Source organism: Sebastes umbrosus, chromosome 2 (assembly GCF_015220745.1).
Source record: "Sebastes umbrosus isolate fSebUmb1 chromosome 2, fSebUmb1.pri, whole genome shotgun sequence".
NCBI classification, from domain to species: domain Eukaryota; kingdom Metazoa; phylum Chordata; class Actinopteri; order Perciformes; family Sebastidae; genus Sebastes; species Sebastes umbrosus.
Genome location: NC_051270.1, coordinates 31,624,703 through 31,736,153, shown reverse-complemented (window position 1 = coordinate 31,736,153; position 111,451 = coordinate 31,624,703). Strand labels below are relative to the sequence as shown.

General features: G+C 39.4%; 9 protein-coding genes across 15 annotated transcripts; 5 read left to right on the top strand and 4 right to left on the bottom strand.

Annotated features, from left to right (window-relative positions):
- Window positions 1–2,913: 2,913 nt before the first annotated feature.
- Window positions 2,914–15,856, top strand: LOC119474546 (lactadherin-like). 3 transcript variants are annotated; one of them, XM_037746627.1, is made up of 11 exons: window positions 2,914–3,031; window positions 3,124–3,236; window positions 5,627–5,752; window positions 5,839–5,970; window positions 10,024–10,137; window positions 10,683–10,864; window positions 10,942–11,097; window positions 11,421–11,565; window positions 12,305–12,489; window positions 12,580–12,735; window positions 14,342–15,856. In XM_037746627.1, the coding sequence occupies exons 2-11, from the start codon at window positions 3,161–3,163 to the stop codon at window positions 14,483–14,485; spliced, it is 1,416 nt and encodes a 471-aa protein (XP_037602555.1). In that variant the 5' UTR covers window positions 2,914–3,031; window positions 3,124–3,160; the 3' UTR covers window positions 14,486–15,856. The 3 variants fall into 3 exon arrangements, with proteins under 3 accessions (XP_037602555.1, XP_037602538.1, XP_037602547.1); XM_037746610.1 differs by having other exon boundaries at window positions 12,287–12,489; XM_037746619.1 differs by having other exon boundaries at window positions 2,998–3,028; window positions 3,137–3,236; window positions 12,287–12,489.
- A 1,538-nt stretch (window positions 15,857–17,394) lies between these two features.
- LOC119477047 (hyaluronan and proteoglycan link protein 3-like) lies at window positions 17,395–22,679 on the top strand. Its single transcript, XM_037750868.1, has 7 exons — window positions 17,395–17,479; window positions 17,632–17,791; window positions 18,382–18,604; window positions 18,682–18,904; window positions 19,018–19,163; window positions 20,284–20,586; window positions 21,775–22,679. The coding sequence occupies exons 3-7, from the start codon at window positions 18,463–18,465 to the stop codon at window positions 22,062–22,064; spliced, it is 1,104 nt and encodes a 367-aa protein (XP_037606796.1). The 5' UTR covers window positions 17,395–17,479; window positions 17,632–17,791; window positions 18,382–18,462; the 3' UTR covers window positions 22,065–22,679.
- A 382-nt stretch (window positions 22,680–23,061) lies between these two features.
- LOC119500662 lies at window positions 23,062–26,662 on the bottom strand. Its single transcript, XM_037790510.1, has 5 exons — window positions 26,487–26,662; window positions 24,747–24,924; window positions 24,421–24,650; window positions 23,358–23,703; window positions 23,062–23,158 (listed from the first exon to the last, which is right to left on the bottom strand). The coding sequence occupies exons 1-4, from the start codon at window positions 26,511–26,513 to the stop codon at window positions 23,410–23,412; spliced, it is 729 nt and encodes a 242-aa protein (XP_037646438.1). The 5' UTR covers window positions 26,514–26,662; the 3' UTR covers window positions 23,062–23,158; window positions 23,358–23,409.
- A 7,900-nt stretch (window positions 26,663–34,562) lies between these two features.
- Window positions 34,563–37,837, top strand: mibp2 (muscle-specific beta 1 integrin binding protein 2). 2 transcript variants are annotated; one of them, XM_037757303.1, is made up of 8 exons: window positions 34,563–34,821; window positions 36,163–36,253; window positions 36,477–36,525; window positions 36,741–36,930; window positions 37,026–37,097; window positions 37,211–37,317; window positions 37,403–37,498; window positions 37,580–37,837. In XM_037757303.1, exons 1-7 carry the CDS (start codon window positions 34,796–34,798, stop codon window positions 37,486–37,488), a joined length of 621 nt encoding a protein of 206 aa, XP_037613231.1. In that variant the 5' UTR covers window positions 34,563–34,795; the 3' UTR covers window positions 37,489–37,498; window positions 37,580–37,837. The 2 variants fall into 2 exon arrangements, with proteins under 2 accessions (XP_037613231.1, XP_037613238.1); XM_037757310.1 differs by lacking the exons at window positions 34,563–34,821; window positions 36,477–36,525 and having other exon boundaries at window positions 36,157–36,253.
- A 12,856-nt stretch (window positions 37,838–50,693) lies between these two features.
- bloc1s6 (biogenesis of lysosomal organelles complex-1, subunit 6, pallidin) lies at window positions 50,694–55,037 on the bottom strand. Of its 2 annotated transcripts, XM_037748616.1 has the most exons (7): window positions 54,881–55,037; window positions 54,591–54,691; window positions 53,259–53,409; window positions 51,638–51,725; window positions 51,457–51,543; window positions 51,200–51,328; window positions 50,694–51,032 (listed from the first exon to the last, which is right to left on the bottom strand). In XM_037748616.1, exons 2-6 carry the CDS (start codon window positions 54,652–54,654, stop codon window positions 51,209–51,211), a joined length of 510 nt encoding a protein of 169 aa, XP_037604544.1. In that variant the 5' UTR covers window positions 54,655–54,691; window positions 54,881–55,037; the 3' UTR covers window positions 50,694–51,032; window positions 51,200–51,208. The 2 variants fall into 2 exon arrangements, with proteins under 2 accessions (XP_037604544.1, XP_037604535.1); XM_037748607.1 differs by having other exon boundaries at window positions 50,694–51,328.
- slc30a4 (solute carrier family 30 member 4) lies at window positions 54,631–71,736 on the top strand. 2 transcript variants are annotated; one of them, XM_037748593.1, is made up of 8 exons: window positions 54,631–54,755; window positions 56,717–57,218; window positions 60,253–60,399; window positions 65,401–65,554; window positions 65,877–66,099; window positions 67,236–67,341; window positions 67,434–67,568; window positions 70,494–71,736. In XM_037748593.1, the coding sequence occupies exons 2-8, from the start codon at window positions 56,822–56,824 to the stop codon at window positions 70,646–70,648; spliced, it is 1,317 nt and encodes a 438-aa protein (XP_037604521.1). In that variant the 5' UTR covers window positions 54,631–54,755; window positions 56,717–56,821; the 3' UTR covers window positions 70,649–71,736. The 2 variants fall into 2 exon arrangements, with proteins under 2 accessions (XP_037604521.1, XP_037604514.1); XM_037748586.1 differs by lacking the exon at window positions 54,631–54,755 and adding an exon at window positions 55,902–56,087.
- Window positions 71,737–81,689: 9,953 nt separating this feature from the next.
- On the bottom strand, window positions 81,690–83,979 carry c2h15orf48 (chromosome 2 C15orf48 homolog). The gene is made up of 5 exons (XM_037790471.1): window positions 83,861–83,979; window positions 83,697–83,756; window positions 83,471–83,559; window positions 83,227–83,287; window positions 81,690–82,136 (listed from the first exon to the last, which is right to left on the bottom strand). The coding sequence occupies exons 2-5, from the start codon at window positions 83,733–83,735 to the stop codon at window positions 82,068–82,070; spliced, it is 258 nt and encodes an 85-aa protein (XP_037646399.1). The 5' UTR covers window positions 83,736–83,756; window positions 83,861–83,979; the 3' UTR covers window positions 81,690–82,067.
- A 212-nt stretch (window positions 83,980–84,191) lies between these two features.
- Window positions 84,192–90,151, bottom strand: spata5l1 (spermatogenesis associated 5-like 1). Its single transcript, XM_037795847.1, has 11 exons — window positions 89,995–90,151; window positions 89,140–89,751; window positions 88,870–89,055; window positions 87,934–88,218; window positions 87,660–87,845; window positions 86,727–86,885; window positions 86,368–86,577; window positions 86,043–86,270; window positions 85,813–85,947; window positions 84,517–84,642; window positions 84,192–84,410 (listed from the first exon to the last, which is right to left on the bottom strand). The coding sequence occupies exons 2-11, from the start codon at window positions 89,728–89,730 to the stop codon at window positions 84,273–84,275; spliced, it is 2,244 nt and encodes a 747-aa protein (XP_037651775.1). The 5' UTR covers window positions 89,731–89,751; window positions 89,995–90,151; the 3' UTR covers window positions 84,192–84,272.
- A 1,742-nt stretch (window positions 90,152–91,893) lies between these two features.
- Window positions 91,894–110,990, top strand: nnt2 (nicotinamide nucleotide transhydrogenase 2). Of its 2 annotated transcripts, XM_037795825.1 has the most exons (22): window positions 91,894–91,985; window positions 92,612–92,777; window positions 93,582–93,811; window positions 93,919–94,118; window positions 95,398–95,485; window positions 95,632–95,720; window positions 95,814–96,001; window positions 96,986–97,119; window positions 97,214–97,405; window positions 97,932–98,082; window positions 99,633–99,794; window positions 99,876–99,986; window positions 100,090–100,235; window positions 100,915–101,110; window positions 101,879–102,112; window positions 103,945–104,105; window positions 104,535–104,714; window positions 104,801–104,960; window positions 108,481–108,562; window positions 109,935–110,053; window positions 110,387–110,502; window positions 110,613–110,759. In XM_037795825.1, the coding sequence occupies exons 2-22, from the start codon at window positions 92,648–92,650 to the stop codon at window positions 110,757–110,759; spliced, it is 3,216 nt and encodes a 1,071-aa protein (XP_037651753.1). In that variant the 5' UTR covers window positions 91,894–91,985; window positions 92,612–92,647. The 2 variants fall into 2 exon arrangements, with proteins under 2 accessions (XP_037651753.1, XP_037651762.1); XM_037795834.1 differs by lacking the exon at window positions 91,894–91,985 and having other exon boundaries at window positions 92,648–92,777; window positions 110,613–110,990.
- The last annotated feature ends 461 nt before the right edge of the window (window positions 110,991–111,451 follow it).

Sequence of the window (111,451 nt, the reverse complement as noted above, 5' to 3'; positions counted from 1 at the left end):
CTGAAACCTGTTACATAACATGTCAACACACTGATCTCCATATATACTGGCATGTACCAGCAGATGCTTTTATAATGAAATGGCTTGCCAGATGCTTTTTCTTTTTAGACAAAAAAATAAAGTTGAATTATACCTACCAAATGTAAAGTATGCTATTAGCCATAGGTGAAACAACAATGTAAAAATAAAATAACATTTAATTTTACATTTCCTGTTTAATATCAACTTTTATTTATTTATTTCAATATTTATTTCAATATTTATTCATTTATGGTGTATTTAATTGGCGTGTTTAATTTACAGTTTTAGGGCATGCACATCCACTAGAAGGCATGGCAACTTGTACATTTGTAAGAACTTGTTATACTTATTGTTTGCACTGTATTCTGCTTTTAGTTACATGTTTAATTCATCACAGAAGTGACGTTTGGTGAGACGTGTCCAGCTGTAGATCCTACTGGAACAAACTTGAAAAGATGCAGTCACTTTTGTAATAACAGTATAATGTCCACCTGATGGCGACAGAGTCTAACGGGTTATTTAATGACACTCTCAACCCCAGTGATGTACAATTCATATAAGAGTAAAATAAAGTTTAATTATGCCTAGGTTCCCTGTGAAAATGTAAAGTATGCTATTAGCAATAGATGAAACAACAATGTAAAAATAAAGTAACATTTAATTTTATATGTCCTGTTTAATATCAACTTTTATTTATTTATGTCAATATCTATTCATTTATTTCCATATATATTTCAGCATTTATTTATTCTTTTATTAATTTATTTTTCCATGTATTTATTTCTGTATTTATTCATTTATTCTTGTATTTATTTATACATGTATGCAGTTTTCTTCTCTTATTTATTTATTTATTTATATTAATAAATAATATAATATAATATATATACTCTTGTATTTATTTATACATTTATTAATGCAATTTTATTTTCTTATTTATTTATTTATTCATTCCATTATTTATTTATGAATTAATTCATGTATTTTTAAATTATGTACTTATTGACTGTTTTATGGTGTTTTTGTAAATCCTTTTTTAATTTGAACTATTTATTGATGGATTCATAGTTCATTTTTTCATAATTCTTCTTTTTATTGCCCATTAGAATGTCAAATAATGAAATACTTTGTAATTTTGTCAATTTATTCATAGATTAATAAATTAATTTGTAAACCCAATTATTAATGCCTATTTTTATTGTACAATTAATTATTAATCAATTAAATACTCTATTACTAGTTATGTGACTCTTGTAAATAGTAGCCTAATGTGTGGTATCAGTAAGAAGCTCTTAACCAAAGAAAAGAGTGGCTTGAGAAGAACTGGAGTTGGTTGGGCGCTGTGCCTGCTGTGTTCCTAAATAGTTGGCCAGAGTCAAATGCAGAGTTTTCTCACGGGGATTGATTCAAAGTACCAAAGAGTTAAATCATTCCAATTTTCACGCTTCTCTTCCAGATTGGGAGTGGGACCTTAACAATAAAGCCTTTAAGTGAAACATGACAATTATTTAATGAGTTTGTGTTTAAATGCCATTCTGAGGTGCAGATATTTTCATCTTCACCTTGAATGAGTAGTGGTGCATTATAATGCTAATTATAAAACAGGTTATTTAAATACACAATTGTTTATCGTGCATTTAGATCTCAGGAATGACAACTAATTAGACTGTGTGATGGATTGCAATGGCTTTAATTTTAGATCACCAGGTACCAGATTCGATCTATGTTAAAGAGAAAGAATCAACATCTGTAACTGGTGTTTAATTAGGTTTAGGCCTATAACCTATACAAATAATAAACAATCTAATTAAAAGCACAAAAAACACAACATTTTGACTAAATTCAATTTGCAGCTTTTGTTTCAAGTTGCTCTAAATTAATCAAGAGCAAAAATGAATAATTGCACAAAGGTCAGAATCAGTTTTATCAAAATCAGATTTATTTGGCAAGTATGAACATACAATGAATTTGACTCTGGTTTTATGCATCTCTCTCAATGTACTTACACAGAAATAGAAATACAGAAACAAAACAAACAGTTAGGGACAAGGACAACAAAGCTGGACAAATAAAGGTAAAGCATAGACAGGACTGTTATGTATGTAGGTTCTAGGTTCAAGGTTCTTTATTTGTCAGTTGTCAATTCCAGCAAAGCAGCCATTGACAAAGAAAATCTTTGGTCTCAGGTTCCTTCAACAATGCTCATAAAATATAAATATATATAATATACAATCACTCAAGTAAAAGCAAAATGATAATCCAAGGCATAAAATAGTGCAGTTAAAATAAATATAAACATAATTAAATATAAAATATAAATGTAAATTTGTATATTTGTAATTTTGTTGACAACAGTATTCCAGATGGGAAAACTGAATGTAAACATGATATAGTAAGTAATAATGAGAAGTACTAAAATATATATATAGAGATATACATACATACACACACACACACACACACACACACACACATACACACACTTAGTACTTAAAATATATATACAGAGGTGTAGCCAGGTATGTAGTATATATAGAGAAGTAATAAATATGTATATATCACAGTTTGTAAAAAAGTATGTAAAGTATACAAGGTAAATAAAGGTAAAGTGACAATGGTAAAGTAGCAACACATGTTGTGAAAAAATAGGTTAATATATATAATTATTTTTAAAATATATATAAAAAGCACCAATGACAAACAATAAAATAAGAATACAAATAAACACAAGTCTATGTACAAGTCAATGTTGTAAACAATACCAATAGGTTAGGTAACAACAGGAATTAATATGCGCAGAAACGTGTTAAAGTCTCTCTGTGTTTACATGGCTCCGAGCTCTCCGCCCATATCACGTCACAAGTCCTTAACTCGGGTATTATCGAAAAATCCCTCATTCATCACCTGCCTTTAAATCCCAGACGGAGTTACCATATTTCCGACAGCACTTTAACGCAGCATCAGTTAGACGTTAGACGCGTCGCTCCCAACAAACAAACAACCTGAGGAACAAACAACAGAGGAACAAACAACCTGAGGAACAAACAACAGAGGAACAAACAACCTGAGGAACAAACAACAGAGGAACAAACAACAGAGGAGCAAACAACCTGAGGAACAAACAACAGAGGGATCAGATATGAAACGTCCCGGGAATGTAATAACAGCGACTTTAACAACTCTGACTCTTCTCTTCTGCCTGTGTTCAGTCAGAGGTAAGTTAAACCACCGACACATCACATTAATCGTGTCCAGTGCTGTCTGTTGATGTTGTTGACTTCTCACACCAGACTTCATTCACTCTTACACATATTTATTTTACTTTGGCACAGAACTATGCCACCTAGTCTTATTTGCCATGCCATTTTCTTTCTGTTTCCCATTACGATGGCTACTTCACCATTCCGCTCATAGGTCTTTTGCTTTTACTGACTCATGAAGATGCAGTTTTATTTTTCCTACTGTGTGTGTCAAGGTCTCTTAGTGATGGGGAAAGTGGAGGCTTTAATGAATGACAACAGGGGAGATGTGCAATAGGTTGGTCTTTCCTCAGTAATCAACTACTGGAGCTGCTATATGACAACTGTCTTTCATTTTACAGCTATTTTAACACAATAATTACAATATTCTCTTCTTTGTCATTCCCCATCACCTATGAAATGACTGTGCAGTTATATATATATATATATATCCCAACTGTGAGGTTATATATATATATATAACCTCACAGTCATTTCACAAGTGATTATATTATAATATAATATATATAATATATTATATTATATATATTATATTATATTATATATATTAAGTCTACACCAATTAATTAATTAGTATTAATAGATATATTAAAGTGCCAGTAGGCAGAATATTTTTGGCATCATTGGGCAAAAATGCCATAATAACCTTTCAGCATATTGTAATATATATATATATATATTTATATATATATATATATATATATATATGTATATATATATATATATATATAATGTGCAGTTATTCCTGAAAGCAGTCAATATGTAATGTGTAAGTCCTTCATCCCAACATGGTGTCTCAGTATTGCCATGGTAGAATGAGTGATTAAATGTGAGACTACTCTGTTATTACGTGTGAGGCTCTGTTATTACAAAGTTCTATTTTAATACAGTATTTTAAGATAAATGTTACTTGCAGTAGAGAGTTGTAATGATTTGTATCTCCAGGGGTGTTTTCCTGCAAACAATATATTTGCACACATTTTGTTTGTGCTTACATTTTAATGTATTATTGTCCCCTGTGGCCACATTAAGAGGTGGTGCAGATGGAGAGGAAAATAACACCATATGTGCTGTTGTCTGGAGCCAACATGAACCAACTGTCCACTCGCCCAAGTTTAGTCCAACCTGGAAATGTGCCGCCAACCAGGAGACCTTAAAATACTGCCAAATTTGGAGACTTTAACTGTCTTTACTGTGCGTATGTGGCTGCCGTTCTTCTGCTGCCATGATGTTTGTGTACATTCAGGGCCTATTTTGCTGTGCTCATTACTACCCACCTGTCAGTCAGGTGTGTTGGGTGTCCCTGAGCCACTCACAAGCTCCTGCACTGTCATGTTGTGTAACTGCTCATTCCTGAAAGAGCTGCATGCATCTGTGCGACCTGGCTAATCCTGCAAGCTCTTAATCCTGCACATAGACACAGTATGTTGTCAGTGTTGGCTGCATAAAAATGACCAACATGAAAAAGACAAACAGATTACATTCCAACATTTATTCATAGGGCACTTTTTTAAGATTTAGTTTCCACATTAAACTCCATTGTAACCAATTTTATTAAAGCACATAAAAGATTTGTTCTCACGTTGAAACAGGTTTTTACCTCAAAGAAGCCAAAGAAAGTGACAACAAAGTCCAGTAGTTCCACCTTGGTGTTCCTCAGAGCTTGAATAATGACTCTGACGTGGCATCCAGTGACTCAACGGGCCGGTTAGCACAAAGATTATGAGCTCAGGCTTTGCAGTTTTGCCAGCTCCAGTGTGATTCATAAATTGGTGCCCTGCCGCTCCCTCTCGAGGTCTGTACCATCATTTTCCTAATCCAGGCAGGATCTGTGACTCAGCACTTTGGGCCTCACAGCTGAAGCTGCAGCACTACTGCTGTACCAGACACTCAGGTCACCAGACACTCCAGCATCAAAGAGGAAACACAGTAGATCCTACTGTTATTAAAACCCAGTGTATTCTGAGCAGTAAGAGATCAGACAAATGTATCCCAAACTCGGCATGTTATTTAACCACGATCACTTTGATATTAAAGAGGTACTCAACCAATTTTACAAGGGCTGTCAAAGTTATTTATTATTAACACAATTTTTTTGTAACACCATTATTTCTTTAGCGCATCACAAACTTGCGATTTTTAAAGTTGTAGTGGACTCAGATACAAAGCTAGAAACTTACGCTCCAAATTTACACAAAAAAAACAACTGGTATGGTCATTTTCAAAGGGGTCCCATGACCTCTGACCTCAAGATATGTGAATGAAAATGGGTTCCATGGGTACCCACGAGTCTAATATATATGTGATTTTATAACATCCTCTCCCTGTTTTTCTGATTTGCTCAGGTGACTACTGTGAGGTGAACGTTTGCCATAATGGAGGAACATGTGTGACGGTGATAGGAGACGATCCATTCATCTGCATCTGTTCAGATGGCTTCGGTGGAGACACCTGCAACGTGACAGAGACAGGTACGGCAAAGTGGAACCTTTCGGAGGATAAGCACGGTTAATCAGACACTTTAAACTAATCACTAATTCCTTCTTCCTCCTCGCAGGACCCTGCAATCCTAACCCCTGCAAGAACGATGGGTCGTGCGAGATCTTCGCTCCAACCAGACGAGGAGACGTTTTCAACGAGTACATCTGCAAGTGCCAGCCCGGCTTCGAGGGAGCGCACTGCCAGATCAGTGAGTTACTTCTGGATGTGATTCTTATTCAACTCCACATTTACATTCACCATAAATATATTTGAATTGTACTGTCAGTTGTAGGGCCGTGTATTAGCAAGAATCTGGCAATACGATACGTATCATGATACAGGGGTAACGATTTAATATATTGCGATACTGTAAGCAAGGCGATATATCGCGATTTTGACATCTAACTTTAGGAAAACTCACATAGTATAAAGAACACACCAGAAATAAACCATTTTTAGAATAGGCAAAAATAACACATTAATACTGCATGCATAAAACTGCATGTTTTTTGCCCAAAACCGCATGTAATTATCATAAAGTGGGCATGTCTGTTAAGGGGAGACTCGTGGGTACCCATAGAACCTATTCTCATTCACATATCTCTGGAGGTCAGAGGTCAAGGGACCCCTTTGAAAATGGCCATGCCATTTTTTCTTCGCCAGAATTTAGCGCAAGTTTGCGACAAGCTATGGATAGTACCAATGGATGCCCTAGGTTTTCTAGTTTAATATGATGCCAGTATAAAGCTGAGCCCGCTACAACCTCCGAATGATCGAATTTTTAAGAGGTTAATTAAAAATCGATACAGCGTTTTGGAGAATTGATACAGTATCACAACACATAATATTGTGATACTCATGTGTATCAATATTTTCTTACACCCCTAGTCAGTTGTCAGTTTCTCAGGAGTTATTTGGCTATTTATTCAATGAATTTGGAAACCTTTTATTGAACTATTATGTGCTGACATGAAAGTTTTATCATCCAGGGAAGTTTTTATGGCCTAGATTAAATAGAAAAAGCATCTTGAAACAAAAAATAACAATAGTGTTGGATTCTAATACAAGACAAAAGCAAGCAATTGAGAGAAAGTCAAGCCAAATTTTGTCCGACAGGCTCCACTTTCAGCAGATTTCTCCATAAGCGTGAACACATGAGGTTTTTCCACCCTGTCATAGCATCAGCGGAGAGAGAGATGTGTAGTCAGCTCAGCAGCTCCATGAAAGGCCTCATTCAGCGGCTTCTGCTGCGGTCACTCTGTTTGGCTAATTAGTAAAAGGCCACTCCAAGTCTCTTAGCATGCAGACACTGCATCTGTTTGTGCTTAAGCTGGACCAAATCAGATGAAGAATTTGATAACAGTGAATTCCATCATATCCTCTTAATATAATGACTTGGACTTGAAATAACTATAAGCTTTGTGTGAATGACTGCTGAAAGAAAAAACAGCCTGTTCTCTTTCCCAGGGCGTCAAACACCGACACTTTGTCACAGCCGGCGGCTTTCATTACCGCCACACAAGTCACCCTTTAGCGCCGGTATGAGACGCACCGGGTTTTCCATTAACTACAATGTAAACCCATCTAGGACAATATTAAATGCGAAAAGTGCGCCGGGAGATAGTGATGTGTCGGTCGCGAACGATTGGGATGAGAACGTGTTGGAATTATTATCTGAATAAAAGTAACTCTCAGGACTTTAATTCATGCTATTACTGAAGAGGCATTTTTTGTGAATGAGCAGCTCTCCCTCTCAACGCCCACAGCCTGACCACCAAGTATAGTCCTTATGCAGTCTGGTCGTCTACTCCCAAACATTTTCTAATTTTAATTCAGTCAGACGTCACAGGCTGGATTGTGGTGGAATCTGTCCCATATATGATGTAGTACAGACACATTCATAGGTAAAACTAATGATATGATAGTAGTTAATTAGTATTTCAGAGGCAAAGTCACTTTGTAAGATAGCAATTGTTGCATTTCATTTGCAAGAAACACTAGAAAATAGGGCTTTCCTAGTAAAGGTGCTGTAAAACTGAGTTTCTCCACAAAGAATCACACAGAAGCACCACTTTAAATCTTGTGTTTACCATAGATGTGCTCAGAAGTTTCTTGAAAATAAGTCATTCAGCATGAAAAAAGCATAAAAAAATAACTAATCAACCATAGAAGTCTTAGTTGACTAAGACCAAAACAACGACGAGGAGGCAGTTCTACTAGAAACAATGGGTAAATGGCATACTTGTCAACAGTGTTGCCAAAACATGTGAAAAGTAATCCCAGATCAGATCTATTTGGCGGCCCTTCTCTTGGTAGGATCACCTGTTTCTCAGTGTTATTAGTCGTGCTATGCCAGTCTTCTTGTCACAGCCGTACAGGCATTTGTTTCTAAGTTGTGACCAATCCTCTTAGTGTTAACGGGAACAAGAATTACTCTGACCCGTGTGGCATTACGTCAACCTGTCATCTGCTTTAGTTCTGAAGTCTGGTATAGTTAGTAAGAGACGGGACATAAGGCTGGACAAAAGTTACATTTCATTTAGCATTTTTCAGTGGAATCTTATTTTGTAGTTTGTACTGAGTGTTAAACTTAATTTTTGATTCAGACATTTCCTTCGGTATCTAAAGTCATCGCCTGTACAATATGAAAAGGAACTGCTAGTAGCCAAAGCAGCAGGACTTTTCATAATACAGATGCACCACAATGTAAACAAAAAGGCTATAAAAGGCTATAGGTTAAAACATAGAGATGTAGGTTTAAGATACAAACTCAGACATTCAGCGGAGGATACATTTACTGCATTGGTGACATAAAGCTGACTGATGTTCCACATTATCAGATATTGAAGCAGGACGCTGCCTGACTTGATAGAAGACAGGAAATTGAGGAGCTGAAGTTGGGGATTGTCTCAAATTGCGTTCTTATGGGCTCAGGGAGCGTGTCAGAGTTTTGTCAATAGTTTGAAAAAAAATGTAAATAGGCATTTTAAACTAAATGTATTTTAATCTGGATCTCCTCCCATGGCATGCACATACAAAAAGCATAATACAGTAGGGCCCCATGAGCTATTATGTCCCATTTTTTGTCACTAGCGTCATTTTTATTCTAACTTTACATTAATCTGGGCCTCCCCCCTTATATACACAACCTACAGTTTAACAAAAAAAATCATGAACCTGCCAAAATCAAAAAATAATAAATAAAATAAATAAATAAAATAAAATAAATAAATATGCCATTAAATGAACCAAAATATTATTAAAAATAAATGCAGGCAATCATTAATTGATAAAATGTGACATAAATTCAGTTTTAATTTGCTTCTTTATTCATTTATCTTTGGATAACGTCCCCTATCTATCTACTCTTCTATTTCATTTCCCCTTTTATTAATTAATTAATTTATTTATTTTTATTAACATTTAAATGTGTGTATTCATTTTTGCATTTATTTTTTTATTTGTTTTATAAATAACATAATTTTTCTAACCATTTGCTTTAGCATTCTTCTGTGAAAATATTTAGGTCATATTGTTAAGATGAATGAGAAGAGTTAAAATGTGCTACTGTCTGGTGGAAATAATGCATTTTTTCCCACTGAACTAGATCAACCATGTAGACATGCTGTGCAAGCATGCCCCCTTGTGGAGATTGGTCACCATTACATGTGTTCCCATGGTTACAGTGGAACAAGATCTTAAGTAGAAGGAAAACCTCACATATGACATTTATAAACTAATTTCACTATCAGCTGAAATACAACATGTATTCTAACGACACATTTTTCCTTTGTGGACATCAGAGCTCTTATTATTATCCAGTTGCCACTATACACAGTTAGTTTGTGGGCTGACTGATGGTGACACAACATCGATATAACCTCCTAAAGTCTCCCGTGTCTGTTCACATTCAGCGAGTCACGGCATAAAATACAATTATCAACTGCGACCTTTCACCTCTGACCGGCTGTGCCGTTTAAACTGGTTGCCAGGAGTGTCCCGTCTCCTCCGTGTTGCCCTCAGGGGGATTTCTGTCATCGTGTTCGATTTAAGAGAAACTCCTTGTCAACAACTGTATGTTGGAGACACAGTGAGGCTATTGTGGACCCTTCCACCTGCTTCAACCTCCCTCTGTTCTCGCTCTGAGACATTTCGTGGGCAGGTGTGCACCACATCTCTAACAACCATCTTTTTACCCACATTCCTGACTAACGTTAGTTTGAGGAGTTGAAAATAAATACAGGTTGTCGTTTTTTTTCAGATGTGAATGACTGTGCCGACCAGCCCTGTAAGAATGGAGGGAAATGTCGAGACCTCGATGGAGACTACACCTGCCAGTGCCCCTCACCGTATGTTGGAAAGCAGTGCCAGCTACGTACGTCCACCATCTACCCTGTCATTTCACCTCACACTCTTTTCTCAGATATATATATCCTCATGTCACTTGCTTTTCCTCAAAAACCTTTTTCAAAAAGTGTAAATGAAATCAAATATTGTATTTCTGGAATTGGCCAAATGACAAAACAGGGTACTACTGTATGTGTTGTATTAAATGAAATAATTACTATTTTAAAGTGGTATAATATCCTGAACAAGTACTTTATCGGTGGTTTACTCGAGCATAAGTAGAAATATAAAGCATATATCTTTTTGCTCTTTTATGTGGAAAACTTGTAATATACAAAATATAATGCCTAAAGTTTTTTGGTACCACAATAGGCCCTTTTCACAGCAGCTATTCTGACATGTCATAGCAGGGTAAACACAGGTGTAATTGATAAAATAATTTATGGTTTGAGTGGACACTAAACAAACAAAGTTGCACTGTAATTTATTTAGAAATACAAATACATTTAATGACTCAAATAGATAGGAGAAAATGTAATTACTTGCATGATAATACTTGACTGTGTGTCTCAGGTTGCATTTCTCTGTTGGGGATGGAGGGAGGAACAATCGTGGAGTCACAGATTTCATCGTCCTCTGTGCACTTCGGCATTCTGGGTCTTCAGCGCTGGGGTCCGGACTTGGCTCGACTAAACAACCAAGGCATCGTCAACGCCTGGACGTCAGCCGCCCACGACAGAAACCCCTGGATCGAGGTGAAGACTTTAAAATCACGAGGCTGACCAATGAGAGCCGTGAAGCTGACTAACACTTGTTAACTTGTTGACAACAGATTGATATGCAGAAGAAGATGCGTCTGACGGGCATCATTACTCAGGGAGCCAGTCGCATGGGCACGTCGGAGTACATCAAGGCCTTCAAGGTGGCGAGCAGCTTTGATGGACACGCTTACACCACTTACAGAGTGGACGGCCAGCGGAGGGACAAGGTTAGAGGACTCCCCTTGTACAGTTTACTCAGTCGACTAATGGCTTTGTCAACTAATCGATAACAAATCTGTAAAAAGTTTTTCCGCAAAGAATCACACAAAAGCACCACTTTAAATTTTGTGTTTACCAGAGATGTGCTCATAAGTTTATTGGAAATAAGTCATTCAGCATGAAAAAGCATAAAAATGACTAATCGACTAAAGAAATCTTAGTTGACTAAGACCAAAATGACTGGCAGCCCTAGTTACTTACAATGTTTACCAGCGGAAAGCTTCCCTTTCTTCAGCTTATTCACCTCATTTCCTGTGTCCGTGTGCTGCAGGTATTCGTGGGCAACATAGATAACGACAGCACAAAGACCAACCTGTTCGACCCTCCTATCGTGGCCCAGTACATCCGCATCGTTCCCGTGATTTGCCGCAGGGCCTGCACGCTGCGCATGGAGCTGGTGGGCTGTGAACTTAATGGTAAACACACAGAAAAACATCTGGTTAACATGGAGTTTAACATGCACAGAAAGTTTGGCAGATAATGATGGTGAATAAAAAAACAAATTTGGTTAAAAAAGAACAGATGAATTACAGTAAGTTCAACTCAAGGCAAGTTATAGCCTTTGTGAACTTTCCATTTTGAACAAAGGTTAAATGAGAAGTCTCTTTTGTTTTCTTTCCCTCTTGTCTCTTATTTTACTGTGTTGATTTCTTCTTACTGTGGTTACACTGACAAGTCAAAGAGTTTATTTCAACAACATAACATGGCCTCCATCCAGCCGTGGTTACATAGAAATTGTATAGTGTAAATAAACAGTATTCTGTTGGTAAACCTCACTGGGCAACAATAAAAGCAGCAATTCCAGGCAAACACACACACAGACAAAACCACCTCCATTCGTTTGTCCTTCTTTGAACTTAACAACTAAAACCTTTACATGGTGAATGTTTACACACTGTATACAGTGCGTAGCTTTATACACTTTATTGCATGCATTGTTCTACTCTGTACGCCTCTTTCTGTTCCTTCCTCTTGGTCATTCCTGGGTGTAAAACAGGATTTTAATCAGAATATTTCTAATTTTCTTCAAATGGATGAAAGGTGAAGTTAATTTCTTTGGGTCTTTTTCTTTCCTCTCTCTCTTTCTGTGGCTTTGGTTTCCCTCCCTCCGTCTTTCCGTCTGCTTTTGATTCACAGTTTATTCAAACACGGCAGGTTGCTCAGAGCCTCTGGGGATGAAGTCTCGCCTCGTCTCAGACGGGCAGCTTTCAGCCTCCAGCTCTTTCAGTACGTGGGGCATCGATACCTTCACCTGGTACCCTCAGTTTGCCCGGCTGGATAAGCAGGGAAAGACAAACGCCTGGTCTCCTGTACACAACAACCGCTCAGAGTGGATCCAGGTGAGGAGGGAAACCTCAGTGGTGAAATATCATTATTTTAAAGCCAGCAGGTGTTGCAGAGTATAAGTGTTGTCTTTGTTCCTTCACCAGCTGGATCTAGAGAAGACGAAGCGCCTCACAGGCATCATCACTCAGGGGGCCAAAGACTTTGGGGTGGTGCAGTTTGTGTCGCTGTTTAAAGTCGCTTATAGTAACGATGGAGAGTCATGGAGTATGGTGAAGGAGGAGAACACCAGCGATGATAAGGTCAGACATGTGTGAATACCTAAAATATATTTCTCTAACGCAGTATACTGTATGTATGTCTTCGTAAATTAGTCTCATTTCAATGCAGTGCTTTTTAAAGGTGCTCTATACGATATTCAGAGCATTAATACAGCAGCAACTATTTGCCATTTAAAGATACAAAGGAGTGATGTCTACCTGAGCAGAGAATGAAGTCACTCTCCCTTTGTGTGATAATAAGACCTGGATATGGCGCCACCACTCAGACTTGCTTCCAATTTTTTCCAGTGGCCAACAAAAACTCCCTCTGCGGCCCTTAAAGCATTTTCCCCATAGAGCACCACAGTAAAAGAGACTTCTGTAATCTGTTGACACGACACTTCGAACTGCAAACAAGGTCAATTATGACTCTTTCTATTACTCTTTTTTGATTCATGGAGGTTTTATATTTGTAAAACTTTCCTCGAGCCGAGAAAAGTGATTTAAACCAATTTAAATCTGTGACATCATCGCAATGTAAAGTCTGTGGGCCGATTGGCAACTCATGGACGGGGCCAGTGTGAGAAACACTATTCAGTAGGCCTCATACCCAGAAAGTAGACCCAGAAACTAGAAAACCTTTGTCAGCACTGTTGCCGTTATTTGTACTATTGTCACTGTTAACACCATTAGCTGCAAGCCACCGGCTCAGCTGTTGCCATGTTGAGAGCCAAGCGGAGGCAATAGAAATGCTCCCAATCTCGCAATTAGCACCTTTTAAAAAGGCTCTTAGAGTGTTGAGTAATTTAATACCTCTTTTCATGAAGTGTTTTTTGCATAAACCAGAGTCTTTTCAAAGTAATACACAACGCCTAAAGTTTGTAAAAAGAAGTCCAAAATGTCAGCTTCTTCTTTCTGTTCTCTCTTCCCCTTTATGAAGAGATATTTTATATGTCTCTTGCTGGAGGAGTGGACCTGAAGCTTGAGCCATAAAACTGTAAAACAAGCTTTGAGGTTTTTACTGAGCTGTAGTTGGCTCACAACATAATGATGCTGCCCGGGGGCTTCGTCTGAAAGCTCTGAGCGTCTGGGTGGGGCTGTTAGGATCTGCTGGGTCGTAAGGTTGTCAGACGAAGGCACAGATCAGTTTGATGAACAACTTGGTGGATATATTTAGGGCTGGGCAATATATCAATGTTACATCGATGTCGTGATATGAGGCTAGATATCGTCTTAGATTTTGGATATCGTAAGATGGCACAAGTGTTGTCTTTTCCTGGTTTTAAAGACTGCATTACAGTAAAATTGTCATTTTCTGAACTTGCCAGACTGTTCTGTTATTTGCCTTTACCCACTTAGTCATTATATCCACATTACTAATGATTATTTATCAAAAATCTCATTGTGTACATATTTTGTAAATGCACCAATAGTCAGCCCTACAATATCGTAGCAATGTTGATATTGAGGTATTTGGTCCAAAATATCGAGATATTTGATGTTCTCCATATCGCCCAGCCCTATATGTATTCAGTTTGCTCTCCAGACAGAATTGTCAGCAAAATAGAACAAACTTGAACAGAAGATGCTTTATATACAGTTACTTCTGCTCAATAATTCATTATTTCACCTCAACATTTATTTGCAGCTTTTCCCAGGCAACATTGACAACAACACCCACAAGAAGAATCTATTCGAGCCTCCGTTCTACGCCCGGTACGTCCGCGTCGTCCCCTGGGAGTGGCACGAGCGCATCACTCTACGCATGGAGCTGCTGGGCTGCGACGACTAGAAACTTCATCAGTCACTCGTCTGACAGTGCTCCATCCTCATCCAGCCGCTCCATCTCCTCTAACCACAGCAGAGGGACGGATCATCTGGAACAGAACCACCTGTTCTGTTTCTCTGGATAAAGATCCTGTTGGCTGCTGGGACTGTAACACTTGTAGCACTTTCTAACTTTAATGTTTATGTTAATAACATTGTTTGCTCAATTTTAAGAAGTATAAATGATTTGAATTTTAATAGCTTTGGATAAAAACTAAATTTGCTCTTAATCTATATTTGTTGCTCTTTCTAAGAATTCAGATTGGTTTCAGGTTCTCGTAAATGTGCTCTTCACCTATTCCAGTTGTACTTCAAGCTAAATTACCAGTCTAAAACGTTTCCTGTGCAGTCCAACACCAGTTAACAACCTTTTTGTTTTACCAGTTTGCAGAGGACAGATGACAAACATCCTCACCGTATCTCACTACAGCCAACTGCTGTTTAGTTACTGTAGCACAAACTATATTTACGCATGGCCTGTGCAATAATATTCTGGCATTTCCAACTATCCTGAAAGAGATAATATGTCCAAGAGAAGAAATGTATTACAATTTGAACTGCAGCACACTGATCTGTCAATCAAATGATGGACTTACAAACTGTAGGGCTTTTTCACGTGACATCTGTTTTTTACACAATGCTTGAAGTGGAAAAAAAGAAGTGCCGGTACTCCCCTCATTCACATGTTGGCGTGTGTGTCGGCCGGTATCAGCAATCATTATTACATTCTGAATTTCTACAGTGAATAAAAGATAAAAGGCTACAACGAGATGTTGGATTTAGGGGTCTTCCCCCAAGAAAATTTGAAGGTTTTTGACTTAAAAATATGCAATTCTACATAATTCTGGACCATTATTATTGTTATAGGTAACGCCCAAAACGCTTAAAGAGAAAACTTGCTACAGTTCAACAATCATTTTATTATTTACACATATCACAGCCTTCGGCTCAACATTTAATTCTTCTGGAAATGTTTCCCCTGTAAATCATTTTTCTGTAAATCAAAAGAGCAGATTTAGAAAAGTTTTAAATAATATTTCATTAATTATATTTATCCAGAAATAAAAAAGTTATAACAAACAGTTCACTAATTATTGTACAAAAAAAAGGACGTGAACGTACCGGCCCACTTTGATTACTGTTTTCACACATTTTAGCAGCTTCGTTCATACGAATAATTTCATTGAAATTTAATCCTTTTTACAACAAATGTGAAATATGTAGAAAGATGTGTAGAAAATAAACATTGTTTTACATTCTTTTTTATTATTATTATTATTATTATACATTGTTGGTCTTGACCTGAGATCGTTTATTAAATGTTAAAAAAAAAAAAGTCTTTGTTTTTGTTTCTTTCCAATCAAGAGACACACAATATGTCTTTGTCATGCTGTAGTATGAGCTGATATACTGAATGTCACCAGTTACATAACAGTTTACTTCCCACTGCTGGCTATAAGAGTCCCATTTGGTCAGCCAAAGTCCATGTCAGAGTGGGTGATGGTGGCTGATTTCTGCATGAACAGACACAAAGGACACAAAGGGAGCGGCATGAAGGAGAGGAAGCATCTCTGCATTGTTCAGATGTTGCTGTAATCCAAAAAGTACACCTCTTTTTGAAACATATACTGTATACAAAGCCAGCATTAAAAGAAAGGTACAGTACGACTTTTCATTTGACTTGAAGCTCTCAGATAAAACAGAATGAATGTCAAACATTGTCAACATTCAAACATCGAACCTGTGTTCTGCTTTCTTTCACATTCTGTCCCAATCTGCCCTAAGATGTTGTGATCTTCTCCATGCTGGACTGCCGGCCTTTGGCCTGCTGTTTACAAGAGTAATTACAGCCTGTTAGATGCTCATCTCTCTGCTAAGATCTCAGTCCTGGTATGTTTGGCCCCTGGTTTGGCCCCTGGCAACAGCTTTCATCTATGAGATGAATGCAGTGAAGGACGGAGCATCTCGGACACATCTGTCCTCACTGTGCATGTAACTACTCTATGTGGATGTGCATTTCATAATGTATGTTTTCCGCAACATAGCAGGGTTTCCTATAAAAGATCACAGCGCTTCCAGGAAACAAACACAGCTAACAGCTGCTTTCAGAGATTTTAGGAGGGAAGCATAGGAGTTTTCTCCCAAGATATAACTTGTGTTTGTGGAAGCAGGACCAAAACAACTCATCAGTGCTATAAGACAGTAATTAAATGTTATCACCTTTGATAAAATCATATTTATGCTTATACTAATGTATAAAGCACATTTAGCAGTCTAAACTGTCTCACAAGAACTGAATGGTTTGGTAGAAAAAATAACATGGTGTTGAGTTTGAGATTCAAATGGATAAAAGCTTTTCAGTATAAATAGTTAGATTTTTTGGGTAGTTTTGCAGATACTGCTGGGAAACTGCAAAGAAAAATCATTGGAACAAATGTACACTAGACTGTTAAATATAAACAAAAAACAAACATTTGTAGGCCCTTGATACTAACTGGAAACCTTATATTCACTTTATGGAAAGTGAATATATGTCTGAAGCATTACAAGAGCCTGAGGAAAGGGGCAATGTTTGAGTGACGAACAGGAAAGAATGGTCACCTTTCACTAAATTATTATTATTATTATTATTATTATTATTATCGTAGTTCTTTTTTATTTATTTATGTGTTTTGTCTTTTCGTTGCTGTGTTCCCTTCTGTTTTTCCTGTCTTTTTCTTGTTGTTTTGTTTTTGTGTAAATGATATGCATATATGAATGTCATGCAGTATTGTGCCACCTGTTGAAAAAAAATCAACAATAAACACAAAAATAAGTATTCATTTTCATTCTTAATTTGCATATTTGAGCTATAAATGTATAAATAGTGATGAATGAAATTGGGGTCTTCTTCTCCATCTCTGACATCACCATCACCATCCTCCCTTCCTTCACTCTCTGGCTGCAGAAGCACACTCAGGTACTATTCCAGTTCAACAGCCAGACAGCAGCACAGCAGCAGCATCACAGTCCTGCTACAGAATACACTTATCATTACTAACTGACCACAGTTACACCTGTTTTATCATCGGCAACGACTGGAGGACACTAACCTACAATTGATGCTTTTAGTTGACCAGAAAGCCTGTGAACCCTGTGAGCATCAGATACTGTGCGTCCTCTTGGAGACACTAATGTTGCTGCCAGCAGACTTCTTCTGACTTCTTCTGCTCCTCAGCATCAAAGCTTTCCTTTCCACGAGGATTAAAGCAGAATATCAAGGTGTTTTACGGTAAGTGTGAAACATCAGTAGACTATTAACAAAATGACTGTGCGTCAAATATGTTCTGTAATCTTTAAAATAGTTTATTAGTCAAAATGTTTTTTCTTTTTTTTCTTTTTTTCTTTATTAGACCTTTTGCATTTCGAGTTTTTTCGTTTTTTGTCCTCACGTGTGTTAACGTTCCTACATCGACTCAGAAAATGTCACAGGTGTTGCGAATGATGCATTTAGACTAACTGAAATAGACTACCTGCCATGCTGAAAACTAGCAAGCAAATAATCAACATTTCTATCTTTTAAATCAGTCATTTGAAGCAGCAGTTTTGTGGTGCCAAAATGCAGAAACATTATTTTTTACTAACATATAATAATAAAATATAATATTATATAATATTATAATAAAATAAAATAATAAATAATAACATAATAAAGTGACTAAATTGAAATGTTGATAGAGAGCAGACAGAGCTCACTAACACGGTGTCATGCTGCCCTCTACAGGCTCTGTCCTGTCACAACGTCGTCATTTAAAAATACAGAAGGTTGTGCAAATATAATGTAATCATCCAAAAGATGATATTATTCCACTGTGCTTTAAGGGATATTTCTCTCTGCAGGCTTTGGGGATTGCTGCACAGAGAGAGGATTCAGGAACAGGATTTGTCCTCAAAGCCAGGAGGATGAAGATGATGATGATAATGATGTGTGTCCTGTTGTTGGGGGCTCAGCTGCTTCTCTCAGGTTTGGCCCTGGCTTCCCCCACAATCCCAAACAACTTCTTCTTCTACCATGACTACCTCAAAGGAAATGGAAACAAAGAAAGTATGAACATGATCAATAAAATATATATATTTATTGTAATTAGCTGCTCCAGTTCTTAGATGTAATGTTCCCTCCAGTTCATTTCAGAGGTGTGAAGCTCCACGTGGACTCTGCTCAGCCGTCAGTGTTTGCAGTCAGAGGGGGTAACGCCACCATGCCCTGCAGGTTCTGGTATGAGCCTGAGTTGAGCTCGCCAAGGCAGGTCCGGATCAAGTGGTCCTGGCTGCCTGCTGCTGGGGGGCAACAGACAGATGTGCTGGTGACCATCGGCTTACGCTGTCGAAGTTTTGGCCACTTCAGGTTATTGAAAAGACAAATAATTCATTTATGATGGCTGTATGAGCTTATTTGTGTTTTATTAACTCACAGTGTGTGTGTGTGTGTGTGTGTGTGTGTGTGTGTGTGTTGGTCAGGGGCCGTGTGCAGCTCAGACAGGAGTTCCCAGGAGATGCTGCACTTGTGATGACTGACCTCCTGCTGAATGATACAGGCCGCTACCACTGTGAGGTGGTGGACGGACTGGAGGACAGGAGCACTTCAGTTGATCTGGAGTTACAAGGTACAATGTTGTTCATTCCCAAGAGGCAACGAGAGTCCAAACATTGCACACGTACAGTACGCCTACTTTTAATTCTGTTCATAGAAAAAAAAGATGTCCTGCAGTTTTAATCTTAATGAATTGAAGATGAAAAGCTTATTATAAAGCATTGCATCCCAGATCTTCCAACAGAATTCCTCTTTGACTATTTGAGTCTTATTTAAAGCCTTTTACAGTTCAAGTTTCAGTTTTATTTGTCATGTGCATGTTAACACAGGGTCATTACAGGGGTCAGTACAATGAAATGTATAGGGTGAGAGAACGGGTCAGCTCAGTACTAAACGCAATAGATAAGATAAGATAAATTTACAATAATAAGATAAAATAACATTAATAAGAGAGAAAGACAATGATACGATACAATAAGAATGTGATGACATATATCAAATTAAATAATAGTACTATATACTGTACGTATGAAAATGAGGATTGTGTGTGAAAGTAAGTGAAAGTATCTTCAACAGTATTGCACAAATGTAATGAGAAAGAGGGATGAGATATGGGTTATGAGACTGGAATAAGAAAAGTAGATCAATAAAAAAATATAGCACCATATACTTTACATAAAGTGGCTCAGTAACAGCAGTATGATGATGTCATCCATTCATTGATTGATTTGTGTTTGTTTTTGTCTTTTAAACTGCATTTGATTGTGATAGTCTGATTTTTGGTGAACTGGTAGACACTTATATGAATGTGTACTGTATATACAATACCATTAATGGTCATTCCTTTTATTAAATTTATAATGTATATAATTATTAATATATTCCATTCTTCTGTAAATAGAGATGTAATCTGACAATGTTAGAAGTCTCATTGGTATTGCTGGTAGTTGGGTAGTAATAGTAGGAGCAGAAGTACTTGAGTATAAAATCTTAATAACAGAAGTAGATATTTTACTTGTACAAATATTAGTTGTAGTTGAATTGGGTTAATTGTTTTTTTCACAGCAGACATTTTGACATGTCATAGACTCAACCACAGGTGTTACTAATAACATTAATGATGGCTTTGTTCTATCCACCTTTGAAGCCCACACGCTCTGTGTAATAGAGTGTAATGAATCCCTCCCCCCCAGGTGTGGTGTTTCCCTACCAGCACCCTGGTGGTCATTACCACCTGAGCTTCCTGGGAGCCCAGCAGACCTGTGAGCAGCAGGACTCCACCCTGGCCACCTTCACACAGCTCTTCCAGGCTTGGAAGGAAGGCCTGCACTGGTGCAACGCCGGCTGGCTGGCTGACGGGACGGTCCAGTACCCCATCACCCGGCCCAGGGTGCCCTGCGGGGGGCACGGCCTCGCCCCGGGCGTCCGGAGCTACGGCAGACGCCACCAGCACCTTCATCGCTACGATGTCTTCTGCTTCTCCTCTTCACTCCGAGGTGAGGTGGCGTCAGAGCAGCAATGCAACCTGCTCAAAACCTGGTTTCAAAACAGGTTTGAGTTGTCATAGCAGAAAGAGCACAGGTGTTACTAATAACATTAACGATGATCAGTGAGCCAGCATGCACAATACCAGGAGCCTGAAACTGAAGCAGCTGAAAGGAATTCAGTAGCCATTAATGTCAAAATGTCCTCTGCTCAAGTGCCAAACTGCTTTGAAACTATCTTTACCCAGAGGCACTTTTTTTTGCTTCCTGTCTCCTCTCATTAGGAGGCACTGTAACTGTTAATAGTGTGCAGAAGCCAACATCCTTAAGTCTGCATCAGTGGCGATTTTAGACCCTTTTTAGGGGTGCTCAAGCATACCTAAATTTCATCTCTGCACCCCTGAGCTAGAGTGAAGATATTGGTATCTTATGAAACTAGAAAAACCTAAGGAATCCATTTGTATAACCATGTCATGTTATCTTGTCAAGTAGGAGGTTAAATAACACTCCAAAGTTAGACTACATTTTGGTGAGGAAAAACTGGCAAGGCCATTTTGAAAGGGGTCCCTTGACCTCTGACCTCAAGATATGTGAATGAAAATGGGTTCTATGGGTACCCACAAGTCTCCCCTTTACAGACATGCCCACTTTATGATGATCACATGCAGTTTGGGTTAAACTGCAGTTTTTTTTGCATGCAGTATAAATGTGTTATTTTTGCATATTCTTAAAATGGTTATTTGAATATTTCTGCATACTGGGGTACCTAAACAGTCTTAGAGTTACATAAATTGGGTATCACTGTAAAGCTGAGACTCTTGTGGATCCAATTAATTGAATTGTCACCTGGTGCCTGAATTTTGTGTTTTCCTTTACATAAGTAAAGACATTTTCACCAGAACTTGATGCAATTGGTGCATAAAAATTCACCAGATTGCAGGAAATGAAGTGTTTGACACTCAAATGTCACAAGTTTGCCCCAGTTTTCATTCTTATTTATGTTTTCTAGCAAAGGTTTCCCACCTTACAAGCTAAATAAGATAGCATTTCAATAAATATAAAAAAGAAAATGAATAACAGAATAATAAGATAAAGAATGAATACCATTATCCCATATTTCTCACTTGAAAAAATAACTGCATAAAAAATGTTTAAAGAAGTCTCTTGACTGGTGTCACAATAACAATGTTTCCTTCAAAGGTAGTGTCTACTATCTTCAGCCCTCTCACAAGATGAACCTGACCGAGGCTCAGCAGGCGTGTCAGGAGGACGGAGCAGAAGTCGCCAAGGTCGGACAGCTCTACGCCGCCTGGAAACTAACAGGGCTGGACAGCTGTGAGGCTGGCTGGCTGGCTGATGGAAGCGTCCGGTATCCCATCACCAGGCCACGGAGAAACTGTGGTCCCTCTGAGCCCGGGGTGCGCAGCTTTGGCTTCCCACCTCCTCAGCACAAGCATGGAGTCTACTGCTACAAGTCAGGGGATGAATGAATGTAGACTCCCCTCCTCTGTGGGGTCAGAGATGGGAAGTTGGCACAGCTCTCTTGAAAATATGGATCCTTATGAGCGAGCTGCCTGGAAATCCTCAGACATTTTTTCTTGTGATGTGCTGGATAATTTTACATCTTAATGCCTCTAAAACTTATTCAAGTAGAAACAAAACTCTCTCACTCTTTGCCTAAATTGGTTAAAGACCGTGTTGATGGCTCACAAGTAGATACTGCTTACAAGTGAGAAAGGTTGGCAACCACTGGTGTAAACCTCAGTTTTACCATTTTATGTACATCTCACTGTATTTTCTATTAGTTCATTCTCTTTTTGTACATGAGAGCAAAGCCTTTACTTTACTATGATGCTGTCTCACTATTAATGCTATTAAGCATTAATGAAATTAAAGCTATTGATATTCTTCTGTACACTGATGAAGGCTATGACATGATTCGAAGGTCAGTGGACATCAATTATTGTTTCTTCTAGAGCTGCATCGATTAATCGATTCATTGTCAACTATTAATCCGCAACTATTTGGATTATCGATTAATCGGTTTGAGTCATTTTTTTAAAGAAAAAAAGTCAATTCTTTGATTCCAGCTTCTCAAATGTGAATATTTTCTGTTTTGTTTTTTTACTCCTCTATGACAGTAAACTGAATATCTTTGAGTTGTGGACAAAACAAGACATTTGAGGACGTCATCTTGAAACGCTGATCAACATTTTTCACCATTTTCTGACATTTCATAGACCAATTAATCAACTAATCAAGAAAATAATTGACAATGAAAATAAGCGTTATTTGCAGCCCTAGTTTCTTACAGATCTACTGTAGAACCATGTACCTCAGGTGATTTTCACATCACTCAATTTTTACGTTATTGGAAATATAACTTATTTTAGTATAAAAAACGCTTTTCCTAACCATTAAAATCCTTTTACAGAAGATTCCCGTCTCTGTCTCTTCACACAGAAATGTTACGCCCACACACACACACAACTTGCAGGAGTTTTATTTGCATGAAAAAAACATTTCATAATATATGTCAGGCTTTACAAACAGCAGCTTGATTTGTTTTGTACATCTGAGAAAACTGGCCCCAGTATTATTAATGTCCAGCTGTGAGACTCTATGTCACTATGTGTCTGTCTGAGGTAGGCTGAGCAGTCTTTACTGCATACATCTGTGGTTATTCGTTATTAACCCTACTGTACATCTCTCTGTCTTAGTGTCAAAAGAAAAAAATCTTCAAGGGTTTGTCTGCAAACAAGACAAAATACAGAAACTCTGCTTCTTACAACTTTCAATAAAACATGTAACAGGAAACGTGTGCGTAATCCCTTTCTACTCAAACTCAGCTTCGAAGATGAGTCTCTCGATTTTCATCCTGACCTCTGCCTTCTTCCGAGGGGACAACTTTTTAAACATTTTCACCAGGCCCATGAAGTAGTATTCATCGCAGTCTTGTGGTTTTTCAATGTTGGTCTGTACAGTTCGGTCACATTTAGAAGGATCCGTACTCCTCTTCATCCCCACAGTGTCACGTTGGACGAGCTGGCTGCTGCTCGCTCCGGGGCTGTGTTGGTCGTCTGAGTCCACGATGGAGGTAACATCATCATCACTGTCATCGTCGTTCTCCTATAAGGACAACGCAGATTGTTTTTAAACAACAAAATAAAATCTGTGGCGTTCAATGACAGTGATTTAGCTTTAGTGATAGATAAAACAACACCCAAAGCTGGCTAAATCTGAAAACAGATATTTTTCTGAGTATTTTTTGGCTGCCGTTCCACATTAGCATTCAAAGAAAATTTAAAACGTTTGCAATAAAAAAAGTCTCTTATATTTTTGCAAAGCAGTTATGGCAAGTTTATTTAATCATGTATGAAAAATTCTACGATAAGAGGGAGTTTTTCCCCAGATAGAAACAAAAAAAACCTTCTTCTAAACTGTTGCACCTGACTTCACATAGATGCTGATTGTCGATTACATCCCATCACATGCAACTTATGATTTAAAAAAAAGGACCCGAAGAACAATAGAGTTACACACATAATAAATCCCAAGACATCATCACGAGATCACAATCTCAAAATGTGACTCTTTTGCACAAGTGCAAGCTGGTTGTAGAGTCAACAGGCCTAACAGTTAAACTTCTGGCTGCCATGCAGTAATTAAAACACAAAAAAGGTTAAAAATATGTTGTTGATAGTAAAAAATGTACAAAGGAAACGAAGAAAGCGAAGATCACCCACCAGAAGACAAAACTGAAATGTTAAGATACACTGTCAGGAGACAATCGGCAACGACAAATGGATTACTTAAAAGTGCATCATTCATCACACACAGCCTTACTATCTCAAATGTAGCGATGTCACCCTCTCCAGGGATCAGCGATCCTTCGGTTTGGACTCTGTGTGTCGCGGCTGTCTGCAGATCGGATAATATTCTCTGCTGTTGAGCCTGGTGGCAGCACGGTAGATGATTTTTGAAATCTCGCTGCTTTATCAGCGTGTCTGTGCAGAACAAACAGTGGTAATGCGCCTGATTTCTGCAATCCAGTGCACATTTGTGGATTGTGTACTCTGAAATATGAAAAACACATTGAATTATGAATGAATATATGATTCATCTTTTTTGCTGACACTGACAATTAATCACAAAATAGAAAATGTAATTACCTCCAACGTAAATGGCTCTCCTTAGATGAATGTCCAGATGAAGCCTAGCTCTGGAGTATTTTGTAGGTTTGAAAAAAGATGGTAAACAAAATGGACAATGGTATTTGGGAGGATAGCAGCAGTCGATGCATTTTTTCAGTGTCGGAGTGTATAATCCCTTCTGGATGGTTACATGGACCTGGAATAGATAATAAAGTCATTAGTAATAAACAACAACCTCAGATGCCTCAGCTGTCCATTAAAGGGACTGTTTGTAACTTTTTAAGCGTATAAATGTAGCGGGTCGCCACACATTCGCGCTCGCATATGCGCGTTCGCGTGTGGCCACTGCCTCTCCTCCTCTGCCTGCCTGCCTTCACTCAGAGAGCACTCGCGTTCTCAGCTCGCTCCACCTCTAGACGTGAACGCGCGCTCACTCCACACTGCAGAAGAGTTAGTTTAGCTCTGAGAATATTTAGTGAATGTACAGGGTACGTTTGTGCAGAAATAAATGCTGCAGCTCCTCCAGACCAACAGAGGTTTCCCGTGTCTTGTGAAGTGACGGAGCTCCTCAGCTAGTAACGTTACCGTCTCGTTACCTACCGGGTGTCGGTGTCTCCTCTGCTCTCTCTCCGGCTGCGGGCGGAGAGAGCAGGGAGACATGCTGCAGAGCCCCGCTGCATCAGCCTGCACTTAGGCAGGAAAAGCCAACACTAGGATCAGATCTAAATCATGTTCATGGAGAGACCTTCATCTGGTCAGCTAACTTTACTGCCAAGCAGCTGAAATATAGAGTGATATTGTTGTTTTAGCTGACGTGTGTCGCCTCACTGTTTTGAGTGATGCTCGTTCAGGTATATTTAGAGCGAGCAGAAGCGCGAGCCCGACGCTGACTTTCGTTGATTTCACGGCCACAGGTGTCGCTGTTAAGAAGCATTTCTGAAAGTTACAAATAGTCCCTTTAACTACTTCATAATATTAGTAGTAGGGGTGTGACGAAATATTGTGCCACGAAATATCGCGATATAAAAACGTGACGATATGCATCGTCGAGACGAAAACCTGGATCGTGACATCAGGGCATAACAGATACTACGTGCATACGGGGCTCCGGGGCTGCAGCTGCAGCCTCTCGGGTACAACTCATGCGCAGTAACATCTGGCCTGCCCTCAACGACATTACGTTAATAACGTTAGCTACCTGTTAGCCATGCTAACTGTTAGATAGAGGCGAGTTTAGAGACAAAGAGACGAAACTCAGGTGATCTTAGACGATAGCTGCCGCCGCGGCAACACGTGCCATTTGGGATTAGACATTAAACTGGCCAGTATAATATAAATACGTAGAGATAAAGGTCGTGTTAGTGTTGTATGGCTCTGTGTGAAGGAGGACGTGTTAGTGGCTTTAGATCCAACATGGTAGAACCACCAGCTGACTCTCTCCTCTTCCTCTTCTGTTCGCTACCTGAGGGTCTGCTGAGATGTCTCTCACGGGGGACATGCTTTATATTGACATGTCTTAAAGATAAAGATCTGATCTCCCTGATGGTCGTGCTTTGGAGTTAACACATAATGAACATTGTTGTGATTATAGCTGTGAGATAGCTCGACAGGTAGCTTTTAGCTCGGCAGGTGAAGAAGTCCTGTCTGAGGTACTGATCTACTAACTAACGTTATGAGGCTGAAAAGGTCACATGTGAATGACGTGTTGTTATTATAAATGGTCAGCAGTCATTGTGGTTCGTTCGTGTATTTGCTTACATTTGGTCGTCGATCGCTGATGTCCATCTTCTCCAGAGGACAGAGCGGTTCTTCTCTTCTCAGGTTGTTGTTGTGCTGCTTCTCCTGATTGATTGTCGGTAGTGAAGCCAGCGTTCAGCGCATCACCGCCACCCTCTGCTTCTTCTTTGGTGTGTATTGGCGGTTGTCAAACCATCTTAGAGATGCATTACCGCCACCATTCAGTTCAATTTGCTTTATTGATCATGAGTGTCAGGTGAACAATATTGCCAAAGCGTCAATTCAATAATAAATTAAAAAATAAATAAATAAATAAATAAATAAAAAAAACATATATACTTTATATACATATATTCAATTCATTAAGCAAATTACAATATATAGATATTTAAAGACAACATGCATGTAGATGAAAGAAAACAATAAAAAAGTAATTCATGTTTGTTGTGTCAATAAAACAAACAAACAAATAAAAAACAATAACAATATATTGCAATATCAAAGGATAAATGTAAAAAAAAAAACATGAAGTAGAGGAGTAAATAAAGGCAGATTGTGAGTTACATCTATTCTGTGTTGTTGTTGTGGTTGTCTCTTAGGCTGTGACATGCACTGACATATCCTGCAGCTTCTATGGCGATGACACTATCAAAATCTTGGAGTTTACATTTCATTTTTGTAAAGAATTTTTCCTAATTTCTTCATATTTGCTACATTGTAGCAGGAAATGTTGCTCTGTCTCTGTGGACAGAGCTGACAAAGCCTGTCTCTATAGACAGCCTGGAGTGTGAAACTGGATCTGCACCAAAGGAAGCCAAAAAATATTATATATATATATATGTATATATATAATATTTTTTGGCAGGGAAAAGCACAAATGTCATATTAAATCACTCTATTTCCTCATTCACAACATCTCTTACTAAAAGGCAGGAAAAGGGTATCCAATATAGGCTCTATATACCTACACAAATATACTATGAACTGTGCTTATCTTTGACCTGTTAAAATCTATTATTGCTTGGTACTTTTTCCTCATTCGTCCACCACCAAAATATTATATATATATATATATATATATATAATATTTTTTGTCTTCCTTTGGTGCAGATACTAGTTCCCTTCACTTTTCAACATAAAGCAGTAGGCTACATTCCAGTAGTAAAAGTTTTGTTTTTATTTACCTATATCATGAGGTGTTTGATTGAGCTCTGTGTCCTATCCTCAGTTTCCTGTTTCCTCCTCCACCAATATGTGTATATTTCAAACAGGCACCTTTCTGTGTCATTAATGTCCCAGTATTCTTGCCAAACCTTTTGTATATGACATTTTGTAAGAGTTTAATCTGACCTAATGAAACTTGTACTATATGTTGACTGTGATTCAGTTAGGCTACTGGGAAAGAACCCAGAGGAAGCAAATACTGAAAACCTCAGTCTGTACAATAAGTTAAGGATTTCCAACACAATATCTTGTCTCCATGATTATTTCTACTACCGATTGAAAGTGCAGGCAAACTACTAGATGCCAGTAATATTGCCAATACTTCAGCCATATATAGGCCTACTGTTTGTATTTATAATAAAAGATGAAAACTCCAGCCTTCCCAGAATTCTTCCTCTTCCATATGTTGTAAACATGTGCACTTAGACCTGTTTGATGCTTTCCTGCTCTATCAGATGTATTGTGTAAATTAGAATGGCCAAGTCTTATTGTGTTGAAAATGACCCCCTGTTTCGTAGATAATAATGTTTCTAAACGTTGAATTTACTTGGTTTTTAAAACATATTCTATTCATCCTCATTTCCCTTCAGTCCAACAGGGACAAATATATTATTGAAATAGTGGAGGGCACCTGCAAGTCTTTTTAATACAATGTCTTTACTACTGCAGTTAAAGGATCTTTGCCTCTTGAGAACCAAACTGAGGCAGAGCAGAATGAAACATTTCCAGTTTGTTTCCTCTTTCACCCGTTTCAGAGCCAAGAGTACATCCAGTACTTCCACTGAGTGGATCCACAGGAACTGTTAATATACACTCTAACCTCTCAATCTGATTTCACCAGAAACTGAAGAAGCAGACACAGTTTTCAATTGTTTTGGATTTGGCTCTCATTGATATTTTTTAAATCATTGATCATAACTCTTTTTTACAGAAGCTACATTTTTACTTCAGAAAATGGAAAAGCAATTACACTTGCAAATGCATGTTGTGCCTTCAATATTTTTCCTTTGTGTGGATATTATTTGTGTTTTATGCATCTTTGTATGGTGTTTTGTTTTTCTAGAAAAATGACCAATCACTTCCTAGGATGCTTACGTTTCCAAGTATTTTGAGCAGTTTCCAAGTACTTTCTTTACTGTCATTCCACTCACATGCTGTCCTTTGTTATTGCATGTGATAAAAGAAACGGTCTATCTCTACTGGGAGTGTCTCAAAGAGGGAAAAGCTTCATTATTTAATAATTCCTGTACTTTCCCCATCAGTAAACCTACACCACATCTTAAACTCAGCTGTTCTTTACATTTTTGGATCTTAAACCCACTCTCTTTAACGCCTTAAAGACTTTCTCCTTTGTCTTGATGTCTTCCTCTTCTACTTCACTGCTGAAAATGATCTGTATAACAGCACAATAATAGGGAACATGGATGAAGCACAGGGGAATGAAAACAGCACCCACTTTGATGCAAAAAGGAGAAATATAAACCAAAGGAAACTCTGAGATGTACAAATGTGAATGAAAATACTAATTATAAATGCCAAAGAAATATATAAGCAAATGTAACTACAGATGGTGAAAGCAAGGCTGAAATTAAATTAAATGTGAACAGATTTAACACAATATTCTCTTTTTGTATTATTCCTGTTGAGAACTATTACAACTAACACAAGGCTTTCATCCAGGAGATCGCTGTTTGTGTCCCGTGCGTCATGTTACAATCAGCTGTTCGTTCATGTCTCGTGTTCACAACGTTCAGGGGCATTTTTTTAAGCCCAACCATGTTGTTTTTTCTTAAACCTACACAGAGTAAGCATGTGTTTACTCTGACCGAAAAGAGTGCCGCTGAGGGGTCTATACTGAAAGCGTCAGTATATGACGAGTTGGGATGAGAACGCATTGGTCTTTCTGGTGCTGCTACCTGCCTGATTGATCACCTGCAAACAATCACCGGCGCCTTCAAGCCATTTCAGGATTCTCATTTAAGCCCCAGTCTTCCTCAAACCTTTGCCAGATTAGTCTTGTGTTTTTGCCGAACTCTCAAGCCACTTTTTCAAGCCTTGATTTTGTGACCTTGTGACCTTTTGAACTGTTTTCCAGACGGCAAGGATTTTGCCCAGCCCTTGTGTTTGTCTGTTTCTGAGTCCTCTCCCCACTGCTGATAACAATATATAGGAGTTTCCTTAAAGTTTGTTATTATGTTTTGATGAGAATTCAAGCTCAAGACAGAAAGAAACATACAATAAAACAGTGTGAGTGCATATTTGTGTGTGTGAGACCTGACAGAGAGACATACAGGACCAAAACCTCTCACATGCAGCCAGCAGATGGCAGTCACATGATTGGGTGGTTTGAGTCAACAATACCAGCAGAACAAAATGTACAGTAGCTATTCAACTGTATTAACTCTCTCAGTCTTATCCCAAATACACAACCTTTAGAGAAACTCCAGGTTTTACACCCTAATAAGCACTTATGCATGCCTTAATATAACGTGATCCACCAACTGTATCACACGGCCAGATTGGACAATAGATTTCGTAGATTTCCACGAATTCACCGTCAACAAACTGCAGTCATGCAGAAAATCTGGCATTTATGGAAATACAATCAGATTAAATGTGAAGAATGCAGGATGACACAAATGTGACTGCTGACAAATATGTGAGGTGAAATGTGACGGTCATCAGGGAGAGGGGAGGGAGAGGGGAGAGAGGAGAACAAAGTGTACAGTCACAGAAGTATGTTCACAGACCTCGCAGTATCTCGCAGGTTTATGAGACATTCATATGTGGGGCGGTGTAATATTTGCTGTGCAGCTGGTTCAGCATCTCAGGTCTTCTTGTCAGGGTCATAATGGGCTATTTAGATAGAGTAGATTACACAAGATGACCGTATAGACAGACTAAACATCTGCATTACCAGTAAGGAAGTGTGAAAAGTTAACGCAACATTTTCCTGCTCTGACCTCCACACCCATGACTGACAGTGCGTGACACAATATTTGTGTGAGTGGACACACTAATTTATTAAACTCACTGCGAGTTACCGCAGGGAAAATAAGTTCAAATGGAAAAGCAGAATGCGTGCGTCATTTTACAACTACATAGAGATGTGTTTAAATGCCACTAAATCTAACAAAAATGGAACAAAATAAAAGAATGTAATAAAAATTTGATCAAATAACAGACACAAAATAAATGTTGAGGTTTAAGTTTTAGAAGATGTAAAGCATTTTTAGCTCCATCTTTCAGAAAACATTCATTATTCATTGTCTTTTTATTACTACTATAACAATAGCATGGTGTTGATTTTTATATTCTGAGTTTAGGTATTCATCTTGTTCTGGCATGTTAGGGCCAATGGTACCATGTATGTATTTCCATTTCATGCTATTTTATAGTTATACTTGCTATTTTATGTCATTTTATACTTCTATACTCCACTATATTTCAGGGAGAATTAATGTACTGTATTTATCTGATAGCTATAGTTGCTAGTTACTTTTCAGATGGACATTTTACATACAAAACACTTGAACAGGTTATAAAATATCATAAATTGTTGCAGATCAAAATACCCAGCAGTCTATAAAGTAATTAAAATGAACTCCATCACTGAAATACAGCATCCACGGGGATCAATCAGTAATAATAATAATACAATAATACAGTATATGACTTGGAATTGTGTATTTTTACATTGTAGTATTGCTATAGGGGAGAGCGGGGTCGGTTGGTACAGGAGGACAGTAGGGATGGAGCCTTTTTAGCAAGTTAGAAAGCAACTATGCCGCTCAACGTGCTCATACTCAGCCACACCCTCCTCACGTTCAACCTCAAAGTGGAGACCTTCCTCACGCCATTCACAGTTTTTGAAATATACATCATCTAAGTAAATTTGTGGCTCTTTTGTTATTTTTGTTCTACCATACATTTTTCAGTGATACCACAAACAAAAACATATTGTTGGAAAACTTACTTTCTGGCCCTGGGATGGTTGGGGCAGTATTTATAGCTCTTACCTTGTTACAAATCAACAAGAAGCAGACAAAAACAAGACAAAGGCTTTTCCTAATTGAATAAGACCCACTGTGAATGTTAATTCATATATATATGATAATTTTACAAATATTTTCTTTTCCTCAAAGCAATGTGTGACGTTATAAATATAAGGTCTTCAAATTTAGACTGCAATTATTTTTCAATTTAAATTATATATTTTTATCACAGAACATGGCGTCCCAACCATCCCGGGGAGGCTGAATGTTAGGAAAATGCACTCCTTGTATATTTAACATATTTGTGCTTTTCACGTTTGGGTTTGGCTCTAAAAAACTTGATAAATTGTTAGCAGACACCTGTATCTGTTCAGGGATCAAACTATTTTCATTACTGTTGAAGTAGTCTGTGAGTAATTTACCAGAGTAAAGGATCTGTGTACTTCTTCCACCATTGGTTAGTGCATCAAAAACGTATTGCGTATTTTACTTGATACAAAAGTTGATTGTATCTCTCACCAATTATACAGCTGCTGAATAATACATTAAAACTCCTTTGATATTATTTATCTAGCTATTGGCACCATTAGACACGGTTAAGCTACAAACGAGCTAACTAAAACTACTTAATTCAAACTTAAAGGACACATCGAATCTCTGAAATATTGTATTAGATTGGAAATGAGGTAATAGAGTTGTGAGTGCAAAGCAGACAATACAATATGTGTAAAATAAATCATCAGATCACAGGCATGAACAAAAATTAGGATTCACAAAGGTCTTCTCTTCCAAATTTAGTAATTGCATGAAAAACGTGATTAGGCTTGACTCGTTGTTGCGCTTTCAGTACCAAAAATCTCTCAGTCACATTGAATCACGTAGTAGTCAAATGAGACGGCTGGAAAATTAGTCTAGTGGAAAATGTTCATCTGGCTTGTGAACCTAGCTGACATCAATTTATTTTTAGTTATTTATCTCAGTTTAATATTATTATACCAGTTTTAATCCATGAATATAAAAGCTTTTGTGTCGTATATTGTTGTGAACTTCAAGAAATCCAAGAAAATCTCCCTCTAAATTGGCAGAATGAAGAGTAAAACTATGAATAGAAATCTCCCAAACTGAACTGAATTCCACTTCACTTGGCGACTTCCTCTTCATAGCTGAGGTTGTCGAGGGTGTAAACCCCAACACAAGTAATATTTTTGGTGCAACCTCAGGAAACTGTGTCATGGGGATGGTTGGGAAGTTTCTAAACAAAACAGAGAGAGGTCAGCTGCAGGCTGGTGAAATAAACACCACAGCAATGTGAGTGTCGGGAGATGTTATCCTTTGGTTTGGTCTCTGATTCAATATGAACTGTTTTCTGTGGCAGCACTGGCAGCCTTATCTGTTGGTGTGCGTTGTTGTTACGTGTGTAGCTGATAACACTACTGAGTGCAACTAGGCTACCTGGAAAATTAATAAAAGGGCAAACACTGACATGTTATCTGCACCATACCCACAATGCAAAGCTGCCCTATTAACATGTGTCTGTTAAGGTCCCAGCAGCCACGAAAGAGGCCCAGTCTTCCTATAGATTACATAATGCTACAAACAATGAACTGTAAACATTTTTTTTTTTAAAAACACTCTCTTTTATGTTTTTTGCAACTTTCTCTGTTTCACTAATGTGTATTTTTTAATATGAATTATTTTTTATTATTATTTTCACATTGTTTCCTTCTTTGTGGTGATTTTATACTCGATTCGACTTTTATCAGGCCATTAAAGCAACACGTTCTAACATGTTGTAAAACTGCATGAAACATTACGTTTTGTACACAAACAAAAAGGCTTCTAGATTTAGGCAACAAAACTACAACTTACTACAGTCGCTAGAGGTCATTGTCATGTTCTTTTATAACTTATTTCAGTGAATGGATGATTGATGATACTATTGGTTGTAGTAGGCCCCTACTGACTCACATCTATGGTGCTTATAGCGACTGTTAACACCTATTTTATAGCCTGACAACAGTCTAATCGGCTGGTGAGGACTACGGACAATAATCTGTCTCAGCAGTTCAATTTTGCAATATTTGCAGAATTCAACTAATAAATTATGATGTATTATTATTATTATTATTATAGATTAAACTACCCAGCAAGATATAGAATTATTAAAATCAGCTCCACCTTTACCAGCTGCAACATTAAAGTGATGAACACATTAATATATCAATAATTATAATCCAATAATATAAAACATGTTTTTCTGAAATGAATCATTTTGCAACATGAGTAGTCTATACTTTAAGGTATAATTTGATGCTAATACTTTAATTTTACAGGAATTTTACTTGTAACAGAGTATTCAATTCAATTCAATTCAATTCAATTCACTTTATTTGTCCCCGAGGGGCAATTGTAGAGGCTCGTAGAGTAGTAGAATTAACAACAAAATACAGGAACATTTTAAACATCTTGAAAGTTAAAAATAATGATACTAATATAGTACTAATACTAGTAAAATACTTAAAATAGTGCAAAATAGTGCAGTACACACAGTATACGGTACATATGGATATAAATAGTATTTCTGTAGTATTTGAGTATTTATTCACTGTGGTATTACAGCATTATTACTATTTTTACTTTAGTTGGAGGTCTGGTTACTTCTTCCACCACTGCTTACTTGTACTAGTTGTACTGTTATTTGTCTTTTTCTTGCATTAACCATTCAGATGACATCATTGGTTTATGGTCAGAATGTGTGGAGTGGGCGTAGAGGAGGAAGGGGGCGGGGCCTGCGGTGACACTCGCTCCTGATTGGCTGTTGCTGGTTCTCGATGTGTTTAAATAGCCAATCAGGTCCTCTTTCCTCAGTATGTGTAGAAGCATCAGTGAGCTGTCGGTCCTCTCTCGGTGAAGACCGCGTCCCGGTGACACCTCGTCTCTGCTCTCTCACTCAACTCAAAGTACCATGGAGGAATCAAGTAGTTGACGTTTCCTGTAACCTTCTCTTTTATAAGCTTTCTTCCCGTTTGATCACTGTGATCACTGTGAACCGGTTTACTGACGTTTTGATCTCTCAGCGACCCTGAAACCAGCTCTGAAACACCCGACAACATGAAGTACATCATCGGCATCGGAGGGTGAGTGTTCCGCTCCTCTCTGGAGGATGAATGAAGCTAAGCTAAGCTAAAGCTGCTAGGCCTTAAAGCCAGGCACACGTGGAGAGAGGGCAGTCATGACATCCGCTTAATTGTTCATTTGTTTTGTACAATTTAAGACTATACAACATAACAAAAAAAAATAATAATATACAGTGCAGGAAGAGGCAAAAACCCCACTGGGATTATCTGAAGCCTCCACCTAGAGAAAAGATCAATATAAAGAAATAATATGACTACATAATAGTGATAACAAACAATTAGGACAAGATATATATATATAATAACAATACAGTAAATATATAAAAAAAGATGAGTGTGTGTGTGTTGCATGGAAGTGTATGGTTAGTGTTAGTGAGGAGGATATTGATTTAAATATCTATAAAGACTTCTTCAAACAACATTGTGAGTGGGAAAAAAAAATAAAAAACATAAAAACAGATACATGGACAACATGGGGAAAAACAATTACAAGACAGCAATTAAATGTTGCTCCCTTTTTTGTTGTACTGCTGTTTAATAACCAAATATGTCATTGTTAATTTTACAGTTCCTGTAGACACATTACAGTCCTCTGTGGTAGTTACAGGTTAATAAACAAAGCTAAGGGTTACTAGCTTTTTTACCTCTGTTTACATTACATCTATTTTAATATGTTATACTTCTAGTGTAACACTTCTGTTTATATGTATTTATTACATCTACTTTACCTGTTTCATTTGCTTTATATAACTGTGTGTGTGTGTTTTACCTGTTATATGTTTTATCTGCCTCGTTTAGTCTTGTCAAGTATTTGTTTTAAAGCTGACCAGAAGTGGCAAACTGTGAATCTCGTTGTATTTAATACAATGACAATAAAGCTTTCTATTCTATTCTATTCTACTAGCATTAAACAAGAGATGAGCAAACCTGAACACATGTCCAGTTGACCCACCCTTTTTTATACATGTGAACAAATATTAATGCCTAAAATACATTAAAATGTGTACATTTTGTGTTATGGTGTAAAAAAAACTGCTCTTATGATGGTTAAAAAATGGTTGTTTTGTTATGAAAGTCATAGCTAATCTCATATATTTAACAAGCATTATGTTGTATGTGATTAAGCCATGATTTTCACTGATTCCCATAACAAAACCATTTTTTTTTCACCATTAACACCTGGTAAATGTTTATTAATGTATAACTGCACTATCAAATGGGATGTGCCGGATCCAATATATGTTTGTGATGGTTTAATCATTAATCTCTCACCTTTACAACCTGTTATATGGGTTGTATTGTCCACCATTCATTGTCTTTTTATTGCTTTGTTCCATTCAGCGTAACCAATGGAGGGAAAACCACCCTCACCAACCGACTGATCAAGAACCTGCCCAACTGTTGTGTGGTACACCAGGATGACTTCTTCAAGGTGAGCCTCATACACACACACTCCTGTTTTTGAATTGTGTATCTAGTTAACCAAAGGGATTGCTCTGAGTAGGAAGTTGGTGGGGTGTTAACACTTTACTGCCTGTGTTACTAGATACAGTTTGACCTAGTGTGTAAAAAACACTGTCAGAGCTTCCATATAGCAGACAGAGTGTAGCTCTAGTGGAATGTACCTGGGTACATCTTATCCATGTATGTTTCAGCCCCAAGATCAGATTGAAGTTGGCGAAGATGGCTTTAAGCAGTACGATGGTAAGCCTGGGTTTTTAATGAAAGGGTTTGAGTGTGTGTGTTTATGTTTGTGTGTTGGTATGTTTGCTGCTGCTGTAAACGTTTCATTTGAAACCTGCATGCAATATAGACAAACTTGAACACTGTACATGTGTTTCTAACGTGCCTTTTTTGCAATTTGCCATACGCTTCTCCTTTTTCCCTTTCATCCTTCCTCCCCCTGCTTTGCTCTTCAGTTCTTACTGCTCTGGACATGGACGCCATGATGAGTACCATCTACGCATGGCTGGACAACCCAGTGAAGTTTGAGAAGTCTCACGGCGTCAATAACACCCTGGACACTGAGATCGTCCCAAAGTCTACCCGTAAGGAGGAGGAGGAGACTCACATCCTTATTGTGGAAGGCTTTCTGCTTTACACCTTTGAGTAAGAAGAACATGTGCTCATTACATTTGTGTTACAATTTCTCACCGTAAAATAAATGGCACCAGTTAGACATTAATTTGTCCCTTCCCTTGCAGACCTTTGATCGACGTGCTGAACCAACGTTACTTTATTTCCATCCCATACGAAGAATGCAAAAAGAGGAGGTGGTAAGTGATCCAGTGTTCAGACACTCTTCTTAACTGGTGTTTATAGTCTAGACTGCTGTTTTTATTACCATATGTAATTGGTGTTGCGTCTCTCTCTCTCTCTTTCTCTGCAGCTCTAGGAACTACACGGTGCCAGACCCCCCCGGCCTGTTCGATGGCCACGTCTGGCCCATGTATTTGAAACACAAGAACATCATGGAGGGATCAGATGGTGACGTGTGTAAGTGTGTGCATTTTTTGTATTGTTTTTCATATTGAAAAGATTTCTCTTATTGATTTTTAAATGTGTATTTTTGCTATTACAGTGCAGCTAGATGGAACCAAGTCGAAGGAACAACTGTTCAACTTCGTCTACGGGGACATCCTGAATAACATCCAGATATCTCTTTAACAAAACAAAGGTAAATAAATCCTCCGACTGTCCTGTCACAAAAATGTTTGTATCCGAATGTGAGTTTCTGATTGTTTTTTCTGTGTTTCAGGTCATAACGATCGGCTAAATTGGAGCCATGTACTCAGCCTGCAAGCACAACACCGCCTTGCCTTAAGTTTCTACCTGGCAGCTCATTTAGCTGACTGCTACGATTTTTGTAAATGTTAATAACTGATGGCATCAAATGCTGGCATGTTTTTATATCTTACCATATTTATTGCTTTGTTACAGCCCACACTCCACAGAGAGTCGATGGATTTGTTCAGAGGATGGTTGCACTTATGTCAATAAATGATCCTCCAGTAAACTTTGTGCTCTGATGATTATTTTAAGGCGAATGACAAGCTTTTACACAGAGGGAAGCGACTATGAAGAGTCTCTGCACATATGAAGTCCAACATTGCAAATGGTGGTTTTCAAATATAGTTCCCCTTTTCAACACTTGCAGCCCCGGGTAGCTGCTAAGTTAAGCACAGCGAGAGGACTGCTTTCACTATCTCGCTACCAGGCAACAGTTGGTGTGAGTGATAAGTGGAATCACGAGGTTGACACCTCGGGACCTCAGGTCTAGAGCGCAACCCTTATCTAAATTCAGACACACTTGTGCAGTTTCCCTGGAAGTGTTTCCTTCAGAATAACCTACTTTGAAGGTGCCTTTCCTTTTTGTTACATAGTAATAATGCAGATCAGTGGATTACATAATGTCCTATATGTAGGTAAATACAGGCATGATAGTGGACCAAGGTGTTAAGCACATGCAGTATATAATGTATGTGATAACAGGGAGTTTTACTAATCCACAAACACATTATATATTAAAAGCCTGGTGTACCTGGTTGCTGTAAACACGGCCATGCTGTCCTGAATTTCTGGAAAGGAAAGTAGCATCACTGGATGCAAGCAGACCATCACTTGGAGCAAAGTGGGAAAAAATGTGGATTTCGCCCACACACCAATCTTTTTTGTTTTTTTTATTGAGTGAATGTCTTTAGAGCAGCGGTTTCATATGCAAAGACGTTTATTTTGAAAGATTCTTTCCTCCAATAAATAAACTCAACCATTTTGTCAGATTCTCCATAAAGCTGCAGTAGCCTTGGTTGCAAACACTGCTGAATGTGTTATTACTGCAGGCACAAATAGATAGATTTATCTGGGTATTCCTATGGTTTTGTGCATACACAATAGCTAATGTAACGAATAGCTAAAGACAAATTTTCATCTTTGCCTGCATGAGTAGAGACGTTTTTAAACTGAAATAGCGTGAATCTTTATAGTGCAATTATGCAATACCATAATAATGCATTAGGCCCATGCATTAGTGTTGTGCATGTGTGTCTATACAGCATTTATTTCCCTGTAGTTGAAGAATACAGATGATGATATCTAAATGAAACTTGCACAGAAGTCATGGGTGTGTCAGGCCCCTCTCTGGGGGAAGGAAATTGCTTTCACGCGGGCGTTTCCTCACTCTACTGTAAAAGCATACGTTATGTAATCTTACTATAGACATGTATGGAAGTAGGTCAGAAAAAGAACCTCTTGACCTACATACAAGAAGTTGTTTTTTTTCCCCTCTTTCTAGTTCTGCATGAGGGCTCTTGCTGTTGTGTGTATAATCAGTTTTACTATGTTATATATTGGTTTTAGCATTTAAAAAAATCCAACAAACTATATGATATTTTTTAGATCTATTGCCTTAAATCTGTTTCCATTTAACAGTCACTGTTTTTCGACTGCTGTGTCATCCTGGAATAAAACAATCCTCAGATGTTGATATTACACTGCTGCATGCGGGACAAATGGAGGTCTGACAAAAATAGCATGTGTTCTATGATTCACAAAGCACAAAGCAGCTCTTATGGGTTTCTCTAGTTCCAGACAGACTGCATGAATGTTGACACATCAGTGTCTCTGCAGCAACAGAACGGACACACACACACACACACACACACACACTCACACTGAACATCTGTCTTAAAAGGCATGTTTTTTCACGCACTTTTGAGTAATTTAGTTACAGTTTATATTTGAGGTTTCATTGTAATATTTATGGATTTTTATGGCCTCACATAACTTCTCAGTATTTACTCCACCCATTTCCTCTCTGGTACATTACAACATACCTGCCATGAACTTCTAGTTCCTCCGGTGTGGCCTGAAATTGTTGTGATTGTTTAATCAGAGTCTTCATACAATATATATTCATTCATCGGCTCTAAAACCAGTGGTGGAACGTAATTAAATATAGGTTTACTCAAGTACTGAAGTGCAATTTTGCAGTACTTGTATTTTACTTGAGTTTTTCCATTTTAAGCTACATAATACTTCTACTCCATCTCAGAGATGAATATTGTACTTTTTACTCCACTACATTAATATGACAGCTTTAGATACTAGTCACTTTGCAGATTTAAATTATAAATACACATTTGAAATCAACTAATACATTTTTATATAATTATTAAAGGTTACCCAGCAATATATAAAGTAATACAAATTAGCTCCACTTCTACCAGCTGTAAGTGATGAACACATTAATGCATCAATAATTATAATCTAGTAATGTAATATTATTCTGAAATGGGCCATTCTGCATAATGAGTACTTTTACTTTTGGTACTTTAAAGGTACAGCGCGTAATATCTGGCGGCATCTAGCATCTCCCGTGTGCCAAGCGTGTAGAAGAACTACAGTGGCCGACGTGAAAACGCGAATGACCCGCTTTAGAGCCAGTCGTTGTAAGAGTAGCGTAGATCATTTGGAGAATAGCAGAGTCAGTGCGTAGAGTGTGTGTGTTCATGGGAAGCAAGAGAAAGGGAACGGCGGCGAATGTCTGTGAGTGAACAAGTGAGCTAGTGGAGCAGAAGACAGAGTTAGTTTAGCTCTGAGAATATCAAGTGAATATTCAGTGGAAGTTGCAGTTTGTGTCTTGTGTCCCAGCGGCTGAGTGGAGTGACGGGGGTTAACTCCGGAGCGATTAACGTTATCGACTCCGGCCCAAGCAGGAAAAGTTAACACACTGTTTTGTCCGTTCTGGGCTACTGTAGAAACATGCCGGCCGGCTCCGTGAAAAGGACCCGCATCCTATGTAGATATAAATGGCTCATTGTAAGGTAACGAAAACACAACAATTCCTATTTTCAGGTGATTATACACCAAAGAAAACATGCTTATTAATATTATATTCCCCCTAATTGTTACACACTGTTCCTTTTAATATAAAACCTAATTTAATACACTGAACCACCTGATTCAAACTGAATGAACTGAATGTTACACAAATGTTACAAAAAATGTTACACACTTAGATGTTACATACTGGTCCTTTAAGTATATTTTCATGCTAATAGTTTTGCAATTTACAAGTATAAATTTGCATGCAGCTGCAGGACTTTTACTTGTAACAGAGCATTTCAACACTGTGATATTGTTACTTTTACTTAAGTAAAATACCTGTGTACTTCTTCCACCACTGCCTAAAACACAGCCACAAGCTAAACTATATAATTAATATGTCATATAAACTCCAGAATATTTGTTGCTTGCTATCATTGAAGCTTAAGTTAGATGTAATTTCAGTCCATGGGTTGTGTATGGCTTGAGTTTGAGTGGCTCACACCACCAGCACAGAGTGATAGTGAATGAGTGAGAGGCAGATCCTATTACTGTACAATCCCATCTATCTTGGGAATTTACTGCTGCAGCCAACTTTAGTTTCGCGCAGGACAAACACTAAAATACTTCATCCCATTTGTCCACAATGCAATTATTTATCTTGGATCAAACTTTTCAAAGCTGAAAGTTTTACTTTGTTATCATTATTTTGCAAAGTCACAACCAGATGAACCAGTTTTTGAGTGTGCAAAAGCAGGTATTCTGTGTGCTGACGTAAATCCTCATATGGCTCAACATTTTACCAGTAACTCATAATATGCTTAACCTCTATGCCGGCAATCATTTGGAGACGGTGTTAATTTCCTCAAAGGGTGGCCAACTCATTTTAAAACATGTGTTACTTTCACAACGTGTGCACGTCAGACTTGAATGTGAGAGATGAGCCGTTATGTAAGCTGGACTGCTGCTGACCTGGCCTCCCCTGAACAAAAGATCACAGCTGCGTCTCCTGACTCTCTACTTCTATACCTTTCTGTGTCTTACTTTGACACAACAATGTGATGGACAGGGGCAGTATTTTTTTGGTCAAGTGGGTTGCAGAAACTAGGCTACTGTGAACCCGTTGTCCTCCAATATGAGACTTCATGGATGAATAGCAGTGTGGTGATTGAGGACGTCGTCTTCTGACACCCGTACTGCCTCTGGACTACACACACCCTGCATTTTTCTAAACCACACCAACCACCACACTGGTATGAGAGTTGCAGTACTGGCTCTTACTGGATCTTGTGTGTGTGTGTGTGTGAGCAAGTGTGTGTGTCTGCCTGTTTGTCTGTTCCTTCTGTCTGTCTGTCTGCATGTGTGTGCGTCTCTTGCTCCGTCCCCCCCTACACACCTCTCCACAGTGCATCAAAAAAGCAGAGGAAGCAACAGTCTGCTGCGGTTGACTCAAATAGACCATATAAACAACACTATAAATCCTCCCTTCAGACCTCTAACTCCATACAGTTAAGGTTTGGATTATCACATCTCCACCTCGCACAGGTCAGACAGGACACTGTTGTGCAACCACTAACCATCCTGGCGGCAGAGGTGACTGGCCGCTTGTCTGAAAACAGTTTCTTTGTCACGCTCGCAGCTTTGCAATGCATCCTTTAACATATTCCCTCCTGTTTTCTTCTGTTATGCCTGACCAAAGACAACAACAAGGACAGGGCGCACTCATTTAATCAAATCATCCTTTCCCTCCACCGCAACCACGCTTGCTCTTCAAAGTTGTTTCTATATTTACTCCTTTTACTACAGTCTAAGAGGAGCCAATAAAACCAGCCATTGGTGCCACAAACCCTTTTGTGACGATTAGGGATGTTGTGCTGACTTGTTTTTGAGAATGTGACTCTCCATAGCTGACATGGCAGCAAGCCGAGCACCCAAGGGGCTGATGCGAGGAGGCCAGCCTTTCACCGTGGTTCGCCAGCTTCGTCTGTGTTTACACTGAGTGGAGCTGACCTGACCACAGTCCAGACACAACAAGGCTCTCTGTAACCCACATGGCATTAGACACTTAGACTGTACACACTGCACTGCTGTTGCTGCAGCACGGAGGTGGTGGAAGAAGTATTTAGATCATTTACTTCCATTTCAAAATATTCAGTTACAATGCTGTCAAGGTTATTACTTAGTTACATAAGCATTAAAAGATCAATGTACTGAGGTGTTAAGAGTACATATTTTGTGTTTACATAGGTCAGGGGTCGGCAACCTTTACTATCAAAAGAGCCATGCCAAGGCAAAAATAAAAAAAAAAATCTGTCTGTAGCTGCAAAACATTTGAGCATTGTGATGAAGGTAACACAGTTTATAGTCTAAGTATATATTATATAAGTCTAATGCAGTGAGGGCCAAAGAGCAAATGTACTACGGAGTATAAGGGCCACATTGAGGGGAAAAACATCTGAGATTTCCGGAATAAAGTCATAATATTACAAGAAACAAGTCATAATATTACGAGAATAAAATCATAACTTTATGAGAAAAATAAGTCGTAATATTAAGAGAATGAAGTCATAGCTTTACGAGAAAAAAAGGAAAATAACATGTAAAATGACTACTTTATAATATTATGACTTTATTCTCATAATATTACGACTTTTTTCTCGTAAACCTATGACTTTCCATGTTTAAAAATCCACAGGGAGCCACTGGAGAGGGGCCAAAGAACCGCATGTGGCTCCGGAGCAGCAGGTTGCAGACCCCTGACATGGGTTATATTTTATTATTGGATTATTACTACTAAGCCATTAACATAGCTATAAAAAGCAAGTTAGGACTCCAGGAGCTCTGGACGCTCCAGGCTCGCTGTGTCAACAGGTTGGATTTAATTTAAAAATGTGTTTGAATATGCATCACTAAAGCATAATATGAACTGACATGATAAGGACTTCTATGTGTTAGCCCCGCGATAGTCTGGCGATCTGGTCCAGGGTGTAGCCTGCCTTCGGATGGATGGATGGATGATCAGGGCTTAAAGGTGGGTCCTACTTTATAGAGAGGTGCAGGGATGACGTATTTTTGTAGGCCAACAAGGAAGTTAGCATCACCCTTGTTCCCATGACAACAAGCCAAGAGGATTTCTCCATTGGCTTTTGGATTATTGTAGAAAATAAACTCTGTGGCAACAAACGTTTATGATACTTACACGTTTTGTTCAGCAAGATAATCTCCTCATATGAACACCACTTTTATGATTTTTGAAGCGTAAAGAAGTAAAAAGCTTACGTTAGGCTATAAACAAACTACACCACGGTCACATGACTTCACGTCCATGTAACATAATGTTTAGTAGTCTCATTTAGCCACTTGTTAGCAACCGCCACATGTTTTTTTTATCGTAGAACATTAAAATCTCTTCTGCTTGTGTTAACCACAGACCTTATTTCAGGCATATAACTAAAAACACATTTGAAAAACCCATTGACTTCCAGACGAGGAAACCGGAACTGCTAACTCATTTCCTGATTTTGTGATTCATTCCTGTAGCACTCTATCACCTGCTTTTTACAATTTATTCTATTTTGATATTGTACAAATGAATACACAGAAGCACAAAAAAAACAAACTTGCGGACCTTGGAGAGGGACCCTTTGTCAAAACCACATTTCAGAACCTGTATTATTTCAGTTTTGTGCTTTCATCAGTGGTGGAAAGTATTATTCTTAGGCACTTTACTTGTGTATTTCCATGTTCTGCCACTTTACTAGGCTACTCCGCAACATTCCAGAGTGAAATATTGTACATTTTACTCCACGACATTTATTTGACAGCTGTGGTTAAGTGTTTTTTTTCCAGATTAAGATTTGACATGATAAGCTTATAAAATGCAGTAAATCATTTTAGATGGAACCAGTGGTTCTATAGTTGTTTACAGTTTCACCAGAGAGACATTTCCCTTCTAAACGTCCCTGTTTGACCGATAGGAGGGGGCCAGACCCCACTGGTGTAAAAAAATAACTATGTATAAAGTACTTAAAACTAGTTCCATGTCAAGATGAAACTATTTTAACATTTTATGCATTGTCAGATTGTTAAATTCTATAGCAGTCTGATATTTTATAAGTTGCTCAGAGGGTAGAGCAGGTTGTCCACCAATCGGAAGGTCGTGGTTCGATCCCCTGCTGCTTCGGGTCACATGTTGATGTGTCCTTGAGCAAGACACTTAACCCCAAATTGCTCCCGAAGGCATAGCCATCGGTGTGTGAATGAGTATTTAAATTAGATCCTGATGGGCAGGTTGGCACCTTAGCAGCCTCTGCCATCAGTGTATGAATGTGTGTGGGAATGGGTGAATACTGACATGTAGTGTAAAGCGCTTTGAGTGGTCGGAAGACTAGAAAAGTGCTTTATAAATGCAAGTCCATTTACCATTTACCCATGTCCTATCACTGTCAGATCTTGTGGAGTAAGATGCAGAATATCTCCCTGTGAAATGTATCTCAATATCTCAAAACTGTGCTTGGGGTTTAATACTTCCCACCATATCTAAATACATGTGTAATTATTGTTTTGGAGAGATGTGGTGGTTACATAGTAAACTCTTATGCTTAAATATCAACACTGTACCATCTGTTGAGTCACAGAAACCTAACTACTAATGTTCTCCGCGCCCACGTATCCAGACGTGCGTATGTAGAGTTATATAAGACCTGCTTGAGAAGGGAAAGTAACCTCATTCACTGTCACATTGGTCAGAGACACCACAAAGAGATATGTTTTCCAGAACCTTCCACCCAGCTCTTCACATGGTACACATCGTGCATGAATAGCTTACTACCACGCCAACCAAATGGTAAAACCTGAGGGAAATAATAACATGATGCCATCAGTGTGGGCCCGAGGACCATATCCTGTTATGGTGGATCTGGGTGAGGCCTGGTGCTCACAGTCTGAAGCCGACCACAGCCTCCCACTCCTCACCCGTCTGATTCACTGTTTACTGAGACAGGAAGGCCCTCCGCTATACAACATCATCATCTGCTGCTGCTGAGCTCCATGTCTGTGACTCGCCTGTGGCTTTGGCAAAGGGGGGCTTGTGTTTTCCCCGACGGCCAAGTTTCTAAAAACAGAGACGAGTTAAAACCAAATGCTTGGAGGAGTAGAGCCCAGCCTCGGAAACCACTGCTCCTCTGAGCTGTCTACCTCCGAGGCCTCAAACGCCCCCTCCTCCTGGAAAAACACAGCCCTGTTCAATCAACTAATTAAGAGCAGATCCTGCTAGACATTCAGTTGGTCAAATATTACGAAGTGTGAAAACACAGAATACAAAAGCATGTGGTCTGGAATCTGGAATAAAAGTCATTTTAAAGTAAATAAATAAAATAATGATTAATAATATGACTGAAAGTTCAGGCAAAAGCTAGTAAACAGATATTTTTTTGTCAGATTTTAAAATATTTGATGTGGATCACTGGTTATTGGCCAGATTTCGTGCTCACTTTGGCTTTGTATAAATTATTTACTTAATTGTTTTGTATTTCCCACATGATCAGAGATCCAGGGGCTAGCCAAACCCTTTCTGGGGCCCCAAGTAAAACCGTATGTATTTTCTCCCACCCTTCCTTCACAAATTTAAATCACTAAAATACAGCGATGAAAAAGGATCTGCTCATTTCATGCTCATTCCTAATAAATAAAATACATAAAAAGTGCGATATTAAAGGACCAGTGTGTAACATTTCAGAGGATCTATTAGCAGAAATGTAATATAATATTCATAACTGTGTTTTCATTAGTGTATAATCACCTGAAACTAAGAATCATTGTGTTTTTGTTACCTTAGATGAGGCGTTTATATCTACATAGTGAGCGGGTCCTCTTCATGGAGTCCACCATGTTTCTCCGGCATGTTTCTACAGTAGCCCAGAACGGACAAACCAAACACTGGCTCTAGAGAGAGACTTTCACATTTTTACGTTACCTGAAGGCCACCGTAGTTCTCCGACACATGTGAAACTGTGATAACGTGAGGCGCTGAGTGTAAAACCGTGGTACCGCCTGCCGCCGTCTGACTTCCGTGACTCCTAAATTAGTGTTATTATGGTATGGATGGCTTCTGAGCGAGGCGAACGGCATTACCACGGTTTTGCACTCAGCGGCTCACGTTACCGCAGTCTTGGAAAGGGAGGAGTGAGCTGAGGGGTGCTCAGTTGGTTGCAATCTGCAACCGCACCATTAGATGTTGCCAAATCCCACACACCTTTAACTAAAAAAGACTGATAATTCATACCGGATTCAATAATATTACACCTGCAAGATTTCTATTTTTGTTTTTAGGGATATTTTTGCCTCCAATGAGCTCCTGTGCAACTTCTATAGTAAAACTTCTTTCCTTTTTTTGTTCGTCACATTCGACTGACCCACTTTCAGAAAAATGAAGAAAACAACAGCAATCAGTGTTGCAACAGGCATTCATATATGGAACCGCTGTATTTAGACACACACAGAAAAAACTACCAGAGTCAAGGTACTGAGAACTATATTCAAAGTGTGGTTTCCTCTGCACTGCCTCACTTTCATCAGGTTGCCCCTCTCCCTGAGCCTGGACCCCTCCATGGCCACACTGTGGTGGCAGCTTCCGCTCCAAGAAGGACTGGGCGGGGGTGGACCAAGCCATGTTGGTTTTGACTGAGTTTCCTGCTGTAGTAATAAGTATAAAATTAGCCTTTTATGTGAATAGGAGGGGGTGTGACAGACACATGGCTGTGTTGGGACGGAGAGGAATGTAACCTACTTTTCTGTCAACAAAACTATTGTATGGCTGGTACGTGATAATGGTGTATAAAATGTGCGTGAAAAGAGCCAATGTTTGTCTTGTGTTTACCAATTCAGTGGCAATTTAAGGTTTAAATGGGGGAAAAGCTGAGGCTGAATTGGGAACCAACTTGCGCAAGAGTCAGTAAACAAACATCAGTCCTGGATGCTCTGTTCTTCCAGCTTGTTTGCAGTCAACTACATTCACCCGGCATCCAAGGTGATCAGGTAATCTGGCCCTGATTAGATGTATGTAATGAAAAACCAGCAGAGAAGTAGGTTTGTTAAGTTTACATCCTAAATGTTTGTGTGTGATGCATCGAAGACAGAAACTCTGCAGGGTTTCAATAAAGCCTAAGATTACACAGGATGAACTCACATCGGAGAGTTGCAACGATTAATCGATTAGTTGTCACTAAATTAATCGCCAACTACTTTGATAATCGATTAATCGGTTTGAGTAATTTTTTAAGAAAAATAAGTCTAAATTCTCTGATTCCAGCTCCTTAAATGTGAATATTTTCTGGTTTCTTTACTCCTCTATGACCATGAACTGAATATCTTTGAGTTTTTGACAAAACAAGACATATGAGGACGTCATCTTGGGCTTTGGGAAACACTGGTCGTCATTTTTAATTTTTTTTAATAATCTTATAAACCAAACAACTAATCGATTAATCAAGAACATACATCGACAGATTAATCGTCAATGAAAATAATTGTTACTTGTAGCCACATCAGTATTGTCAATACTGTTTATATTGTTCCTATTTTTATATTTCCTTCTATTTAAATTGTTCATATTTTATATGTCAGTCTACTTTTGTTTTGCTTTTTTTCACTGTGTTGTATCTTGCTTTTTGTTTTTACTGATGCTTCTTGTTTCTGCACTATCCCATTTGCTGCTGTACACTGCAGATTTCTCCACTGTGGGACTAATAAAGGAATATCTTATCTTATCTTATCTTATCTTTTCTTATGTTCCTCTCTGGTTGGAGGTGTGCTAATCAGTAACATAAGAAGCAGAAACTCAGCCTCCCATGGAGCACATTTGCCCATCACAGATTGAGATCTGGTGAAATTAATTCTGGTCTCTGCTGACACCTGCTGGACTGAGCTGCTTAAGACAGTTAGTCAATCTGAGTGCATGTGGGACTGAAAAGAGGAAGTTTACACCATAGTTATAGACATGAAGACGTTACTCTCCTACACACACACTTGAGGGCTGGGAAATATGACGATATATATTGTCAAAACGATATAAAAATGTCCAACATATATTTTTTTATATCGTTTCTATCACAATATAGATTAGGCATATATTTATTTATTTTTCTCTATTTCACTTGAAACTGTTATCTACATTTTGCACTCAAGCTAAAATTAGAAAATACTCAGTACTAGTCATTTGTCAAGTATTTAATTCACACAGTAGTATAAAAATAGGCTATACCATGTGGTTATTTCATATACAGTAGACTATTTATTTATTGAATTACCAGAAAACATGCTACTGTATATCGTGATATATCAGCCCATTCTCATTCTTAGGGCGTCAAATACCGATGCTTTATCACAGCCGTCGGCGTGTCACACCGGCGCTTAAGGCATCCTGAGACACACAGGGCTTCCCATTAACTATAATGTAAACCCATTCGCGTCAATATTAAACACTCAGGGAAAGTGCGCCGGGAGTGTGTTGACGTAGCTTTAAGCTGTGTGTGAAAGGACACACACTGAGGTGGATGGGTCCAACAAACACAAGACTTTCATCCAGCAGGCAGCTGTTCGTGTCCCGTGCGTCACGTTACAACCAGCTGTTCGTTCATGTCCCGTGTTCACAACGTCCAAGTGTCATTTTTGATGTACAAACGTAGTCATTTTAAGCCCAACCATTTTGTTTTTTCCAAAACCTAACTATAGTGGTTTTATTGCCTAAACCTAAGAACGTTTTTTGTGTACTTTACAACACTAAGCATGTGTTTACTGCAACTTAAAACAGTGACGTCGAGGGGTCTGACAAAGCATCAGTATGTGACGAGTTGGTATGAGAATGCGTTGGATATATATTTTTATAGAGATATAAAATTACCTACTGTGTATTATTATAGAAGATATTGGCCATATTGCCCAGCTTCATTTGAGAACCCATTTTACATGACTGTGTGCATCAGTGACAGACAGCGAGTATTCATCCTCACATACTGTAGTGCACAGCTACTAAAACCAGAAAGATTAAAACATGTAAGTCACTTTACAGCAAACCAGTTTGTGTTGCTTTTATTATTAATTGTACAAACAGTGGGGTTCCAGGCGTACGTAGTGCATAGAAGCCTCTTGAAAGGTCTGATAAACAAATTTACAGATGTTTGTGGCGGGGGCAGAGTTTGGTACATATCGTCCTCCGTTCTCATATCATCTGGACCCCAGAAATACAGTCAGTTAAGCTTAGTGCAGACCTATTTAAACAACATGCCTGTTTTATAACATTCAACACTAACAGGAACAACATATATTAACACTTTATCATTCACAAAAGACAGCGAACGCATTGATTCTCCTCCTGGTCATTGTCCGACGGCTGCAAAAGTGTCTTTGAGCAATTTGTTCCACTCTCAGGGAAGTGCTCCAGTTTGATAGTGGGAAGTACCAGCATTCGATGATTTAGTCCATGTCTTTGGTTAGAGGTGATCTATGTCCGACATAAAGGGTCACACCAGACCTTTTGCACGTTTTAGCCCATTTACTAAGAATCACATATACTGTCTATTGAGTGAACCATTTCCCAAAGCATATTACTCTACTATTACTAGTCCTAAAGATTTTTGAGACGGTTTCACACTTTCAAATTAAAATAAATCCAGCTCCGTTTTAGCGCCTGTCTCTTTAAGACCCCTTCCTGAAAAAGCCCAGTCTGCTCTGATTGGCTTTTGATAAAAAATATAGTGCACCTTTGCAAAGGTACGCTACGTTCCAAATCGCATACTTTTTCTTTTTACTTTTAGTACATACTGCAGCTGCCCATAAAAAATATGTACTGTTGCATGCAGTATGTATACAATTGGGACATAATACTTTATCATAATATTGCGCCTTGTACTTTAACCCTCTTGCTCATATATCCGTTGAGGTTTGTGGGTCAGAATAGACAGAAAAGCATGCTGGCTTGCAGACTGTAAAATGCGACAGGCTGTAGTAGGACATCCTGTCGCATTTTGGCATACTGCATTTGACATACTGAATCTTTCATACTAAATAGTATGGTAGTATGGGTATTGGATCACACAGCTAGTTCTCAAGCCGTGAGCGATATATTCTAATGCACCTGCATGTGACATAGGAAGGGGAGCCAAACCTGAATGGCTTGTTGAATCACGTTCTCTGATCTAGACATCTATTTCACAGTTTGTGGGTTGGTAGATACTCCAGATACCCAAATGTATGAGCACAAGCACTGGAAAAGTGAGTTTTTCATGATATGTCCCCCTTAATACAATACCAAAATGAGTGGGAAAAATGGCTGTCTGGATCTGGTTGGAAATCTTATCTTTATCTCATCTCGTCTGATTCTCTAATGTATTCTGTCAAATAAAGGCAAAAATGCTCAAAAAATTATCTTTAAAAAAAAATTATAAAATACCTTTGCTTTGGAAAATGGTCAGCAGTAATGTAACATATAGTTGATATGTAATAAATAGACTAAGGCATGCAAAATCACCTGTATGATCCATTAATACAGCAGACATACTTGGGGATCCTAAGTTCTTTTCGCAGGTTTGGCAACAAGCTGCCTCTCTCTCTCGAGCTCCTTCTCACGTTGCTGCTCCTTCTCCAGCGCCTCCTTCTGCTTCTGCTGCTGCAGCTTCAAAGCTCGTTTCTGACAAAGAACAACAACAGTCAACACATTTAATCAGTGTACGCATTGTTTAGTTTGCATATCATCCATCAAATTGTGCTCCTTATCTTTGACTATACTAATGCCAACTAAAAAGTACTAAGAGATACCTTTAGTTTAGTTGTTTTTTCGTGGAGCATAATCATCTCTTTCCTGACGTTCACCAGTTTATTGTGGTAAACCTTCGCCTCTGTAAACTAAAGACAACAAACTGGATTAGAAATCATTCCTGCCGGCAACAAACACGAGCAAAATGAACACAAATGAGATTATAATTCATTCCAAACATACCAGTGAATTGAGGTCCAGTAAGGCATTACAGTCTCTGAACTTGGTGACTTCTTGGTCCAGCGTGTCTAACAATACCAGCTGATTTTGTCTGGTTGAGACAAAAATGAAGAAGAAATCGAGTTTACTCTTTCACCAAATCAATGGGTATAAAAATGTACATATGCTGAACATTCAGCGAGACTGGATGTTTAGAAGTGTCCAGTAAACATTGTAAACATGAGTTTATTGTCTCAATCGCTAGTTTCAAGTCTTCTTCAATACAGCATGATGTTCATTTAGTAAATTATGGTCCCATTTAGAGTCAAATAGACCATAAAGCAGGGGATGCTTTAGGGCGGGGCTGCCTTGTGATTGACAGGTCGCTACCACAGCGTTGTCCAGTCTGGGTGTTTTCCTTGTTTTTGTCTTACAACTTTAACCCTTTCACAGAGTGTTTTCAGTTCATGAAAGTGAATTATAACCTTTTTGGTCGATTATAAATGTCTTATTCAGCGTTCGGTTCCACTTAGCTCCACCCTCTCGTGTCACTTCTGGTTGCAAATACCAAGATGGCGATGGCCAAAATACCGAACTCAAGGCTTCAAAACAGCAGTCCACAAACGAATGGGTGACGTCACGGTGACTACGTCCACTTTCTACATACAGTCTATGGTTTTTAACTCTCTGGGAAAATGGAGGAAGACCAGTGTTTTGTGTACTGTGAAGGTTTTTTTCTCACTAATTATCTGCACAGGACCCTAAGTGATAAACCGAATGAAAGGGTTTTTGTTTCTTCTCTTTGTTATCAGTCAGAATACATTTTGTGTATCTGGAAAATCAATGCCTGCATGCTGGTCCATTCTTCCCCCTCGCACTACCAGACGCCAGCATGTAGATAGTGAATGCTTCCATAGCCAAGAAATTCCCTGGAAGACACTACCAGCATTAAATCAACTGGTCCACCCAGTCCATCCTGTGCCACCATTTGTTTACTGCATACTTGTGTCTGTGTAGGTCAATATGTTTGCGAGTGAATCACACAACGGACTGCTGTGCAGGCAAAGAGAGCTTGTTGTTAAAGATGTTTTACATATAATCTTATCCTTCACCCACCAATTAATAGAAATTTGTGAAGGAAGAATTGTTTTAAGAAAATAGTTCTTCACTGCTTCCTTTCTAATCTCTTTTACCCTGGGATTCATGGGACCGTCCTCAATATTTAACATACAAATCAAAAGACAATTTACAAGCATGTTTGCATGGTTACAAAGCCTATTTAAAGTTCAGTCTGATTCTCTTAGCACCTCGGTTAGCTCAACATTTTGAATGATTTCTTCTTTATATAATTCCTTGATCCTCCTTGATCCTCATCTTGCTGTGAGCTACAGAGACATTTTAAACTAGATTATACAGCATTACAAGCATGCAAGAATTTAAAAACTTGGTTAAGGATTATGTGAGTCTGTCATTTCTTTGTATGTGTTTTTGTAATGTTTTGCTGTTTTGTTTTTTAAGTCTGTTATTTGTGTTTTTACATGTGGTGCTTGTGTGAAACGTTTACGCTGCCATCTTGGCGAGGAGCCCCTTGGAAATCTGCAATACCTATCAAATGTCGTGAAACACCAAGCGAGGAAATACTCACGTGAGCTCTTGTAGGGCTCGTTTAGAGTTCTGTAGGTCTGGTAGGTAGTGAGAGAGTAATCCCTCGGTGAGTTTGTCCACTGCTTCCTTATCCACAAACACGTCCTCTGCAGGGGCTGAGCTTTCCAGACGCAGTGATCCCTGCTGGAGATCTGTCAAATATTAAAGAAAAAATGTACAAACTATTTAGTATTGTGTCACCCAAGTCCGATGGATCTTTGAAATCTGACAGGCTACCTTTCACTGTTTTGTAAGATTGCATTGTTTTCAGTGATCTAGTGTCAGTCACTGTACTGAAGACATTGTGCAGTTCATCCCATATTTCATGTATCTTTCACCAAAATAATCACTGGACATTGCTAGTATAATAAGCATGCAATAATATAAATTGTGTTGCTCTGGCTCTATCTATCTGGCGTGGAGAGGAGGTCGTGTTGCTCTGGCTCTATCTATTTGGCGTGGAGAGGAGGTTGTGTTGCTCTGGCTCTATCTATCTGGCGTGGAGAGGAGGTCGTGTTGCTCTGGCTCTATCTATCTGGTGTGGAGAGGAGGTTGTGCTGCTCTGATTATATCTATCTGGCGTGGAGAGGAGGTCGTGTTGCTCTGGCTCTATCTATTTGGCGTGGAGAGGAGGTCGTGTTGCTCTGGCTCTATCTATTTGGCGTGGAGAGGAGGTCGTGTTGCTCTGGCTCTATCTATCTGGCGTGGAGAGGAGGTCGTGTTGCTCTGGCTCTATCTATCTGGTGTGGAGAGGAGGTTGTGCTGCTCTGATTATATCTATCTGGCGTGGAGAGGAGGTTGTGTTGCGCTGCTTGACATCCTCCAGGATCCATCTTCTCATATATGTTCACATTATATGTATTCATTTTTGTCATGTCTGTGTTGTATTTTCCTGATGTTGTTACTCTGTACACAACATCTATTGCACATCTGTCCATCCTGGAAGGGGGATCCCTCCTCTGTTTTGTTTTGGGATTTTGTTTTTTGGGGGGGGGGGGGGGGTCCTTATCCAATGAGAGGGTCGCACTGTAAAGGACTGAGGGTGTCGTTTCATGTACAGATGTAAAGCCCCCTGAGGCAAATTTGTGATTCGTGATTTTGGGCTATACAAAAATAAAATTGAAATGGACTTGATGCCCATAGTCTCTTCCTCGGACCCCCTAGTGGTCTCTCACAAATGAATGAAGATGCATGAGCTGCCCTCTGAAAGGCACAGACTGGGGCTGGATCATTCAGCTAATCAATAGTAAAGTTCATGCAGGCTGGTCATCAGACAGGTGTAGACAGGTGTAGACAGGTGTAGACAGGTGCAGACAGCAGGTTAATCACACACCTTCACTGTGTGGGGGTTCAATCTGGAGCGAAGGTCCTTCATCTTCCATCTCCTTTACCTCCATATGCAACGACTCTGCTGACCCAGACTGCTTTTATAACCTGAAACAAAAGAGGCATCAAGAAACCAACACCGAGTCAATCAGATGGAGATGATCAGTTGAACGTTAGTTAGCGCATCACAACATCGATGAGGAAGTCTTTCAGCTAGCCCACTAAACTGCTTCATAACGTGTTACAGCGTGAACCACACTACCTGTAAACATCTCCCCTCAGTCAACACCGTCTTACCTGTTTCACTGTGTATTCATTAATGTAGGTCTTATGAGTTATTTCCAAAAAGCTGCAGAGACAACGGTGAAGATGTTGAGTATTTGTTGCTGCGTCATGTGACTAGTGATGTGTAGGTCCCGAACGAGACGGTTCAAAGAGCCGGCTCTTTTAAAGGGACTGTTTGTAACTTTCAGAAATGCTTGTTAACAGCGACACCTGTGGCCGTTAAGTCAACGAAAGTCAGCGTCGGGCTCGCGCTTGCTCGCTCTACATAGACATGAACGAGAATCGTTCAAAACAGTGAGGCGACACACGTCAGCTTAAACCACAATATCACTCTATATTTCAGCTGCTTGGCAGTAATGTTAGCTGACCAGATGAAGGTCTCTCCATGAATCACTGCTGATCCTAGTGTTGGCTTTTCCTGCTTCAGCCCCGGTGCTTCAGCCCCGGAGGCTGAAGCAGCGGGGCTGAAACGTTATTGCCTCCCGACTGCGCCCGCAGGGAGACACCAGCACCAGGTCGGAGACGATAACGTTTCTCGCTGCGGAGCCCCGTCACTTCACAAGACATGGGAAACCTCTGTTGGTCTGGAGGAGCTGCAGCAGTTATTTCTGCACAAATGTCCACTGCACATTCCCTAGATATTCTCAGAGCTAAACTTACTCTTCTGCAGTGTGGAGTGAGCGCACATGCAGGTCTAGAGGTGGAGCGAGACAGCGAGAACGCGCGCGGTGTGTGAGTGAAGACAAGCAGGCAGGCAGGTAGAGGAGCAGAGAATCCGGCTACATGCGAGCGTGCATATGCGAGCGCGCATGGGATCCCGACCCGGTAGATTTATACGTGTAAAAAGTTACAAACAGTCCCTTTAAGTGAACGATAAAAGCCGGCTCCCGTCCGAGAGCCGTTTTTTTTTTCTTGTTCCATTATAAAAGGCAGAAGTGGTAAAATGAAGAGCTGTTTGGGGAGCCGAAAGAGCCGGCTCTTCTTGGTGAGCTGAGCCAAATGATCTGGCTCACTAAAAAGAGCCGGAATTCCCATCACTACATGTGACTGCTGCGTCATCACGTGATTGCTGCTGCGGGCGAAACCCAACTTGCTAGTGTTACTTCCGGAGTGCGGAGCTAGAGAGTGTGACGACCCTGATGTTTACACCAGTTTTACCATGACCGCTTCTACTTTAAAGACCAACTGAGTGTGTAAGACCGTAACGTGTATCTATTAGGTAAGTCAGGCTTTATATTTCTTAACATATTACCACATTAAAGGGTTGTCTGTGTGTCTCTGAGTGACATGACCGAGAGCTAACCGTTACTAGCTAGCTGGTTGCTGTGTAGCCGGGGCAACAGCCCTCAGACTCTGTTTATCATCTCTGAGAGGAATGTGAGTGACTCTGTAGCACAGCAGGTCACCATCTGACCACATGAATAGGTCTGGAGTCAAAATGCTGAGCTGTACTGAGAACAAAGCTGTACAGGAACAGCTTTGTTCCAGCTGCAATTGTTCATTTAAATAAGTCCTAGCAGCTTTTGCACATATTTGTGGAAAGTTTATCCCTTTTCTCATTTATTGTGTTTTTTTTTGTCCTGATATTTCAGTGTTTTTTTATATTGTTCTTGTGGCCTTCTTTTATTTTTGCTGGGTCTTGATCCCAGTAAGCCTTTGAGTACTCTTTGTCATGTTTATGGTATGTCTGTCTCTTGTCTGTGCTCTACCTTATTGTCAATGCGGATGTCATCCTCTATTTTTGCTGCAAAACAAATCTACCTAGGGGTACAAATAAAGTCACCTGAACCTGAACCTGTACTGACGTGAAATGATGCTTTCTGGTGTCACTTTCTTTGTCTTCTCCAGGTGCTGAGATGGAGTAGAAATGCAAGAGTTCAACCTACAAACATGTGACCTGGGAGGACAGTAACCTACAGACAGAGCTCACCTTGATACACCTCAGTATTAAAGATGGCAGGTGGGAACTTCTTGAGCAAGGTGCGGTCCGCCTTCAGGAGGGAGAGGAGCGACTGGGACCTGAGCGACACGGCCCCCCTCGACTTCGCTGACGAGCTGGCGGACGATGAGACGCCCAAGTTCAACAAGCTGAAGGTGGTGGTCTCCGGGGAGATGTCCGACTACTCTGCCGGAGCTCCGTCCAACGGGGTGGCCGTGAACACGCTGGTGGTGGCGGATGATGATGACTCGCTGCTCGACTCCTCTTCCAGCCTGGGCAGCCCGGGGTTGAACATGGACCCCTGTGACAGCTGCACCAAGAAGAGGGAGAAGATCAAGCACAAGAGGGTGATGAAGAGGCTGGTCTTTGCAGCTTTGCTGTATTTCTTTTTCATGACAGCTGAGATTGTAGGTAAGAATGTGCAGAGTGAAACTCACTATACAGTATTGTTTTATCAGTCTGTGACTTGTCCTGACAAGAAACTTGACCAACCTGTCACAGAGATGTGGGAAACAAACTGAAGGCTGTAAGGCTTTCAAGATGTGTTTGTCTGGGCAAGGCTGTTCTTAAAGCAGCAGTGGGTAGAAATGGAGCAAATATGATTAATAAAGTTATTTTTATAAAACGGTCACAATATCCTGACAGTAGTGCATGAGACAGGTAATCTGAAAAAAAAAATAGTGGGCTCTGGTGTCCTCTGGTGCTCTTAATGGCATCTGCAAGATTTCACAGACCGGAGGAAAACAACCAATCAGAGCCGAGCTGGAGCCTGCCGTCTCTGAGCAGCTGTCAATCACTCGCAAACTCTGATCAAACAGTCAAACTAGGCAGCGCTGATCAAATATGAATCAATATTCTGTTACTGTGATGCTTATTTCTCACCTCAAATGTTTTCAGAAACATCTTGTAGTGTACTGTTTAGCTGTAAAATGAGAAAGTTTGTGACCCGGCAGCCATGTGGAGATCAGTTGAGGAAAGACCAAGCACCGCCCACCAGCCAGAGTAAACTTTTTCATACATATTGATTCATATTTGATCAGCGCTGCCTAGTTTGACCGTTTGATCGGAGTTCGCGAGTGATTGACAGCTGCCTCCGTTGAATGAACACTCAATAGGAACGCTCTCTCTGAAATGACCTGTGATTGGTCAAAGTCTCCCATCACGGGCTAGATTTTCTAAAGCCTGAAAACAGAGCCATGAGGAGGTGCAGAAGTCTAGTTTTCTCCCAGAACACATGAATTACAATATGCTGAAAGGTTATTATGGAATTTTTGCCCAATGATGCACAGAACATTCTGCCACTGAAGCTTTAATGCCAATACCTTACAATGATCAAACAGGGAGAGACATTGATTGTTCCTTTCACTTATCAACAGTCAATAAGTTTACAAAATGAACTCCAATGCCCCCTGTAAAGTGGCTTTCCAACCTTGTTTTACAGCAGAGGTGGGCTACCTTGCCTGAAACAAAGTACCTCCACTAACATCATAAAACATGAACCTTTAGAAAAAGGGAGCAGAGGTTGCTATTTCACACAGGCTGCATTTTAATGAGTGTTAATGTTTAAAGATTAACGATCCAATATCATCGATACGTATCATCATCTTTAACATCTTTAAGATAACGCCTTTACTTTGAAATTCTTAACTGAAAAAAAAACATTTGCACTTAAACATGAGAAATGTGGCACATTTTTTTTTATTGCTTTTATTAAAAGCGATGCCCAGTCATAAAAATGTCAAATCATAATTTAGTTGCTTTTTGTGAGTTTATATAAATATAACTGATTGTGTTAAATATAAATTAAATATGATATTGTCTCATATCAATCAAAGGCCCCTGAATTGAATCAAATAAAAATCATATCGTGGCAGACTTTGTGATATCAGCGAATATCGTATCGTTGTCCAAAGAATCAATATAATATCATATTATGATGAAACTTGTGATTTACACCTCTATTGAGCACCACAAATCACATTCTAAGGAGAAATCTAAAGAGACATATTTCTCAACCCAGGCGTACAACCACAAACTATCTGCATGCTTAAATATCGAGAGAAAAGCACAAATATTTTTATTCTAATTTAGCTGAATTGAGCTCAGGATGATAAAATATGATCCATTGCAACAATGGCTGTCCTCAACCAAAGAAATTCTTAATCAACTAACAATCATATGATTTTGTCGACTAATCGATTCGTTGATCTAATCGACAGATCTGCAAAACTGATTTCTCAAAGAATCACACAAAAGCACCACTCTAAATGTTGTGTTTACCAGAGATGTGCTCATAAGTTTCTTAGACATAAGTCAGTCATTATGAAAAAGCATAACAAATGACTAATCGTTAAAACTGAAGTGATCTTGATCAACAAAGAGGAAAAGGACAGATTAGTTGACTAAGAGGGGGTAACCCTAGATACAATACAATACAATATTTGAATCATCACCGTACCACGGAGCCACTAAAGTCCCGTCTTGTTCCCACAAGTTAATTATCTTGTGGGAACAAGTTTTAATCATGCATGCACAAGATAATTAACTTGTGTGCACAAGATAAAAAATAGCCCCTCACAGGACTTTAGTTTCAGTCTTTTAGGTTGTATGTAAGCTTTCAAGTATTTGTTTCAGGGCTATAGGATTGTTCATACCTCTATCTACCTATACCGACTCTACATCAAGACCGTAGTTGCTGCAGTTTCTGTCAGTCTGGGTGGAAAGCAGCCAGAGGCCCCAATGATTGATTATATGTCCAACCATCATTTCAACCTCTGCTGCAGGAAAAAGCCTGTCCTGCTGACTTGCTTGTGCTGAATAATCTCCTAGATTATTGATTTATCTTTTTAAAGCACCACAATACAGTACAGGGTTGTTGTTATTTTGACAATCTTTGGATCATACATTTTCTGGTTGAACATGATTATACCAAAAAGAAAACCATGGCCCAAACATAAAAAAAAATAGCATTTTTAAAACCATTAGGTCGATGTGTGCGAGACATTTCCTGTTTGGCAGTCCTTGCAGCAATTTGTTTTCACATTCAATAGAGGGCTTTTGTTTTCTTTATGAGTCAGTGTTTCCTAATAGAAAAGTGGTGACCGCAACACAGCTTCTTTGTTATGTTTTTGCTGGTAGTGTTTGAGACAGTTCACCATTTTGTTTATCAGATGGTCACATTAGAATAGATCATATGCTGTTTTTAAAATTCAATTATCTGCCAAGTGAATCATCAAAAAAGAAATGTACCCGTGGCTCTAAAGAGTACGTGACGGTTCACAGCAAAGCTGGAAGTCTAACCATGTACTTTACTGTCAGTGTATATCTGCATGGAGCCTACACCCTTCTAAACTTGTGTTGTTTATCTCAAAATCTCTGCATGCACAAATCTCTTAGATAGATCTCAGCAGATGTTATTTCAGTTGTCTTTGTCTTTGACTTCCAGGTGGTTACTTGTCAAACAGCTTAGCCATAATGACTGACGCTGTGCACATGCTGACAGACGTTGTGGGCATTTTGTTTTCTCTGCTGGCCCTCTGGCTCTCCACCAAGCCACCCACAAGGAGATTCACCTTCGGCCTGCATCGCCTCGGTAAGTTTCTGATCTCACAAGCACCTTCGCACTTCCTCTTTCCACCTCCCCTTTCTCTCTCTACACAAACAGATACAGGTGGTTTTCATGCAGATGAGTCAACAAAGAGAGTATTTGTTCAGCAGTGTTCAAGCAAGATCAGTTACCAGATAAGACACTAAAGATTTAATTATAAATAGCGATGCAGATTATTGAAATTTCTGCCAATAACTGATACATTTAGGTCACTTTGGATGTTACCAATATGAATATTTATCATTTCATCACAACACCATTGTGTGTCTAGTTTCCACTAGTGGAGTTTACCTATTAGAGTGTAACTGTGGTGTTAAGTGCAGATATAGATGTACAAAATACTGCTTTGTTACTACCTATCCTGATTTATTACTGGATACTACACTGTTGCCAAATGGCTGCAATCACTCATGGAGATAAACAGCAATTACTTCAACTCAAATGTAGAAAAAAAAGTAAGATTATTTCTGTATTTATTTTGGCATAACATTGTCAAACATCTTTGTTCAGCATTTTTCAGTTGGATACTTCAAAGCTTCCCTGTAAGACTGTCACACAATTGACAGCAAAACTAAACTGGTTTCATGTAATTAACCCTTATTTACACAAAGTAGGTTGGTTAACAGTTATAGTGAAAAAACTAAATAACTGGATCAGACATAATCATTAATAAAACAACAGAGTAATAGACAACAAACAAGGTACATCCTCACTTTAAGCAGTCATATCCGGGTACAGGACAGTTATTGAATAGTCTAGAAGATACAGAAAGGTACACGTGATTTAATTTTTAGATGACATGGCAGATTATTTTATGACGCTGCTGCACAGTAAACAGTAACAGCAAACAGTAAAACAGTGCTAGATCATGCTGTTAAGAAGGAGCCAGAGCAGCAAAAGTTATGAGATGGCAGCTGTCCAACAAGGGCTTTGTAAATAAATACCTGCGCTGCTGCCAACCATAAATATGTTTTTTAGGGCAGTGGTGGCCTAAAGGTTAGAGAAGCGAGCTTGGGACCGGCAGGTTGCCGGTTCAATCCCCCGGACCGGCAGGATAAATCTGGGTGGGGAAAGTGAAAAAGCCTCATTACCACCACTGAGGTGCCCTTGAGCAAGGCACTTAACCCCAACAGTTGCCAGCAGATTAGACTGTGGTTGTACTGTGCAGCTTCCAGGTGTGAATGTGTAACTGTGTAAATGTGATCAGGGTGTGTCTGAAAAAGAGAGCATTGCTCTCAGTGAACCTCCCCCTGAATAAATAAAGGTAAAAATATATATATATAAAATACTCCTGTCATGATCGTAAGGACAAAATGGTGAATATAATCTAGAGGCCTCAGAGTGGAGGCACCATCTCTATAATACAGGAAGTGAGCAGTTAACTGCCTCTTTCTACATGCCAGAGGGAAGCTGGTGCACAGCTTCTGTTGTGGTTTACCAGCAGGGTTTTCTATGTGATGCTCTATTTAAATGTATGATGCCAGTAAAGGTCACGAAAGTACACTGGAACTTGATAATTGTGTCACATTTTATTTTGATCCAGTTTATATTGTATATGAACATGTACTAGGGATTTTTTTTAGATTTTATTTGAATACCCCCATTTATTTATATCATTCTGATATTTTACTTTTTTATTGTTGTTATACCTCGTCTGTACATATGTGTGCGTGCTGTGTATACGTATGTAGAGGGTTGTAAGTTATCTACGATATATCTAAAAAAAAGTAATATAATTATAATGATGCTATATCCTAAGACATTTGTATTCTGTGATCCTCTCAATATTAAACCCAGTCAGAGTGGAGATGTGCTTTGTAAGTTATTTTAATCTATATTATATTTCTATTAATCATCAAGAACTAAATTGAGATTAATAAGGGTATCTTTCAGTGTTTTTAAAGTGGAGTAATTTCTCAGTGGATTATAAAACAGTATTGTCCACTTAAATGCAGGGTCCATGATTTTGAGAAACCAGCAAGAGTGCACTAGATTTAAAAAAATGATCCAATCAAAAAACCCATCCCAATTTTGCCAACTCTTTTCCAATGAGATTAGTTAGCAGCACTAGCTGCTAACTAGCTCCAAAAGTCCCAAAATCTAAAAATCTAGAGAGAAAGTCGCCAAGTCAGCAACACCGACAGTCCGTCGCTCCAGACCTCCCTCCAAAGCCACTCCCTCAAAATTGTCATTATGAACGTAAACAACGAACATGACTGTTGTTGGTACTCACAGCTGTGAAGCTAGCAGCTCGTGGAAGACTTCGGTGACGCGCAATGAGGGCAAAGTGCTCTCAGGCTGGCAGGTAGACAGGCATCTACGTCTAATCATTTCATTCGGGCCAAATGAAATGATTGAACGAGTTTATTACCGTCCTGCGACAGCCAGAGATACCGGATTCTTTTCTTTTTTTTGTCAGAGCATTTGATTTATTGATTGCTGTCGGGATGTAATGAGAATTTCAACAGATATAACAAAAATGTTCAACAAATGACAGCATCATTTATATAAATGGAGAACAGGACAGCGTCCAAACTGGATCCCTGTTGGAGCCATTAAAACAAAATATATTTGATCAGAAACAGCATGTAGTATAGAGACTGAAATGCATTTCCATATTGCTTGAGGCTTGGATAATGCATGTGGTGATAATATTAATGATGTTTGTGACACTGTTTCATCGTACATCACATTCTGTGTAGACTCCACTGTCCCAACTAAAAGCGTTGTTATTTATCCAAATAACAAACCTTGGCTAACAAAGGAGCTTATATCAGTTATCAACAAAAAGAAACTGACCTATTGGACTGGTAATCTCCCAGAGAAAAAGGCAGTTTCTCGAGCAGTACGAAATGAAATAAGGAAGGCCAAACATAAATTTAAGGAAAAATTGAAGCACAATATAGCAGTGGAGACCTTAGAGTAGCCTGGCAAGGTATCAAGAATATGGCCTCCATAAACCAATACACTGAGACCAAAAAATCCATTAGTGTAGATGGAGTGGATAACTCTGATTTGCCCAACACTTTCAACTCCTTCTTCTCTCGCTTTGAAAAGGTCTGACTTCACTGAAAATGAATCTTTATGCAGAAAATCCCTCGAACCTCTAATTGAAATTGTGATATCTCAGGAATGTGTCACAGCATTATTTAAGAAGGTTAAGCTTAGGAAAGCTGCTGGTCCCGACGCCATCTGTGGGCGTACTCTGCATCACTGTGCCGACCAGCTCAGCGGGGTTTTCACCAGACTGTTCCAAACTTGTGCTGATCTAGGCCAAATTCCTACAATCTGAAAGACGTCAACCATCATACCTATTCCGAAATCAAAAAACCCCAAAGAACACAGTGAGTTCAGACCTGTGGCGTTTACTTCACTTGTAGTGAAGATTTTAAAGGATATTATTGTGTCTTCTATAAATGGAAAACTTAATCCCCTGCAATTTGCTTATCAGCCAGACAAATGTGTGAAGGACGCTAAACTTTTTATACTGGACACTGTGTATAAGCATCTAGAGAAACCTGGAGCTCATGCAAGACTTTTATTTGCAGACTTTTCCTCTGCTTTTAACAAAATGCAGCCTCACATCCTGATTGAGAGACTTGCCTCTCATTTTAATCTCCCAGACCAGCTTCTCATGCTGATTTTAAATTTTCCTACTGTGAGGGTCAAGCAGGTTTTCGTGAATGGACACAAATGTCCAACATGTCCAAATCAAACACAGGTTCCCTTCAGGGTTGTGTGTTGTCTCCCCTCCTATTTATCATGTACACCAACGGCTGCAGGTCTTCTCAGGAGAACAAGCTTCTTGTCAAGTTTTCTGATGACACTGTCCTGTTATCTCTACTTCAAGGCTCAGAGTCTGATCATGGTCCAGCATTACCTGAGTTTGATAAAAGGTGTGATGATAATCATCTTGACCTTAATGTTTCCAAAACAAAAGAAATGATCAGTGACTTCAGACACAAGACTGACAACAAAGCTAGTGTCATACACGGCGAAGATGTTCAGATTGTGGAGTCCTATGAATATCTTGGAACTGTGTTTGATTGTAAACTTAAGTTTCATATTAATACAGAGTCTATTATCAAACGAGGTCAACAGAGAATCTATTTAATGAGGAAGCTGAACTCTTTTAATGTCAGCGAGAGGATCTTAACTAACTTTTATTGTTCTTTTATCGAAAGTCTTCTGACCTTTTCTTTTATTTGTTGGTTCAGCGGCTTAACCATCAAGGACGAAAACAGCCTGTATAGCATTGTTAAGGTTTGCTCCAAGATCACTGGAGTCCAACAAAGAGACTTGTGTTCCCTCTGGGAGAATCAGGTGGTTAAAGAAGGCTAAAAATAGTATTAGCCAACCTCTTCATATTCTGTTTCCTGAGTTCTCATTGATCCCTTCAGGCCGCCGTTATCAGGCACCTGTGAGGAGAACTAACCGTTACTCCAACTCTTTTATTCCTTCTGCTATCAGGTTATTAAACTCAGACAGTAGTTATTTCATGTGAGACTTTTATGGACAGTTCCCTTACATGTGAATCATGTTACAATGTCTATTTATTGTCTATTTGTTTTCTCTTATCTATTTTATTGCTATTTATTATATTTTATTAACTCATTTGCTGTCCTTCACCGACCTCTGTTTGTCACTTCTACTGGTCTGTGATTGACATAACATTTTGGATGGTTGTCTGGATGTTGTCTGTGTGTGTTTGTGGGGTAAGCTGTGAATTGAATTGCCCTTCTTGGGATCAATAAAGTTGTCTGAATCTGAATTAACACCAATATATTTGGCATTATTTTGGTATTGTTTCTGACACCAGTAGATACTTGTAAGCAGTTGTTGCCCCGTACTGTAAAGCTAACTAGTATTGTTCATCCTTAGGTATTTAGGTACATTATAAATTAGATATTTCTCTTTGTTCCCTGTTTTTTATTGTCAAGAATATGCGTTGTATCTACAACTGATTGTGATTTCCTGATTTCCTAGAGGTGGTATCGGCGGTCCTCAGTGTGGTGCTCATCTACATTCTGACGGCCGTTCTGCTCTATGAGGCGGTTCAGAGGACGGTGCACCAAGAGTTCGACATAGATGGAGATATCATGCTCATCACCGCAGCTGTGGGAGTGGCTGTCAACCTCATGTAAGTCAATATGTATATAAGTAAATGTTTTGTTTACAGAAAGGCTTTTACAAAAGGAGAATGGAAGTGCAGTTATGTGACACTGCTGAGTGAGTCCCTGTGAGTGTCAGCAGTAATGTAACAGTTGAGTCCAAAGTACTGTCTAAAATGCACTTCATAGCTTTAAGTCGCTGATCCTCAGTGTGTAATGTTTGACCGTAGTCAGTTGGTGAAAAAAATAAAGAGTCACTGACTGTCAGTTAAACCATGATTGGATAATATATACAGTATATACTATGCCTAAAATAAAAAAACTCTTTCTTTGTTTTCTTGTGTCTTACAGAATGGGTTTCTTGTTAAACCAAGGTGGCCACCTCCACTCACACGGACATGGTCACTCTCACGGCCATGGTCATTCTCACGGCTCTGCAGCCTCAGGTTCACAGTCAGCTGGGTCGGGTCAGCAGCACGGCAGCCTGGCTGTAAGAGCTGCCTTCATCCACGCTTTGGGAGACCTCGTCCAGAGTGTCGGGGTGCTCATAGCTGCCTACATTGTCCGCTTCAAGGTACCCTGCCGTTTTCAAGAATGGTTTGTCATGAATGTTAACAATTAACGGCGCTTTCACAAGTCACCACTCAGTCCGTTTTAATCAAACTCTGGTGCGGTTCGTTGTGAACGCAGTAGTCATACTCTGGTGCGGACCGAAACAATCGGTCAGAGACCGTTTGTAAGAGGTAGTCTTAGAACTGTTTCCAAGTGAACCAAAATACAGGCTGCCTGTGTGGTCATTTGTTGAGACGGACACAGGTAAATGAGAGGTTAACATGAGTGGGAGAGGACTGACCTGATGTTTGCTTGACATCTGGGCCAAAGAGAACTTACCCAATATGCTAAATAAAGTCCATAAAAATAGTGACGTTTATAAAGTCATTCGAGATAAACTGGAGAAGGAATTCAAGCACACAGTAGATCAGTGCCGAGTCAAAGTGAAAACACACCACAATTCCCTGCATAGAAGTGGCAGCTCTCGATACAAAAAAAAACAAATTTTGCTCCTTTGTACACACCCCTCAGCTAATTTTTTTTTTTATTTGGTCGGCTTTAGTTGCACTGTGAAACGAACCAGACTGAATAGAAAACGAACCAATTCAATTCAATTTCACTCTGATTCAGACAAACCAAACGGACTAAAGCTTGTGAAAGCACCAGAACCTTTGTTTAGGAAACCTTGAAATATCCTTCATCTAATATAATTTAACGTTTCTTTCAGTAGACTAGTTTGATTTTCTTTCTATGAATATGGAAAAGATTTGCGGCTGTATTGTGCGTGACATTTTTTTAGAAGTTGATTGAAAATCATGTTGAATATCATCCCAGAGCACAGGGTGAACCATTTAGTTGTGTATATATATACAGTACATGCTCAGTAACAAGGTCAATGCACGTGTTGGTTGAGCTGGATGTCATCCATGTCTGACTCTGAAACTCTAGTAGAAACTAGTGTTTTTGTACCATGTAGTTATTCTTTTTCCAGTGATGTATTTCTGTGTAACTGTTGGCTGTAATTGGTGGTTCCTAGTTTTAAGTTCAACACTTTAATTTGGAATAACTATTGGGATAGCTAAGCATGCGTTTGGCGCTCAACAAATACATGCATTCATCATAGTAACTAATTATGTTGATGTAACTCTGACTCCACAGCCGGAGTTTAAGTTGGCAGACCCCATCTGTACCTACATCTTCTCCATTCTGGTTCTCGTCACCACATTCCGCATCATACGAGACACATCCGTCATCGTGCTGGAGGGTAAGTCTTTGGTTCTAGTCCCAGAGTCAGATTATTGAGTATTTAGAGTGGTGTGGATGCATTAAGGTGTTGTTTCTATCCTGCTGTGTCAGGTGTTCCCAGACATCTGGACACCCGGAGAATCAGAGAGGACCTCCTGAAGCTGGAGGACGTCCAATCAGTGGATGAGCTGAATGTTTGGGCGCTCACAGCTGACAAGACTGCAGCACTAGTGCATCTGCAGCTCAGTGAGTAGCTACACAACATCATTACACCCAATAAGGCAAAGGGGAATGTAAAGGAATATGTTTACAGTAATATTGTGTGAATTATCAAATTTATTATTCAGACACAGTAGCAATAGTTGCCCATATTTACATTTACTTTCTTAGTTTTCACACAGAAAAAAGATGTTAAATGATTTATTTGATTTATGATGACTTATTTATTCTACATGACAAATTTCTTAATTGTAGGTTTTGCAATCCCATTAAGGTTTAAGTAGATGAGCATATAAATGGGCTTCAGAACATTGAACATTTGTGGTGTTTTCAAGCGTCCGCACCGGCGACAGCCGTTCTCGTGACTGTGATATCTCAGGAACACCTTGAGGGAATTTCCTCAAATTTGGCACAAACGTCCACTCGGACTCAAGGAAGAACTGCTGAGATTTTGGTGGTCAAAGGTCAAAGTCACTTTAACAAATACGTCAAACACATTTTTGGCCATAACTCAATAATTCATATGCTAATTATGACAATTTCACATTATTTTATTCAGATATAATCAAATTAGTGAACAATAGAGAAAAATGTACATCACAAATCACTAAAGCCCAAATTGACGTCATCAAATAGTTTGTTTTGTCTGAACAACAGTCCAAAACACAAAAATGTTCAGTTTGCTATCATATAAGACAAAGAAAAGCAGCAAATCCTCAAAATGTCGAAGTTGTAACTTCAGCTCTAAAAAGTGAATTGCATATTTACTGAAAATTTAATGCAGATTTAAATGAATATTCAACAACCAGGTCAACACGTGTTATAATAAATACCACAGACAGTGATTACAGCTTGAAGTCTTGCTGGATATGTTTCTGTCTGGTTTTGGCGTGTCATTTGTTTTAAGATTTTCTCAAAATCAGTCACGTTAGATAAAGAGTTTCGTCCAGGAACGTCTACCTTCAAGTCTTTCCACAGATTCTCGGAGGAATACATGTCAGTGTTCTGGTTTAGCAGCTTTTGGCTTGACCACTTTGATTTTCCAGGGTTGATTTGGCAGCATGTTAAATATTTGTCTAAGGTCTTTATCCCTCTGTAGCGAGGTCTGCTTTGGTATTTGCTTGTGTTTGGCTTCGATCTTTGTTTGGGTGATGCTGCGTCCATCAGGCTTCACGGTAGGGATGATGTTCGATGGATGAGGTACTGAGACGTGTTTCTGCCAAATGTTGCAGAAAGGCTCAGGACTTCAGTTTTCATTTCATCAGACCAAAGTTTTTGTTTTTTGTCTCTCAAGAAACTTGAGTGCCAGTTCTTCCCTTGGCTCTCACCCTTTATCCTTGCAGTATCCATGTTCATGTAAAAAAGAAGAGTGATTTTATGATCACTGTATGTGTTAATGAGAAAAAAAGTCAATCATTCATCATTTTGATCCAGTTTGAATTCAAGCTGTTGTTTCACAAATGCAAAAATACTGAAGACATTGTAGAAATGTAGTGTAGCACATGTTGCTCCTTGGTATTTGCTTCTGTATTAAGATGTGAGGCCCCTCATGGAAATGGTCTACAGCTTACTCATATTCATGTTTGGCAGGCTCCAGATTTTTCACAACAGGGAGCTGTTTGGTTATGCATCTTGGGTCACCTATAGGAAACAAAAGTAATATCAGCAGCAGTTTAGACCTACAGATGAAGACATGTCAATCGAACCTGCTGCTGTGACTTCTCTTTCTGACTGGTGCTGTAGATTTGAAGTCAGAGTCACACAAAGTACATAAGTATCTAATTTTGACTTCACTTGTGGGATTAGAGATGTGAAACAAAATACTTAAAGGGGAACTACACCCATTTTCACGCTATGGTCTAAGACAGTCCAAAAAATATTAGTAAACATGAACAACTCTCTCCCAAATCCAAAAACTAGAGTGCTAAAACTCAAACTTGTGATGTCATAGCGTATAAAGTGTGAAGCTGCTCCATAGACAATGAATTGGGAGAGATGCTATAGATGTTCTGAGTATATGGGAACATTTTCTGTTTCACAGCTGAGAACACCACAATAGAATAAAGCTCATTTGGGTATAAAAACATTCTGTGGGTCCAAAAAATCAGTCTCCCATTCATTGTCTATGGAGCAGCTCCAGACTTTATACCCTATGACATCACAAGTTTGAGACTTAATTCTCTGGTTTCTGGTTTTGAGAGAGAGGAGCTAGGAGTTTATGTTCACACATATTGCTTGAATTTTCCGAGGCCATGGAAATAACATATTGGAATTCTTAATGTAGGTGGTGTTCCCCTTTAAAGACCCCGAATCATGTCTCATGAGTGGGATTGGATCATGTCCCAATCTCATTCTAAAATCTAAGCAGGTTTTGTGTATTTAAATGCTAACTGGACTGCATTTATATTGCGCTTTTCTAGTCTTGGCACCACTCAAATCGCTTTACAACTGTAGCCAGCATTCACACACACACACACACACACACATTCATACACTGGTGGCAGAGGCTACTGTACAAGGTGCTGCCTGTTCCACAGGAGCGATAAACAGTCACACACAAACACTATTGTCGGTGCTTGTATCGTGTCATTTCCTGTTAGTATAGAATGATTAAGTATGTTGATTTCTTTTTGTATACTAACTGTAAAACAACAATATAGTAAGACAATTATTACATACATATAGAATTAGTATGTAGAAGGGAATACACTTTTTTTCCAAGCAGACATTTTGATAGCAGGAAAGTACAGATGTAACTAACGACATCAACGATGGCTCAGTTCCAGTAAAGTGTCCCAGTAAACCATTCCAGGAAGCCAGTGCCCTGAAACCGGAAAATTTGATTAAATACACTTGGGTTTTTCCTGCTCTGACATGTCAAAATGTCTGCTGTGGACATACTTGGGACACACTGTAAGTTCTTTCATTTAAACTGCATTTTTGTGTTCGCAGCGCCCTCTAGTGCGAGCAACTGGGAGGACGTCCAGGCGAAGGCCCGCCACCTGATGCTTCACACCTACGGCCTCACCAGGTGCACAGTGCAGGTGCAGACACACCGGCTGAGGCCGGTACGCAATTGTACACACTGCCAGCAGGTTAGCGACTAAAGAGAGAGACTCCTGCTTACGGTGACCTCCACAGTGTGGTTCATGGAGCCAGACGGCAGAGAGTACAGCACACAGAGAGCCTGGATGTCGCACCGTTGCCTGTCACAGCTCAGTGACCGAGCAGGACATGGTATGTAAATGCATAAAAGACCGGTGCCAAAAGACAGTCGGTGGAACAACAAGGAGATGCACATTTCTAACTAAAGGATCACGACAGCCTCCATGGACCTTATGCTCTGACGCTTGCAAAGCTTTCGGAGTGGAGTTTGAATGCTTGAAGTCTCAACCGAGAAGAATGAAAAACTTGCTCTTAATTCACCATTCAAGCCTATTCCAACCTTTAACTTTTTTTTGTATTTTACACTTTGATTTATCACAAATGATGTTTTGTCATCAGGTGCAAATTTTACTTTTTGTTACTAGGTGTAGGAGGACTGTATTCTAGGATTTTATTATTTTACTGCGGATGTCAGCAAATGAAAATATGCATATACGGTGCATATGAGCTGTCCTCCTCATCACTGGCATAAGGGAGGCAAAAACACCTTACTGTGTCCCTTTAGTAGACATTACATCTCATCAAATGCACTTAATCATTAATATTCTTCTGCCAAAGTCTGTTGTAAGGCAGATGTCTTTAAAAGACAACAATTGTAGGTATTCTTAAAGCAGCCTGTACTGAACAACACTTAAAACACACTTAACATTTTATTCTAGCATGTCTCTTAATTAATTGTGGGGAGCGCGCAACTGACAATCAAAGTGTGGCTGACTTTGAAAAAGGCGAAATGTTACTGTGGTCGGACCAACGTCAGTATGGTTTCAGCCTAACACTCTATACTCAGCTTCTTTCCATATCATTAACTTACAGTATGATAATGCAGACAGGTTTGTGAAATCTTCAGTATTTCAGAGTTGCTGTGTTCTTCAGGGAGGGAGGTGTGAGTTGAAATGTGCCAATAACGGTGTTAATAGTATTATCTCTGTCAGGTGTTGAGAGGCTGTGGGGGGTTTTATGATAAACCTTTCATCGAGAGAAATCAGGAACTGGATCACTGTTTTTGTTTATAATAAAGTATTTAATCTTTTGTGTGTCTCTCTGTATTTTGTTTTTCTGGACAACTTCATGTTAGGAAACTTTTATTCTGCACAATTATCCACTTATGTTCACAGTCCAACTGAAAGCTGCTTATTTCCCACTGAATCAGTAACTGGTGCAGATGTTTGACCGTTCTTCGGCCACACGTTTGTTTCAAATTCCAATCAAATGAGTACTTGTTAATATTAATGTGAATAAAAAAACAAATGAAATCTTGTGAACACAGAATTTGAGATGATTATTGAGATGTTGCTGACTGCATACTACTGTGCAGTGGCTCAGCTTTTCTTAGATACGAGTAGGGGGGGCTTCAAGGAAAATAGGTTGGGAACTACTGCTTTAGTGTGCTGGATATGTTGGTGTTACTTTTCAACACTAGATGGTGTATTTCTACAATGACTGAGTAATTCTTTCATGACCTGATCATTTTGATAAGATAACATGCATACATACAGTTTGCATTGCACTCTATTTAACCCCTTAAATGATGGTGCACACATGGGCTGAACAGCAGAATAAACCACACATTTTGCAGGTTTTCCTGCATTATTGGGTGCAAGTTTGGGGGCGAACAAAGCCTTCCTTGTGGACAAAAATGTATTTACTCTACAGTATGAATATTGAAAAACAAATACAGACATAGATGGCTGAAAATTGAAGAATTGGTTAATTAAATATTTAATTTATTTAGGATCCCCATTAGTTGTTACCGTAATAACAACTATTGTCCCTGGGGTCCACATAAAAAGACAGGACAATATATTCAAACATTCTTCACAATCCAAAATATCAACAAAACTGAAATAAATAAAACCAAGACAAAGTAAATAGATCTGTCACATTCATGATGTCACATCAACAGTAAATTATTCAGTCAAATAATATATACAGATATACAGTAGTAGAATAGAAGTATACTGTATATGACTGCACAATATTACTAGTGGACATTTGAGCATTACCTAATTTGGCACCACAAATATAATCATATCATATGTAGCCTAAACTGATTTCTTTCTTAATAATTGCTGTTCTTAATTTCTTTTTTAAACTGACCCTACTGGTAATTTCAGTTAACTGTAGTGGGAGTTTTTTCCAGTTTGACATCACCCTATACATTACAGTTTACTTTAAAGCATTGGTTTTAGGTAAAGGTAACATGAAGCGTCCTATGGTGGCACACGGGAGGTCAGACAGGTTGGATCCTTTTTAAATTAATAAAGATATACAGTATACTGTGTATAAATAGATATATTTCTTTAAAAAGGATCCCCATTAGCTGATACCAATGGCAAAGCTGAGCAGTCTTGTGTTAAATTGGCAAAAAACAACTAACAGCTAAGTATAATAGAATAATGGAGCGTATTCACCATATTTGAAACATTAAAACATCAACTTTTCACACAAAGAAGGTTAATATTCAAACTGTACATGACAAATCAACATGAGTTAACTGGGTGTGTCAGTTTCCAGGCAACCAAATGCAGGCAACTCCTCTGTTTGTACTGCAGCAGAGCCAACAGTTTACAGCATCCACCTGACTTCCCTGCCTAACCTTAGAGGACCATAAACTGCTGCTGTAATGAGCCCTCTTCAGTCACTAGTGTCTGAACCACTTATAGGAACAATATGCAAGTCAAAACTTTCTGAAAGTGTTTTCATAGTCGTAGCATTGAAGTGCACCACTAGATAACACATGGGGAATACCATCTCTCACTTCTCGTTGCACTGTATGAGCAACTACCTGCTGGTCACATGGTCTGTGGTGTCATGATGTCTGTGACCCGGTCACGTACACAAGTTCACACACCGCACACCATATCCTTCCTCTTCTGTCATTGTTTCCCTAAATAACCTTTCAGTTGAACTTGATAGGTGAGTTCTCTCTCAGTTCATTTGACTAAATGATACAAGAGCACTGACAGTGCTTATCCACACTACTGTTTAAATTCTCTAAAGCTATGAAATGTCCATTTAAAATCTGATTAACAAACATATTGGAGGGACTCCAAATAGTAACAATAAAGAGGAAGGAAATGTTTGAAAATGTGAAACACCCTCGCTGACGTTTAACCCAACGTGTTGTAGAGAAAACAAATAGGAAAAAGGTTTCCTGATAAAAAAAAAAAGGGGAACTCAAACAGATCAGGAAACAATACATATTCCTCTCCTTCTCTCTCTGTGTTCACACCCTTAGTTTAGTGTTTAATAATTCATGGAAATCCTTTCAGATTCAACAATCCAGTAGGCTGCTTGTATCAGATAGTGCCATAGGAGGGGAGGGTTTTCTGATGTTTTTGCTCTCTTCTGAGATGGACGTTAAGAGGATTGCCTCTTATTATAAAACACAATGGGAGTGTTGAATGCCCACGCAACCATAAACTAAGCAGATGAGTGCATTTGTCCATTGCTTGGATGGCAGTAATTACTTTATAGCTGTCCTAGTTCACCATTTTCTTGTCCGTAAACAACATTTAAACTGATTGATTCAAGAATAACAAAGTTGAACTTGGTGGAGTTTCAAAGTTCATCATTGAGCTTGTAAACAGCAGTTGACAAAACAATCTCACCTTTTTGAAGGAAATAAAGCTTTTAAACTTTATTGTGTTTTATTCCTTGATGGTTATAGTTATTCAGTATCTTTAATCATCAAATAAATTAAATAAATTAATCAATCAATCAACCTAAAGGTCCATTTAGAAGCTGTTCTGGAGCTTTGATCATATACAGTATATATGATCTTCAGGAGTTGGCTCACTTGTCATGGGATTGTAGCCTAGGTTAACATACATATACACATTTACAATTAATTTGGCAAACTCTATATCTGCTGATAAAGATCGTGTGAGACCTTGGGGTGAGATTGTTTTGTCAATTAAATATTACGATTTTAACCAAATCATTTTAAGCATTAGACCTTTTCCACAACAGACATTTAAGACACATTTGGATCTAATAACATTAATAACAGCTTTTCCAGGGAACTGGTATTGTGCATGCTGGCTTATTGGCATGTTTTACTGAAATGGATAGAAGCCATTGTTACTGTTATTAATTACACCTGTGATTTTTCTGCTATAAGTTAAACTGTCTGCTGTGAAAAATGTCTATTTAATGATGTATTATCAACCTGAAAGAATAGGCTTAATCTTTCTTAATGTCAATAAATCCCAGGAAAAGACTAAAATCAACAATGCATTAGTCAATATCTCCATATACATTATGACTTCCCCGGCATGTCTGAGGCACTCAGCCACAAGCCCATTTGTTCCTACTAACACATACATCTTTAAAGCAAATATGCTTATTGAGTTTTCTTGCTAACAGTCAAATGAGAAGATGTTTGTCATGTTTGCATGCAAATTACTATGAAGCTCGAGCCAGCAGGCGGTTAGCTTAGTTTAGCAGAAAGACTGAGAACAGCCTGGCTCTGTCCGAAGACAACAATATCTGACTACCAGCAGCTCTAAAGCTCACTAATTGACAGTATATCTGTATATCTAGATCTAGATCTAGATCTAGATATCTATCAATATCTACATCTATATCTGTATCTATATATATCTATAGGCCTATAGATATAGATATCTATCGATATATCGATAGATATCTATAGATATCTATGTATATATGTCTATGTATATCTATGTATATATATCTATGTGTATATCTATGTATATATCTATATCTATAGATATCTATAGAGATATATATCTATAGATATATATCTATATATCTATAGATATAGATATATATATCTCTATATATCTATAGATATATAGAGATATCTATAGATATATATCTATAGATACATATCTATATATCTCTAGATATAGATATATCTCTAGATATATCTATATCTAGAGATATATATCTATAGATATCTATAGATATCTATAGAGATATATATATATCTCTATAGATATCTATAGATATATAGATATATATAGAGTTGCTAGCAGCTAGCAACTAGCAAATAGTTAGCTAGCAGCTAGTAAGCTAGTAGCTAGTTAGCTAGTTAGCTAGCAGCTAGTAAGCTAGTAGCTAGTTAGCTAGTAGCTAGCAGCTAGTAAGCTAGTAGCTAGTTAGCTAGTAGCTAGTTAGCTAGTAGCTAGTTAGCTAGTTAGCTAGCAGCTAGTAAGCTAGTAGCTAGTTAGCTAGTAGCTAGCAGCTAGTAAGCTAGCAGCTAGTAAGCTAGTAGCTAGTTAGCTAGTTAGCTAGCAGCTAGTAAGCTAGTAGCTAGTTAGCTAGTAGCTAGCAGCTAGTAAGCTAGTAGCTAGTTAGCTAGTAGCTAGCAGCTAGTAAGCTAGTAGCTAGTAAGCTAGTAGCTAGTTAGCTAGTAGCTAGTTAGCTAGTTAGCTAGCAGCTAGTAAGCTAGTAGCTAGTTAGCTAGTAGCTAGTTAGCTAGTAAGCTAGTAAGCTAGTAGCTAGTAGCTAGTTAGCTAGTTAGCTACAGACAACACTGGCTTTAAATTCATCAAAAGGAAGACCCGTTTTTTATTTTAGCTATTTGACTTTATTACTTTATTATTGTTTCTACCAGAGCAGCTGCTAGTGAATCTCACTGTGAGCCTTAAAGCTACTAACTATAAATTAACTATAAATGAACTTGACAGTATGTGAGCTACTCGCTAGCTAGCTAACAGTTAGCATTAGCTGTGTTTATACGGCTGCATTAGCAACATGGCCTCTGACTCTGCAGCAGCAGCAGGTGAGTTACCTTCACCTGCTTCTTTCAATACATAACACAAATAAAATAGGAAAATGGAAGAATACAGTTTAGACAGAATGGAGAGAGAAAAGAGACTTTATATGCTGATTGGTCTAATAGCACTGGTGATGTTACAAATTAGCTCTTTTATACTGAGCACAGTGGTGTCTAGAAGGGAACCCGCAAGTTGGTGAAACTCTCCAAGTTCTCCAAGTTTTTCGCAATTTGCTGGTTACCTTGTAAGATAAGATAAGATAAGATAAGATAAGATATTCCTTTATTAGTCCGGCAGTGGGGAGATGTGCAGTGTACAGCAGCAAAGGGGATAGTGCAGAAACAAGAAGCATCAGCTAACACAGTAAAAAAAGAGCTAAACAAAGTATAACAAAATATAAACCATTTAAATAGAAGGAAGTATAAAAACAGGAGCAGTATATACAGTAAGTATTGACAATAAACAGACTATTAACAAAATTGCACAAGTGGAAAATTATATTGCACAGTGACAATGAAATTAAATTCCACCTGAAAATATTGCACAGTATGAATTACACCTTAGTAGTAATAATGATAATGATATTGCACAGTCATTGTACAGTATAGTGCAGTTATTGTCAGTTTTTGGTGTGTAAGTGATCTACTGGGAGTAGTGCTGGTTGTGGAGTCTGACAGCTGCAGGAAAGAAGGACCGGACCTTTGCTATCAAAGCACTACAGCTTCACCATAAGGAGAGGGATCTGCAAAGGGAGGGACATTCAGATCTTTGAGGATGGAGACAAGGACCAAGAGAGAAGACTGCTGACTGTGAACTTTTACCAGAACGGTAGAAATGGTGCAGGGTAATGAAGCTACCCTTGGCTCATTTGCACAGGACTTCCCCACTCTGACAAAAGTGGCAGAATCAAGTCCCGAGCTCCCCCATCACCTCAGGCATCCCAACAGCAAAAACCCAGGTCCACAATAGCTCAATTCTACCCTCTGCCTGGTTATGAGGACCAAAACCTAGACCATCACACTGTCAGCCACCTGAGAGAGAGTGGCTCTGTTTGAGGTGGAGCTCACCAAGCTGAGAACACAGGTCTGCTCCTATACCAGCACCACACCACACCCTGACCTCCCAAGAACAGCTCTGCCAGGGGAAGCACCAGCTAGAGACTGCTACCCAGGAGCTGAGGGAACAGGTAGCTAGCCTGCAGAGGGACAAACAGGTCCTCACCATTGAACTCAGTGAAACAAAAACATTATGAGGAAAGAAATAGCACAGATGAAAGAAGAGATGGCAAGGGAACGGTCGCCCATCGTTGTGGAGCTACAGCACAGAAAACAGACTCTAGATACTCCTACAGAGTAGCCACAACACATATGGGGCCCGAAAACAGAAGATGCGCTCCACAAAATTTGGCAGTCTGGTCTGCAGAGTAACAGAGAAAGCATCCAAGTTCTTCCTCAACTTGCGCATCATCATCATCTCTACCCCACAACCTATAGCAGAGCTGGACCTGCTAGAAATATTTGAATGAAGCTGTTCATGAGCTGAGAGAGAACGCACACGGGGCTTTCTATGCCTTCAAAAATATGTCCAAACCAAAAATGCTAATTAGAATTTGGCTAAAACTCATTGAGTGTGTTATTGAAACAATTGCACTCTATGGCAGCGAAGTGTGGGGTCCATTTACAAAACAACTCAATGGGATAAACACCTCATTGAGACCCTGCATACAGAGTTCTGTAAGATTCTACTACAGAGGAAATCTACAAATAATGCATGCTGGGAAGAATTAGGCTCATGTCCACTAATAATAGAAATACAGAAAAAGAGCTATTAAGTTTTGGTAAACATAGGGACCCCCTCTCATATCATTATCAAGTCCTAGTTCACAAACCTGCTCCACCAACACACCAGGGCTTCAGGAACAGAACAGTTAAACTCAACCAAATTACAACACAGTTAAAGCAAAAGTACATCACCTATTGGCAAACACAATCAAAGGCACAGCGCAAAATACAATGCTATCTGGCTCTAAATCGACGGTACACGGTTGAATTGAATTGAGTATCAATCTTGTCATCTGACTTTCAGCAGGAAAGAGAATAAGCGTATTACCAAAAATGTCAAACTACTCCTTTAAAAGCTGTCACAATTTTAAAAAAAAGTCTCTTAATTTTTTCACTGTAGTTTTTAACAAATGTTACAAGAGTAAATAGTTTGTTGGGGACTATTATTAGTTGTGTATTAATACACATTTGGTGCGCTAGTGCTGTGGTTCTCAACTTTTTTCGTGTCAAGGACCCCCAAATTTATACTGTTAGGTCATAGACTTCAGAATAGTCACTCTTATGACTCCTACTCACATTGGGCTTACTTCTACAGTGAATTAAATAGTGAAAATAAACCATTCCCATTTTTCTGGGGACCCCCTGGAACTCCCTCAAGGACCCCTGGGGGTCCCCAGACCCCTGGTTGAGAACCCATGCTCTATTGAGTATTTACAGCACCTGTACAGTGCTTGTAGGATCAACTCAAAATAAACCAGAGCATGTTCATCGTAATGGAGGAACACATTTCAGAGCGCAATAGCATGTTTATAAGCCTTTTTCACAGAGGACATTTTGACTTGTGACAGTAGGAAAAGCACAGGTGTAAATAATAAAATGAACTAGAAAATTTCGCAAGAAATTTTGACCAGTGTGCCTGGTGCTGGGGGGGCAGAAAGCATTTTAAAACAGGTTGGACTGATTTTTTAAAAAACAACATAGCTTCTTGTTAACATACAGTAAGAGTTGAGGGCTTTTATTTTGAAAACTAGGTGAATACCTAGTTTCCTGTTATCATACAATGAGAGTTGGGGGCTTTTATAACAGGTGTAATTAATAACATTAATTATGGCCCTGATCCATTGAAGCCCTGGTTTAGAGCATGCTGGCTCACTGAAATGGCGTGATACAGTAAATAGTGTGTGTGTGTGTGTGTGTGTGTTAGTCAGCCTGCTCTGATTGGCTAATGTGAATCAGCTGTCTAGCAGCAATCAAAAGCTGCAGTGGTGATTTACCACTGCTGCAGTGGGGCAGTTTATAATAGGAGTTAACCAGAGACGTACATGTCATAAAAGTGCTTCTTCGACAGAAACCGTGACTCCTATCGCTTAGATTGTTCACGTGACCAGTTAGGAGTCTCTGATGAATAAATGGTGACACATTTGGGTCTGTAGTGTCAAAAATGTGACCTCGGCGGCAGTTTCGAAAAGTAGTAACTTTTTTCTCTGATCCAAAAAATTCTGTGAAATTTAATATGGGCTGCTATGGGAGCCTAGCCTGGAGTTGCTGTCACGTTCAGGCATGTGTCGCCAAATGTGTAAGTCCGACTGATTCCATAACTACATGACTGCGACCGGCACAAAAATACCTACATTTTGATGTATTAATTGTGTATGAGGAGTGGACGTTGTGGGCTAAGGAGCAATTTGTTTGGATAATTTCCAAAAGATTTTTAAGTTGTGCTCCACTCTAGCTCTGACATCACGCGCTCTAGCCCTTAACGACCCACGCAATACACACCCATTATAAAATCTGAAACGGTCTGAAAATTTCACAAAACGTAAACTGCGATTTCGTGAAAACCGTGCCAGCTATCAAAAAATTTCCATTTGGCCAAATAAAGTCCCAAGTTTTGTGACCCGTTTAAACTTTTAATCCCGTTTCTACGTTAAAGTATGGCGACTCTGTATGGCCCCAAAGAGGAGTGTTTATGAGCACTCTTCACGTCGATTTTCAATGCATTCCAATGGAGCAAAAAAAATTGCGCTTTCGCGCGATTTTCTCGGAGACCGCTGCGCGAATCTCTTAGTCAGGTCATAGCAAACGATTCCCGATCATTCCGCACGTTTTGATGTACTTTTTGTACATGTGCTGGCAACGCTGCGGGACTAGTAGCGCGCCAAAGTTTAGGCAGAAGAAGAAGAATTAAGCCCGCAGGATAATAGACCAGTGTGCTTCTAGGCACACTGGAATAAGCCCGCAGGATAATAGACCAGTGTGCCTAGAAGCACAAGGCTATGCCTTGTGCTTCTAGGCACACTGGAATGATGGCTTAATTCTGTGTAGCTGCTACGGTTTCAAGGTCCTGGTATAGGCCTCTTTCACAGCAGCCATTCTGACATGTCATAGCAGGGTAAACACAGGTGTAATTGATAACATTAATTATGGTCCCATTCTATTTAGTGTGTCGCAGTCATTCCAGTGAACCAGCACGCACTATACCAGGACCCTGGCACACCTCATTGGATGAGGGCCACAGTTAATGTTACTAATTACACCTGTGTTTACCCTGCAGTGACATGTCAAAATGGCTGCTGTGAAAACGGCATATTGTGAATGCTGGGTGGATATAATGGACCCATCGTTCATTTTTTTCACCCCTGTGCTTTTCCTACTATAAATCAAAGTGTCTGCTGTTAAGGAGGCCAATTGAGCTCTGTGGCACAGAGTTTTGCACTGATCAGACTTTTTCAGTCTCGATAGCGATACCTCGGCCCTGGGTATCGGCCGATACCGAATACCGGTGTTTCATTAATAAGCTGTATGCCACACTGTGTGGAAATCACTGGGATCATTCTTTTATGTGTTAGAAAACATCAGGCTTGACTTAAACATCGCTTTCCTAACTTTGTAAAACAAAATGTAACGAATAAATATAGATAACATAACATACATTTTGTTAATTGTTATTTATTATATTAAATAATAAATCATACACCAACAACTTGGTAAAAAAATCTTCAAAATTAACAGGAATTAAAATTCCAGTATGTAATGTTTATAGTATATAAACATAGTATTGAATTGAATGGATTGGCTCCATTGTCACCGATATCCGATCCAGCTATTTGAGTCAGTATCGGCCTGATATCCGATCTGGTATCAGTGCATCTCTAAAAAAATATAGATTTTCACCAGCCTCATATTATTCTTTAATCATGTTTTGTGATGTATTTATACATTAAAAGAGGGGATGCAGCACTTCTTCTAGGCAAATGTAACTTGTTAGTACAGCATTTATGGGTCAAACGCTATTTTTGGGAGGCAAATGATACTAAGAGGAGATATCACTATCAGCTCTATAATTGTCTAAGAAAACACTAAGAATATCAGTCTAAAGACATGAATATTTATATTCCCACATAAATATATTTATACTTTCTTGAACGTCTGAGAACAAAAGAAACACTCTGATGAAGAAGTGCTCACAATCACAATTTATTAACACTGTACAGTACATTATTTTATTACTTCTGAGTTTACATTTTGTGTCTTTCACATTTAGACACTATCGTACATTCACGTCTACTGTAAGAACTATTAAACACCACAGTTTATCTCTAGCTGTTATCACAGAAACCCAGAGGCTTTTTTCACTTCATGGCAGCATGCGTATCTATTAACATAGTTTTCTACTGTTGTGGATAGATTGATGTCCTTGGGCTGGGCCAGTGTGAAACCCCACCAGTGGAGCAGAAGCATTTCCGCACACTGAGTGTCAAAGCATCCTAGTTTGTGCAGAAAGGATTCTGTTAGACTGATGGGGGCAGGCAGGAGGTCACACTGTGGATCTTTTACTTGGTGAGGCTCTTCACATACTCCAGCTCCTCCACTGGTTTCCACACTTGATTGATGGTGATGAGCTGCAGCAAAATGCCAGAAATTTAAAATAAGGCTTCACCTGACATATTTGCAAGTGTTACATCAATTAAAGGTGTTGAACTAATAAATATCGCCATTAAACTTCCCCAGTTAATTTCTTATATCAAGACAATTGTTTTTTGTATTACAGGCTATCTGAAAGTTTCAGTTTTTATGCAAATGAGGCATTATCTTATCAAATATGTGTTAATTTGCATACATTTCCAGAGCAGACATCTGAACATTGGATAAAGCCAAGTTAAAAAATATTTTGGGAATTTTTGATGTCTTTTTTCATCACTCCATAAATCAGTAAAAACAGCCATAAAAAAATAAATTTTTGCCATAGGAATAAAATGTTGAATAAATCAGGCTATGAATGATATATGAACAAACCCCTCTGTAAAAACCTTCAAAATATCGGTAAGTATGAAAGTTTGATGTAAGTAAGTGATGCTGAAGTGGAGATTTCTGGCTCAGAGTATAAGAAAAACCTCATTTTGACAAAACGGCCTTTAAAGATATGGATTGTAAAATTCACTACATTTTGAAGACACTACAGGTGAATAGAGTAAAACATGTTTAACTAATAGATATCATCATGAAACTTACCCAGTTGATTACTTACATTTAGACATTTATTTTTTGCATTACAAGTTTTTGGAATCTTTATTTTTAAATATGCAAATGAGGCATTATCTTATGTTAACTTATGGTGAATGTAGGAGAAATCTACAGATGCAAAAAGTGTCATAAAATAAACACCTGAATGTGTATTCTTTCTAGTCTGAAAGTTATGGAAGCAAAATAGCCCAAAATCCCCAAATTGACAAGTGCATGAAAACAATGTGTTTGCCTGGAGTGTCTCCCCAACATGTAACATGAGTAGTACCAACATGTGTGGCAACATAAACATCTTTTATCTGATGTCGCAATAGCGGGCTGGTACTAATTTGATAACATTTCTTCCTCAGTGACTCGGCAGTTTGCAACTGCGTGCTGGAAGCTTGTATATCATTGCCAACAGGAATAAAACAGACTTATCAACAACCATTCAAACATTATAAAATGTTATGTAATGTTAGACATTACCTTTTGGGGTTTTGATGGGTCCAGTCTCTCCCATGGTTCTGGGTTTTTGGTCCTATTCAAACTAAAAACAGCGAATGATTATCATCATTAAACATGTCTACATGCCAGAGGCAGATAAAAGTCAGATTAAAGCATGAAACAACAAAAAAAAAGTTAATTTAACGCGCTTTAAATAATTATATAAATACAGTGGAATATAATTCCATTTCCATCAAAATGAGAAAAAAAGTACAATAACACTTACATAACATCATTTTTTGTAAATAGAAAGTAGAGAGCAGCAGAGGTGGCTCCTACTGCAGCAAAAGCCATGAACCCTATCAGAGGGATCAGCTGAAATACACATGTAAAAAATCAATTTTTAAATGTGCATCATAATATTAAAATGCATATAATATCCTACATGTGCTATAAATCCAATATATACACAATACAAAATCACTTTTAACATAGTAAAAATGACGGCTCACCTCCTTTTTCTTTCTCAACATTTGGAAAAATCCAACCATTTTTTCAAAATTCTCAAACACCTAAAAGAGAAATTCATCATATGTCCAGTTAACGATGAAGCTGAGAGTCCATACAGTAAATTAAAGTCAATAAATCATAGAGGCGGCTGTGTTCAAGGTCTCACCTGTTGTTGCTGAGAAGTCCTTGACGTCTTTTAGTGCAGCATCCTGTGAGCCGGGCTGATGTAGGCTGGAGGAGAGGTTGTACGAGGTGGAAGGCACGTAGACAGACAGAGAGCTTCCTGCACTGAAATGCACCCGTTCAATTCAGTCAACACATCTAATTTGCTAATGATCAATACATTTTCTGGGTGTGCAGCAACCTCTTGTGGCCACATTTGAAAACTGAAAGTCAATAGCTGGTCGGTTGTTTGGAGTGCAGATCTCAAACATTAAAGACAATTTGAGTGTTTTTCAGTGACAGAAAACACAGGAGAAAATACCAGACACCAAGGGTCAAGTTTTACTCATTTTATTTTCAAATCTTTTTTTTTTGTAATAATACATTTTATAAATGCAGAGGTCATATGTGGTTTGTCATCTGGGAGGTTTTTGATATGTTTGAATCTGCTGGGCAGTGAGAGAGGGGCTCATTTTGCTGAGGCACCGAAGGAAGCATGTGTGTTTGATGGTAGAAGCCTCCATGTTCTCCTCTTGTAGCGCCAACAGAGCAGCCTGGAAAACAAAAACAGTTTTCAGGTGTTCTTACTCGGTTTGTCTGTGTCAACACCAGGAAAAGGATTACATTTTGTATTTTAGAAAATAACTGTCTTCACGTTACCTCTTTACATAGGTTTTCCAAGTCAGCTCCAGAGTAAAGCTCGGTCTTTGCGGCCAGCTCCTCCAGACACACATCAGCGCCCACGGGCATCGACTCTGTACGCACCTTCAGGATGCAAAGACGAGCCTAGACACACGGATATACAAGGTTAGTTAACCCTTTGAACTTTGCAATAGAAATGGTCCGCCAGTGCCTACATTGGTATTTATTAGGGCTGTCAATTCAAATATTTAATCGCAGTTAAACGCATGATTGTCCACAGTTAATCGTGATTAATTTAAAACATGTTTTATCTGTTCAAAATGTACCTTTAAGGCAGATTTGTGAAGTATTTAATACTGATCAATTTATTATTGGAAATCAATTAGCAACAACAAAAAAATGGCAAATATTGTCCAGAAACCCTCACAGGTACTGCATTTAGCATTAAAAATATGCTCAGATCATAACATGGCAAACTGCAGCCCAACAGGCAACAACAGCTGTCAGTGTGTCAGTGTGCTGACTTGACTATGACTTGCCCCAAACTGCATGTGATTATCATAAAGTGGGCATGTCTGTAAAGGGGAGACTCGTGGGTACCCATAGAACCCATTTTCATTCACATATCTTGAGGTCAGAGGTCAAGGGACCCCTTTGAAAATGGCCATGACAGTTTTTCCTCGCCAAAATTTAGTGTAAGTTTGGAGCGTTATTTAATCTCCTTTGCGACAAGCTCGTATGACATGGTTGGTACCAGTGGATTCCTTAGGTTTTCTAGGTTCAGATGATGCCAGTATCTTCACTCTAGCTTTATACATGTCAAATAACTTTGACAGTCCTAGTATTTTGGCTTATTGTGATGTCATTTCTCGAAGTATCTTCAAATACTTCGTATCCCTAAAATCTGCCAAACCTAAACTAAAAGGTTATGCAAGTCAATAAATCCCAATAATTGAGAAAAGTATTGAAATTGTGTCGTAAATTAAGATTTTTTTTTTTATATGCTTGTACTAAATAAACACCCTAAACATATTGATAAAAAATATATCTAAATGTAGAAACATGAACAAAATATTTTTTAATATTCCATAAGTTATTTAAACTTGGTAAATTTTTTTGTTTTTGAGATGTGCTCATTTTTATGAGCAGATCAAGTGCAAAGGCACTTTGATAGTTTCGTTAAAGGTTAGTTACTGAAAGAGACACTTATACAAAAAGGTATGGTTATCTGGGTCTATGGTTTAATCACTTCTAAAAACACACAAGATTGCTGCTCTATTATAACGTTTAATTCCTTTGAGACAAATGAGTTACCTGCTGGTCGGGTGGTGGGACATAGATGAGTTGGTCCAGCCTGCCAGGCCTGAGGAGGGCACTGTCTAAGCAGTCTGGTCTGTTTGTGGCAGCTACAACCATCACATCTCTGTTGCATACTTCCTGGCAGTCCAACTGTCAAAGAGCAAAAAAAAGCTTATAGCACAAAGTGTTGACTGAATCACCTCATACTAATAGATGGAGGAGTGACAGCCTCCATAATATCTGACCTGATCCTGCGTGCGATTCTCCTCCACTCCCTCCGCCTGGAGGATCTTCTCCGTCCCTCTCCTCTCCAGCGTCTTCAGGCCAACCCCATCCATCTCATTCAGGAGCACAGACAGGAGGCGCGTCTGTACGCTGTTCGGTGTCTGACTGTTTGACCGCGAGCCAATCAGAGAGTCAATCTCATCGAGGAACAGGATGCAGGGAGCACAGGCCCGGGCCTGGCGAAACAGCTAGACAGACGGGTGCAGGTGTTTATGGGTGAAACAGGAGGATACAGACACAGCAGCCATTGTCAGCTGTTAATACAGACTGTGAAAAGAAAAGTACCTGCGCTAAAGCCTTCTCCGAGTCTCCGACAAAGGGAGAGTAGAGGTCAGCACCACCGACGGACAGGAAGGCACAGTTAGATGAGCTGGCTGCAGCCTTGACGAGCGTCGTCTTTGCACATCCTGGAGGTCCGTAGAGCAGCACGCCGCGGGGCCGACACAGACCCAGACGAACAAACGCCTCGGGGTATAACATCGGCCACTCAATACTCTTTGATGTTCAGACACAAGAGAGTACAGACGGAGGAAAAATTTGTATTAAATTCCAATGACAGGTATTTTTCTTTATCAGTAAACATGCTCAGATGGCAACTCTTTGTGTTTTCACGTTGTTTAATTCAAGCACCGGTGCTCATTTACCTGTGTTAGTTTGAGTTTGACCTCATCCAGGCCTCCTATCTGCTCCCATGACAAAGGAGAGAGCTCCGTCCTGCCCAAGCTGCTCCGCAGGCAGGAGGGACGCACCGCCTTCAGGGCCTCCTGGAAGTGCTTCATACCCACCGCCTGCTCTCCTGAACCCTGCAGACAACAATAACAAGGCAATAGACAAAAACATTCATAAATCGACTGTCTTCAGCGCTCTGACGCATTAAAGCAGTTTTTACACTCAATTTCAGCTCAATTTAATTAACTTTACTGTACCAGGATAATCTGCTCGGTATCAATACTAATTTCCATGAAGTCCTGGGTACATATATGTGATGACTATGCAAACCACATTTTAGGTTTATCAGGTACACGTGTCCATATATGCACTGTAGTGTGAATGCAAGTGCATCACATCAAAAGGGATAGTTTGGATGCTTTGAAGTGGGGTTGTATGAGGTACTTATCCATAGTCAGTGTATTTCCTACAATAGACGGCGGTCAGCTCTCAGTTTTGAGAAACAGACAGGAGTTTATCGAGGAGTCAGATCATTTTAGTGCCTTGTAAGTAATTTAACCTTAAAATCTATTCTAAAACGTACTGGAAGCCAGTGTAAAGAGGCCAAAACCGGGGCGATGTGTTCAAACCTGGCAGCTGAGTTCTGTACTCTCTGTAGCCGGCCTACAGTTTTTCTATTTAGGCGTGTAAAAAGGCTTTTAGAGTAATCCAGGCGTGATGAGATAAAAGCATGTAAAATGATTTCTGTATCATTAACACAGGTTGAATTCTGGCGATGTTCCTTAGTTGATAAAAACAAGTTTGTACAAGTTTAGTAATGTGCTGATAAAAATTTGAAATACAGTCAAAGTAATAAAATATTAGTGTTTATGTTTCTATATGATACGTGGCGTGATTGCTGCATTTACCTTTGAGTTTTCCCGTATAGCGTGCATGGCAGCCTCCCTGCACAGGGCGCTGAGGTCTGCTCCTACGTAGCCTGTAGTTCTCTGTGCCAGCTCTGCCATGTCCACACTGGGACACACAGGCATCCTCGCACACAGAACAGACAAAATGGCTTTTCTCTGCTGCAAGGTGGGCGCTCCAATGATGACCTGAAGGAAAGACGTAAAAATTCAGAACCTCAAAGATTCATTTACATTTATTATTATGTAATGGTTTTATGTATTTCATCATCCACACCTCTCTGTCAAATCTTCCAGGCCTGCGCAGTGCCGGATCTAAGCTGTCCGGCCGGTTGGTGGCGCCGACGATGAGGAAGCGATCAGACTGTCTCATCCCGTCCATCAGTGTGAGGAGCTGAGCGACCAGACGGTTCTCTGGCGCAGACGAGCCGGTCCTCCTCGGACACAGAGAGTCTAACTCATCTAAGAACAGCACACAGGGACCCTCTTCAGCTGCAGATCGAGCCCGCTCGAACACAGCACGCAGCTTCTCCTCACTCTCACCTGGCCGTGATCCCACCACCTGAGACAATTATTCACAATTATTATTATTATTATTATTAATAATACGATTCATCAATTAATCAGCTATTAAATTAATTGCCAACTATTTTGATAATCGATTTATCAGTTTGAGTAATTTTATAGGAAAAAAAAAAGTCTTCTTCAATGTGAATATTTTCTGGTTTCTTTACTCCTCTATGACATTAAACTGAATATCTTTGAGTTGTTGACAAAACAAGACATTTGTCATTTGCCATTTTGGGCTTGAAAATGAAATATTTTCATTGGAGCAACAGTCTTTGTTTTAAAATACTTGAAAATGTAAGGGAGAAATAGCTTTCAACTGCATTTCTGACAACCAGAAATTGTCAAATCGTCTTGTAATTTTGTTATGGGACCAAAAACACAGCAGTGTTGACTGGTGTTAAATCAGACATAGTTATATAACAGTACTTTCGGTTGGGTAAGTTATTCTAGTATTTTGTTTGTTGGATTAGCCCAAAGAAAAGAAGGTTACTTTGTCTTTCAACAGCTTCTCAATTGACCTTACAGACAATTTACTTTGGATTTTGCAACATATAATTTACGCTGATTGTAAATGTTGAACATAATAATGTAATGTAAACACACAGAGTACATGAAAGGATGTCATTAATATTATTTTTTTTACCTCTGGCCCTCTGACCACCACCAGGCTGGCTCCCACGTCCCCTACCACTCTGCGGACCAGCAGGGTCTTGCCCACACCTGGAGGCCCCACCAGGAGCACACCTCTGGGACACGACACACCAAGAGAGCTCAGGGTGTCTGGATAGAGCAGGGGTAGCTGCAGCATCTCTCTCAGGGAGGCACTCACCTACAATACAGTAAAAAAACAAATGTAGGTGTCACATAGTGCAAATTCACACCAATAATGTCATTACAGTGAATGTATGCTGACCTCCTCCAGTCCCCCCAGTGGGACCGTTTGCTGGTCCTGCAGCTGACTCCTGTAATGCCGGACCGTCTGGATGCCAGCTATCTCCACACCAGTTTTTGAGGTGATGAATCCAGCATTGGCAGAATCCACATTGATGCTTTCAATAACAACATATCTAATGTCTGTATCAAAATCCTCCAGGTTTATCACAAACTTGGTGTGGACATACACACCTTTCAGCATGTCTTTCACCAGCTCATGAACAAGGCGAGGAGGTGTGTGTTTCTTAAAATCAACACTCTGGACCACCACAGTGATCTTAGCACCTTTCAGTTTGGGGCAGGGGACAGGTGTGAGCTGACCAGGGTCCAGGTGGAGATGTGTGGTTGGCTGAGAGAGCAGACTGGGAGAGGAACACTTCAGGTCCATCTGCAGGAAGCCCTCTGCCAGGTCAGGCCGGGGCCAGGCGGTGCACAGGCAGCTTCCCCCGGGGACAGACACCAGCACCGGGGAGCCCAGACCCAGACCCAGAGCTGACATCAAGCCTGGACCCAGCCTGCATCTCTGAGAGCCCAGGTCTGATGGATCCACTGACAGCAGCCTCACAGACATTATGGCCCAGCAACAGCCTCACTGACAGGAAAACAAAGAAAGGCAAGTAGATGACGTTACTTCTTCATTACAGTGATACAAACAGACACACACAGAGGGAGTGAAGCTAGAGCCATCACTGTAGCTACAGTCACTACAGCAACTGTAGCTACAGTAACTACAGCAACTGTAGCTAGGCTACATGCTACTAGCTGTTAGCTACAGCTTCACTCTTAGCTGTGATCAATACTGTTTGATAACACCACCTGTGAGACAGTTACATACCAGATAAAGGGCGACACTACTGAATCATGGCTGTGTAAATGCTGTCAGTGTGTTCGCGGTGCTGAAACAACAGACACACTGATGTTTACTAAACCCATGCGGCGTTAAAACGAGATGGCCAACCAAAACCTTTTCCTGCGCATTTCTGTTTCCCAAATGTTGCTATTATGAATTTACAAAGGAAATTAATAATACCTGCTATTATCATGAATGTCAAAGGATATGAGCTGATCCTGAATACCTCTATTATACTTTTGTAGGCTTGCATAAATACGTTTATACATTATATTAATGTATAGATTATTGTATGTAATAATGTACTTAACTTAATTCTGCAAGTAGAGAATAATACAGTGGAGTTATTCCAACTGATACATATATATATATATGACTTAGATTTAAAACTTACCACAGTATACTATTATGAATTTATAAACGAAATTAATAATACCTGGTATTATCATGAAAGTCAAAAGGATATGATCTGATCCTGAATACCTTTATTATACTTTTGTAGGCTTGCATAAATACGTTTATACATTATACATTATACATTATATTAATGTATAGATTAGTGTATGAAATAATGTACTTTACTTAATTCTGCAAGTAGAGAATAATACAGTGGAGTTATTCCAACTGATACATATATATATATATATATATATATATATATATATATATATATATATATATATATATATATGACTTACTTACATATAAAACTTACCACAGTATACTATACATGATTTTATAAGGTTTGATAAGCAACGTAAAATTAGTGTGGTAACCTTAATTACGCTAATTAAAATAATCCAAAATGTTAATGTTTACATTAGCTTCGTACCTTTAATAAAGATTTTTTTTTTCAGTCTGTTTTGTTTTTATTATTTCCTCTTACACTTGCCAATAAATACATAAATGCCAAAATACTGTTGAATCATTACCATAGTCCCTTTAGTTTTGATCTCTATGTTAGTGTTTTTTTATTTATTTATTTATTCTCTTTTTTGTATTCTATCTTATTTTATTTATCTATTCGTTTATTTATTTATTTTATTTTCCTAATTGCTCAATTAGCTCTGTCTGGTATTTTACAATTCCACTGTTGTTGGAAACGTTTTCATGATGTAAATAAAATGTATACGTAAAAGTAGCACAAAAAGAAAAGAAAAAAATTAAATTAAATAATCATAATAACAATAACATACCAAAATACAAGTAATACAAATATAAATAGTACAAATAATAATAATAATAATAATAATAATAATAACAATAATAATAATAGCAATAATACACATATAATAATAATAATAATTATTATTATTATTATAAATAATAATAATAATGATACACATTTAATATATATGTAAACGTTATTTTGATAACAATAGTGGCTGAAATAAACAAGCAAGTCATAAGGAATAGTTATAGTCGTCCAACATTAAGTGAGTTGTACCCGTTTCTCTGACGCTCTGGTTCTCTGACGCTCTGACGTCACCGTGCGTCCACAAAATAAAATGCTGCCTAAAATATTTAAACAAACATGTGCTGTTTATTCCCCAATAGTGTGTGTGTAACTTTAACATCATGTTTAGTTTTGGAGGTGCGTAGGAAGCGAGAGGGACTCTCTTGAGTCCTTGTATGTAATGTATGCATATATATACCTTTTATAAATAAATGTACCAGCAGAGACTGTTTGTGATAAACACGCAGTTAATCCAGCAGCCTTTAATTCTCAGGTAGTCTGGCGGTCTGGCGGCGGCTGAAGGGACTTTATCTGCTTCAGGCTGGTTCATGACTGAAGTCACATGATTTGCTATTTATACATAAATAGTGCAGCAGCGATATAGAAACTGCGGAAGGTCGTTTGTCTCTCTGTCTGTCTGTCCCTGCAAGCAGACCAGGGGACTCTGGGTATAGGACGTCTGACAGGTGACTCTGCTGCTGAGGGAAAGTTCAACCTGCTCTTTCTGGAAATCTGAAAGGCAAGTCTGACAACAATAATAATGCAATCAACAAATCCCTCAATTTATGAATGAATTAGTAAAAGGTGGAGGATGAAGGACACTGATTGACTGTGATTCAGTGAGTGAATGAATGAGTGGAAACAGTTGAATCAGAAATCAAAACACCAAGCAGATTATAGTTTACACACTTGGATTTGGTGATGAAATTATGTGTTTTTTGAGAGACCAGTATTTGTAACCCCCTTTTTCTTTTTTCTTTTTAACAGTTTGCTTGTGTGAGAAGGTGTGTGTCTGTGTCCTCAGTCCTGATCTGTCCCCTCTATCCCTACAACATTTGATCTTATTTCTCTGCCTTGTCCTCTCTGCTCCTGGTCTCAACCACCAGGCCAGACTTGGCACAGTTTCCCCTCCTGTGCCGTCATAATTCCAGATCTCGCGAACAAGCCCGGAGTGTGTAATCAACACTGGGCCCTGTGTGTGTGTCCTGCAGAGCTGAAATGTCACTTTGCTAGAGGCCTCGTCGTACAGACAACCTGAGCGTGTGACTAGGGGGCTCAGGAATAATGTGTTTTGTTATTTGACAGCAGATGCAGAAGTAGTGTTAACTTTCCACCTGCTTTTGCTTCTTTGTGTTGATATTCAAGAGCCAGAAGGAGTCACAGGGAGGACGCTCAGTGACCATGTCGTCCCTCCTGCGCTGTATCTCCAGCTCTTCTGTCGTTTTGCTCCAGCGAGGGGTCCGTCAGAGGATACCTGGAAGGAGGAATTTCAGGACTTTCCCTGTGTTACGGGACCAAAAGGCCTCTGGAGGTAGGAAATGTACAGCTCTATTAAAATGCGTCACCTTACAGTATGTCTTCACAGAGGACAACCTTTCTTGGTTGTCCTCTGCACGCTTGCACGCTTTCTTTTGGTTTGGCTTTCCTCTGTGTCTGAGTGGAGGAATGAGAGTTCACATAAGGACACCCTCCGTCTGGCCAGAACAGTGGAAAACTCCACAGATCATCAACTGTTTGCAGCAGGTTGCTAGAGATGTTTCCAAAATAGGGAAAGCTGTTAGTGAAGCAGGCTGTGGCTGTGCCCGCTGAAGGAGCCGCTAACATGTGAGAACATATGCGAGGTCAGTTAAAGGTGACATGTCAAAAGCTTAACTACCGTCTGGCAGATTAAGTTCACAGACATTTGTTTGTAGAGTCTGTTTGCGGTGCACATGTCACAGAGTGTTTGTGAGAGTTTTGCGACTTACTGAGTGCTTTTTAAGTTTGAATTTTGAGCGTGGCCATGTGGGAGTGCAGGCCTCTCTGCGTGTGCTGGCTCCGAGCCAATCACCTGCTCATAATGTCTCCATGTTGGGGAGGTCACCACGCCGTGTATGGAGAGAAATGTGTAACCTGACACTGTACCCAGCCACACAATCTTGCCTGTACAAGCTTGCCCTCTTGTGTTGTCGCACAAAAAGATAAAGAAACAAAAGCTCCTCTGTTTTTTTTTTTATTATAAAGTGATATATTTTTTGAACAAAATATGTTTTTGTTTTTTATGAAAGACCTGGTAATGCATTTCATAGCTTTTTATGTTCTGCAGACTCAACTATCAGCTGGTTTGTGTGTTCAGGTGTGCTCTACAAGGACCTGGTGGTCGGGGTTCCTAAGGAGACGGTACAGAATGAGCGTCGCGTGGCGTTGTCTCCTGCGGGGGTGGAGGCGCTGGTCAAACAGGGCTTCCAGGTGCAGGTGGAGAGTGGAGCTGGAGAGGAATCCCAGTTCTCTGATCAGCAATACAGAGATGCTGGAGCCACCATCACTAACGTCAATGGAGCCCTCGGCTCAGACTTGGTCCTCAAGGTTCGTACACATTTGCCGTGTGCTCTGCTAATAAAACAATTCTCCGTATAGTTTGTTTGGGTATTACTTAATTTCTACTCATCTAACATCCTTTTTTTCTGCTATAGGTTCGAGCCCCCAGTTTGAGCGAGGCAGACCTCCTGAAGCCTCACTCAACCCTGGTGAGCTTCATCTATCCGGCACAGAACCCTGAGCTGATGAGCAAGCTGTCAGAGAGGCAGAGCAACGTGCTGGCCATGGACCAGGTGCCCAGAGTCACCATCGCACAGGGCTACGACGCACTCAGCTCCATGGCTAACATCGCTGGGTAAAGAAAAATATACATTTACACGGGAGCGATTCTAGGATCAGACCTTTAGGGGGGCTCAGCCCCTAATGAACCCATTTTAATTTGCATATCTTGAGGTCAGAGGTCAAGGGACCCCTTTGACAATTATAATAACAATCTGAGCCTGTCAGTGGCAAAAACAAGCAATTTTAGTAAACGCAAACTGACGGTACCAGGTTACCCCAAACGATTACATTACAGCTAGTTTAGCAGGTGGTGGCTGCAGCGTTCTCCCTCAATACTGGGCCAATTTAAAAAAATGTTGTCCCCATTAGTCACTTAGACACAAAACCATGGGAAAGTAGGGTCCAGGTTGAAAAATACCAAAGTTACCCTTTAAAGGGCCAGTGTGTAGCATGCAGAAATTGAATATAATATTAATAACTATGTTTTCTTTAGTGTATAATCACCTGAAACTAAGAATTGTTTTTGTTACCTTACAATGACACGTTTATATCTACATATGGAGTTGGTCCTCTCCACGGAGTCCGCAACGTTGCGCCGCCATGTTTCTACAGTAGCCCAGAATGGACAAACCAAACACTGTTAACTTTTCCTGCTTGGGACGGAGTTGATGACGTTACTCACTCCCGTTGCCACCGCTCTCTCTCTCTCGCTTCACCACTCACTTCCCATGTACACACACACTCTACACACTCTACTCTTACAACAACTGGCTCTAGAGAGGGCCATTCACGTTTTCACGTTGCCTCCGTAGCAATCCTACATGCTTGGCACACGGGAGGAGTTGTAATTTGCAACCTCACCGCTAGATACCGCCAGATCCTACACACTGTTCCTTTAAGACTGAGCCCGATACAGCCTCTTAAAGACAGTACTGACGGTCGGGATTGCCGGCGAACCCGTTGGTCTCAGGTTTTTTTTTTTTTTTTTTAAAGTTATTTTTTGGGGTGATTTTTAAGTATTTATTGATAGGACAGTGGATAGAGTGTTGGAAAGGGGGAGAGAGAGAAATGACATGCGGAAAGGACCACAGGCCGGATTTGAACCCGGGTCCACCGCTGCTAGGACTGAGCCTTGGCGATACATGGGCGCTCGCTCTACCGACTGAGCTAACCAGCCGCCCGGTCTCAGGGGGTTTGATAATTACTTTTTAAGGGTGCTGAGATGAAATTCAGGTGTGCTTGAGCACCCCTAAAGAGTCTAAAATCGCCGCTGCATTTCCATGGTTCACATGTTTGTAGCTGTTCAGGCATGTCTAGTTACAGTAAATGTGACTTGGATGTTTGTGTTGTAGGTACAAGGCTGTTGTTCTGGCCGCCAACCACTTTGGCAGGTTCTTTACTGGTCAGATCACAGCTGCTGGAAAAGTACCCCCAGCTAAGGTAACTAGCTACATTTTATGCATGTCATCATGAGTGTCTTTCCTTTTTCTTTTCAATATACCTCAAATAAAATAGTGTAAAATGAGTGGACTGTGTCAGCCCCCTCCTTTTACAGTAATGAACATGGATGCTTGTGTTGCACACAGGTCTTGGTTATTGGAGGTGGAGTGGCTGGTTTGGCAGCAGCAGGTGCAGCCAAGTCAATGGGAGCCATAGTCCGAGGGTTTGACACCAGGTATAAGATGAACATTATGTCTCACACTGAGTGATGATGGTTGTTGTGATGATCGTGACTTTGCCAATAACCAGACTGCGTCTTGACTGCCAGGCCAGCAGCCCTGGAGCAGTTCAAATCATTTGGAGCAGAGCCTTTAGAGGTAGACTTCAAAGAGTCTGGTGATGGGGTCGGAGGTTATGCCAAAGAGATGTCTAAGGAGTTCATTGAGGCTGAGATGGCCCTTTTCGCCAGGCAGTGTAAAGAGGTCGACATTCTCATCAGCACCGCCCTGATTCCAGGTCAGTCGCAATGATACCTTCTCCCTCTCTTGTCTTTTATCTTTTAGTGTTTAAAGATGCATTAATCAATATTTGTTGTATAGAAACATTGAACCAGTGTGATGAACTCAGACTGAGAACTAGCACCCAACTCTGCAGGTCTTTTGGCTTAGTATTTTTGTTTTAGTAGCCTGGAAATGTACTTTATAGTTGAGACTCCGCTGCTCTCATCAATCTTTGTTGGCAGCTGTTTCCAGCATGAAATGTGGATGAACCCACTCTAAGCTACCTGCCCACAGCTGACAAAGTTTCAGATTGGCTGGTGAACATACAAAATTGATCATCTAGCAGCTAAAGACCCAGATATTTTTCTCAAGAGTTGGTGGAGATTAAAATACAAAGCTGAAAGAAGGGTAAATATTTGATCTAGCAATGTCAGGTGGCCAGACACACAACTTCAAGTACATGCTATTGTTGCTTTGCGTCTGTTGATTGTGTAAGTAGGAAGTAGGTAAGTCGAGATGAAATAAAAAAAAATGCATTTGGAACCCTTTGAGATCGCATACCCAGTCATATTGTGCACCTACTTAACAATATTTTAATTTTTTTTTACAAAAATATCTATTTCTTTGTATTTTTTTTTTACGAAAAGTAAAAGTTTTTAGTGGCCCAATCAAATGCGAAGGATTTGATTTGAATCCCCCTTGTAACTGTACATCGCTCAAATATTCAGTTTCACTGGGGAATACGTCACAGCACAGAAGCTAAAGATGCTCTAACTTACATTTCACTGGGACTTTAATTGCTAACACATTAGCCATAACAACTTGATAAGCTTGTTTTGATGCTTGTTTAGATGTTTTTTTGTCCCCTTGTGGCCAAAAATGGATTAATGCCGCTTTAATGTGGATTCACTGTCCTTTGAGTTTCCTATTTCTTACATTACATGATATTATGAACATTTGATGCATCTCATCTGTCCCTGTGTTTCCTGTTCCCGTGCAGGGAAGCGAGCTCCCATTCTGATCAAGACGGAGTTTGTGGAGTCGATGAAGGACGGCTCTGTGGTGGTGGATATGGCTGCAGAGGCAGGGGGCAACATCGAGACCACCGTGCCTGGAGAGCTACATGTTCACAAGGTGAGGTTTCTGTGTAGCCAGCAGACTTTGATAAAGAACAAAAGGAATCTGTTTTTATGTAAAATTTATTGATGTTTACTCTTTTAATAACTAGGGAGTAACACACATTGGCTACACAGACCTGCCCAGCCGCATGGCCACCCAGGCCAGCACTCTGTATTCCAACAATGTACTGAAGCTGCTGAAGGCCATCAGCCCAGACAAGGAATACTTCCACTATGAGCTCAAAGACGAGTTTGACTACGGAACACTTGGCCATGTCATCCGTGGGACTCTTGTTATGAAGGTGGGTTTTTTATTTGTTGTAACTGTCTACTGGCAGCCCCCCTCTCCGCTGGCATCCCTCCCTCTCTCCTGCTCGGCATCAGATCCTGTCATGCTACTATACTGCGCCAAATGAGTACTAAAAACCCAATCCCAGCTGGGAATAGCTCATGTTGGATCCCAGCAAGAATGTTATGAACGTTTCAAAATATACTTTTCCAGGAATTTCAGCTTTGACACATTGTTTATGTCAGAGAAAGCATGCAACCTCAATAGGACGTATCAGTTTACCCCTTGTTAAACTAAGCATTATTCAGGCTCCTTAAAAAAGAATTTGTCTTTCAAAACCACTGTTAACTGGTTCGTGATTGCTGTTTGTTCAGGATAATCTCCTATGCGGTCCATGAGTTTGTATTTTGAGTGCTCCCACCATCCAGACGAGATCTCCCACAATGCGAGACTCTAAAGCCTTGATGTCTGTTTCTCACGCAAAACTCTGTGGACGTCCTCTGTGTTCTCACACTGTGTGCTTTTTTTTATGAGTCCAGGACGGCCAGAACATTTTCCCGGCCCCCCTCCCCAAAACATCCCCACCAGCCCCGGTGAAACAGAAAACAGTCGCAGAGTTGGCAGCTGAGAAAACGGCGGAGGTCTCTCCCTTCAACCGCACCATGACTTCTGCTGGCGTCTACAGTGCAGGTCAGACACAAATACACGAATAGATGCAGAAATATTCAGACTGTTAGATTTGGCCCAATTTCATGTGCTTTAAAGTTATTTTACAAGGAATTTTAAAGATTTTTATTCCAAATCCTGGAAAAGAGGCCCTTCTCTACTGGAGAAAAAATGGATTTTTAACTATACAAATTAACGGAATGGCAATATAAGTACATTATTTAGCTTTGTTTGGCCAAAATTAGGGTTGCAACTAACAATATTTTCATTATCGATTAATCTGCTGATTATTTTCTCAATTAATTGATTAATTGTTTGGTCTATAAAATGTCAGAAAATGTTGAAAAATGTCGATCAGTTTTTCCCAAGGCCCAAGATGACATCCTTAAATGTCTTATTTTGTCAACAACTCAAAGATATTCAGTTCACTGTCATAGAGGAGTAAAGAAACTTGAAAATGTTCACATTTAAGAGGCTGAAATCAAAGAATTTTGACTTTTATTTTCTTAAAAAATTATTCAAACCAATTAATCGATTATCAAAATAGTTGGTGATGAATTTAATAGTTGACAACTAATCGATAAATCGTTGCAGCTCTAGCCTAAATTGCTCAAAATTGCTTGTTAAAAAGCTTTCCCTATCATTTCTTACCCTGGTTGTACAATATGTAGCAGTTCCAAATAGAGCTCAAACAGTAAGTTGATTGAAAAAATTAATCGGTATCTATGATAATCAGTTAATTATGAAGTACATTTTCAAGCAAAATGCCAAAAATGTTGATGATTTAAGACACGGTCACACATGGACGGATGCAGGCGAGTGACCATCGCCTGCCGAGGCGATATTGGCAGTTCACCAAACTTGCGCTGCATTTTTGAATGCGGTGCTTTGCCATTGGAAGCAAATGTTTTGTCGCCCCTTCGCTCGCATGGAATGGAAGTGAACGTGAGGCGAATGTTAATTTTGCATGCGTTTGACCGTGCCTTTAAGCCTCTCAAATGTGAAGAAATCTGTAGTAAATTGAGAGTCTTTGGTTGGACAGAAAAAAAGCATTTTGAAGATTTTCAAGCCCATGGCGAGGACCACCTTGGAGAAATAATTTTTACTGTTTTATTTACCAAATATTGAATTGATTAATCTTGAAAATAATCTGCACATTAATTGATAATGAAAAACAATTGTTAGTTGCAGTGCTAGTTCCAAACAATATCTTATGTGGAAAGTTTTAGCCTTTTTTTTATTATTATTTATTGCGACAGTAACAGCCGTGAGATCACCAGATCCTAATGGGACTTTTAGAAGTAGACATTATAATTGAGCACAGTGGGGAATACATTTCTGGTAAAGTATGAGAGTTCAGCTCTTTGAAGTTTCAGAGAAACTATGAATCATAACACTTGCATAACCTGTTATGAAAATAGAAGTGTTTGTTTTTTTCTTATTTAATTATTCCATTGCTTTAATGGTGAAAATGGGGCTGGAAAAAAACATCATATTTTTCCACTACATCAATATGGAAAGAACTGAACACACAGACATGGAAACAACAACAACGCTGCTCTGTCTCTCTGTAGGTGTGGCCACCTGTTTGGCTCTGGGTATCATTTCCCCCAACGCAGCCTTCACTCAGATGGTCACCACCTTCGGCTTGGCTGGGATTGTGGGATACCACACCGTGTGGGGCGTGACCTCCGCTCTGCACTCACCCCTCATGTCTGTCACCAACGCCATCTCAGGTCAGGAGTCAATATGAGATGGTTATGGCCACATTTAGAAACCTGCTCTAAGTGTTTTTCTCTGTCTGTCCTCTCTGGCAGGTCTGACAGCTGTTGGAGGTCTGGTGCTGATGGGCGGAGGTCTCACACCCTCCAGCCTGCCTGAGAGTCTCGCTCTTGCTGCCGCCTTTGTTTCCTCCATTAACATTGCAGGTCTGACATTTTGCACTTAAACACAGAATTAGTACAACTCAGAATAAGATTCATTGTCTGCCCAATCAAATGACAAACATCTAATGTGTTTGTGTATCTGCAGGTGGTTTCCTGATCACCAAGAGGATGTTGGACATGTTCAAGCGTCCCACTGACCCTCCTGAGTACAACTACCTGTACATGCTGCCTGGGGCTGCATTTGTTGGGGGATATGGAGCCTCAGTGGCTGCTGGATACCACATCGAGCAGGTCACGGGATATATATCTCTTCATTCCACTCACATTTCTTCTCATAAATAGTCTATACAATTGGCCTGAATCAAGGGGAGACACCCAGGTTGATAGGGTAAAAAAATTAACTAATAGATATCACCATGAAACTTCCCCAGTTGATTACTTACATTAAGACAATATCTTTAATTTTATGTTTAAATATGCAAATGAGGCATTATCTAATACTAACTTTTGGTAAATTTAGGAAAAATCTAGACAAATAGACAAAGTAGTAAAATAGACACCTAAATGTGTATTTTGGATGTTTTCTTTCCGACTAGTCTGAAAGAAGACATGTTATGGAAGCAAAATAGCCCAAAATCTCAAAATTGACCAGTGCATGAAAAATGATGTTTTTGCCTGTAGTAATGTTTTTACCTTAAGTAACTTGTTTTAAGTAGCTTGTCAGTGAAATTAATCAATTGCCAAAGTATGTGGTACTCAAGATGACTGTGGTTGTGTTCATAGTGAGTAAGACTATAAAATGTCAGAGAATACTTAAAGATTTCCCAGAGTGACATGTCTTTAACCAATAGTCCAAAAGATATTCAATCCCTTGAGATTTAAGAAATTTTGCTGAAAAAAATTAAGCTTTTATTCAGACCTTGATCAAGCGCTACACAAATAAGTCTGATTTTTTTTATTTACCTCCTAGATGATGTACTTGGGCTCAGGCTTGTGTTGTGTCGGGGCGCTGGCAGGCCTCTCTGCCCAGCGCACCAGTCGCTTGGGTAACATCCTGGGCATGATGGGAGTGACGGGGGGCATCGCTGCCACCCTCGGCGCCCTCAAACCCTCACCTGAGCTGCTCTCTCAGATGTCTCTGGCCATGGCCAGTGGAGGAACCCTGGGTAGGTAGCGCCCTGCTTTTAGAGGATCTACAATTGAAATACACATGATGATCGACAGGCTGCAAACTCTGGCACTGCTTATCATCAACTGCAGCGCTGCCTAATTTAGTTTCCAAGCCCCTAGGAAGCATGCTACGCTGTATCACGGCAAGGAGACTCGCTACCAACCAATCTCCGGGTTTCAGTCTCCATTTAAAAAGAAACTAAATTAATAAAGCTTGGGCATGGCTTCTTTTGAAGTCCAACAGTTTGTTTAGAAAACTTCAAGACCACCATGAATGAGTTACAGGTTATTAACTTTGCATGCGACTCCTCCGGTCTTTGAAGAGTGTGAATTTTTTGCTAATTCCTAACAGAACATCAATCATCCTGTCCGGATACAGAGATGAGTGGATTTCGTCATCACGTGTGAATGTTGTGCATGTTAATAGTAATTTAAGAAAGCATGCTGATGAATGATGTTTTAATCAACATACACACACACAGGCAGCAGAGCATGAGGGTTTACTCAGTGTTAGATTAGTGACCCTGTGTTTTTGAGAAAACACACTTAAATACTTAGGACTCATTAGATCGGCTTTGAAGATCAGGCTGTTTGTTAAGAGTGAAGTTACTGAAAGCAGGTGTTTGCCTTTTAACCGTTTTGTTTTTACTTAATATTTTGTATTGAAATGTAGCCAATGTGCATGAGAAGTGTGGCGTCTGGTGCCAGACAAACACAGAGAGATTTACTGAAAATCGTTTGTTTTTCGGATCTTTATATCTCAGGTCTGACCATTGCCAAGCGTATTGAAATCGCCGACTTGCCGCAGCTCGTGGCGGCCTTCCACAGCCTCGTGGGGCTGGCAGCTGTTCTCACCTGTGTTGCCGAGTACATGATTGAGTTCCCTCACCTGGACACTCACCCGGCCGCCGGCGTAGTCAAGACCGTGGCGTATCTGGGCACCTACATCGGAGGCGTCACCTTCAGTGGCTCCCTGGTGGCCTACGGCAAACTTCAAGGTAATGGATTCTACTTCAAGAGTATTTGTAGAATCTACAGCAGCGGTTCCCAACCTAGGGTCCAGGTCCCTGTTAGGGGGGGAGTCAAAGATCATAGAGGGTGCGCCAGGATTTGTCAGCTCTTAGGTTTTCAAAATTAGATTTGCACATGTATAACTAGAATCCTAATAACACCCAAAATGTCTGAATATGAAATTATTTTAAAAGATATTTTATTTTGCTACTTTGTGGGTCACATTCTGTTTAAACCTGGTATTTGTGCACAGTTGCTGTTAAAGATCAGGCTACACTATTATTATTAGTATTATACTATTTGTAGGATTAGATTCCAGCGGTGGCTTCATAGGATTGTTTACGACTCGTGTGATCCAATTTGGTTTCCAATAACTCCAGAGCGTTGTAAAGTCCAAAAGTCAACATTTATTGAAAAAAAGACAAATGTAATCACTTCCAAAATTCACAACATATTTTTATCTGAGGAAATATTGCGCTTCAATCCATATTTGTTGGTGTTTAGCCTTTCAAAAACAACATTTTCACTGTTGTCGAAAACCTGTTTGCCGCACACAAAGGGAGTAGCAGCAACCTAACAACACCATAAATTACATTTACTTAACCACAATAACAAAAAATATATTTCGGCTCTAACGCTATTATAGTAAACTAATGAAGTTGTTACAAAAAAAAGATCCTATTAGATATCCCTCTAGATGTCATCACTTTTGTTATATTGATGAAAACTGAGTTATATTTATTAAAGAAAGCTGATTTAATAAAAAAAGACCCAGCTCATTTAATACGCTTAATCACTTTATTCAAATTGAGGATTTAGTTTGAGGATTTGTGATTGTTATGCCTCCACACCGGTGACAGCCGTGGCCGGAGGCATTATTTCGGGTTGTCCGTCCTTTCTTGTGAACACGATATCTCAAGAAATTTAGCACACTTGAACTCAAGGATTAGATTTTGGTGGTCAGAGGTCAAAGGTCACCGTGACATCACGTCCTTCCCATTTTGGTGATATCTCAGGAACGCCTTGAGTGAGTTTCCTCAAATTTGGTACAAACGTGCACTTGGACTCAAGGATCAAAGGTCAAGGTCACTGTGACCTCATAAAAATCATTTTTTGCCATACCTCAAGTATTCATCTGTTAATTATGACAATTTCACACAAATGTCCAACTTTGGGGTTGACGTCAGAAAATATAGCGGGGCGGGCGGGGGCTCAGCTTTTTTTAGATACAAGTATGGGAGGCTTTAAGGAAAATAGTCTGGGAATCACTGCTCTACAGTATATAAGTGCATATAGATATTGTACATGTGACATGTTTTAAAGTCTGTAGAATATGTCCTTTACATGTCGGATCATTGTTCTTCATTTGACACAGGCACACTAATATCTGTATAAACACACTGAGCTTTGTGTCCTCTGGCGCTGATTGTCTCTTTCATCTCGTTAAAGCCAAAGATCCTCTGGTAAATCCATGGACAGGGTGGGGGAGGGTGGTGGTGGGGGGGGGTGCATGTGTCAGCAGTCACTAATTTACATTGCAGTGCGACTGATCAAGAGGAATACATGAGAAGCTTTCTGGTAATTTGTTATGGGTAGTGGCTGCACGGCCGGGGTTGGTGGATGGGACAGAGTCTTAGACGGCTGATTAGAGGCCTCCACAGAGACGTCTGAGAGTTCAAAGACACTCAACGCCGCTCAAGAGAAAAGTGTGTTTACATGTTTTATCATGTCAAATGATTCCCCTTTCAGCCTCACAAAAAGAATCACAATCATTTCTGGCTTCTCTGAATATGTTTGTTGGAAATGTTTTTGGTTGTAGGCGTCCTGAATTCCGCCCCCTTAATGTTACCGGGACGACACATGTTGAACGCCGGTCTGATGGCGGCGTCAGTGGGAGGCATGGTGCCCTTCATGCTCAGTTCCAGCTACGGTACTGGCATGGGGTGTCTAATGGGAGTCTCTGGGCTTTCCACTATTATGGTGAGTATCAACGGTTCACTAAGCTGAGAACAGGTGAAGCAAAAACATATAAATAACTGGAAAACAATGAAGATGAAGATTTTCTTTCAGTAAACATGTATTTAATCAATTTTGTCTGTAAAAAGTTTTTTTTTTTCCTGTCTTGGAGTATGCTAGAATGTCAATCACTCTTTTAAATACATGGATTAAATGATATTTTTACTCAATGACTTGTACCCAGTGAGTCAAATTTGATGTTTTAATGGTAAAATACTTTTAAAATGTTTATCATGTCCTATATTGATGTTTCTAAACCCGTGGCTGTTGTTACAGATTAGGAAGAACTCAGTTTAATATTGCTTTATCTCAAAGAAGTTGGTCTTAATTGGCTTAAGCGGCTCAAACAACTCCTCGTTTTATTTCTGTACAATTCCTCCAACCTCCCCACAGGGTGTAACGCTGACCGCAGCCATCGGGGGCGCTGATATGCCCGTCGTCATCACCGTGCTGAACAGCTACTCTGGATGGGCGCTGTGTGCTGAAGGATTCTTACTAGAAAACAATCTGATGACGATTGTAGGCGCTCTGATTGGCTCCTCCGGTGCCATCCTCTCCTACATCATGTGTGTGGTGAGTAGCCGCACATATATTCAGCCACAGGTGTGAGTTTGCACAGTTTACTCTGAGCCTGAGTGATTGTCGTCTTCTCTTCTAAGGCTATGAACCGCTCCCTGCCCAATGTGATCCTGGGTGGGTACGGCACCACCTCCACGGCGGGCGGTAAACCCATGGAGATTACTGGCACTCACACTGAGGTCAACGTGGACCAGACCATCGACATAATCAAAGAAGCTCACAACATCATCATCACACCAGGTACACACTGTGCATGCAGCGCGAGACATTAGTTAGTCCACTGGGTATTTATAAGGAATTCTCAACTTATTTTAACTGCCAAAATAATCAATGCATGTTTATAGATGCATGGTGTTGATAAGCACATTTTATTATTTACTGGCTGGAATAAGGTTCTCTGCATAGCAGTCACAGCAGGATGTCTGTTAAAGTTTAAAAAAGAAACGATCAAAAATGATGAACCAGAGATATCAGAGACCTACATTACCCACAATGCAACTCTACTTAAGTCACTCGAATGTACAGATTTGGGTGTCTAATGCTAGTTGTGGCTAATGTAGCCTCGAGCCATTAGCCTCAAGCAGAGATGAGGAGCGGTGTACTGAGGTGTAGTAATCTCACCTCTGTCTAACTCCTCACCTCCAGGTTGTTGTTTTTTATTTTCAAACTTGTAGTCTTCAGAACATTTCAGAACAGACTGTATAGACCTTTTCATTGCAATTTCTGTTGCTAGAGCAACAGCTTTGGTCCAAGTTTACTTCCTGTCCTGAAAAGTTGTATATGATGATGGACGACACGTCTCCACTTCCTCACACTGTACAGAAGTGAAGCCAAAATATCCTGGATATGGGAGCTGCCAGCCTGAGATTTTGACGTCATTTGGAGCCAGAGTCTGTGTTGTAGTGATCGGGGGGGGCTGGAGCCGCGGTATCAAGGTCCCTTCGGTGTACACACACCCGCCCGAGCCAATCACGAGCTGAGCATAGCTGCAGCCTGTTAGCGTGAGCCACCTAGCTGCTACGTTAGCATCAAGGTAGCTGTTTGGCTAGAAAGACACAACAGCTAACCATAATATCTCTATAAATACATTAATGATCAAATTGACACAATACACACGTATTATGGAAAGTTAAAGTTACATCTCTCTCGTACAATTCCCGAGCCTCCGGCTGCAACTACTTCACTCAGAGCAGCTGTCAATCACAGCTGTCAATCATGACGTCTCAACCCCTTTTTATAGCATCAAATAACTAATTAAAACCAAACTTATCAGAAAAATGAACACAACCTAAATGAGAACTACCTAAAAAGACAGAAACCATCTTTGAGGAAAATGTATTAGATGTGTACTTTGACTTTTTAGTTTGGCCCATGTCCCATCTGCTAACATGGAGGGGGGCAAGATTTATGACTTATACTGCAGCCAGCCACCAGGGGGCGATCCAGATGTTTTGGCTTCACTTTTGGTGAGCTGTCATGTCGTCCATCTTTATATACAGTCTATGGTTCGACATAACAGCCAGACTATGGTTACTGAAGAAAAAAACACGGGCACAGAGGATGGATAAAGTTACCAGAAGTTTACTGTACTTGCCAGTTGAGACTGCGCTGGATGTCGGCCGCTTCAGTGAGAACAATGCTGGCTCAAGTGACATCAATTTGAACGGATTTCTCGCAATTACCCCTGGTGACACAAAAGGCTTTATACAACTTTTTCCACATATGGATTTGTACTCCACAAGACCTGTAAATAGACTTTAGTGTGTCAAATTGGTGGAGTTCCCCATTGAGTTTCAGTTCAGAGGAATACCAGGGAAACTGTAGACATTTAAACACTAGCATTTTGTGTGTAGCCGGTTCAACAGAATGTTTGATAGAGCTTTATTTTGAATAGCTCACGGTCAAAAAGTCTACACAGTTGTCAACATGTATAAGACTTGAGAATAGGTCAAATTTGATTAAAACCAAACCACTCAAATGTTATCCTTCCCAGGTAATCTGCCATTGTGGCAAGTCTGCTAAGGACACATTTGACCAGATCTTGATGGTCATTTTAAACCATGCATACATATGGTATACAGTAGCAAAAGCTTCTCCCCGAGCACAACGTGGAGACAGTCCTGAAAAAGACCAGAGCCTTTGAGAGAGATAAGTATAGAGAGATGTTTGGGTTGACATCAGAGAATAAGGTGGAGCACAACTTTTCAATATCAGCTTCTGTCATCACTGGACAGCGTGGATCCTCCTCTGCTCTCCATCTGGATCATTAACATCAAAGATCTCTCTCATCTGATTAACTTCACCTGACAAAAAGGATGAGCCTGACTACTCTGCCAAAATGGGGAACAAAAAAGTTTTCGCTAGACGTTTGCGCAAAGCGTTTGTAAACTGTCGGGATCTTGGGATGACTGATATGGCAGTAATTCATTCAACTCAGAATATTTAAGCATGGTAACCACAAGAGGGAGCAGTTTGTCCACAAATGATCCCACAGCCCCCTGGACTCTTAAATGAAGTGAGTGTGTCTGTACAGCAAAGAGTGGTAGATGATGGATTTAGTTTTTGAGTGCGAGACGGAGACCACAACATGATTTATTAAACAGAAAGGCCAGACAACTGAGTAGCTGTCGAGTGTCCTGAGTGAGAGGAACCAGTCTTAATAACTGGGATACTTGGATAGCCGTTGTTTTCCAGTGTCTCCAAACCAACGCAAGGACAGCTGTGTGGTCCAACATGCTGGTTTGATTAGAGAAACAGGGAAAAGTCATAAGAGCTAATGAGTCCAGATTCGATATTTCTCCGTGTGCTGTCAACAAGCGAGCACGGCAGTGAGGAAACAGAAGGCTCCAGTTGTCTGGGGAATTAGAAGATACGGGTTATGGATTGACTGGCTTTAAAAAAACTCGATTAGAGGAAATGCTGAACTCTACAAGGTACCTGACCGCCAGGGTTAAATAGGGGTGAGGCAGACACAGGGAAAGGAGTTCTTTGCACGCAGGGGAACCAAATGCACACCACACATGTGAAAGGTCTCAGAAGAAAAATGTCTCTCCGACAAATGAACCACTATGATTTAATACAGAGGAGATTTGTGGTGGATGAGGACAGGGAGAGGAGGACAAAAGAAAGAATGAAGGGTAGCGGAATCACTGGTTTTATTGTTGTTGAAGCCCTGATGGATCGCAGCGTTTTCATTTAGAAATGATCATTTATTCCAATAGGGCCATAAACAAAACACAGTTCCAGAAATGTTATTGGATAATAGACTCCAGCAACCAAGGGAGGATTACATAAGTTCTAGATACTAGTAAAATAAAACTGATTATATTCTAAGTTTAAGTTGGCAAATTATTTTGGCAAATTATTTTGGCGATTGCATGTTTATTCTCTGTAGAGCTGCAACCATTAATCAATTAGTTGTCAACTGTTAAATTAATCTGCAACTACTTTGATCATCGATTTAATCGGTTTGAGTAGATTTGTAAGAAAAAGTCTCTGATTCCAGCTTCTTAAATGTGAATATTTTCTGGTTTCTTTACTCCTTTATGACAGTAAACTGAATATCTTTGAGTTGAGGACAAAACAAGACACTTGAGGACGTCATCTTGGACTTTAGGAAACTCTGGTCGAAATTTTTCACCATTTTATGACATTTTATAGACCAAACAACAATTCGATTAATCTGGAAATCGACAGATTAATCGACAATGAAAATAATCATTATTTGCAGCCCTAATTCTCTGCATGCTTTTGTGTTCAGGTTGGGGTCTGTGTGCAGCAAAAGCCCAGTACCCGATTGCAGACATGGTGAAGATGCTGAAGGAACAGGGCAAGATTGTCAGGTGAATGTCTGCATACACTCATGCTCTTCATCTACTCTTAAAAACAAGATTACTGCTGCCGCTTTCCTTAGTGCGTTTGCCCTGAGGTAGTTTTTAAAATCTTTTTTAAATCAGACAACCAAAAAACACTTCTTTACCAACACCTGATATGTGAGAAGTATTTGCATCATCTCCTGTTAGCAAAGTGGGAAACTGCAAAGTACTTTTTAAAGTATACTCCTACACCGTACTAACTTAAAGAATAGAGAGACAGAAGATCCTTTTTTAATACATGTATCAATCAATCAAGCTTTATTTGTATAGCACCTTTCATACGGGTTAGTGCAGGTCAAAGTGCTTCACAGATGACTGACAATCTGAAAATAAGACTGAACAAATGGGGACTGTGAAAACAACAGAAAATACAAAACAATTTAACAAATTGATAATTTTAGACAAATGCACACAAAACAATAAAATTATAAAAATGTAATAAGATAGAATTAAAAGCTAAAATAACAGTAATAGTAGTAAACCAGTGTAAAGTAAAAACTAGATTAATAAAATAACAATAATATAGAATCAAATGATGAAGCTTAAATACAATAAAATAAGTGATTAATAAAATAACAATAAAATCCAGTCCTGTACTTGAGTACAACTTTCAGATTTTTTACAACTTTCTTGTTACTCCATTTATGTGACAACTATAGTTGCTTTGATGAGATTGGATTACTCAGACTTAGATTTTACATACTAAACATGTGAACATACAATAGATCAAACTACCCAACAATATATAAAGTAGTTAATAGTAGCTTCATCCCCACAAGTTACAAAATGCAAATGCTACTTACTTGTGAATACATCAGTAATAATCATGAAATGATATAATATATAATAATATATCAATGAGAGAATCATTCTGCTGCATAATGAGTACTTTTACTTTAGATACTTTTACCTAAGTGTGATTTTAAATGCTGAGTATTAATACGCTGTAATGATGCTATGTTTTCTACAGTAAAATATCTTAATATAATAAAATAAAAGCAAGGAGAAACAGCTAAACAAACAAGACAAAATATGAATCATTCTTCCTTTTTATTTATTTTATTTCATTTTTTTATTTCCCCTCACATAAAAATATTGCTTTTGGATCTATGATTATGTTATGGCATGTTTTCTGACTAAGTCATGGTGAAACAATTCTGTAACTTGGAACAGAGTACATGTATTGTCTAAGAAAGTCAATAGATAAAAAGTAAAAAAAAAAAAAGAAAAGAAAAAAGATCAATACTCCACTGAATATACAATACAATCTGAATTTGTTTAGAAAGAGAGACGGGTACAAATCAATAAGAGTTGATGAGCAGTAACACTTTTGTAACAGGTTTGGTATCCACCCGGTGGCCGGTCGTATGCCGGGCCAGCTCAACGTCCTCCTGGCTGAGGCTGGTGTTCCCTATGATGTGGTCCTGGAGATGGATGAGATCAATGAAGACTTCCCAGGTAAAAAAACAGAGAGCTGTTGTCACTTTGACAGGAAGGTTTTCAGATAATAATACTTGATCAATTATGTGTAATAATTTCTTCCCCCTTTCATCCACACTTGGAGCGGCCTCGTGTTGCATCTTAATATTTAGACGTGCCATGTTATCAGGGCAACAGTTTTTGTTTTCGTAGCAACCAGGCATGCAGTCTGAGACACATGGTTCTGTTTATGACAGCGAGAGATAAGTGTGGTGCTGGGGAGCCCTGTGACATTAGGGAGGACAATTGCAGAACATTTTGCCAGCGGTTTGTCTGAGTTGTGTATAAATGTGTTAAACGTCTGGCCCACAGAGACCGACTTGACACTGGTCATCGGAGCCAACGACACCGTGAATTCTGCAGCACAAGAGGATCCCAACTCCATCATTGCTGGCATGCCTGTTCTGGAGGTGTGGAAGTCCAAACAGGTGGGTCTACATTTTAAATTCCCTTTGATATGTATTGCTGCGCCAACAATATCACTCTATTTTTTTAGCTGTGTGGTACAAAAAGTGACAATTTTTTAACTTTACTCCAGGTGATAGTGATGAAGCGTACCTTGGGCGTGGGCTACGCCGCAGTAGATAACCCCATTTTCTACAAGCCCAACACATCAATGTTGCTGGGAGACGCCAAGAAGACATGTGACAACCTGCAGGCCAAGATCAGAGAGACCTTCTACTAGAGATCCCTCATTAGCTCATCATCACGGACAGGAGTTCTCAAGCACAGAGGCAGGTTGACACATACTGTATTTCCAGCATTAGCTTTAAGGATTAATATTTTTGGAGAACAGATTTATTGGATCTGCAAGAAATGTGATTCTATTACAAGATTTACTGTATAAGAAAATAAGGGACATGAATAAATTAAATACAAATGTGTACCGATTTGTAAATAAAAATATTTAAACGTATCTGAAATCCATTTCCTTCCAACTTATTACATTTCATATTTTAAGATTTAAAGGTCCAGTGTGTAGGATCTGGTGGTGAGGTGAGGAAATTGCAACCAACTGAAGCCTGTACCGTGTGCAAGCGTGTCGGAGAGTTACGGCAGTCGACGCAAAAACGCGAATGGCCCTCTCTAGAGCCAGCTGTTGTAAGAGTAGCGTAGGTCATTTGGTGAGGAGCCAGTGCGTAGAGTGTGTGTGTACGTGGGAGGTGAGTTGTGAAGTAAGAGAGACTGAGTGGTGACGGGAGCGAGTAACTTTATTGGCTCTGGCCCAAGTAAGAAAAGTTAAGTGTTTGGTTTGTCTGTAACAAAAACCTGATTCTTATTATCAGGTGATTTATACACTAAAGAAAACATACTTATTAATATTATATTACATTTCTGCCAATAGATCCCCCTAATGATACACACTGTTCCTTTAAA

What these genes read in the sequence shown, in the direction of transcription:
- mibp2 (XM_037757303.1), top strand. Translation starts at nt 34,796, where the DNA reads ATGAAGTACATCATCGGCATCGGAGG. An exon ending in ACCAGGATGACTTCTTCAAG is followed by an intron (nt 36,254 to 36,476) that starts GTGAGCCTCATA and finishes TGTATGTTTCAG; the next exon opens with CCCCAAGATCAGATTGAAGT. An exon ending in GAATGCAAAAAGAGGAGGTG is followed by an intron (nt 37,098 to 37,210) that starts GTAAGTGATCCA and finishes CTTTCTCTGCAG; the next exon opens with CTCTAGGAACTACACGGTGC.
- spata5l1 (XM_037795847.1), bottom strand. Translation starts at nt 89,730, where the DNA reads ATGTCTGTGAGGCTGCTGTCAGTGGATCCATCAGACCTGGGCTCTCAG. An exon ending in TCAAACTCAAACTAACACAG is followed by an intron (nt 86,578 to 86,726) that starts GTAAATGAGCAC and finishes TGAACATCAAAG; the next exon opens with AGTATTGAGTGGCCGATGTT. An exon ending in AGAATCGCACGCAGGATCAG is followed by an intron (nt 85,948 to 86,042) that starts GTCAGATATTAT and finishes GCTCTTTGACAG; the next exon opens with TTGGACTGCCAGGAAGTATG.
- LOC119500662 (XM_037790510.1), bottom strand. Translation starts at nt 26,513, where the DNA reads ATGGACATCAGCGATCGACGACCAAAT. An exon ending in GAGAGCCATTTACGTTGGAG is followed by an intron (nt 24,651 to 24,746) that starts GTAATTACATTT and finishes TTCATATTTCAG; the next exon opens with AGTACACAATCCACAAATGT. An exon ending in ACATCGCTACATTTGAGATA is followed by an intron (nt 23,704 to 24,420) that starts GTAAGGCTGTGT and finishes TTGTCCTTATAG; the next exon opens with GAGAACGACGATGACAGTGA.
- LOC119474546 (XM_037746610.1), top strand. Translation starts at nt 3,161, where the DNA reads ATGAAACGTCCCGGGAATGTAATAACAGCGACTTTAACAACTCTGACT. An exon ending in CTGCAACGTGACAGAGACAG is followed by an intron (nt 5,753 to 5,838) that starts GTACGGCAAAGT and finishes TCCTCCTCGCAG; the next exon opens with GACCCTGCAATCCTAACCCC. An exon ending in ACCGCTCAGAGTGGATCCAG is followed by an intron (nt 12,490 to 12,579) that starts GTGAGGAGGGAA and finishes TTCCTTCACCAG; the next exon opens with CTGGATCTAGAGAAGACGAA.
- c2h15orf48 (XM_037790471.1), bottom strand. Translation starts at nt 83,735, where the DNA reads ATGGTTGGATTTTTCCAAATGTTGAGAAAGAAAAAGGAG. An exon ending in TTTACAAAAAATGATGTTAT is followed by an intron (nt 83,288 to 83,470) that starts GTAAGTGTTATT and finishes CGCTGTTTTTAG; the next exon opens with TTTGAATAGGACCAAAAACC. An exon ending in ACCCATCAAAACCCCAAAAG is followed by an intron (nt 82,137 to 83,226) that starts GTAATGTCTAAC and finishes ATTTTGCTGCAG; the next exon opens with CTCATCACCATCAATCAAGT.
- bloc1s6 (XM_037748607.1), bottom strand. Translation starts at nt 54,654, where the DNA reads ATGGAGGTAAAGGAGATGGAAGATGAAGGACCTTCGCTCCAGATTGAA. An exon ending in TGAACCCCCACACAGTGAAG is followed by an intron (nt 53,410 to 54,590) that starts GTGTGTGATTAA and finishes AATATTTGACAG; the next exon opens with ATCTCCAGCAGGGATCACTG. An exon ending in CGAGCCCTACAAGAGCTCAC is followed by an intron (nt 51,726 to 53,258) that starts GTGAGTATTTCC and finishes TGTCTCAACCAG; the next exon opens with ACAAAATCAGCTGGTATTGT.
- LOC119477047 (XM_037750868.1), top strand. Translation starts at nt 18,463, where the DNA reads ATGAAGATGATGATGATAATGATGTGTGTCCTGTTGTTGGGGGCTCAG. An exon ending in AGGAAATGGAAACAAAGAAA is followed by an intron (nt 18,605 to 18,681) that starts GTATGAACATGA and finishes TGTTCCCTCCAG; the next exon opens with TTCATTTCAGAGGTGTGAAG. An exon ending in AGTTGATCTGGAGTTACAAG is followed by an intron (nt 19,164 to 20,283) that starts GTACAATGTTGT and finishes CCTCCCCCCCAG; the next exon opens with GTGTGGTGTTTCCCTACCAG.
- nnt2 (XM_037795834.1), top strand. Translation starts at nt 92,648, where the DNA reads ATGTCGTCCCTCCTGCGCTGTATCTCCAGCTCTTCTGTCGTTTTGCTC. An exon ending in GAGAGCTACATGTTCACAAG is followed by an intron (nt 97,120 to 97,213) that starts GTGAGGTTTCTG and finishes TTTAATAACTAG; the next exon opens with GGAGTAACACACATTGGCTA. An exon ending in TTCCTCCATTAACATTGCAG is followed by an intron (nt 99,987 to 100,089) that starts GTCTGACATTTT and finishes GTGTATCTGCAG; the next exon opens with GTGGTTTCCTGATCACCAAG.
- slc30a4 (XM_037748593.1), top strand. Translation starts at nt 56,822, where the DNA reads ATGGCAGGTGGGAACTTCTTGAGCAAGGTGCGGTCCGCCTTCAGGAGG. An exon ending in CTTCGGCCTGCATCGCCTCG is followed by an intron (nt 60,400 to 65,400) that starts GTAAGTTTCTGA and finishes CTGATTTCCTAG; the next exon opens with AGGTGGTATCGGCGGTCCTC. An exon ending in CCTACATTGTCCGCTTCAAG is followed by an intron (nt 66,100 to 67,235) that starts GTACCCTGCCGT and finishes CTGACTCCACAG; the next exon opens with CCGGAGTTTAAGTTGGCAGA.